Source organism: Hippocampus bargibanti, linkage group LG06 (assembly GCF_051943395.1).
Source record: "Hippocampus bargibanti isolate YZ-2025 linkage group LG06, ASM5194339v1, whole genome shotgun sequence".
Taxonomy (NCBI): Eukaryota; Metazoa; Chordata; class Actinopteri; order Syngnathiformes; family Syngnathidae; genus Hippocampus; species Hippocampus bargibanti.
Window position 1 is genome coordinate 8,303,531 of NC_142739.1, and position 144,179 is coordinate 8,447,709.

Below are 144,179 nucleotides of genomic sequence, written 5' to 3' on the forward strand. Positions count from 1 at the left end.
TTTCTTATATGGCGCTTGGATGCCCTCTTTTGACGGCTTTTGTTAATGCAGTTCGGCGCAGGGCGGATATATCGACAGTACAGTTATATCGACATTTTTTCTATGTCACGTTTTGCGAGGTGGTGATGGCGGGTGCGGATCCCAAAAAGCAGGCAGGAGGGAGCAGGAGGTTGTTTGACAAATTGTATTAAAATAAAGGTCAGCAGGAACAAAATGTAAAACATACAAAAAATAAAAGTATCAAAAGAAGACCAAAAGTAAAAGTCCGTCAGGGTTAAACAAACACATACACAATGCATGCAGCAAACAAACAATGAACCGGCACCGGATGATCGTGCCAGGTGTCATTTTAAGTGTCAATGATTAAACGACCAACACCTGCGAGGCTGCAGGCAGGGCTGACGTCGCTACCCGCTGGTCGCCAATCTGATCGGGACGACCAGCACCTGTGCAGGTGTAGGCGGGGCCGACAGCACCCCTCGTTGGTCGCCAACCAGATCATGACATTCTAACTCCCGAGAATATCGATATAACGAGACTTTACTGTATTTAATTAGAATTCATGGACAAAATGTAATTAACATAAATCCGTGATTCCGATATGTTTAGGCCAGCAGAGTAGGCCTTGCAGGCCCTGACGGCCCACCACTCAAAAGTTAGCAATGTGAGTTGGCAAATAAATTAGACCAAAAAGTTATTGTGTTGAATAAATTAGTGACATGAGAGAAGGACCACTCCCCACTGCGTTTTTGATCGGACGCCAGATAACGTCGTTCTTGTGCGTCTTGATAAAGTTTGAACGCGCATGTGGGGTAATTAACCTCCTTGGTGTGCCAACGCTACGATGAGATTCAAACACAACGTGGCGATTGCTGTATTTTTCCACATTTTTTTTTGTTGTCCCCATCCCCAACCCCCACCACTCCCCAAACATCACAGACATTGACTGTAAATTCTCTAAATGTCTGCTTTGCTTTCATGGATTACTGTCAGTATTGTGAGCGGCTGCCAGGCCCGCTCGCCTTTTTCCGGGCCCGTCTCCGCCACCTTGATATATTTGCCAAATGAATATCTGAAGCCGTAATTAAATTTATCCACCTCTGCACCTTCTGTACGGACGCCACTTTGCACACATCACACCTTTCACGCACACACTCGCTTCGGGACATTTTAATTTCAAAACCAGATTTGAGCATCCCCAACATATTTAATAATAATCATTCGGCACTTTAGAGTGATATTTTAAAGCAGGGGATTAATCGAATGTGTCCCAAGTATTTGGGACAAATATAGTCAAATAGCTTTCAACTTAATTCTTTATTTTGTGACACTTGCTGACATGATATTTTCCAGAAATGGAAATATTCCTGGTGAAGTAACCAGCTCACCAACCAGTCGGGCCCGTGCCACCTATAATTTAAATCATTGATTCGTCATAACTAAACACATTTTTAAAAAAATCTATAGGCTTCAAAATTATAATTCAAAACCCTGACGCAAATATAAAAACCAAACCTCGGCTTCAAATTCAATTTGAAACTCAAGTCCAAATTTGAAGCCCTACTTTGAATCCTGACAGCTTGATTGAAATGTTCCCTGAAATCGTCACCTCATCTTCACATGTGATTTTTGAAACTAACCTCATCTTCGAACCCTGCTAAAAATCTTTAAACCTTCCTCAATGGCGACATTTGAAAACCCAACCCTGGCCCAATGCAGGCTTTCTGACCTAATTTGAAGCCTAACCTTTGCTTCAAATCCCAATTTTAATATATCACCCATTCTTAAATCCTCAATATTTTTTCGTAAGTGTAAGTTAAGTGACCAGATGTCCTCTTATGACCCCTCAAATTTTTAACAAGTTGAAAAGTAAACCTGCTGAATTTATTTGGATCAGCTGTCATGCTATGTGAAACACGATGTGACCTTGTCTAGTTGACCATCACCACCACTACCATCACCGGTATGTCCAGATCCCTGGAACAGCCTGAAAGCCACCAATCGCATGAGCATTAACGTTAGCATTAGCATTATCATAAGCATTATCATAGGCTGGCATTCATCACTATGTCCATTCTTTTGTTTCTCGCCCTTTTTCTTTCTCTCTGAAGGCGAGTGCGGGAATTATTAGCAGCTTAGCGTGGAGAGGCCCCCTAAGAAGCTCCCGGGGTGTGTAAGCCCCTCTCCCGAGTCCCCGCCAACAACGGCGATGCCGCGTTCATGTCAGAGATTGGAGGGGGGTGGGTTTTGGGGGGCTACTACACGTATACACTGTCAAATCCACTCCTGGGAAAAAAAGGAACAAAAATAAAACCCCGGGAAATATTAAGTGAACAATAGGAATCATTACTCGGCACATTCCCTTTGTCCCCACTTTGTGCGTTTCTGCACACAATAACAGTGTACACTGATATGGGAAAGCCATGGTTTTCATGGAGTTCAGTTGATTTTTTTTTCCTCCGGATTTGGGGGTACGGCGTGAAATCCTGTGGCACTTCTCCTCAGTTTGCTGGCATACGTGGGACCAAGGCGCCGGGATTGAACGCGGCTTAATGTTGGCGCTGGCCGCGTGTGCGCGCGTGATAACGCGCTGGCTTTTCTTCCCAGGTTAGCTGCCAGGTTAGCTGCCAGGTTAGCCGCCTAGCGACGCCCGCCGTGTTCCCGCACTGTATTTGGGGCGTATGGGAGGGGGAATGAAGAAGCTGAAACCTGGTCGTCGAGGTGGTAGTGGGGGAGGGCTAATGCATGTTTTTGGAAGGGTTTTGGTAATTCCCTCCATGTTTGTGAATCCAGATAGTGTGTGACAATGCATGTAAAAAAAACAAACAGCTAGCGCTTAGCCGCTAATGGCTGATTGGCTATTTTGAGGTTTCAAATGGAGGCAGAAAATACCTGTGCGTGAACACAGTATGTGCCAGGTTATTTTAACACACATGCTTACAACATTACTTTGGCTTGAAATCCTAACGTTGGGTGTAAATTCCCATTTGAAACTCAAACTTTCAACCTGGTCTCAAAAGCATGATTTCAAAAATGTAAACAAGGCCTGATGCTATTATTTAAAGGACAGATTAAGCCTTAAATCCCAAATTCAGTCTAGAAATCTAATTTGTAAACAAACAGGTTTGAAACCTTAACATTGGTTTGAAACCCTAATTTGAAGCTCTTTCCTGTCACCCTAACCCCGATTTAAAACCCTAATTTGAAACCATAAAACATATCTTAAAATCCTCATTTTTGCCTCACCTTAACCTCTGAGTTGAAACCAAAATACAGGATGAAAACCTCACCAGGTCTTGCTAAATCCCCATTTGAAACCTTAATTTTAAACCCCTAATCTGGTTGGAAATCCTAACTTGAAACACAAAACCCAGTTTGGAACCCTAATTTTAGACCCTCATTCAGGCTTGAAAACCGATCACTTTAACCTCAATTTTACACAATCCATTTGAATCATAACCCTCTCTTGACAACCCAGTATTGGTTTCAAACCTTAATTTCTAATTTTAACATTTATTTGAAACCGGCTTAGTTGTTTGGGTATGACTATGTTTGTTGTAAATTGACAACTAGCGCTTAGCCGCTAACAACAGATGGCGAGGAGATCCCTCTTATCTATATTGGGTCTATAAATTATCCAGAAACCTTAACCAACCCACATTTCAAAACCCATTTTAGACCCCAAAATGTAATCGAAGTTTAAAAATCTAATCCACGTTTGGAATCGGAATTTGGAACCAGACCGCTGGTCTTGAACCCTTAATGTCAGGCTCAATTACAATCTGTGGAATCCTAATCAAGCTTTGAAATCCCAGTTTGACATAACATCAAAATTCAGGTTTCAAATTTTTCTTGAATTGAATTTTCAAATTTAGTTTGAAAGGTAATCCATCATTGAAATCCTAATTTGAAACCCTCACCAAAGTTTCAAACTGGAATTTACTTATCCTAACCTAACCTACGTTTTTAACCTAAACGAGAGCCCATATTTCAGTTTTGAAACACAAATCCAGATTGGAAATACAAATTTAAAACCCTACCCTTAAAGGACAACCGACGTCTCCGGACAAATTGTGTCCATAATTTGTAAAATCACTTCAAATGACTTCTATTGAGCGTATTTTACAAAGATTCCACTGCATATAGCTATATTTTACGTTTTAAGGCTCATGCTGAATATATTAAGTCTTGTTTTTGAGTTGGTGACGAGTCCGTACGTGACGTCACTGAAGGAACGCCCCTGACCGAAAAAAAAGGACACATTGTAGCAGTCCTTCCATTACGTCAATGCTTGTTTGTTCTGAAAACCTCATATTGCACCAGGAAGAGCAAGAAGAGGGCGTCCAAGCTCCATGGGTCGGGACTTTTTGAAAATGCCCAATTTGCAGCTCAATTTTTTTGCAGATTTTGGACACTTTAAGTCATTTTTATTGGTGTTTTGCATTTGAATGAAAATATCATACTGCGTGTTTTGGGTATTTTAGATGCTATAAAATGTTTTTCTGATGTCAGTTAGGAAACAAAAAGGTGACGTCGGTTGTCCTTTAAATATAAACTAACCTTGTTTTTATACCCCAATTTGGAACCACCAACCACACCTTCAAGCTGTAACCCTAGTTGAAAATCCTAATTTAAACTCAAGATTTACCCCTGAAATCTGAATTTAACACTCTCACCCTGGTTTGAAACTTTAATCCAGTGTTGTAAACACTGATTTAAAACCCCAAAGTTTCCTTGATGCCCTCATTTCAAAACCGAACCTTGGTTTGACACTGCCATGAACAACTAACCTTGATTTGAAACTGTTCGTCTTATTTAAAATCCTGTTTTAAAACCCGTATTTGATACCGTACCGACTTGAAACCCTATTATAAAACCTGGAATCCAATTTAAAATCTTTTGCCACCTTTCTTTTGTTTTGAAACTGATTTGCTTCCAGGGTGGAATCTGTTGTCCCTGTGAAACAAATGTCCCCACTTCCAGTGGTTTTACAGTATTTCCGTGTGTGTGCGTGTGTGCGAGCATGCACTTCCTGATGTGTCATCTTCCGGCTTTGTCAACGGAGTTTCAATCACAGTGTGAAACTTTTCGTTTTGGTGGCAGCAAAAGGTTTATTATGATTACATTAGCATAAATGATTTCAAAACATCTGCTTGTCAATAATTATCCAGTGATCTCTGACCCACGGCAGTGGTGAACCCCAGGTGTAAGGCGGCGGCAGAGTAATAAGTGCCTCCCCTCTCCCTCGCACGCTTCAATTAGCGCCTTAATATTAGCCTCAAAAATGAGGAATTGGGAGACTGGATGGAAAGAGCACAAAATGGCCGCTTTCCCAAAATTGGAAGCGCATGTTTGCTTGCTACGTCTTCAAAACAGAATTAATTCCAGATTGGGGTTTGAAATTGGGATTGGAATGTTGAATTAGGGCAGACATGGGCAAACTACGGCCCGCGGGCCACATACTGCCAGTTCGGCTTTTTAATCCGGCCCGCCGAATTTGTCAATTATGGTAAAAACGGCGTCTGATAGTCTGAAAATGTTAGCGGACAAGTCAGACAATTCTGAAAAGTTGCCTGCCCAGCCATAAATAAAGATGAGAAATCGCAAAAAAAAACCACTGTCACCAAGTATATAGGTTTTTCTTAAATTAAGGCTGTACCTACTACAAACGCTACGTTGCTTAATTTACGGAAAATATCCGTGGCCGAAGGTTTTCTTGCAGTTGTCTTTTGCCGTCTTTGTGCACAATGCGTTGTTTGCGTTGCGTTGTCTCCTACGGGCCACTGAGCGCCTTTCATAACTCTCAAGTACAATTTACAGTCACGGTTTAATGTAAATTTACTTTTTATAGCGACACAAATTTTGTTAGCTTCTTTTGAATCTTCTGGGGCTAAGGTTCTGTGCATCTACTTTGGAAAATGACATGCAAACGCACGACTTTGCTTCGGACTTTCCCAAGCTTTCTTGGGAAAGTCCGAAGCAGGAAGCAAGGTTCTGATTGGCTGCTGTGCCGAGTATGCAAATTTCAACTGTAGGTAGCCTATGTTTGTGTGCTTGGCAACGATACACGTGTACTGTTTGCGCATGAAGGCGAGCGAGGGCGTCCGTGGCGAGTTTGTCAAGTGCGCGGTCAGGACAATCCATCCATGATTTTGCGGAGTTTAACACAAGTAGATATTATTGAGCTTGAGTATTTCGTTGTGTAACAATATATATTGAATGTTGAATGTGATTTCTTTAACTTTCCACTTTCGATTGAAACTTAGATTAAAATAACATACGCAATCTTGATAAATCACAATGCGTATGTTATTTTAATCTATTTACATTTCCTCCTCCCAGTATCTGCAAAATAGTATGTAAATGCCATATCTTGCATATTCCTTGAGACACATTTATGAACTGATAAGGGCTTTTTTCACATTTGAAAGACTGTTAATAAATCAATCAAAAACATCCCTTTCATCCCTTTGCTGATGTGAAATGTAAATTTCTCCACTGCGAGACTAATAAAGGCAAATCCAATCCAAATTGGGTTGTAGTGTTCTTACTCTGCTATGAGGTTTGCACACACTAGATTTAAAGGACAACCGACATCACTTTTTTGTTTCCTAACTGACATCAGAAAAATGTTTTATAGCACCTAAAATACCCAAAACATGCAGTATGATATTTTTTGTCAAATGAAAAACACCAATAAAAATGACTTTTAAAAATTTGAAACCGGAAGTGGCCAGTTTCAGAAGGTCCCGCCCCCTTGTTCGTGACGTCACGCCAGGACGTCTTGCCTTGCTTGAGAATCAAAACAATGGCTTCAGATTCAGAGAAGATGCTTTATTGTCATCCAGTTATGAATATGATTCAAATAGTTCTGAAGAGGAAAAGCATAAATGTTTGCAATCGATTAAATAATTTATTCTGTGTCATTTTGAGGCATCAGGGGGGGTGAATGTCACACCCAAAACAACAACAACAACAACAACAACAAGCCATGGTTCACTCCCAAACTCAGGCAGCTTAGGAAAGAGAAAGAATCCGCATTTAAAAGCGGCGATCGAGCAGTTTACAAACTCGCCCGAAACAGGCTGACGAAGGAAATTAACATCGCAAAGAAACGTTATGCGGAGAGACTTAACAAACAGTTCTCCGCTAACGACTCTGCATCGGTGTGGAATGGCCTGAAAGCAATAACAAATTATCGTTTACCTTCCCCCCAAGCAGTGTACAACAATGGTATAGCTGATGAGTTAAATACATACTTTTGCCGATTTGAAAAGGACACCCCCATTTCCACGGTCTGCCCACCATTACCAGAAACTACCGTATCTCCGCCCTCTGCCCTACAGATCCACGAACTGGACGTTAGACGGCTCTTCAAGCAGCAGAAGATCAAGAAAGCTGCAGGACCTGACAGTGTGTCCCCCTCCTGCCTGAGAGTCTGCGCTGACCAGCTGGCTCCGGTCTTCACACAAATCTTCAACAGATCCCTGGAGCAGTGTGAAGTCCCATCCTGCTTCAAACAGTCTACTATCGTCCCAGTTCCAAAGAAACCAGCACCCTCGGGATTGAACGACTATAGACCTGTCGCTCTGACGTCTGTGGTCATGAAGTCCTTTGAACGCCTCGTGCTGAACCACCTAAAGAACATCACCGGACCTCTGCTAGATCCTCTTCAGTTTGCCTACCGGGCAAACAGGTCTGTGGAGGATGCAGTCAACATCGGACTGCACCACATCCTCGACCACCTTGACAACACAGGAACCTACGCAAGGATCCTGTTTGTGGACTACAGCTCTGCGTTCAATACCATCATCCCAGAACTCCTCATCCCCAAACTTCTCCAGCTTGGTGTGTCCCCCACGATCTGCCAGTGGACCCTCAGCTTCCTGACAGGACGGACACAACAGGTCAGACTGGGAAATATATCATCCACAACACGAACCACGAGCACTGGAGCCCCGCAGGGATGCGTCCTCTCTCCATTGCTCTTCTCTCTCTACACGAACGACTGCACCTCAACACACCCAGCTGTCAAATTCATAAAGTTCGCAGACGACACCACGGTCATCGGTCTCATCAAAGACGGCGACGAGTCTGCGTACCGACAACAAGTGGAGCAGCTGGACCTCTGGTGCAGCCGTCACAACCTGGAGCTGAACACGCTCAAGACAGTTGAGATGATCGTGGACTTCAGGAAACATCCATCACCACAGCTACCCCTCACACTATCCAACTGCCTGGTGTCAACCGTTGAGACCTTCAAGTTCCTGGGAATCACAGTCTCCCAGGACATGAAGTGGGAGGTCAACACCAACTCTATCCTGAAAAAGGCCCAACAGAGAATGTACTTCCTGAGGCTGCTAAAGAAGCATGGCCTGCCACAGGAGGTGCTGCAACATTTCTACACGGCTGTCATCGAATCCATCCTGTGTTCTTCCATCACCGTTTGGTTCGGGGCTGCCACAAAAATGGACAAAATCCGACTTCAACGGACAGTTAGGACGGCGGAAAAAATCATTGGCACCGCCCTACCCACTCTCGAGGACTTGCACACTGCAAGAATCCAAACTAGGGCGCGGAAAATCCTACTGGACCCTCCGCACCCTGCCCACCACCTTTTCCAGCTACTCCCCTCAGGCAGACGCTACCGATCCATGCGCACCAAATCCAGCAGACATTTAAACAGCTTCTTCCCCCAAGCCATTAACTCTTTGAACTCTTTCAACAGTAGCCAAAATGGAACTGTATAGTGCCACTTAGCAGTTTTTTTGACAACGATACTAGTGCAGCGTGTTCTACCGGAAACAAATTCCTTGTGTGTTCTACATACTTGGCAATAAAGATGATTCTGATTCTGAAAAAAGGCAGAAGATGGCGACAATCTTCCGTGTGGAAATGGCTCAACATTTTTGTCACAACACACAACGATTCACCATCACATTATTTATGTTTTCCTTCTAATATCGCCAACAACACGGATCAACACGAAGTTTTCAGACCAAATAAAGTACCGCAAAATACATTGCGTGATCAAAAGACTGCTACAGTGTGTCCTTTCTCGGTCAGGGGCGTTCCTTCAGTGACGTGAGGACTCGTCACCAACTCAAAAACAAGTCTTCCGGAATATTCAGCGCGAGTCTTAAAAGATAAAATATAGCTATATGCGGTGGTATCTTTGTAAAATACACTCAATAGAAGTCATTTGAAGCGATTTGACAAATTATGGACACAACTTGTCCGGAGACGTCGGTTGTCCTTTAATGCTTTAGTATATCCGGCCCAAACATTCCCTCCAAATGCTCCTGGCCCGGCCCCTGCGTCAAATTTTAGAACCCATTGTGGCCCGCGAGTCAAAAACTTTGCCCACCCCTGAATTAGGGTTTCAAGTGTCATTTCGGGTTTCATACATGTTTTTGAGTTTAAAGTCAAGTTTCAGATTTGAAATTATGGTTTAAAAATGAATGCTCGTTTCCAATTTGGGATGACGTTTTAGATGGAGGTTCAGGTTTCAATTTAAATGTCAGGATTTCTATGGCAGGCAGCAGGGAGGAGCCTGGTATATTTGACAAATTGTATTAAAGTCAGCACGAACAAAATCTCAAACAACAAAATCATCAGAACAAAAGATCCAAAGTAGCAAATAAAACCATGTGTAAAACATCACAAAATGAAGCAAACCTGACAGGGTGAAACAAACAATGACCCGACACTGAATGGTCATGTCGTTTTAACTGCCTCTAATTAAAATGACCAACACCTATGCAGCTGCAGTTGGGGCCCGATAGCGCCACCCGTTGGTCGCAAACTGATACGTGACGTTAAGGTTTTATATTAGGGTTTCAAAGCTAAACTAGAGGATTCAATCCCAGGTTTTAGTCTCAAAAAGGGATTGAAGTCAGTTATGTTTATGAGCTGACTTTATAATACTAAAAATAAAATGTAATTTATAAACACCTTTCAAAACTCTCAAGGTCACTTTACAGTCACAGGATCATTTATTTCTGCGGATGAGCAGCGGCAGCCACATGCGCCAGCGTTCACTCAACCCGGAATTAACTCAAATAGATAGAAAGCTAGCTAGCTAGTTAACAGATAGCTAATATATAGACAGCTGGCTAGATAGCCATATAGCTAATAAATATCCAGCTACATAGCTAGCTAACTAGCCAGATAGCTCATAGATAGCAAATAGATAATCAAAGATTGAGTGAGCGCTACTTCATCTGCCGTCCAAGTAAATTTGCAGCTTGGAAAAGTTCATCAAAAGTTCTCTTTGCTTAGCTCCGTTTATTTCCTCAGCTGCGTTTATTTTATCTTCGTCTGTTTGATCTTAGTTTATTTTAGCTTATCTTACTTAGCGCTAAGCACCCACATCTTGGGATGAGTGCTAATAGGATATTGATGGCATGTAATTAGCACGAACGGCGTGGGCACCGCACTCCCGTATTGCAACTGTCACCGACAAACCAGGTGGAACGCCGCGGGTAAACGTCGCAGTTGCCGCTGAATCACTGACAACCGCATGCGGATGGAAGCACAACTCGATTCCACGTTGACGGGATTTGAACGGCCAGTCGTTTTGATTTTGCGCAGGCAAGGTGGCGGGAACACCGCAAATGTGCTTAACTCTCCCAAAAGTTTCAATGTTTTTTTTTTGCCTCTCTGATACAGATGAAAAGGTTTCTTCAGCCGTCATCTGTACTTCTTTGACGGTGTCGGACGTTTCGCTCCTCATCCAAAGTACTTCGTCATTGAACTAAAATTGTGCTGGTAACTCTGGCCCTATATCAGGGGTCGGGAACCTTTTTGACTAAAAGAGCCATAAAAGTAAAATATTTAAAAATGTTTTTCAGTGAAAGCCACACACACCCGAGCGCGCCGCACACGTGTACACACAACACGCGCCCACACAGACGGGTGCGCGCGCGAAAACTCGCACGCACGCGCGGCCACTTTTCAACAAAATCTCAGAATGTATTATTTTAAATAACTTTGTGACAGTACTCACCGTTAACATGAATGGTTTTCGGTTCCTCGTGATTGGTACAAATCCAGGCAAACGATAGGAATGAAAGTCAACTTGCCGGTCCACAGGCGAAGTTACTGCTAGCTCGCCTGCACACGGCTCATTAGCTTCCACACTTGCTATCTGCAATATACTTCTCGCAGAAGTATAATGATGCTAACGTAAAAAATGGGGCGTGTTAAAATGTCACTGACATTCGACTGTTTCATCGACGTTATTGTTTAATTGCAAATTATATATATATATATATATATATATATATATATATATATATATATATATATATATATATATATATATATATATATATATATAGGATTGGATTTGCCTATATATATCTATATATATATAGGCTCCAGCACCCCTGGCGACCCCAATGAGGATAAAGTGGTCTGGAAATGGATCGATGGTGAAAATGACAAAATAAGGTTTGAAGTTTGGGTTCAGGTTTTAAAGTGCCGTTTGAAGACAATGTTTGGGTTATGAAAATGAGCCAGAGTTCTGAGTTAAGACTTAAATTACTGTTAGGCTCTCAAATAAGGGATTGAAGCTTTCGGGAGTGTTTTCAACATAGGTTATAGTTTAAAATTCAGATTTCAAGAAAATGTTGAGATTTCAAATGAATTGTGGGGTTTCAAGTTCATGATTGAAACATGAGTTGGGGTTCCAGTATTCGGGTTCAAAAATAATCAAGAATTCAAATTGATGTTTACGTGTTTCAAGTTAAAGTTTCCATTAGAGTTCCAACCAATAATTGGGTTTTCAATTTTTGTTTTTGTTCATGGTTTTAAGCCAGCATGACAGTTTCAGGTGTTCAGACTCGGGGTTTATATTTCGGTTTTAAAACAAGAAAATGAGGCTTTGAATTGTATTTGATACGTTTCAAGGTAGGGTTCCAAGCAATGAAGGTTTCAAGTCGGAGTTTCAAACTGTTCTATCCCACCCCCCACGCATCACCCATTCCCCGGTGACGTCTGTAATTGTCCCCTCATTCGACGGCTTCATTAAGCTCAACACTTCTTGGCAAAGGGGGCGGTGACCGACAATGCAAATGATCTCCTTGTCGTGACAGTCGGGTGCCCACCTCCCGCCCTTGCCGCCATGCTACTCCTCGGTAACCACCGGGGGGAGTCTTGCCCCCCTGCTCTGAGTCATTTTTCCACTCCCTCCCCCGTCATTAGTGTGTGATGATTGGAGTCTTGATTCGCTCACAAGCATCAAGGCAGTCAGAAGCAGTTAAGGAAAACAACCAAAATGATGTCATCACTCATCGTAAGCCCGCCGACTGTGCGACTGTCACTTTTTATCAACGTCCTCGTTAATGCACGTACAAAGCAATTAAACACTCAAAACGTCAACGCTCAAGTCAATTTGGAAACCCAAACAACTGTTGTTTGAAAGTACCACAAAAGCCTAACCCTATTTTGAAAACCTTCCCCCGGGGTTGGAACCCTAATTTGAGACTCTAACTATTTGTTTAAAACCTCAACTCACTTGCGACATATCGACTTCACAACAGAGTGAACTTTCCAGCGCATTTGCGGCGCAACACTTGGATGCTCGTCCATATTCGGCAGCCTCCAGATGGATCGGGATACGGCACATCCCCCAAGCTGCTTTACGGCAGATTCCATTCATCCATCGACATGCGGCCGCATGCGCATCTCAGGGCGTGAGCATATCATGGCCCGTTTGCGCTCCTGCCATTGCCAAACACATGCCGGCTCGGCCCGAGAGCCTCCAGGGAGGCCAGTCGTTTTTCTTTTTTTGACGTCTCCACGGGCCAGCACGCCCAGAGGTCCTAATGCCTCGGGACGTGTAGCCAATCAGGGACTGGGCTGGCATTAGTCCCACCCCCACCTTTCCAATACCCACAGTTCTCCTTAGCCTTTAGTTATAAGCAAGCTAACGGTGGCCAAGTATGCAGCGAGTGTGTCTGGGGGGTGTTGGGGAAGCGTGTCTTTAGGTTCATCTGGATTGGCGTCGATAAGGATGCGAGTTTGCCGTCCTCTGCCTATCGCCTCTATGCACGACTCTCTGTGTGTATGTGTGTGTGGCACACAGCGGAGGGACTGGCAGACCACCTCCAGGATGCCAACAGTGACTGATGCCACATTAGACATTCCTTTCAGAGCAAACGCGGCAACGTTGGTCAGCATCATGCCAGCTCGTGAAGGCCCTCAGGATGCCAGCACCAACCCCCACCCCGCAGCACCACCCCTGAACATCCTCCATCCCCCCCTCCAACAGCCCAATTCCCACCACCCCTCTTCCTTTGAGCACAGAGCTGGCAGCCCTAGCGCAAGAATTCCAGGAACTTGCAGAAAAGGAAAATGAACAACAAAACGATGTTTGAGATCGTAACTTTGCAATTTTATTTTTATGCGACGTTTTTTCCTTTTACACAGCAAACGTTTTGTCATCATCACTGAGCTCATAAAGCAGAAATTGTCGCTTTTTTCATCTCTTCCCACCATATCTAAAGAGAAAAAAAAGGATTGTCAGTGCATTTGATTTGCTCTCCTTTCTGGAGTTGTATATCTTCAAAAAGGCAGATTTTTCCAGATGGTTGGTTGTTTGTTTGACTTTTCAGTTCATGCTTCAAATTTGGTCGCAAACGGATACAATAACTAGAATATAGTTTTTAAATGCCCTTGGAAATTACCCTAAAATGGCCACTTGGAATGAAAACGGATGACTTACTGTGCCTTTTTCAGTATGGCATCCTGAGGCTTTTTGTAGGTCTGATTATAGTCGACATGTCTACTAAATTTCATGTTACTGTGGCTCAAATTTGAAATTTCGGATATGCTGTTACTTTCCAGGCTTTTTTTTCTTCCCGCTCTACTCATAAAAGGTATACCCACCAAAATAGTAGTCTGAATTGCATACCTGTCAACGTATACATTTTCCCCATACAGTGATTCCTCGGTGTGATTGGCGGGTATCTTGTCATTGGTTGCCATGACAACAAAAATATAATTTATTTGGACTTGTTCTTCTGTAAAAGTGTTTAACGTTTCTATGCGAACCTTTATATGTGTGTTTTTCTTCGATACTTTGTTTTGTCATTATCACTTCTGCTTCCGTGTCATGTGTTTCGATAAAGGCGAGTAAGGCGAGACAGACAGAACGAGACTGATGCTAGAGAGAGACAGAAGCGGAGCAACTGCGAGATAAAGAACGACAGTCTAAAGTCTACGTCAACATTTATCTACTTTCGGTTAATAAGGTGCACACGGTACGTTATTAATTTCCTTATTGACTGAATGTTTTGTCGAACTTATTGTAATGTTGTCGTTTCAATGTCCTTTTATAGTTTTCACGGTGTTCCAAGTGTTTCAGAATAAACGTTGTCATCAGTAAGAAGCGTCATCCTTGACCGGGGTAGATACACTCGGTTTACGAACCCCTGCAATGGAAGCCACTTTGCCCGCAGCAAACGTTTACAGGGCTCTGGTGTTAGTTGTGTACTTTCAATGATTCCAGATTAGTTTTTTTTTTTTTTTTTTAACGAACTTTTCGGTTTACGAACGTGAAATTTATGAACATTTTATCTTGGCATACACACTATTTTTCAGGATACACATGGAGCTGCCACAATGAGTGATGTGTCATTCGCGAACGAGCCCGTTCTCCTAAAAGAAAATGGCAGCCGGCTTGTTTTGGTCCTCTATTCCCCACCCCCAGTCGTCAGTTAAAGGCACGTGATTGGTCAAGAACGCAGATGTGAGGGGAGGTGGTTCAAACATTAAAGAGACAGGCAGACGATAGAGAGGGAGAGTGACAAAATGGATAGACAACAGTGACATTTGGACTCGTTTTAACTTTGATATTTCAAAGGCAGAGTCTAGACTGCTAGGTTAAAATTCCCACCATCAGGCTCCACAAATAACCCGCACAAGCCATTTCAGAATCAGAATCAGAATACCTTTATTCATCCTGCAATGGGGAAATTTGCAGTCCACAGCAGCAATTGAAGAGGGATGGGGTTGAGGTGGGAGTGAAAGGATAAAAAACAAGATATTCTAAGCATAACAAAATAAAAATGTCAACTGTATACTGTGCAAATGTAGATGTGCAAAAACCGTTCTATAAACAAGACTGTACATAGTGCAGAATCAAGAAATGCATTTAGATATATTGCAACAACCCATATTTACAAGTGTCCAGTTTTTTTTTTAACACTTGATGCAAAAAGCTATCAACCCAGAACACAATTGATGAGGAACTAGGTAAAATTATTGCACAGAAAGCACCTACCAGGGATAATTCCTCAAGATGGTCAAAGAAGAAAGCTACGTTCCTCATCAAGTGTTTAATGCTGATGAAACCGGCCACTCCATTCCATCAAGCCACCAACGACCATCACAAAGGTAAATAAAACGACTTTATTATATAGTACAGTTTATTTTTTTAATTATAATACCATAGCACATTTATTATACATAAAATAAGGTATATTTTGTGTAGTTTGAAGGCTTAGAAAATTAGAAAATAGAACATTATTTTTTTATGGGGACCTGGGAACGAATTATTCTCATTTTAATGGTTTCCTATGGGAAAACATTTTTTGGGATACACACTTTTCTCCTTACACACTGTCTGGGAACCAATTAAGTTCGTAAGCCAAGGTATTTTTTTAATCATTTCAAAAAATGTACAATGTACTATAGCTTTTATACTGGATTTTTTTTAAATCAGAATCAGAATCATCTTATTTTGTGAACCTAAATTGTTAACCGATCTTATAAAGCCCATTTTGTCTCAAATCCAGTTGGTCTCAACTGCTGGTAGCCAACAACAAGGCTGCCGCCGATTAATTGATACTATCGTCACGGCAAACCAGCAAAAGTAATAGTCAATCGTATATACATTTTTTTTATTGCTGTGCACGGTCGGATTGATGAAAGCATAACGGGCACATGCGTGGTAAGGTGTCTGCATTTCCGCTTGTGTTAGCATTTTTTTTAACATTTCAGAGTACTACAACTTTTATACGGGAATTGTAATCATTTATAAGGGCAGATATGAGCTAAGGTTGACAGGTATGGAATTGTCAAAAAAAATCTGGGCTGCAGTACCAAGCCCTCTTTGAAAGTATTCCGGAAATTACTTGAAAAGGCCGTTTGAAACCAAAATACTTGACTTTGTATTTCTTTTCAAGCATGGCATTCTTAGACTTTTCTTTGTAGGTCTACTCGTGTTCCCGTTGCTTTCATGTTGCTTAGTGGAACCTATTTTCTGAATTTTTAAAAAAATGGATGATCATTGGAAACCAATATGGCTGACTGTCAGTGTTTTTAGGCATTTTTTGAGACTTTTCTCTTCTCATGCTAGATAGGCTTACGAACATTCATGCTGCTAAGTGAAATCTGTTTTAGATTTTTTTTCAAATAACTACTCGAGACATTTGCACCACACGGTTGACCAGGAATAATGACATGTCAACCCTTACAGGGACATCATTTACGACAGTGGACAGTTGATTATGTTCCGGTTACAGGGCGCATAAAAAGGTCGGACGAATACCCCAGTGATAGCATCGATCAAAAGTGAATGTAATAATCTATGATGGCCTAACGATGTGAGTATTGAGAAGAATAAAAAAAATCCGACAAGCTATCATGACCGGCAGTGCTGTCAGAAGAGGCTCTTCATGTCCAATTATTGCGGAGGTGAGGTTGGTATTCAATCGCAGCGCTCCGCCCGGGCTTAAGTGATGACACTGAGTGATTAGAGTGCCGTTAAATACCTGTGCTAATGAGCCAATTAGCCCTATTGACATCCATGGCCGCCTCTGAGGTGGTGCGAATGAGTTCTGCCGTCATCGTTCGCTAATCACAAGCGATAACAGCGTTTAGCCTTCAAATGCTAATCCTGACTCGCGGGCTGCCACTGTGATTTTTCTCAGTACCCACGCTGAGAGAGAACTTCACGCTCCATTTGCCACATCCTGTTCACTTGTAACTTCGATGCATTCTTAACTACCGTCATGTGGCACTTTCCGTATCATTTTTATTATTTTTTTTCCTTGTTGCAAGTTTTTAGGAAAATGTCATTATCTGGCCTTCGGTCTCACGTGCTGAAAGAAGGCGATTAAGAAAATTCACTGGAGGAGCACTAAAAATGAAAGCGAAAACAATGCCGGGGCTTTGGGTATGTTCAGGGAGATTTTATTCAACGTTCAACTCAAAACTGAAAGTGAAACTTGATTTTTGAGGGAGTGTTTTGAGTCACATTGGCGCTTGAGTGTTTGTTATTACCGTAACAAACACATTTTTTGTCATGGTGAATCCCCAAAATGTATCCCCCATGAAATGTAAGATAGTGTAAGCTAATAAAATTTTTATCAAGATGTATTTTTTCGTTTTGTGACTATCTTTCGTGTTCTTGGCTGCTTCAAAACCAAAATGGCTGAGTGCAGTCAAATTTCCGGCATGTATTATGTTCTAAGAGATGTCGACAGCTAATTTCTTGACAATCAGTAACATTCATGTTAGGTCCAGATTATGCTATATTTTTTGAGGTGATAGTGGTGGTGGGGCGAGGGGTGGTTATTTTGAAATTCCTTTGTAAAAACATTCGCTGCAATGTTAGCTATGTCAAAACAAAATGGCCGACTCCTTGTGACATTTCAGGCACGAGTCCTTGATACTTTTTGTTGTTATCCACACAATTTTGTGAGTAACAATTAGTGGAACTATGGCTGAATGTTAACAAAAATCTTTTCCAGAATCAAATAATCATCACATTCCAATACCATGCTACATTCACAACAAATTACATTATAGAATTATTTTTCTCTCAGATGTCCAAAACAGGATGTTGCTGACGAAATTTTTGACCACTCCTTTTTCTTCAAGCAGGTCAAGGAGAGGAAAAAAAACCTGTGAGCACAATCTATAGCAGAGGATAACAGGATCATTTTTAGAGAAATAGAATTTTAGTGCAATAGAGGAGGGGAAAAAATCTTGAATGTGGCCAATTGTCAGCCTTGATGGTTTTACACATATTACTATGAGGAAAGATCATTCTTGATGAGCTAAATTTGAGTAAAAACTGGGTAAAAAAAATCATATTCACCCCCACTGCTTCATATTGATGTCGGCTGCTTCTCTGGACTATTTGTTGGTCTATAAAAGCTGAACAATTACAGGAGAGAAGAAAAAATGCTGGGGAAAGTTTTCAACCACAAAGGAAAAAAAATCCCAGATTGATGCGTGTCTTCGGGCGTTTTTCTCAGACAAATAACTACGAATCGTCAATAGGCTGTCATTAAACGATGACAAGGAGACGTCTGTATGTTTGGTATCAGCTTAATTCCGGGGTATGCGCACGTTGCCCCTTGTAATTTTCACTTGCTACTTTTTATCATCAAGACTGTGTTGAGTGCAGAGGTGGCAAAATTACTGCATTGTGTATCAATGTAGACGTACAAATACTTGTTGAAAACAACATAAAAAGGACATATTCATCTGCTGAAGAAAATAATAATAAAAAAATAAAACTGCATTGTAAGTCAATCAGTCAAGAGCTTTTGACTTTACTTGTCTCTGTTTTTTACATTAATTAATTTCGTTCTTCTGACCCATTCGGTTCTTTTGCTTCATACAAATGCAAAATAGCTTCTGTTACCTATTGAACTTAACTTGTGCAGCAACACACGGAGACAGGCAATTGAACCGGACTCGATCTTATATCGTCTTTGACAAACGACTAACAATAGTGATGATCTGAGAAGCTAAGAGGGGAGTTGAAACATCTCTATTGAACCATCTGTCACTCTGTTTCATAGTACCCCCAGTGGGCCTAAGGCAGGCACACCGAAAGCAACAATCGGTCTAATGGCCAATGTGGTGAGATGGAAGCGGTTTAACTCATTGACTGCCAGTCAATCTGCAAAACTGTGTTCACTCCAGTGCCAAGGTATTTGTCATTTTCACTCAATTTGCAGGAATATTTCCACAGAATATTGAGTTTTAGAACTACATAAACATTCAATGCAGCGTAAGAAACCTGAGACTCTCTTCTTTCATCAGAAAAATTGAGCAAATTCCCAAGTTTGATGGGTCTGGAGTTACCTGAGCTTGAAATGAGGGCGGCTCTACAAAAAGCAAATAGTGCCCCCTCGTGAGAGATAAAAACATTGCCAGAGGTCTGACCATCACTTTATCGGGACCCCACTACCCCGCAAGAAAAAAAAAATAAAACCCAAACGAATTCCGGAATGGCGCTCCACGTTATGATTTTCAATACCCGAATAAATTTGGGAATGGCAGTGACTGAGTGAATAATTTCACATTTTTTTCTGTAAATACGGCATTACTGTATGTTTTTAGTGGTGCTATAGCCACCACTGTATTGTCTTATCTCATAAATTTAAATAGCAGTAAGTTTCAAATGGCTCATATATACAGTATGTTTAAAAGCAAAGAAGTACGTTGAAGGAAAACTATCAGTGCATCGTCAAAGAGTAGAGATACCCAAATAAATCTACTTAATTTCAGAAAAGAAGTATCTGTCTGTCTCCCCTTTGATTTGCTAACTTGACTCTTTCCCCCCTTTTCACATTAACATATTCCAATCACGTTTCGGAAGTGGTCCACTCTGCTTGGAGTCCGCGCGCATGTGTGTGTGTGTGTGTGTGTGTGGGGGGGGGGGGGGTTCGATGTCAAGGTCAGGGTCTTTTGTGTAATTACCTCGAGCAGCTGCGTCAAGTGCAAAAAAGAAAAGCCCAAAAAGTTCCATCATTGAAGCGCTATATCTTCGCTTATTACCGCCATCTTGTGGATACAAACAGAAGCGCAGTCACGGTTCCAGGAAAACATACACGCGCGCGTGCACACACATTGAATATCACCAGCTGCTGTCCGCAATGATGAAAATATGGAATGCGAATTTATAATGATTTGGAATCTCTTAAAGCTGGTCGTTTTCTCATTTGGACTCCCGGGAGGAATCTTCTATGTAAACACTGCAAGGACTTTGTACTTGTTTTAATTTCGTTTTTAAATGCAGATTTCTTTATTTTCTTTTTTTTTTTTTTTGCTTTTCATTGTGATAATTTTAGTAGGGTTACACAAGACCACCACGGGAAGTAGTGTGCTTTTTTTAAAGACAGGTAGAAAGACATACCATAACAATCTTGTTAAAAATATATAATGGCTTATTTTTTTACATTTTTCAATCAATACAATACCAACAATACATATCAATGGAATCAAATAGTAGTGTACGTCTTTTTCTGTTTGATTTGCTGCTTCTATTTTTTGAATGCCACATTTTCAAAATTTCCCTATTAATTGTAATGTATTTACGTCCTATGGTTGCTTGTAATTTAATCTGAATTAATTGTTTTGTTTTTTTTCAACCAACGCGATTCTAATATTTCATGTTAATGGCGAAAATTTTATCCATGAAGAAAGCGTTTTTATACGAATTAAAAATATATATTCATTCCATTTCCAACATTTGCTTCCTGTTAACTAAATGACCATACATTATTGTATTATCAATTTTAAAGAGTAACTGCATTCTCCTTATCAGTAACTTCATCCAAAAAATGGACCTTTCAATCAAAATGTCGTCATTTTATGCGGAACATATACACACACTGAAACGACAGTTATTCTTTTTTCCTCCCTATCTTGCATACGTTGCGCACACCTGCAAACTGTCAATCACTGACACGTATGCACGCGTGTGCGCACACACTCACACTCATACACTCGCGTACACACACGCTAACACACGCACACGCGCCAACACACGCATGCACTATTTGAACATGACTAACGATGTCAACACGACTCGTCTCAATTACTATTTCAGAGAAACGCTTTAAAACTGCAAGAATATAATTTCGCACATTGTAGACATTATGATGATGAGGAGCTCTCTCATTGAAACAATCGCGCGCGCGCGTACAAACACACGCGCACGCGTGGTCATTTTTTGTCCCATGCACGTTCGCGTGACGGTAAATAAATATGAAATTGAAATGACATCTGACTGCATCTGGAGCTGATTTTTCTTCTTTAATGTATTTATTTATTTCCCATCTTAAAACTAAGCGCGTCCATTATAATTGCCGTTATTGAATACTTTTTATTTGACTTGTCATTTTTGCTTCATCTGCCATGTCGAGCTGAAATGTTGGACGAGACGACTCGATGTGGACTGGGTGGTTAATACATGAAATTCAATTCTAAAACCATAACATTTTTGGGGAATGAGCTACCACAGAATAAAATGCCCTTTTATTCCGATCAAAAGTCACTTTATGTGTTTTTTGTTTGTTTTTTTCCGGTTTGGTTTTACATTCAGGTGATTCGATCTTTTTCATCTTAGTCTGCTGGTGCGCGCGCTCCCGCCAACGCACACACTTCAGCGCAAAGTGGGGCAAGGCGCGGCACAGCTGGCAAATGATCGATTTGCTCACACGCGTAGCGGGGAGGGGCGGTGCTCTCGGGTTATACCTGCCGCCGCCCCTCTCAAAGTCCCACTCGCATGCCGCCACTCCACTTCACTCACTCCTCCTCCTCCTCTCTTCTCCTCCTTCCTTCTCCTCTTCTTCTTCCTCCTCTTCGCCTCCTAAGCATCCGCTGCATCCTCAAACTTCAGCCCAAGTAGAAAAATACTTCCAAGAAGAGTGTTGGGGTAAAAAGCAAATTTCTTCTGCTTTTTTTCACCTCGCTGTGGAACTTTTGATGGAAAACAAGAGGTCGAGCCACTGCTGATTTGACAGGTACGCTTAGCTCTTACTTTGCTTTTGATTTTTATTTACAGTCTTTTTAATTCGACTTTTTTTTTATCTCTTTCACATTTTCATAGTCATAAAGCTAATAGGTACTGCTTCAAGGATATATCCTTGAAGTAGTCTATCTTTGAAAAAAATAGCATGAAAAGCAATCGGCAGGCAGACCTTCCTTTTCACTTAAAACCCACACGGATCCAAAGTGGCTTGTTCTGCGTCTGGGATTTTAATATTTCATCAAGAGAGAAGAGGGGGGAGGAATGAAAATATGAATTAAAAACTCAAGAACATGCAGGCTTTCATGGTAAATCTAAATGACGGCTTTCAGAACATATTCATCTCATTTTGATTTGCATAACAATTTTTAAAAAGAGGCCAACTAAGCAGAACTTTTTCATAAATAGAAATTATTGAGTCAAAAAGGATGCATTTGATATTTTAGATTTAGGATTGAGAAGGTTGAGTTCTGACCATTTTATCTTATATAAACGGAGTGAGCTCAAACAAACGTTTCACAAGGTTACGATTTGGAAGAAAGTTTCCTGGGCATTTTTTTGCCATGTTTGGCGCTCTGCTAATCAAATGAGGGTAGATCTCCAGATTTAATTGGCACAAAGTGTTTATTTGTGATTAATGGAAAAGGACATTGAAACAGCAACGGGGTTAAGACGTTTCGATTTGTCAAAGTTGCACATTCACCATCATGACTTTAATCTATGTTTGCCCAATATCACTGAAAGGCATTACAAGGGCTGTATTCTATTTTTTTTAACATGAGAGAGACATTAAAAAAATGAAATCAAGGAAAATTATATAATGGTGATCTCTGAATGGGATTATTTGATTCTTCCATTGGCAAACTTTGTTGTTTTGTCCTTTTTTTAGCTCTACGTTCACTGGACTGACATCCAATCGATGATATTTAATTGACATTAGTCATCCAGTGTCCAATGGGATAGAGGAAAAGGAAGTAAGGTTGTTTTGTCAAAATATTGTCCAAACTGCACATCCATTCGACTGTATTTTGATCAAGGCTCACTTGATTACGTACACCTGTGCAATCCAAATGAGAGTTGTATTATATTTAATTTCATTCATTATTCTTGACTGAGCTCAAAGGCAAATTGGGGTTTTTAATGGGATTGAGGTTTTACATCAAAGTTTCACGTAGCACTTTTTCATGTTTGGAGCGATGCTAAGTTCATTAGTTACAGCCATTAAGATTCGATATAAAAGCAGTGTTGTTTAAATGATACAAGACATTTGTTTTTGATTGAAGGAGGAGAAAAGTACAGCTTTATCATAAAAAAAAATTGGGGGGAATTTTAAGTGTTGCATTATGTTTTTTTTGGGGGGGGGGGGGAATCCACATTAACTTGATTAGGCGCACTTGTGCAAAGTAACGAGAATCACAACTGGAGCTTTATCGTCTTTAATTGACACTGTTGGGGGAGGTATTAATTTTCTGGACTGGAATCGAAGGTAAATGACTTTTTTTGGGGTGTCACGATTTTTGTCAACGTCGTACTCGCACTTCATTAGTTACATCCGCACGAGAGAGCTGTATCGTATTTCATTGACACGAGATGTTCACCATTAAAAGCAAAAGAAAGACTAACCTTCCGTAGATGACCGAACGTAATCGGATATGAGCACGGTATGTATTTTCTTAGACATGGTCAGGGAGATGTGAATTATTTAGACTGATCTCAAAAACACATGAAGGGTACGACTATTATCAGCAAAATGTACATTGTGAGTAAGTTTCGAAAACTTTTATTGTGATCACATTTCTCTAAGTCCGAATACCAACCATGAAGGAAGCCATCTTGGTTTAAATGAATAGGGGGGTAATGTTGTACGTGATCTACTTGTCACACGTAAAATGTGTTTGAATATGTGTGGTTGATGTTACAATGTTCATATGGGCAGTTAATTACACAGTTCGACATGATATGTCGAGTAAGTGACACTGTTGGCTTAAAATGGTCATGCGTACTTTATGCGGGTGTGAATGCGTACTGACGGCAAAGGTGTTTGATCAGTTGTGAGCTCTTGGTTGCGTACAATGTCACTTTTTCAACCGCACTATTTAATAGTTCACATTATTGACCCTTTTTTGGTTGTGTACAACCACACGGTCACAAAATTTTTGCGCAAGTTGCAGTCTGCTGTAAACCACGCCAAAATGTTGCGGGATGAATGCTTCAAAATGTTTTCTTTTTTTGTTTGTAACCAGATTCTGAGTCTAAAACTCATACATCAGCTATCCACAACCTTTCCTCCCCACGGACTGGTTTCAAATATCAAACATGACAACAACAACAACAACAATACTACTATTACTACTACTACTACTACTACTACTACTACTACTACTACTACTACTACTACTAAATAATAATAATAATAATAAGCCCTGCCTAAAAAAATAATATGACCTGCATAAAAAATGTTTTATCCGGCTGCAACACTCTCTGCTCATTGTGGTAATGTTTTAAACGTGCCTTCAAAATAAGATACATCTCCAATTCAGATTTTTTGAGAAATACGAACCCCACAATGCTGATCCCGAGCTCTGAGCTTGATTTTCAGATCATGGGCAAAATTTTGTTCTTAAACACTTTTAACGGCGCCGTTATTTATAATTTCTAGCAAAAAATAAAAATAAAAAAATCACGAGCTCCTATGTTTCATTTTAGCGTAACCGATCACATGACCGGGAAATGCGGCTTGACGTGATTCAAGTGTTACATACATGGACTTAACAGAGAATCGGTATAGTTTTTCAAAATAAAACATTTGTAGGGTTCCGAAATAAATAAAACGGAATCAAAGTTTTTTTTTTTTTTATTGGTCTTGTGCTTCTCTGTACCAGATGCCATGGTCGTACACGACAGAAAATACCAATAATAAAGCTATAAATCCTATCTCGCGTTACTCGACATATTCTCTTGAAGCGGTGTAGCAAATTAGCAGGAATCACATCCATACCGCATCTCAGGCCACAGAGAAACAAAGCATGTCGTGGAGCAGGTTTGTTGCATGTATGATGCAATATAGACATTTCTTCGAAATAAGAATCTGGATCAGATAAGTCGCAGTTTTGTGTGTGGTGATGGGGGGAGTCAAGCCATGCGGGCATTTTGTGTAAACACATCGAAGCAAATGGCGGTTGTGGCTTCGCTGAACGCCCAAGATACGTGGTGCCAATTCTTAAGAAGCGCCGTGGCTGAGCACCCACTGCCCAACATTCAAGAAACGTACGAAACAAAGTTGTAGCTTGTTTTCCGCTGTCCCCCCACCCCAAGGTTTTTATCCTTCAAATGGTAATTTTCAAAATTTAAGTCACGCAGACAGTAAAGTAAAGCTTGTAGAAATGTGATTTTGTCGTTTATTTCAAAAAGATGATGCGGTTATTGAGTTTCAGAAGCTGCCGCTGACGCCCACCACCTTTGTTTCAGCTGAGAGTCTCGTGTACAACATTTTTTTTTCTTTTGACCCCACGGGGCCAATTACGAGCGAGGTAGTGTCTTTTTTTTTCGTTGTTTATCTGTGATGAAATAATGCTTCCTCCCAATTGCTTTAATTGTGGAATTTTATTCCCACTGCGGAGGGATAAAAAAACTCACCGGGTAAAGCTGTTGAAACATTTGTTAATAGAGACTTTTGGGTCATGACGAGAGCTCTTTCTGATGTTTTGACAGCGATCAGGTTGTATTTTACACACGGACGCGAACGCACATGGCTTCAAATTAAAATGGAAGATTTCTGGTGTGTTTTACAGCATGGTTTATTTGTGTGTAATAATAATAATAATTAATAATAATAGTACATTTCATTTATAAACACCTTTCAAAACACCCAAGGACACTTTAGTCACAGGATAGGTTTTTCTGCATGTGAGCTGTATTTATGTATGTGTTTATTTCTGTATTTATTTATTTGTTGGGGTATTTATTCATTTATTTGTGTATTTATTTGGGGTTATTTATTTATTTATTTGGGTATTTATTAAATTATTGTGCTATTTATTTATCTTTTTATTTGTTTATGTATTTATTTTAATTTATTTATGTGTTGGGGTATTTGTGCATTTATTTATTTGTTTATTTTTCATTTTTTATTTGTGAGCTATTATTTCATTCATTGTGCTATTTTTTTTTCATTTGATTTATTTATATTTTGGGGTATTTGTTCATTTATTGGGCTATTTATGTAGTTATTTTTTAAATGTATTTATTTGTTGGGGTATTTATGTATGTATGTATTGTTTTTTAGCTATTCTTTTATTGGGCTACGTATATATGTATGTATGTGTGTATGTATGTATGTATGTATGTATGTATGTATGTATGTATGTATGTATGTATGTATGTATGTATGTATGTATGTAATGTATGTATGTATGTATGTATGTATGTATGTATGTATGTATGTATGTATGTATGTATGTATGTATGTATGTATGTATTTATTTGATTACTAAACATTTATTTATGTATTTATTTATTTATTTATTTATTTATTTATTTATTTGTGGGTTTACCATGGTAGATTAGCCCGATCAAATTATACGTTGGAACCTACTTCCGGTGTTATATTTTCCATAATTTGGGCTTGAAGGGGCTTGGTCACCAGTGGGCCAATTTTTCAATCCAAAAGCACTGAAAATGGGGCACCCCTTTTTCAATCTCGTGTACATGCTTCAGCTATGTATTAGCTATATAGCTATCTCGCTAGCTTTCTATCTATTTGAGTTACTTCCGCGTTGAGTGAACACTGGTGCGTGTGGCTGCCGCTGCTCACCCACAGAAAAACGTATCCTGTGACTGTAAAGTGACCTTGAGAGTTTTGAAAGACGCTTATAAATGAAATGTATTATTATTATTTATTAGCAACCGCAGCAAAGTTATGAAAGTTCTTATTTTTGGGGATGGTTTCTTGAGCGTTTTTTTGCAGGTTCATGTATGGTATGATATGACTACCGTGGTTCATGTTGCTCAGTGATACTGGCTGAATTTACATGAAAACCATCTGTAGGATGATTTCAGAAAATGATCTACATGACTCTAACATGTATGGTTTTCAGTTTAGTTTCGGGTATTGTTTCTGCAAACTGTTTTTGTGGGTCTACTCACAATTGATATGCTTACTAAAAATCAATCATTGAGGGAGACTGGCGCTCGGGTGTGAATCAGATACATTTTATTTTAAAAGGCCCCGGGAACGGACCACAATGTCTGTAAAACAGCCGCTTTAAACTAAAAACGACCTGCTTCCTGGGTATTTTAGGGCACAGCTTCTCGAGACTTTTTTGTGGGTCTACTCATGATAGACACATCTCCCGAATTGCATCTCACTGAGTCAAACTGGCTCCAGGGGCAACATTTTTAAAACATTCCAAGGGGCGCTCGGGAGCCAATTTTAGGAACGTAGATGATTGAAACACTGTCTCAGTGCGACATTCCATGAGGATTATTAAAAAGCATACACACACACTCACACACAGAGACATGCGCACACACAGTTTATAGTCCCACTTTGCAAGGAATATCTTGGATGAATCCATTAATTGCAGCCTTTTACCATCTCGATGATGATGGCAGGTTTGCGTGGCATCGAGTCCAATTATATCTGCGGTAGGCATGGGACTAAATACCTGTTTAGATGTCTTTTACGAGACTGTCGCCAGTAAATAAGAGGCCTGTCTACCACAAACACGTTTTGGGGATTCCACCTCCAAATTTTATGATTCGTATTAAATGATTCACATCAGGGTTTTTTTCCTCCTTTTTCTTTCCTTGATGTGTGGCGTTGTGAGTCAGAATGCTGCATTCCTTGAAAAGTTACAAATGAGCCCATTCTTTGGGTTGAGCACTTCATAGGCACTCTCGTGGACATACACAAGCTGTGTTGATGGGTCAGTGTGACAAGCAAAACAATTAAAATAAACAGATAAACAAACAAAAAATAAATAAATACACAAACACATAAATACATAAACAAGCAAGCAAATAAATAGATTAATATTGTTATTATATAATATATACATAAATATAATATGAATGATATGCAAAATAAATAATTGTCATTTATTTGTGGACAATAAATAAATAAACAAAAAAATAAATATACAATACACATAAACATACAATTACATAAACACGCAAATAAATAAATACATAAATAATAGAATATAAATTATATCCAAAATAAATACATTTCATGTATTTATACACAATAAACAATAAATAACAAACAAACAAACAAACAAACAAATAAATAAATAAATAAATAAATACAAATCAATCTCATTCAAGTTGCCTTTCTGTATGAGATCCCTTTTCCATTTTCTTTGCATATAATTTCTATACTTCTTTTTTAGTTTTGCGAATTGCTCGATTGTCACCATGGGTCAGTGTGACGCACTATTTCTTCAATCAGGAAAAATATAAATCCATAAAATGTAAAAAAAAAAATCTGAAGTAAGAAAGGTTACGGGTGATAAGTGCTTAACAATAAATTCCATCACATATCTTTGGAGCGTTTTGAAGGGTCATTTTGACCCGCAACTCAACTCATTCACTGCCAGACATGCAAAAATGTGTCCACTCCAGTGCCAGGATTTTTGTCATTGTCACTTGAATTCCAAGACCCACAGAATATTGAGTTTTAGGACTTCATAAACATGGAATGCAGCGTAAGAAACCTTAGAATCTCTTCTTTCATCAGGAAAAAAACAATTATTTCCTAAATTATATGAGTCTGCAGTTATATGAGCTTGAAATGAGGGCGGCTGCCCAAAATACAATACATATTGATTTATGTAGTGGTTTAACAACAGCAGAAGCCGTAACTAAGCGCTAACATGGACAAAAGGCAAATGCTGCCCCCTCGTGGAAGGGAAAAGCATTGCCAGAGGTCTGACCAGCGCCATTTCGGAACCTCCCGCAAGAAAAACCAAACCAATTCTGGAATAGCGCTCTACGTCATATTTTCAATTCCCGAATAAATTCGTGAATGGCAGTGAATGAGTTAAAAACAATTTATGTTTCTGTTCGATACGTTGGGCATGTTGATTTTCCAAGCTGGTTGAACCTCATTGCTTGGTTTGGTTTAGTGTTCGCGAGGTGCTTAAACGGTTGGCGAGTCCTTGCGGGGGTGTGTTGGTGGGTAAAAAGGAAAACAAAAGCAAAGTCCGTCATGTCACGCTTTTGCACGGTATGACAACCCCTTCGAGACGTACGCTCTTCCTCTGCGGTTACGCTACGGCGTAGCAAATACAATTTTAATACAAGTTTGAAGTCACGATTCAAATCACATTAGCTGAAGGCTTTTGTTTTTTCATTTCGTTGTCCTTCATTCCGATGTTTGTCTTTATTCCATCTGTGGATGTTTGGTGGAATGCTGCGCCTATATTTTTTTAATTATTATGGAGGAGGAGGGAGAGTTTACGGGAATGCGCATCCGTCTGAGATCAGGTTGTTACTACCCACCCACGTACGGCAACACACACACTGAATCCTTATCGAGCGTTTTGTTTCTCGCTGGATGAGTGATGCCTCCTTTGACGAGAGATTAAGGCGGCAAAGAAAAATATGATGATAAAAAGGCGACGCGTCTTGAAGTCGACACCCACTTTTTATTTATTCTCTTTTTTATCCTCAGAGATGCTTTGCCCATTCTGTCGCCTTTCTGCTTTTTCGCGGCGCTTCCGTAGAAGGCCTGGATGCTCTTTGGAGTATTTGTTGGTGTTAAAACAAAGCCATGGTATAATATCACGTTGAGAAAACAAAAATAAGACTTGCACTCTCTTAAACCAGCAGTGTCAAAAGTTGTCGTTAAAACATTGCGTCTTTTTTTGGGCACTTCTACAAACATGTCCAAAATTGAATGAATTGGTAAAACTGCCCAAAAGTATGTCTTAACCTAAAAAAATATATATATTTCAATAATCTGTAAAATGATTCTCATATTTTAATGCTTCATTTCACCGACACAAAATGGCGTTGGCCTCTTTCATTTAGCATACCTGTCTGTCTAGAGACTCAAGACAAAGCAAGGCAAGCGCGGTTTTATTTCGAGATCGCATTTCATGCACGTTAGGTCATCAAAACACCTAAAAGCACTTTCAGTGACATTAAAGAAATAACATTAAATAGAAGCCCAAGAGAGCCCCAGGGTTCAAATAGTGTAATTCAAAGCAAATACAGTGAAGCAACATTTGGATGTTATGCTGCATGCATTTAACTTTTTGGAGTTAATTCCTGACTTCATTTTTTTGGGGGGTCATTTTTGTTGAATTGTACCGTTACCGTGAATAGTTTCTAAAAAACTGTTTCTACTTTGAAAAAAACGAAAGCAATAAGAATAATATAAGAAACTCAATTTTTCTGCCTATCTGTGACTCTTCCAGACTCTCTGTATCTATTGTGCGACCCGTTGATGACACTCTAATCCCAAATCAAAGCTTTAAATGTCGCAGATATTCGACAAAAAATAAATGATAAAGATCCGAGGAATCACTGAAATTCAAAGTGGTAGACATTCAACGACTAATTTTTTTAAACACAATTTACTTCCTTGGTAGAGAAAAAGCAGACTTATCACTGAACACGTATCACTGAACAATTGCAATTATCAATTAAAAGAAAAACACTGCTGGCCCACCCATTATATAAAGAGATCATATAAGAAAAAAATATATATATACTGTATAATCCCTGTCGCCATCTCTACACAATTTTCCCACATTTAAAGGACAGCCGACACCATTTTTTTGTTTCCTAACTGAAATCAGAGAAACGTTTTATTGCATCTAAAATACCCAACCCATGCAGGCTGATAGTTTTAGTCAAATGAAAAACACCAATAAAAATGACTTAAAGTGTCCAAAAACTACTTCAAATTGAACCCGGAAGTGGCCAGTTTCGGAAGGTCCCGCCCCCTTGTTCGTAACGTCACGCCAGTACTCCGTGCCTTGCTCTCGAATCAAAACAATGGCTTCAGATTCGGAGAAGATGCTTTCTTGTTACTCATCCAGTTATGCATATGATTCAAATAGTTCTGAAGAGGAAAGCATACGTGTTTGCAATCGATGAAAGTAGTCCTTCCGTCTCAATTGTGACGTCTGGACTCCAATGTAGCGTCCCGGAAAATGCACAAGATGGCGCACAAGCTCCGTTGGAAATGGGCAGCTGGGAATTTGTGTCAACTCGTAACAAATAATAGTCTTGGTGCAACACACAACGATTCACCATCACGTTATTTATGTGTTTTACTTCTAATTTCGACATCAACACGGATCAACACGAAGTTTTCAGACCAAACAAAGTACCCAAAATGCAATGTGTCTCGCTTTCTTGGTCAGGGGCGTTCCAGACGTGACGTCACGTCAGCCATCGCCATCAACTCGAAAACAAGACTTCCTGAATATTCAGGGTGAGTCTTAAAAGGTAAAATATAGCTATATGTGGTGGAATCTTTGTAAAGTACGCTCAGTAGAAGTCATTTCAAGTGATCTTACAAATTATGGACACAACGTGTCCGGAAGCGTCAGTTGTCCTTTAAACTTACTCAAACACACCTTTCCTGGCATTCTTAACGTATTCACTGCCTTTCCCGAATTTATTCGGGAATGTAAAATGTGACGTGGAGTGCCATTCCCGAATTTTTTGGGGTTTTGGTTTTTTTTGCGGTGGTGCCGATCAAGTTCTGGTCAGACCTCTGTCAATGTTTTTTTTTTCATTTCCACGAGGGGGCAGCATTTGCCTTTTGTCCATGTTAGGGCTTTGTTACAGCTTTGGCTGTTGTTAAAACGCTATATGAATCAATATGTATTGTATTTTGTCCAGCTGCCCCCATTTCAACCTCAGATAACTCCAGACGCATATAACTTATTCTTTTTTTCTTTTGACGATTTTCTTGTCATGAAGGATGAAGGAAGGATGAAGGAAAAATGTATCCACTGGAGTGGATACATTTTTGCACATCATCTGGCAGTGAATGAGTTACACTTCTCTTCTTCCTTTCTCACACCCCAAAAAAATCATTAAACAGTAACTTGCCAACAACTGCTGCTAAAAAAAAATACATTAAAAAATGATAGAAAACAATGCTACATCAGAAAATGCTGGACTGTAACGTGAGACAGAGAGTGTGAGATGAATACCGGTGGGTGGGCTCCAAGAAGTGGTCAGAAGATGCCGCTCAACATGGCATCGGGGAGGTCAGAATGTCACGGGAGTTACTCCGCGGCTCGCTCGTCCTCTATTTCCAGTCTGCCTCACGCAATTAGAAAACAATTAAGCCCTTAGGAGATGACGCTGTGTTCATTACACCTCTTCTGCTTCTTCTCTCCCCTCCTACACTACCGGGCGGACAGGCGAGGAACAGAGAAAAAAATCACCGTATTTCACTGCTAATTGAAAGCCACACTCGCCACATGATGAAAAAAAAAAAATGAAAGCGGGACTAAGTGGATTTGTTGAGGTGGGGGTGGTGATGAGGGGGACGGGGGGGGACGGGGGTTACGGAATATTTGCTCAACTTATTTCGCGCTTAACATAGACAAGATGAGTACGAGTCGTGCTCTTCACATGAGGTCATTAAAAAAACATGCTACGCATATGCTGTGCATAAAAGTGTGTGTGTGTGTGTGTGTGTGTGTGTGTGTGTGTGTGTGTGTGTGTGTGTGTGTGTGTGTGTGTGTGTGTGTGTGTGTGTGTGTGTGTGTGTGTGTGTGTGTGTGTGTGTGTGTGTGTGTGTGCGTGCGTGTGTGTGTGTGTGTGTGTGTGTGAAGAAGAATACAGGAAGAATGACATTGTCATTGAATTGAAATTGTCAATAGCAGATATGAAATGATGCCAATTGTTGTGTCTCCCATTTCCTCTATGTTGTTTTTCACTTTGTTATTGTGAAACCTGTCCTCCCACACACACACAAACACACGCACACACACACACGCACACACACACACACACACACACACACACACACACACACACACACACACGGAACCACTTATATTTTCGTTTGTTTTTGTTTTTTTTTGCGCAAATTTCATTCATACTGGTCACAATGTGAGGTACACTTTCATAATCCCTTCAAATTCAACCTTTACAAGGACGATAATTAAGGCACACTTTAAAAGCAAGACAATCCTTGTAACTGTACTAAATTTGACATTTGCAATGTGAGTCCTACATGTTACATTCGTGAATGGCCGTGAATGAGTTAGAAATACAGTAAAGTCTCGTTATATCGATATTCAAGGGAGTCCGAAAAAATATCAATATAACCGGGACTATCGATATATCCGACCCTGTTTGCATGTAATTTTCTCCGTGCGTGCATCGAAATAGTATCGATATAACCGGGACTATCGATATATCCGATATCGATATAACGAGACTTTACTGTATATTTGATAAGTCGATACGCGTTTCAAACATTGGTTTACTGTTTTTTTTTCTGAAATCCGATCCGCTGGGATTGGTAGCTGCCAATATGGGGGCATTTTGTGGCCAGCTTGTCTTTTCATTATGTTGGGTCTGTTTGAATTCAAATAGCTGTCAGTGGACTTGGGGCGACCATGCTGGGTTATTTTTGATCTGTTTGTAATATTTAGGGTTGCATTAGTTCCAAGTTTAGAGCATTTTTAAATTTGACATTTGCAATGTGAGTCCTACATGTTTGTTTGCATGATAACCATTGAAAGACTTAATATCCCTCAATTGATTTTTGTTAGTGAGGAACGGCTGTGATTTTGTCATCAGTGTTAACTCATTCACTGCCAGACATGCAAAAATGGACTGTGGACTGACCAGCACCAACCTGGAGTCCATAGCTGTTTCTTAGTTTCAAATCCTACTGCATGCAGACACCATTCGTCAGTCTGTCTGTGTTCATTAAAACACATACATGTATTTTGTTTGGATTATATGTGAAAGTTTACGCTGACGAACCCATCCTCCATGAAAAGTTCCCAAAACCGGCGCAATACTCATTTGGAAATGATTTGGAATGCCTCTTAAAACAAATTTGTCGTGGTTTCGTACTCAACTCGTCTGAAGAGGGCAATTAATGCAAATTTTTGCTTTGTTCAAAGTACAGACATGTTTTTTTCTCTGTTGTGTGGGCATGTAGCAACCATGAAGTAACACACACACACACACACACACACACGTGCACACACACACACACACACACACACACACACACACACACACACACACCTCCACTTTTGATCAGAAGTCACGCCGCTCACCTGTTGTGGATGTAAGGCAAATTGGTAATGAAGCCGCCAATAGCCACAACCGATATGTCGCCAGCAGAAATACTTCTAAATTGGAGTGTTAATAAAACACTTTATGTTGTGGTTTTGATGTTTGATTAAAAATCAAAAATAGTCCTAAATTTACTGTTCAGCAAAAAAAATTCTTAACAATCCTAGCAGCTGCCCCCCATCTGAAAAGCAGCTACTACTTTACCTATTAGCCACCTACTTGTGAACTGTTTTTTCTCACCCAAAGTGGCTATTCTGCTATAATTTCCTTTCAAAACAAAATATTAGGAATTCTGTGTGTGTTACATTCCAAAAATAAAACAATCAAAATGGATATTGTCCAATTTAAAATATCCAAGGCATTCTTATTAGCGACATTGGCAATGTACCTAATATTGAGTCCGCTGGTCACAAACAACAAATTGGCATCAATACGGCAGATTAATTTTGTATTTTTTTGTATGTGTGTGGATTTCTAAATCCTTTGCTGTCTCCAAAATGTGTAAATGTGAAGCTGAGACGTCGCTAAAGACCCCCGTCATCTCCCCATCGCCCACCACTCAGACTAATTTGTATTAGTAATCGCAAATAATGGTATTAATGCCCATTAGCAGCTCGGCGAGGGGTGATCATGAAGACATTACAAACACCTACGTGCACACAGCCTCTAAATAAAGTCGCTAATACTACACCGAGCCAACTATTCTGAATTTCCATAATCATTCCCTCTCCCATTACTGTCTTTTTCTGTTTTTTTTACCTTCCGCACCCCCACAATCTTCCTCCCAAAGAGACAAAATATTCGCGTCCCGCAGTTTAAAGAAAGCAGGCCCAGGTGTAGCAAACGTGTAATGACGATTGACATTTAAACGCCTTCAGTGGCACACGAGACCTCTTTTTACACTTGGTGTTTTCCTTTCAAATGTGGCCAAGCGGCACCAAATCCATCCCACCACGATTACAAAATGTAATGTGTGCGTGTCTGTTTATCTGCGGGTGTTTGGGCAGATATTGCTGGGTACCCACATTGAGCCAATCTAAATCTGCATTCAGATTGTTATAAACTAGTTGTTTCGACATTATTCTTGCAACCCCTCCTTAAACCCTCAAGATAATGTTCTCAATATTATTATACCTTCAATTTTTAACGCTCAACATCTTCCACATTTCGCTATTGCAGATGTAAATATTTCAGTTATTTATACATCCAAGGAACTATTGAAATTCACCCAATTCCCTGCCATTTTCAAATTAATTCAGGAATTGGAAAGCATGATGCGGAGCGCCATTCCCGAATGTGTTTGGGTTTTGGTTTTTCTTGTTGGGGTGCGGATCAAGCTCTGGTCAGACCTGTGGCAATGTTTTTCTCTCCCATGAGGCGGCAGCATTTGCCTTTTGTGCAGCCGCCCCACTTCAAGCTCAGATAACTCCAGGCCCATATAATTTAGGAATTAACTTCTTTTTTTCTGATGAAAGCAGAGAGTCTAAGGTTTCTTACGCTGCATTGAATGTTTATTTAGTCCTATAACTCAATATTCTGTGGGCCCTGCAACTTGAGTGAAAATGGCAAAAACCCTGTGGCACTGGAGTGGACAGATTTTTTCACATTGTCTGGCAGTGAATGAGTTAAGTTTTTGGTTTGATGTGAAACTGATGGTCTAACAGGGGTGTCAAAATCCGGTCCTCGAGGGCCGCTGACCTACATGTTTTCCAAGTCTCCCTGTTGCAACGCACCTGATTCAAGGGAACAGGCTCAATGGACACACCTGATTCTAATGATCAGATCATCAGCAAGCTCTGCGGAAGTCTGACATGAGCCCGTTCCTTGGAATTAGGTGCGTTGCAATAGGGAGACTTGGAAAACATGTAGGACGGCGGCCCTCCAGCACCAGAGTTTGGCACCCCTGGACTCTAGCACATCACATTAGCGGTCACATTAAATTTAGAAAATTATCCTACTGAAATTAAATATTGGACATATCACATATCAGTGTAATCGACTTCTAAATATTGACATCGTTCAGGAAATGTTTTCAATAGGTTTCAAAAAAGTCTTATGTTTTCCAGTATATAAGGCACCCCCAAAAAGTTTAGATTTTCTTCAAAAGATGACCCTAGGTCTTATACGCTGGTGCGCCTTATATGTTAAGTCATATTGAGCCACAAGAGGTCTCGCAACTACTGTTCTCAGCCTGTGACCCCCCCCCCCCCAAGAAGTCGTGCGTAACCCCAGCCTCTGCTGTAGTGCCTTGTAATATGCCGTCACTTACATTTGGAAACTTTTATATATTTATATATTATATTTGGAAAACCATTTTCATTCTTTGAAGTTGCACCTTATAATCCGGTGCGTATTAAATATGGAAAAAGTTTTATAATACACCATTCATTGGGGGTGCGCCTTATACTCCGGTGCACCTTATACACTGGAAAATACGGTCCTACAAATCCACATTTTCAAAATTGTCATGATCTGGTTGGCGACCAACGGGGGCGCTGTCGGCCCCCCCTGCACCTGCACAGGTGCTGGTCGTCCCGATTAGATTGGCGACCAATGGGTAGCGACGTCAGCCCTGCCGGCAGCCTCGCAGGTGCTGGTCGTTATAATCACTGTCACTTAAAAGGACACCCGGCACGACCATCCGTGGTCGGTTCATTGTTCGCTGCTTGTTTGCTGCATGCTGTGCATGTGTTTGTTTAACCTTGGCGGACTTTTACACTTGGTTTTCTTTTGATATTTTGTATTTTTTCTGTTCAGATGATTTTGACGTTTTACATTTTGTTCCTGCTGACCTTTAATTTAATACAATTTGTCAAACAACCTCCTGCTCCCTCCTGCCTGCTTTTTGGGATCCGCACCCACCATCACCACCTTGCAAACCGTGACAAAAATTAAGTCATCCTGTACTGTTCATCATTCACAATTTAACACCTGATTCAAATCATTCCAACTTCAACCATTTCAGAGCACATCACACAATCAATTTTAATGGTCCCAAAATTCACACACGAAATGTTAATTTCCGTGACATTGCCAAATGCAGAAATGTCACATATTTACTTCAGTCCAACTTCCGAGTCTCACATTCTACATTTCAACAATTCATCCAGTTCTGCGGCATTCCAGTTCAAGAACACCGTCCGCGTGCAATTTATGAATACCATCTAAATGTTCAGTTTTTGTGTGTGTGTGTGCTTCCACACCACCCTGTGTTATTCACACACACGCAAACACACATTCTATTCTATATGTTAACTAATAATCAGCAGTGTTCCTTCGCCGGTGCGTTCAGTGCAATTCTGCGCCCCTTCTGGATGTCAGATTTTTATTTTATTTTTTTCCTTGCTGCAGCCATGTCGCTGCCAAGCTCGGTGGCTGGCAGCGCCGCCACCTTTTGGCCGTGCCAAGCCTTGGCAGGGGTTATCGGCGCTCTCTGATGGCGCCTAACAATCGCCGTGGAAATGACTGCGGCCACTTATGTCACACCGGAGAAAAAAAAGGAGCCAGTTTCACCATGACGGCTTTAAAAATAAGAGAAAATGCAGCGTAAAGCATGTTGACACACACCTTTTCATTTTATTTATGTATATTCTTGTGGCGGCACTGTATGACGGCGAGCAAATAAAACTGTAAAAATGTGTGTGTGATGCAGTGCCTCCTGTTGACATTGTCCCCTGGTAGCGCTGCCAAAATGGTCATATTTTCGTTGACATTTGTGAGCTATCTTATCGGGGTTACGCCACAAAAATATAACAATAGAGTTTGTGGGCGTTTTGGAAAGATTCAACCTCCAAATCCAGCTTCACTGAAATACAGTGATACCTCTTGTTTGGTCCTCTATTCCCCACCCCCAGTCGTAGGTTAAAGCCACGTGATTGGTCAAGAACGTAGCAGTGAGGGCGGGGGGCGGGGGGTGGTTTACAGACAGAGAGTGAAGCCATTCTCAAAAAAAGAAAATGGCTGCCAACATTTTTTTGTCCCCTATTCCCCGCCCCCAGTCTTCGGTTCAAGCCACGTGATTGATCAAGAACGCAGCAGTGAGGGGAGGTGGTTTAAACATTAAAGAGACAGGCAGGCGACAGAGAGAGAGAGAGTGAGAAAATGGATAGAAAACAGTGAAATTTGGACTCGTTTCAACTTTGATAGTTGTTAAAAGGCAGAGTGTAGACTGCAAGGTTAAAATTCCCATCAATCAGGCTCCACAAATAACCCGCGCTAGCCATAAATTCAATTTGAAATGATGTTTCTAGTGTGTCTGCTTGCATCTGTTGCTGTTTCAATATCACAACTTCCAAGATGTACAACCCAGAGCTCCTTGAGACACTTTATGCAAAAAGCTATCCATTCCATCAAGCCATCAACGACCATCACAAAGGTAAATAAAACGACTTTATTATATAGTACTGTTTTTTTCTTTAATTATAATACCATAGTGCATTTATTATCCGTAAAATATGGTATATTTTGTGTAGTTTTAAGGCTTAGAAAATTAGAAGGTAGAAAATTATGTTTTTATGGCAGGGGTGGGAACCTTTTTGACTAAGAGAGCCAAAAAAGTAAAATATTTAGAAATGTTTTTCAGTGAGAGCCACACGCACGCGAGCACACCCGCACAAACGCGGGGCGCGCGCATAGACACACACGGGCATGCACACACATACAAACGCGCGCACACGCGCACAGGCACACACACACACACGCAAACACGCACGCAAACACGGACGCACACGCGGCCACTTTTCAACTGAATGTCAGAATGTATTATTTAAAATAACTTTGATAGTACTCACCGTTAACATGAATGGCTTTCCGTTCCTCGTGTTTGGTAAAAATCCAGGCAAACGATAGGAATGAAATTCAACTTGCCGGTCCAGAGGCGAAGTTACTGCTAGCTAGCCTGCACACGGCTCATAAGCTTCCACACTTGCTATCTGCAATATACTCGCAGAAGTACATTGATATTGTTTCGTTGCAAATTAGAATCAGAACCTTTTCTCTCCTCAAAGGTGAATGCTCCGGTGCATTCAAGCTGAAGTGCACTCGTTGGGCTCATTTAAAGGGGCGTTTACCTGTTTCAACATGACGGCCAGTATCATCCAATCAAAATGGTGCTTTTGGCCAACCTAGGTAGTGTCATCCAATCAAAATTGCGCTTTCCGCCAACTGCAGCCCCAACAGGAAATGAACGGCGAAAAAAACGAGAATATGTATTTAGTTTTATGGGCGAGCCTTACGCAATCATCAAAAGAGCCATATATGGCTCGCGAGCCATAGGTTCTCGACCCCTGTTTTATGGGGACCTGGGAACAGATTTTCTCATTTTAATGGTTTACTCTGGGAAATTATTTTTTGGGATACACACTTCGCCTTGCAAACTCTGTCTGGGAACCAATTTAGTTCGAAAGCCAAGGTATCACTGTACATCGATTTACACAAAGGTACACACATTTTGAATGTTGATGAAGTCATCTGTGCAGTAAATTATTCTTCATTTGTTGGGACAACAAATCTTTATCTTTATCAAGTCTTTATCTTCAATGCGGAATCATCTCACCTCTCTTTTGTTTCCTGTTCGTGAGAAGAAAAAAAGACAAACAAATACCATTGCGGCTGTCGTGAGACTCTTTTACAATGCTTCCCACCACCCCCGCAAAACTTTATCACCAGGCATCATTCGGTCTCAGGTGTCATGGATTCAGTCACAGTTTCTCGCTCGAAGGCTTCCGTTCTCGCCTCTTACGGGGAATTCATGGGGACCAGATAAACTTTTGACCTGACGCGTTTGGTTTGAACAACAATTGGGGGTTAACCTACACGCAATACCTTCTTCTAAATCCTTTGACTTTACGTCAAAGTGTCTGTGGTTGGCGTGTTTATCAAACAGCAGCTTTGCAAAAACGAGGTGGTTCCGATGTTTACGGTTGCGGATTGAAAATATTGTCACACTGCATATGCTTGACCTTAACGGGGACGACTTGCCCTCTTTACTTTTTGTTGTTAATGTAGTCAGAAAACGCACTTCCTGTTTGTCAGTTTCCTGTTTGTCTACTTTCGCCACTTTTAAAGGACCACCGACGCCTTCGAACAAGTTGTGTCCATTATTTATAAAATCACTTCAAATGACTTTTACTAAGTGGATTTTACAAAAATTCCACGGCATATAGCTATATTTTTTTTGTTTTAAAGGACAACGACGTCACTTTTTTGTTTTTTAACTGACACCAGAAAAACTTTTTATAGCATCTAAAATACCCAAAACACGCAATATGATATTTTTAGTCAAATGCAAAACACCAATAAAAATGACTTAAAGTGTCCAAAATCTGCAAAAATTGAGCTGCAAATTGGGCATTTTCAGAAAGTCCCGCCCCCAGTTCGTGACGTCACAACAAGACGTCTTGCATTGAGAATCAAAACAATGGCTTCAGATTCAGAGAATATGCTTCCTTGTTACACATCCCGTTATGAATGTGATTCAAATAGTTCTGAAGAAGAAAGCATACATGTTTGGAATCGATTAAAGAATTTATTCCGTGCCATTATGAGGCAACATTGAGGGGAGACGTCTCAACGAAAAAGAGGCACAAAATGGCAACATCCTGTGGCCACCTCCGTTTACACAGGCTGATAAATTCCTTAAATGGCACTTGGACGCCCTCTTCTGGCTTTCTGGCGGCTTTTGGGTGCAACACGAGGTCCCCAGACCAAACAAGTACAGCAAAATACATTAACGTGATGGAAGGACCGCTACAATGCGTCTTTACGGTCAAGGGAGGTCCTTTCGTGACGTCACGTACGGACTCTTCACCAACTCAAAAACAAAACTTCCTGAATATTCAGCGCGAGTCTTAAAACGTAAAATATAGCTATATGCGGTGGAATCTTTGTAAAAAGTCATTTCATCTCAGTAAAAGTCATTTGAAGCCATTTTACAAATTATGGACACAACTTGTCCGGAGACGTTGGTTCTCCTTTAAGACTCACGCAGAATAGTCTTTTTAGTCAATTTGATGAAGATACCTGACGTGACGTCACCTCTGGAACGCCTCTTACCGAGAAGGCGACACACAATGCATTTTGGGTATTTTGTTTGGTCTGAAAACTTCATGTTGATCCGTGTTGATGACGAAATTAGAAGGAAAACACATAAATAACGCGATGGTGAATTGTTGTGTGTTGCACCAAGACTACTATTTGATACTAGTTGACACGAATTCCCACCAAATCAGCCCATTTCCAACGGAGCTTGGACGCCATCTTGTGCATTTTCTGGGACGCTACATTGGAGTCCTTCAATCGATTGCAAACATTTATGCTTTCCTCTTCAGAACTATTTGAATCATATTTATAACTGGATGAGTAACAAGAAAGCATCTTCTCCGAATCTGAAGCCATTGTTTTGATTCTAGAGCAAGGCAAGACGTCCTGGCGTGACGTCACGAACAAGGGGGCAGGACCTTCTGAAACTCGGCATCTCCGAGGTCATTTTGAAGTAGTTTTGGGACACTTTAACTCATTTTTATTGGTGTTTTGCATTTGACTAAAAATATCATATAATATTTTGGGTATTTTAGATGCTATAAAACGATTTTCTGATGTCAGTTAGGAAACAAAAAAATGGTGTCAGTTGTCCTTTAATGATATAATAAAGCGATCCTCAAGATTTAAATATTTTGGGATCAGTAATTGTGTTGGAACTTCACATGTCAAACACATCCACAAATTGGAATTGGACCATTGTTTTATAAAGTATAGTAGTATCTCTATATACGAAATTAACATTCACTGCCATTCACACATTGATTCGTGAATTGAAAATATGATATAGAGCGCCATTCCTGAATTTGTTCGGGTTTTGTTTTTTCTTGGTTGGGTGCCGATGAAGCGCTGGCCATGGCCACTGGCAATGTTATTCCCTTCCACCAGGTGTCAGTATTTCCCTTTTTTCCATGTTAGCGCTTCGTTCCAGCTTTAGCTGTTGTTAAAGCGCTATATAAACCAATATGTATGCATTGCATTGCATTTTGGACAGCCACCCTCATTTCAAGCTCAGATAACTCCAGGCCCATATACTTTATGAATTATCTCCTTTTTCTGATGAAAGGAGAGAGTCTAAAGTTTCTTACTCTGCATTCAATGTTTATGTAGTCCTAAAACTCAATATTCTGTGGGTCATGGAATTTGAGTGATAATGACAAAAACCCTGGCACTGGAGTGTACACGTTTTTGCATTTCTGGCAGTGAATGAGTTAAGTGGTTCTGGAAGTTTGTAAGTTGAGACGCGTTTTCCATGTAAATACCCTAATCCGTTCCAAGCCTCCCCAAAATTCAGACATACATGTTTTATAAAGCATAAAAATACATCAAAATGTGTAACAAGGGTAACCCAGTAGACAAGTGGTTAACACGTCTACTTCACAGTACAGAGGTACTGGGTTCAATTCCAGCTCTGGCCTCCCTGTGTGACATATGTTCCTCCCGTGATTCCGTTTCCTCCCACATTTCCCAAAAACATACAAGGAAGGCTGATTGAACACTCCATATTGTCCCAAGGTGTGAGTGTGAGCGCAAATGGTTTGTTCGTTTCTGTTTGCCCTGCGATTAGCAGGCATACGGTTCACAATTTAATAAAGATGTCCGCCGCCTGCAAACAGTCCACAGATGTTGTGTTATGTGACGCAAATTGACTAGATTTACGTTTTCATATGTACCTGTGAATGAGAGCAAAGTAAGCAGTAAATGCATGCCAGCGATGTAATAGGCACTTTTTGTACAGTCAGTGAAAAGGGCGAGGCAGCTTTTCATAATATCCACTCTCTTGCTTTTATTCTCGTCTACTTCCTCTTTGTGTGGCAAGCCTCTTCTTCCTTGTCAATCATGCCGCATTTTCATGGTTCGGTAAATAATACAGTACAATACACAGGATGTGAAATCTCAAAAGCCTCTATAATGCTGCAGTTTATAGTTGTCAATTGCCATTTTTTTTGTCCATTCCAGTTAGGTTTGGCCACACCGATTATGTGGCGGGACTAAAATATTTGGAACGTTTTAGGTTACCAGTGGCTTGGACCTGATATGAATTATTTCGATTGAGTCCTCCATTGATCTATTTTCGATTCCACTCATCCTCATTAAGGGAAAATCCACTCCATACAGAGAGGCTCCTCCTCTTCTTTTCCTTTCGGCTTTTCCCCTCAGGGGCCGCCACAGCGAATCAATGTCCTCCATCTATCCCGGTTTTGTGCATCGTCTTCTCTCACACCAGCTACCTTCATGTCCTCTTTGACCACATCCATAAACCTCCTCTTCGGTCTTCCTCTCTGTCTCCTGCCTGGCAGTTCAAGGCTCAGCGTCCTTCTCCCGATATAGTCGCTCTCTCTCCTCTGGACATGTCCAAACCATCTCAGTCTGGCCTCTCTGACTTTCTCTGCAAAGCCTCTAATATGAGTTGTCCCTCTAATGTACTCATTCCTGATCCTATCCAACCTGGTCACTCCCAAAGAAAACCTCAACATCTTCATCTCTGCTACCTCCAGCTCTGCTTCCTGTCTTTTCTTCAGTGGCACCGTCTCCAGTCCAAACATCATGGCTGGTCTGACCACGGTTTTATACACTTTTCCTTTCATCCTCGCTGAAACCCTTCTATCACACATCACACCTGACATTTTTCTCCAGCCGCTCCAGACTGCCTGGACACGCTTCTTCACCTCTTTTCCACACTCTCCATTGCTCTGGACAGTTGACCCCAAGTACTTAAAATCCTCCACCTTCTTTATCCCTGTAGCATCACTCTTGCACTTGGATCCCTCTCAAGATCCAAGAAGAAGAAGAAGAAGAAGAAGAAGAAGAAGAAGGGAGCCTCTCCATACAGAGAGGCTGAAGTCCGGATTCAAACGCCCTAACCTCAAAGCAGTGAGACAGACTTGCTAACCACGAGCACAACATGGCATCCATTTAAGCGCCATAGGAATAAATTATTTTTAAATCCCAACACATGGGACCTAACTTTGAGAATTTAGTTTAATCAAATCTCATTTGGATTTATTGACACGTCAAAGAGACATCAGCTGCCAGTATATAAAAGACTCGCTTCATTAATTACAATGTCAGCTTGCGAGTGTTTGCACAATCTGTGTGCACTCTCTCTATGCGCGTATTTCTTACTTGTTGACAGTTGGGGTTTTGTGGATCACGTCAAATATTTTTGTCTGGTAAAACGACACCAAGTCGTGGCATGATGACCTGCTACACAGGTTTCCTTGGCTGTAAAATAACGTTGCAGAACTCGTAATGAGGCAGTGGCTCGGGTGTATTAGCCTTTGTTTGTTGACAGGACCTTTGTTGTGTAGTGACAATTATCAAGAAAAACAACTGCAACGTTTACTTTTTTGCAGGGTGGTGGGGCGGGATCTTCGACAGGTTCACTCTAGATTTGTTTTATCATGTTTCTGGATATTCTGTTGGATGATTTATTGTTTGACAAAATTTAAGTCTGCACAACAGGGAATTTTAAAACGTTTTAATGTGTTAATACGTTGTTTTGATATCAGGATACATGGATAGCAAGCGAGCTAGATACCTAGCTAGGATAAATTGATTGATTACTGGGCATGTGTCAATATCTTCCAAACTTCATCACACATTTAAACTGGCTTTTAAAGACTGCTATTATAATGTGCTATTATAATCTACATGCATACGTAGTTCATACATGGTGAGTTTCAGAAATCAAAAATCGGGAGATTTTTGTACTCGCGACTGTGGTGCGTGTTAAAATAATGTGAGCATTGCAAAAGTGTAAATTAGAAGTAAATAAATAAATAAAACACAAAAATGCTTTCATTATTTCCTTATACATTTAATTAGTATGAAAATGTAGTTTGTTTTTTACTTTTTTATTTCACTTTACATATGAAATGTCTGCATTGTGTCAATAGTTGCTTTATAAAGTAAATATTGTGAGTATTGTGGTCAAAATCGGGAGTCTCCCGACCAAATCGCGAGACATACCATGTATGGTAGTTGTGGTACAATATGCACCAATAATTCAGATGAAACAAAATGGCATACTCCACCCATTTCCATATTGCTGATTTGTAAATAGAAACAAAGAGTGGCAGTGGAAATATGAATGATTGGTTTTACTGATTTATAGTTGCCACTGTTGTAAATAAATGCAGGGGGCCTTCTCACTCCAATCAAAATAATTAGAAATTCCTCCGCTCACTTTTTTCCACTTTAAACGCCTCCCAACAACTCGGGACTTTTTACGGTCGGTGCATGTGGAATCGTCCGCTCGTCTACAGTGACTAGTTTACCCCGACCACCCCGGAAATGTTGCAGCCCCTCGGTCGCGCCATGTGCCCGTCGAGGAGAGAGCTCGCAGCCGGGAGAGAACCAGAGTGAGTGAGTGAGGGAGGGTGCGAGCGAGTGAGCGAGAGAGAGAGGCGGAGGAGGAGGAGGGCGATGAGTCAATACAACTAATAATTTAATGGGGACACGCAGGGAGAGCCGGAGCGAGAGGGGGAAGATCGACAGGCGGATAGCCGAGGCACAGGAGCTCCGAGCCCGAATAGCGAGACACCTTTCTCCACCTCCAGGCGTCAGCGGCGGCGATCGTAGCAGCGCGGCAAGCTCCACGTCTGAGCACCCGGCTGAGGGAGCGTCGTTTCTCCGCGACGCCGGGAAAGTGAACGGCACTTTTTGACCTCCCTTCGTCTTTTTTTCCTCTCCTTGTTTTGAATGTGGCGAACCTGCTCCGTATCACGTTCCGGCTCCGCGCTACCAACAGCTGAGGGGGACACTTGCTAGTTCTTGGCTTTTCGCTAGCTACTTCCCAAGCACCCGGGTTTGAAGCGCAGTGTCGCCGGCAACTGTGACGGTTGTGGTAGTGGTGGTGGATACCATGTTCCGTTCCGTACGCTGCTCGCTTCCCGGCTGCGGCTAGCGGGCAGGCTGCCAGCCAGCCAGCCAGCATCTCCCCCAGACTCCCACGGCCATGTTTGTAATTTTGGGTGAAGTAGTGGCTAACCTCTCACTTTGCACCCGCTTGTTGTTGATTTTCCTCGGGTCGTTTTTTAGCGTCCATGTCGCCGAACGATAGAAGCTAACGTAGCGCAGACACTCGCCCAGCCCCAACACCGGACGGTGGTCCCGCCTCTTGCCCGGCCGAGCCTCCCAGAAGCCGGCTTGACTTCCGCGCCCGCCCCCCTCTTCCATCCACTGTCACTCACCTGCCAGCAGGAAGTTTTGCTCTATTATTATTTGTATTGTTTTCAACAACTTATCAGTTTACCCTGGCCAAACTTGAAGAAAAGAGGAATCCAAGTGGTGGCAAGGTACTCCTTTCCAGGTTGGTTCCTTTTATTTCTAATTCATTTTCTTGCAACTTCCCCTTCCCATATTTCACTCTTATGATATTTCTTTCATTTAAAAATCCTCATCTGGATTTTATAAAAGCTTTTCCTATTATGTAAGTAAAAAATGCAATTGAAAATTTCACCCAAATAGACAACTTTTAATCCCCGGAAAAGAGCAGCATGCAAATATGATTATTATTTATGCAGATTTGACGTTGATCCCGGGGTGTTGATGCCTTCAGAATGCCCTCCACCGCCCCACCCTCATCCCTCACTTTTCTGCCCTAATTGCAGGGAATTACTTGGCTCATTGCTCGTCATGAATGGGGGGAGTTGATGATCTTTGGATGCGGGGGTGGTCGAGTTTGTCCTCTTTTGACAGGTCCAGTGAATTAACACGATGCACTGACATGCACTGTTTATCGTACACACTCGTGCAACACCAGCAAATGACCTAATGGACATTCTATGTCAGACGGATATATTTCAACAAATGCAATTTGGATGTGTTGTGAGTTCGTTTCAATCGTGTCTGGGTGGAAGTGGGGTGTGTAGTTTTCACTGTGAAACTGTCCTTAAACATGTCGTCATTGTGCCTTTTGCGGACATGACTTGTTTCAGGTTTGTGATTGACTAAACAGGCTTTACTGTTGGGGCTTACCGATGCTGCTTGTTGGTTAACATCTTATTTTTATTTATGTAGACATGGAGAAAAAATACACAAATGGATGTAAATAAAATATGCAAAATAATTTCTCCTTTCACTATCTAGCTTCATTACGCTTTTCTGTCATGTTGTAGGTTAAACTGACACTTTTCTAAGTTGCAAAAATGCAATTCAAAACTTGAGCTGAGTCTGGAAAGGTGATGTACTTTTTTCACCTTAGTACATTTTCAAGTGAAAAAAAAATCTAATTAGGAAAGGTTAAAATCAGTTGCACCTTTTAAAAAGGACAGTTTATTTCACCTTTTGTCGGATAAACATGCCTCTGTCAAATTAGCACATTTTAAAGAGAAAATACAGGTTAAAAGCAGATAAAATATATTTAAAGAACACTGTTTATACTCCATTTATATGACTCTTTTTCAATCAAATTTGTCTTGTCTAATTGACTCATTTAAAACAGACATAAATTAAATTAAAATGGTAAAAGTTGAAAAATGTCTTATGAAGGTAACTTTTTTTTCTCTTCAGTTTTACATTTTAAATCCCTCAAGCACAAACTGATGGAGTCTTACAAAACCTGGACCAAACCCCAGTCAAGCCTGTGCCCTTCGTACTCCGCTGCAGAACCTCATACCCCGCTGTACGCAACCAAGCGGAATCTCCCCGAAAATTAATGTGTTCTCGCTTAAAAGAAACAAGGCTTGTTTGGCCCACCTCGCCTGGGTCTCAGGAGTGGTACGTTTATACATAATACATAAGTGGTTAAAAAAAAACAGACGCGACAGGAAAAGCTCCACTAACTGAAGTACTCTCACCAAGGTGTCAAAGTCAACCTCAAACAAAAAAGTGCTGTTAAAACTTCAACTGTTGCGTTGCTATTGCTATTGCTATTGCTAACGTTGTGCATCTAGACCAGGGGTGGGCAAACTTTTTGACTCGCGGGTTCTAAATGGGTTCTAAAATTTGACAGGATTTGGAGGGAGTGTTTGGGCCATATATACTAAACCTAAACCATTAAATGTAGTATGTGAAAACCTCATAGCACAGTAAGAACACTACAACCCAATTTATTAACTGTCTTTCAAATGTGAAAAATAGCCCTTATGAGTTAATAAACTTGTCCTTAGGAATATGCAAGATATGGCATTTGCATACTTTTACTGGCAGGAGGATATGGAAATAGATTAAAATACCATACGCATTGTGATTTATCAAGATTGCGTCTGTTTTTAATCAGTTTCGATCGAAGGTGCAAAGTTAAAGAAATCGACATTTATTGAAAAATTGAATCACTTTCAACATTCAAAACATATTATTACACAACGAAATACTCAAGCTCAATAATATCTATATGTGTTAAACTCTGCAAAATCATGGATGTATTGTCCTGACCATGCGCTCTAAAAACTCGCTACGGACGCCCTTGCCTTCACGCGCAAACAGTACACGTGTATCTTTGCCAAGCACAGAGACAGAGGCTACCTGCAGTTGAAATTTGCATACTTTGCACGGCAGCCAATCAGAAGACTGCTTCGTGCTTTGGACTTACCGAGCGTTAAAAGGTCCTGCATTTGCATATCATTTTCCAAAGTAGATGCACAGAACCTCAGCCCAGAAGAAAGATTCAAAAGAAGCTAACAAAATGCGTGACGCTAAAAAACGTAAACGTATATTATACCGCAACTGTAAAGTGTACTTGAGAGTTATAAAAGCACGACAAGCGACAACTAAATCTTCAGCCGGGGATACTTACTGTAAATTAAGCAAGGTAGCATTTGTGGTAGGTACATCCTTAATTTAAAACAAAAACCTTATACTTTGCAACAATGTTTTTTTTTGGGCGATTAGTCATCTTAATGTGTTGCAAGTTGTGAAAAATGGGGCAGGCATCTTTATGGCCGGGCAACTTTTCAGAGTTGTCTGCCCTGTTGTCCGCAAACTTTTTGTCACGTCTTTCAGACACTGTTTTTGCTATAATTTGGACAAGTTCGGCGAGCCGGATTAAAAAGCCTAATTGGCCGTATGTGGCCCGCGGGCCGTAGTTTGCCAATGTCTGATCTAGACAGTACAAAAAGCACAAAGTCACAGCTATAAAAAATAAAATATAATGTTGAGGCAGAATGAAAATGCTTTTACAATTTCAAAGGCAATTGGCTCACATGCTAACCTGCTAGCAGTTCCTTTGCTTGCAAAAATTTAGTAAAATGGTTGTTTTGCAACCTCTGGGCAGCAGTAACTGGTGTAGCCAGCCACATAAAATTGCTATGACCCCTCCTGTCTCCATAGGTGACCGCAGCGAGTCGAGGGTTGCTGAGATGATGATGGACCATCTCAGCGAGACGTGTTTGGGCAAGGAGAACGCCGAGCTGGTCAACAGCATGGCTGAGGCCAAGCCCCCATCGGCCAAGCTGCCCCGTATGGAGCAGAACGGCAGCCCCCTGGGGAGGGCCAGGCTGGGCAGTGCTGGTACCAAACTGGCTGGGCTGCCCTTCAAGCCTGCCAATCACCTGCTGAAGACCTGCCACAAGCGCGGTATGTTGTTTTTATTTGAGAGATGCTGTGTTTTCAACACACTGTTTCATGGGGAATTTACGTGGGCATCGTTAACAGTTAGGGTTGTGCATCAATCGGTCGTGACTGGAATTGAGTTGCAAATTAGCCATGAAAAACAGGCCCAATCAGAATTTTAAATTGAACCCCAACAAATCATTTATTGTCATTGACTGGCAACTCGAGTGTGTGTGATGTAAGTATGTAGGGAGTGTGCATGCATCATGTGAATGAAGGCAGGGTCTTTCAGGGAGTTCCCGGAAGTGTGGGGGAATAGTTAGAAAGCTAATGAACATTCAATAAACCGTTAGGCAGAACGGTCAATGAAGCTCATCACGGCGGTGTTTGAACGCCACAGTCGTTACTTCGCTGTTGGCCTCTCACGCTGTCATAGCAACAAACGAAGGGAATTCGTTGGTGCGTGTCTGCTTCGGTGGAAGAAAAACTCTCCTGCTTTAGCGCTAGTTCAGAGGAAGAGGTCACAACATAACGCAGGTGGATTTTTATGGGACCAAATGCAAAAAAATAAAATAAAACATTTTTTTTTATCTTATTTTTTTTCAGGCAAAGCCCAAATTCGCAGCCGAATCATTTGCTCATTAAAATATTTCGTTATTAACTCATTCACTGCCAGACAATGTGCAAAAATGAGTCCACTGGTTGTGCCAGGGTTTTTGTCATTTTCACTCAAATTGGAGGACCCACAGAATATTGAGTTTTAGGACTGCATAAACTTTCAATTCAGCGTAAGAAACCCGAGACTTCTTTCTTTCATCAGAAAAAATAGTTAATTCCTAACTATATGAGTCTGGAGTTATCTGAGCTTGAAATGGGGCAGGCTGTACAAATACAATACCTATTGGTTTATATAGTGCTTTAACAATAGCAGAAGCTGTAACAAAGTGCTAAAGGCAAAAAGCTGCCCCCTCGTGGAAGGTAAAAACAATGCCAGAGGTCTGACCAGTGCCTTTTCGGCACCCCCCACAAGAAAAACCAAAACCCAAAACAAATTCGGAAATGGTGCTCCACATCACATTTTTCAATTCACGAATAAATTCAGGAATGGTAGTGAATGAGTTAGTTCTAAGTCAAATAGGATGATTTATGTGTGATATTGGGACAGGGGGTAAAAAGTATTTGCCCGTAAATACAACAATCACATTTTCTTTTGTGGAAGCAGCACTTCATACACAAAACCTCAAATAATTTGTTTCCGGATTCTTTTATTTAGCGCTTGTAGCTGTACTATTCTTCCACGGATAGTAATCATAAAAAAGATATCATTATGTGTTAATCTAATTAATTGATTAATTGACCTAACTATAGATAGAATGATCTGTGACAGCCCGGCGACCAAACTTTCAGCAGCATGAGTTCATTCTGTTTGTGTTCATATTTTGGAATGATATCTGCTTCTCAAATAAATACACACACAAAAAACAAAAAACACTGGGAGCTACGCCGTTAAGCAAACACGACACAACTCACAACAATTTTCGATTTGCCTAGGCTTTCCTTTGTCACTATAACATTGGTGCGTCTTTTAGTCGACCCACCGTTTGTATCTAATTGTGAACCATCTTTTGTTTGCAACTATGTCTTTGCACATTCACAGACTACACCAAGGTTTGGATGATAGCACGAACTGAGAAATTGCATCAGTCGTTTTATAAGCTCGCCAAACCTGCATGTTAGTCGAACATAACTTGACAATATGGTCAGGTTACGCTAAACTCTGCTTTGTTGATCTTAGTGGTTGGAAATTGTTGCAATGCTGCAAAGGCATCACAAATATTGCAGTTGTGCAATAAGGGATATACATGCAGTGTATACAACACAATGCTCCAACCATGACAATTGCATACTGTAATTGCGTCCGATAACTGCTTATGCTCAAATAAACACGACCTTTCTCATTTTAGTCACAACAAAAAAAATCAGGAAAAGTGAAATGGTGGAAAACAGTAACACTATACATCCACAATTGAGTACTACACTGAGTACAAAACATTTAGAAACACATTTCTGTATTCTCTTCACCGTGGACTGTAAGTTCCACATAATTTAAGTGGTAAAAGAACGATGGTAAAGAAAAGAAACTTTTGTGTCGAACGTCCAGATGTTAATTTAGAACAGTTATGTCATTACGTCAATGCAGATCATTTGGTTGAAATTGGAAATGGCAATATTGATAGTTGACGCAATTCTATTACAGAAGACAAGCGATACATTGCTCAATTGAAGTATTTTTACATTTTTTTCATGGTATCATAGTGCCGTACTGCAAACCGTTTTGAACATGACCTTTTCGCTGCATTATCACAATGGACGGATGCCAAAAATTGATACACTGTAACTTACTTAGAGATAGAAAAAAATACCAGCTGCTTTGTGTAAACAGGCTAAACTTTATTCTTAATTGGGAAAGTGTGATGAGCTGAAATTATTTTCTTCTTCTTTTTTACTGGCCGGACGGACAATTTGTAGACTCAGTAAAGATTTGGCGCATTAATAATACAATTCTGAGTTTAATCCAATCACGTTCATTACCATTTAAAGTTGAGTACAACATGCAAGCCTCTCATCCACTTCCCACCGCCAACCTCCCTCATTCCGCACAGCCTGCACGCACTCCAAAACTCTTAAACCCTCGTCACAATGCTTTAGTCATCGCAGCATGCAAATACACACACAAACGCACTAGCGTTCACACACACTTATTGTGGCGAACAACGGCAAACAGAGGAGCACTGTGAGAATCATCGCTGTGCCGTGCTGTATCGCTACTGCTGTGTCATGTGTCCTCCTACTTTCGTATCCTCCAAGAGCTACTTTGCCACGTCGTGCCTTTTTTTAATGTTCCAAAACTGTCACAATTTTTTTTGTTTTTTTTTCGATGAAAAGGTTTCTTCAGCCGTCATCTGTACTTCTTTGAAGGTGTCGGACGTTTCGCTTCGTATCCAAGAAACTTTGTCAGCAAACTAAAGTCTTACAGGTCGTTTAGGCCCTATATATATATATATATATATATATATCCCTACTGTCCAGAAGGCGGTGCCGGACTCTGCTATGATAGGTCCCTCTCAGGTTGGGGGGAGCAGAGGACTACTACCTGCAGCTGCTCCACTGACAGTTCCTATCGTTCTGACTAACGACTGGCCTGATTGCCCCACTTCCACCGGTATCACCTCATCAGTATTACTAATTCTATGTAAGCAGGCTATTGTATGAACTATCCAAATTGAACCTCACCCCACCATATCGGTTTAATGAAGGATTTAGTTGTTTTATGAAAATCGCTTCTTTTACTCCCTCTTCAAACCATCTATGTTCTTTTCCTATGATTTTAACCTCATTGTCGTCAAATGAGTGGTTGCTAGCTTTTAGGTGCATATGTACTGCCGATTGAGGCCCACTAGTATTATCCCTGCGATGTTGATAGTCTTTTTTGGAGAATTTGTTTAGCCTCCGCAATGTACTGCTCGTTACAATTTTCATTCTTAAAATGTATTGAATAAACTACTTTACTTTGTTTTTCATTTGGCAGCCTATCTTTTGGATGCACTAATTTTTGCCTTGAAGTGTTTATCGGTTTGAAATAAGTAGGAATTGTGTGTTGCCAAAGGACTCTGTAGTTTTTCAGAAACTCCTGCAATGTAAGGTACTGCTAGTCCTCTCAGCTTTGTATCTTCAGAATCTTTGGTTTCATTCCCTATTATTTCCTTCTGACATTTGTTAAATGACCACTGAGGGTACCCACAGTTTGTGAGTGCTCTCCTGATATGTTTTGACTCCTTTTCTCTACAAACAGTAGGGGGATATATATATATATATATATATATATATATATATATATATATATATATATAGGGCCTAAACTACCAGGAAGACTTTAGTTTGCTGACGAAGTTTCTTGGATAAGAAGTGAAACATCTGACACCTTCAAAGAAGTACATTTGACGGCTGAAGAAACCTTTTCATTGATGGACCACTCCTGTACGACTGAGAGCTTACACAGATGTGGTGTTTTTTTTTGTTTGTTAACTTTTTCATTCATTCTCTTTATTTATTATTTTTAAAAATGCTTTTAATATTTGTATTTATTTATTTAGGACAGTTTTGGTGGTTCCCGTCTTTAAAAAATAAAGGCTGAAAGTGATTCATTTGGCCTGTAGGATTTTCTGACATTTATGACACATATTTAAAAATATTTTTTAATTTGCACATTCCATATGTCAACACAAATGTCATGATCTGGTTGGCGACCAACGGGGGGGGGGGCTGCACAGGTGCCGGTCGTTTCCAATCAGTGACACTCAAAAGGACCCCCAGTACGTGCATTCGGTGTCGGGTAATTGTTAAATGTCATTCTATGCTGTTGAACACATTGTATGCTGTTGTATGCAATTGTATGCATTGTGTGCAGTGCATGTGTTTGTTTAATCTTGGCGGACATTTAATCTTCGTTTTCTTTTGATACTTTGTATTTTTTTCTGTTCAGATGATTTGGATGTTTCAGATTTTGTTCCTGCTGACTTTATTTTAATACAATTTATCAAACACAACCTCCTGCTCCCTCCTGCCTGCTTTTTGGGATCCGCACCCACCATCACCACCTTGCAAAACATGACAACAAACATTAAAATCAAGCTGAACCAGGAAGGAAATAAACTTTTAAATCAATTGTAATAAAAGCAGACAAAATATTTTTGTTGTATATTCTTGTTCTAGTCACTATATAGAATTTTTTAACGAACCAAAAAAATGAGGGGTCAAATGATTCCACCAAATTACATTTTTAATATATTTTTTTATATATCATCATTTTCAAATTGTTTTTTTCCTGCCCACAATTCCCTTAGCCTCCAATAACCATTTTGAGATTATGACAGTTTTTCTTTAACCCCGCCAGAGTTGTCCATAAAGCGGTGCTTTTTTTGTTTTTGTTTGTTTTTTAACAGTTACAATGTTTTGTTTTTGGAATGACTTTGGAAAACCTGCAGGTTCCGAGTCATTATTGCACTTGGCGTGAGTACATTGGCTTTGTTTGGCTGGGAAGTCATCCTAAAATGCCCCCCCCCCCCAACCCCCTCGCCGTTGTTCCTTTTAAATCTGCGACTGTGGCGCTCACACTGAGAGAGCTTAATTCCTCACCTTCATCATTCTGATTGGAAGGACTGAGGAGAGCCCAGCAACCGTGCCGCGACCCTGCCAAACCTTCATGAGAAGTTCCACAACAGGAATTGTTTCGAGTCCAACGCTTTGGAGCACTTAACCTGCTTTAAACCAAGGCGAACTTATTAAAACTACACTTTTTAAAATGTATTCCTCAGTGCCTCTTCTCCTCCCTGCTTGCTGTCTGGAAATAGTAGACTAACATATAACATCGCTTTGCGGAAACAACAAAGAAAAGAGGACTCTCTTGCTTGCATAATTCTCCTTATAAGACCAAAAATGTCTCGCTGTCACTCCCAATTGACGTTGATTATAAGACGAACACATTCATAAAATTATGTTCAAGAAAACTGTGATTTCTTCAGGCGAAAGCTCGCTAGTTTCATGCTAACATGTAAAGGAAGCCATCTTAGCTAAGCTAATAAAATTAGCACAACAACATTGTGGTAAATGCAAAGCTTTAAACAACATATACTTTCGGCTTCTAGAACATGTTTTTACTTTGTTTTACTCGAATAAAGTGTATAGTAAAGTATCGTATAAAGCAGGGGTCGGTAGGCACACTTTTTGACTCGCGGGCCACAATGGGTTCTAAAATTTGACAGAGGGGCAGGAGCATTTGGAGGGAGTGTTTGGGCCGGATATACTCAAGCATTAAATGTAGTGTGTGCAAACCTCATAGCACAGTAAGAACACTACAACCCAAATTATTAACTGTCTTTCAACTGTGAAAAATAGCCCTTATCAGTTAATAAATTTGTCTTGAGGAATATGCAAGATATGACATTTAGGAGGAAATGGAAATAGATTAAAATAACACAAACTGTGATTTATCAAGATTGCGTCTGTTTTTAATAAGTTTCAATCAAAGGTGCAAAGTTAAAGAAATCAACATTCATTGAAAAACAGTACACATGTATCGTTGCCAAGCACACAGACATAGGCTACCTGCAGTTGAAATTTGCATAGTCGGCACGGCAGCCAATCAGAAGCCTGCTTCGTGCTACGGACTATCCCGAGCGTTATAAGGTCGTGCATTTGCATATCATTTTCCAAAATAGATGCAGAGAACCTGAGCCCAGAAGAAAGATTCAAAAGAAGCAAACAAAATTTGTGACGCTACAAAACGTAAACGTACATTATACCGTGACTGTAAAGTGTACTTTCATAAGAGTTATGAAAGGCGCTTAGTGGCAACGCAACGAAAACTTTGCATTGTGCACCATGACGACAAACGAGAACTGGAGCAAAATCTTCAGCCAGGGATATTTACTGTAAAATAAGCATTTGTGGTAGGGACATCCTTAATTACAGTAAAGTCTCGTTATATCGATATCCAAGGGAGTCCGAAAAAATATCGATATAACCGGGACTACCGATATATCCGATCCTGTGCCGAACTGCATTAAACAAAAGCCGCCAAAAGAGGGCAGCCAAGCGCCATATAAGAAACGGAGCTGGCCATTAGCTCCCTTTTTTTTTGGGTGAGAAAATGGCACATATAATTCTTTAATGATTGTAAACATGTATGCTTTAATCTTCAGAACTACAGTGTATTTGAAACATATTCATAACTGGATGTGTAACAAGAAAGCATATTATCCGAATCTGAAGCCATTGTTTGGATTCACAAGCAATGCAAGACGTCTTGGCGTGAAGTCATTTTTATTTGCATTTGAATAAAAAGTGACATCGGCTGTCCTTTAATACACAGTATGGAATGTTAATAATTTTCAAAATCATCGCGCTTCAGCAGACAAAACAAGAAACATTGTTGCAAAAAACGATTGCATTCATATACAGTACAGTGGGCATGTACATAACACAACAGGGAAACTGCAACGCTTACATCTTACTGTATTATGTATACAATTTAAAAAAGTCATCAATCTTCTTCTGCTTCCCATTTTTACCTTTTAACACAAACACTTCAATCTCGTCTGCTACACACGAGCTATCGTCTGAAAATGAAAATGGCTCTGCTACACGGGTGCTGGGCACGTAACCAAGTCACCTGACCAAGTCGACCAATGGCGCGACTGATGCCGTGACACGTAACCAAGACACGTGACCAAGTTGACCAATGGCGCGACCGATGGCGTGTCACGTGACAAAGTCACACGGCCAAGTCGACCAATAGCGCGACCGATGGCGGCTCATGTGACCAAGTCGACCAATGGCGCGACCGATGGCGGCTCACGTAACAAGACACGTGACCAAGTTGACCAATGGCGCGACGGATATATCGATATAAACAACAAAAATGGCCGGCGGGGGATGAAAAGGAGCACCGTAATAACCGGATTATCTTAATAACCGGGTATCGTACTAAACGGTACTAATTATACATAAAAAGACTAGAAATGCGCAAGGGAAATGAAAATAGTATCGTAATAAGCGGTACTATCGCTATAACCGATATCGATATAACGAGACTTTACTGTATATAAAAAAAACGTTATACTTTGCGACAATGTTTTTTTTATTTTTGCGATTAGTCGTCTTATTGTGTTTCAAGTTGTGAAAAAAATGGGGCAGGCAGCTTTATGGCCACTTTTCAAAGTTGTCTGCCCTGTTGTCTGCTAACTTTTTGTCATGATTTTCAGACACTGTTTTTACGAGCGTTTAGACAGGTTCGGCGGGCCGGATTAAAAAGCCTAACGGGCCATATGTGGCCCGCGGGCCGTAGTTTTCCCTTGTCTGGTATAAAGTATAGTAGCGTCATTTTGTATTTCTTTTAATGTTACGGAAATTAATTCGCTTCAAATCTGTCAGTATGCACATTTTTTTAATAAAGTTACCGTATTGGTTGTTGTCAGTTGGTCTTTGTTTCTTTTTTGCTCTTTATCTTTTCATGAATGTTGTTAAGGGTACAATGTGACGCAGAAGTGTACTTATAACAATTTTATAGACAAACAATACTATTTATAGTCGCGCTAAAGAGTTTGGGGGAGAGCGCAAAATATTTGTTCTTCCTTCGGGGGTGGGGGCAGGCGGAAAATAATTGAATAGCGCTGTTTTATATTTATACCACAAGCTATGATGCCATTTTATCTCATTTCTGTTTTTTACTACCTTAAAAATAAACGGCTTCCAGATTATATCATTGAAAGAAAATGCGTGAATGCGTGGACACTGAAACTTCTGTTATCTAGTATTTTTTTTTTTCTTATTTTCTTTCTCGGCCCTCGGCAAGCTGAGGCCAATGAAAATAGAATGAATCCAACCATGTAACAGAACCAAATGAGTTTCATCAAAACAAAATACTATTTTTTTTTTGCTCCCAGATCACTGCGTGACCTTTCAGATTATTTAGAAGAAAAACGTAAACACATTATTTTGTTATTTACCCGTTTAGGATGTAAAATTGGGTTTGTTTGAGCATTGTTGCCTGGGGAGGCGTCCTTGGATATGCCGCTTTAAATCTGCAGTTGCACCGCTCCAGCTGAGAGCGCCTAATTTCTCACCTCCATCATCCAGAGCAGAAGGGCTTCTCCGAAACCTTGGCGAGAGGACCCACAGCGGGCATTGTGTCCGAGCGCCAAAACAATATTTACCGCCGCCCGTCTGCAGGCTACCCGGGAAACAAAGCCGGTATTGATCCCCCCACCCTGCTCGCCCTCTCTCAAATGAACTTACACAGCAGTCTTTATTGTTAGATCTTTATCTATTAAAATCGAGGCAGGAGGAAAAGCAGCCTTTTCAGCACATTCCCTGGCATCTGTGGACTGATTGATTGTTTTGCCAGGATTCTGCATGCATCTTCTGGAATGCCAGGGTTTGGAAAATATTAGGACGTGATGTCAGTTTAATAGGCAGGAGACAATCGTGTTAGAACATTGCCATGGTCTCTTAACATTTTGGCAGGGTTGAAAGTACTTGTGTGGGCTGGGGAATGGTTGTTTTTTTTCACCTGTAGTGATATTTTTACAGAAAAATATTTGAACTTTTAACACCATTTGGACTAGGATCAGAGCGTGTTCCGACAAAAAAAGCAAGGATTTTAACAATTGAAGTTTCTCATGAATGCAATTTGTCCTGCCCTAGAATTCAAAAACATGCAGTCCTGTTGTCTCATGTCATCTTCCAACATAAATATACAACATACATATCCAAAATCTATATTCCCCCAATTATCATTTGCTTTTTGAAAGGAAGCATTCACCCTACCACATAATCCAAAATGGTTTTGTCCTGCTGTTCTCATCAACCGAAAAGCATCCAGCCAGCTAATAAACAGATTGACAAATCACCATATACCATACCAGAATTACCATATTTTCCGCTGTATAAGGCACACCCAATAGACTTCTTTTTTTCTCGAAAGATGACCCTGGCCTTATATGTCCAGTAATATTGATGCACAACAGGTCTCACAACTGCTCTCAGCAGCCATCGACTCCATTTCCCCCTGTAGATGAAGGAGTGCGCTGTCCAAGCTGGGATATATAAAACGTAACCCAAGCCTCCACTGTAACGCCTTATAATGTTGTGTGCCTTATAGATGTTGTTCATTCAGATGTGCCTTATATATTTAAAAACTTTGAAAATATACCATTCATTGGAGGTGCGTCTTATACGCCTATTCGCCTTACACACCGGAAAATATGGTAGCCTGTAAACCAACAATCATGGGTTGCCCCAAATATTTTCCACTTTTGATTGTTATGAGTTGCAATAGAGCCCCGAGCTAAGCCCCAGAATTGACTTATTCACTGTCATTCCCGAATTTATTCTTGAATTGAAAATATAATGTGGAGGGCCATTCACAAATTATTTTGGATTGTGGTTGTTCTTGCAGAGGGGTACCAATCGATAAAGCACTGGTCAGACCTCTGGCAATGTTTTTTTCCCTTCCACGAGGGGGCAGCATTTGTCTTTTGTACAGCCACCCCCACTTGGACCTCATATTACTCCAGATCCATATAATTAAGGGAATTAACTCTTTTTTTTCTGATGGAAGAAGAGAGTCTAAGATTTCTTACGCTGCACTGAATGTTTATGTAGTCCAAAAACTCCATATTCCGCAGGTCCTGAAATTTCAGTGAAAATGACAAAAACCCTGGTACTGGAGTGGACACATTTTTGTGCATTGGATTGGATTGGATTTGCCGTTATTCGTCTCGCAGTGGAGACATTTACATTTCACAGCAGTAAAGTGATGAAAGGAATGAAAGTAGAAAAACAAAATACATGAGCTACTGGAAAGGCAGCCACTCTCGCGTCTTGAAGTCAAAAGAACAAAAAAAAACTACATAACAAACATGTCTGGCAGTGAATGAGTTAAAAACAGTGACTTCCGGTGAGGTTTATGGCATGTCATCATAGTCAGATTTACAAACATATGAACTCTACAGAGTAGCTTATTCACCATTTGATTGGCAACAGTTAATGTGTTTTGTTTAAAATGTCATGTCAGCATTCTTTATATATACAAACTGTAGCACAGAAAAAAATAATGTAAAAAAACATTATCGTGTCACCTTTACTTGTAAATGAAGTCCATGCGCCGCTCCTTCTGAAGAAAGGCATCGATAACTTGTTTGTAGAAGCCTTCCTTATCTTTCTTCAGTTTTAAAAGTCTCTCTGTCTCAATGGAGATCACTGCCAGTGAAGAAAGTCGTCCTTGATCAGTCCTGTTCCGACTGTATGTTTTCAGTCTTTTCAGTGCTGAGAATGGCAATCTCATCTACTTCTACAGCAACAAATGGTCCTCCTTTTTAATGTCATTTCTAATGACATCACCAACTGCTTCAATTAAATCGTTCTGTATTCTGTTTGACAGGCCAGAAAATACAGAGGATGTCTCCAAATGTCTCGCTAGCCTGTCATCTTTCTCAGCGAAAGCCTGTAATAGTTCAACATACGGCACTTTGCTGCTGTGAAATGTAAATTTCTCCACTGTGAGACTAATAAAGGCATATCCAATCCAATCCAATCCAATCCAATAGTTGCCACAATTAGCAGAGCCTTTAATTTCATCATTTCCACGAAATGCCAGCTGTTGTTTGGCAAGGAAGCAGGTGGCATTGATGAGATCTTTTAAAGTCTCCCGGTTCTACTTTACCTTAGCATTGTGGATTCTGATGTTGAGTCTTCGCTGTTCATCCAAAGCCAACCTGGACATCCCGAATGTTTTTAGCGCGATTTGACTTTGGATGTGCGCGGTCGACTGCTCATGTTTGATGAGCCTCCGTTTTTAAATTTTCAGGTCGCAATATCCCATTTGAGTCGAGACATTGTCATAAGTTGAGAACAGAAGGCAGGAAAAGCAGAAAAGGCGGTTTGTTGCTGGACATCCACACAGGCAGCCTTTTCGTGTGTACCAGTCCGTCTGAAAAGAGCGAGTATTCTGTCCCGTTGTCTGAAGCAAACCTTTTAGCTCCGGTGTTGGTCTTCCTTTAATTATTATCTCCTGCTTCGATTGATAGTCCAGTTTAGAAAATTCTTTAAATTTAGAGATGTAATCCTCCATTCTGAAAATGAGCCCAAGCAACACGAAAAAATGACTGGAGGGTAGCACTTTACTTGTTAACTGTTTACTGTAGCTTGCTGTCCCTAAATCTAATATTCTACAGCCGTGGAGTCGCTCCCTGTATCTCTGGAATCACAAGCGCCCCCTGTCATGAGGCGGGAGAACTGTGTGTCTCACCTACGCACAGAGTTTTGATAAAAATAAAACAAAATAAACACTGTAGTACAGTGTTTATAATGTACAGTGACTCTACATTATATACACCAGTAAAATGTGTAGAAATTTAGTTCATATACTAAACGTTTTTGAACGCTTTAATAGCGATATGCAGAAGGACAGCAATGCGGTCTCACTGCAGAGCAAGCCAGCACAGTTAACATAGTGATTGCGCAATCCATGGTGAGGCTCAGCCGGCTGCTGCCTCACCGCTCGTCTCGACTTAGTATTTGAACGGTAAATGTGAAAATTCCGCGATTTTGAAAAAAATCCAAAAACGGTGAAGTTAAATGGACTTCAAAGTACAAATCACTAAATACATATAACTGTTTAATTTATTTTTTCATTAGATATTTCCATGACAGGTTTCCATGATGACAGGTGAGGCAGTGCCTCACCTGCCTCCCCTGACTGCACGTCACTGGTTAAAAATGGTTTGGTCAGGTCATCCAATGTTGTCCGATATCGAGCAAAGAACTCTGTCATGGTCTTCATGATGCTGTGTAGGGATACGGGAAAAGCCCTTTTCAACGAGCAAACCCGTAACCCAAAATGTATTTTTAAACACTAATCTGGGCATGTCGCTCTGACTGACCGTCCCTATCAAAGTTTGAAAAGATCAAAACATCATTGAAGAAAAAAAACATTATTCCCACTTTTTTACCATCCTGATGTCCCTAGATGTTTGTCCAAGCACATTCCTGTTACAGTTTTACACAGAAGAAAGGAATCAAACGGAAACTAAAATCACATCTTTAAACGAGCCTCAGCGTGTATTACTGTGCAATTCTTTCCCCCTGCCAAAGTGTTTGATACCTCACTTTGGCGACAAGACAAATTGGCCACGGGTCAAGATGAAAATTGACTCATAAAAAAAGAAAGAAAAGTTTTTTAATGATCTTCACACGACCTTTGTGCTTAGATGACAATCACTAAAAGAAGGTTTTCTGCGTGTGTGTGTCTGGCAGGTAACATGCTGCCAGTGTTCTGCGTGGTGGAGCACTATGAGAATCTGATGGATTTTGACAGCAAGGAGGAGCACGCCGAGTTCGTGCTGGTGCGCAAGGACATGCTTTTCAATCAGCTGATCGAGATGGCGCTGCTCTCGCTAGGTTACTCGCACAGCTCAGCCGCTCAGGCCAAAGGTATGCAGTCGCGAGCCTCTTGATCCTCTCCATTTTGTTGCACTAATCCTACTCAATGAATGCCGCACTTGAGACAGCAAAACACAATAATCACTGATACTCCGCATACAGTAATGCCTTTATTTGTGAGAAAAAAAATCTAGGAAAATGGGATAATTGCAAAATTCCCCATTGTGGGACGAATAAAGGTTTTCTGATTTTCTGATTCTGATAACTACATATTCCTTTATTTGGGAACTCCCAAATTAAGGTCTGTTTACGGAATGTTGTGATTAATGTTTTTTTTTACCATAGGAAATTTAATTCGGGTATACACTTTTTTGTATTACACATTTGTAATTAATTTAGAATTTTCAAACAAACCATAATGGCTATGTTTGATATCTCCCCATAATTGAAAAAAAGTTTGAAAAATCTTCAATCGTCAAAAAAGTGTGATGAAATGTATTTGGTTGGCTTGAATTACTGTAATGCAATTTTTTATATTAAATTTGATTACGCAAACACTTCCTTCGCACTATGTAGTGGGTGAAATTGCCATTCTCCAAGCAAAGAAAATCTAGAAATATATTTAAAAATAGAACATAATCTCATAAAAGACATGTGTTACTGGCATGCAAGTGTCAGAACAAGTTCACCAGAAGTGTAACAATAAACCAACTCTCATCACTTTTGCATACATTTTCTACCAGGTATGATTCAGGTGGGAAAGTGGAACCCCATCCCCCTGTCATACGTGACGGACGCACCCGATGCCACGGTGGCCGACATGCTGCATGATGTTTACCACGTGGTCACGCTCAAGATCCAGCTGCACAGGTTAGGCCTACGCACATACGTGATGGGTATTCCGCAGCACATTTCTAGAAATGAAATTGGAGGGGAAACGGAAGTGGAGAGGGTAGCGAGCTATTTTTTTTTAAAAAGTGTGTGTGTGTGCGTGTGTGTGTGCGTGTGTGTGCGTGTGTGTGTGTGTGTGTGTGTGTGTGTGTGTGTGCGCGCGCATGTGAATTCATTCCACGATATTTTCTCAATATTGCGGCGCCGCAGTAGGTGAACTGCAATATAGTGTGGGAATTACCGTCGATCCAAACAAATTGACATTTCTCTCCTTGCAGTCATACTCGCTGGAGGAGGTGTCTTAAATTTGACTCCCCTTAACCCTCAGCCATCCCAATAACTAATTCCGAATTGGTGTAGTTTTTCTCCTCACTCCCTAGTCTACTTTGTGTGTACATTTCCTGCACCTTGTTGTTATTTTCTCCATTATCTCAAACCCCAGTTCTTCCATCCCCAGTTCTTCCATCCCCCGTCCCTCACCTGACGACTGCAGTCATGTAGTAGATGTTTTGGCAAAGCACGACGAGATGGTAGAAGTAAGACAAAATAATAGCGGCGGCCACATGCAGCTGATGTATAATTCATGCATCAATCCAGCAGATGTGTTGTATAAAGTAATTAACTAATCAGAACAATCAGGAGAGGGGAGAGAGAGAGAGAATATGAACGCAAAGGAGTGAGGGGGGAAGAGAGCGAGAGAGAAAGAGAGAGAGTGAGCGCGAGGGAGGGAGGGAGTAATCTCCAGATGCATCTGCTTGATGCACCAAATGAAATCTGTCTGTCTTGGAGGGGCGCTTGCAGCAGGAAAACTGAAAGGATGGAGGGAGGAGGGAGGGAAAGAGAAAAAGGAGGTGGTGCTGCTGCTTCTTCACAGCTCCGTCTGACACTGATGCTATATCCTGTTTGGAATAAACTGCACATGACTTGTCATATACACTCTTGAAACTGAAATGGTATATATATATATATATATATATATATATATATATATATATATATATATATATATATATATATATCAGTAAAGTCTCGTTATATCGATATCGGTTGTATCGATATCGGTTATATCGATAGTACCGCTTATTACGATACTATTTCTATGAACGCAAGGAGAAAATTACATGATATTTTTTCGGACTCCCGAGAATATCGATATAACTTTACTGTATATATATATATATATATATATATATATATATATATATATATATATATATATATATATATATATATATATATATTCTCTTCCCCCCTCACTCCTTTGCGTTCATATTCTCTCTCTCTCTCTCCCCTCTCCTGATTGTTCTGATATATATTTTCCTTTCATCACTTTGCTGCTGTGAAATGTAAATTTCTCCACTGTGAGACTAATAAAGGCAAATCCAATCCAATCCAATACATATATGATATTTAAAATCAGGCTGGTTATCTTATTCTCTACGCAACATGCACAAAAATATACGTAGAACAACATCAGTGAGTATTTTTGGTGACTTACAAAATTGCGTCAAGTCACTTGGACTTATTTCCAAGTAACCGCATATCCCAAGAGCCAAAAAGTGCAAACACTTGTTTCTAAGTATAAAGTTCATGGTACTGCGTTGACACTGCCACGACCAGGTCGGGAATACAAACTGTCAATCACCTGCTTCCTGAGCCAACATTGCTCAGCAGGTCAAAGACTCAACCGAGAACCACCAAAAAGCAGATCTGCTAAGAATTTGAATCCACAGTGAAGTGTGTTTTGCAGCGCCATGGACTGAGAGGCTCGTGTAAAAGAAGGAAAGCCGCTAGCTCCACCATCAAATTTCCTACTTATTACATATACAATGACAAAATCTAATGGAGTAAAGTTTTATGATCAGATGAACAAAAAAATTGACCTGTTGGCAAACAATGCCTAGCAATATGTTTGGCGGAGAAAAGCTGAGGCCCTAAACCCCCAAAACAATCCGCCTACTTGCCTCTTGAGTACAGTTGGGTGTTCCAACGACACCGTGACCACCAATTTACATAAAAAACGGTGCATCGGTTCACCCGGCATGTTCCGGCGAACTACTGTTGCCTTAATCGGAGCGTCATGTGACGTTACTGTTATTTCGCAGGTTTCAAAGATGGCCGTGATTATCCCACATATCGGAGAATTGTCCCTGCACATTTTTAATGAAGATTAAATCATGTCGGACATTGAATTGCTGCACCTATAATTTAATTCCAGATAGCATCGGTGCTATCCGTGCTATCTGCCTGCTCTCCATCTGAATTGTTTCTCATTATTCCCATCTTCTTGTTCTCAATTGCCCTCCCTCCTCCTTTTCCCACCTCCCTTTCTCTCTCGCTCCCTCTCTTTTTTTTCTTCTCTCCGCAGTTGTCCTAAGCTGGAGGACCTGCCACCAGAGCAATGGAGCCACTCTACAGTAAGAAACGCCCTCAAGGAGTTACTCAAAGACATGAATCAGAGCTCTCTGGCTAAAGAATGCCCCTTATCACAGGTGCTGAAGCCCAGTCTGCTTATTACTTCCCCTTAAAAAAAATACAAATTCTCAACACCACAAAAAAAGCCCGGCTATGATACACAAAAACACAGACACGTTATCCGTGACTTACTATTCCAATATTATCAAATGCCTCGAGTTTGATCTGTTATATAAGCTCTCCTATCTAATGAAAGCATGTTTCTAACATCTTTTTTTTCTTCTCCCAACAATGAAAACTCAACCGATTGCTATTCCTCTGATGTTATAAGATGTACAGTATTTGCTGGTCTAGTAGGAATTTGTAAAGTCACAAACCCTTCAATTGACTCAAAAGAAATACTTATGTCCATCCATCAAAGTCGATTCCAATAATGCACCTTTAAATCTTTTTGAACGCAGGAAGATCATCAATAATTTTTCTCAACAATAGGACATACTGAATTTTCCGATGTATAAGGCGCACCCAAAAGCCTTAATTTTTTTTCAAAAGCTGACCATGCGCCTTATACCCCGTGCGCCTTATTTATAGAACAAAGTTTAAAAAAAATGTCATTCATTGAAGGTGCACTTTATAATAATCTGCTTGCGTCATACACTTACAGTATGTGTGTTGAGTATGCGTATATCCTGCTAACAGGCACACTAGTCACTATATCACCGTGGCAGCTCTGGAGTGCAATGAAATGGCCATATATCTTTGCGTGTGTGTGTTTGTGTGTGCGTGTGTGTGTGTGTGTGTGTGTGTGTGTGTGTGTGTGTGTGTGTGTGTGTGTGTGTGTGTGTGTGTGTGTGTGTGTGTGTGTGTGTGTGTGTGTGTGTGTGTGTGTGTGTGTGTGCGTGCGTGTGTGTTCGTGCAGCCAGGCTAAGTTTGTGCAATGCATATGCGCAATATGTGAGTCCAAACGGTATTTCATTGTGTTGCATATTGTCGGTGTATGTGCAACCGGATCTCCTTTTAGGCTAGCGTACGGTCACCGAGAGAGCCTCTCGTGGAGCGTGTGTGTGTGTGTGTGTGTGTGTGTGTGTGTGTGTGTGTGTGTGTGTGTGTGTGTGTGTGTGTGTGTGTGTGTGTGTGTGTGTGTGTGTGTGTGTGTGTGTGTGTGTGCGCGTGTGCGTGTGTGTGTGTTCATATTTTTGCATTGCGGCGATGTACTTGTGTGTTTAGCCGTGGCCAAGAGCAGTGCGCTGATCATGTAAAGAGTCCCTGGGTGGCGTTCAGGCGGAGCCCAGCCCAGTCTGGTAATCACCCTGTTTACTATCCATATGTGAAGAAGGCTCAGAAGAGAGTGCACATGCACACGCACACGTACACGTACACGCTGGCGAACACACACACACACACACACACACACACACACACACACACACACACACACACACACGCGCACATTTTATTATTATCAACACATTCAAAACAATTTCAAATTAAATTGAAGCATGCCTCTGTTCTCTCGTGTGTGCAAAAGAAGATCTCTTCAACTCTTCTTTTTATGATTATAACAATATGTCTATTATTGTGATATTTGTTGACTTGGGAGCTGTTTCTGTATAGACTCTGTATCTGTTTAGACTAGAGCATATTTTAGCCTTTTGTTCATTTTAGTGATCAATGGTCAATCCAAACTTGTGGGGATGAGTTATGAAGGTTTTTTAGTTATTTTTTGGTTGCTATGGTTTGCTTATATGCAACAGCAGAGGTTTTTGGTAGATCTTTACATGATAAATAACGTTTGATGTTGTCAATTTCAACTGGCTTTCTGTGGGTGATTCTCCATATTTGAAGGACCTGCGGAAATAATCACAAAACGTCTGTTTTTGTGTCTTCCTTCATGGCTTCTTGACCTTTTTACTTGTTTACTTGTTCTGTCGCAAAGTGATACTGGCTGTGAGGGATCATTCTTCTTGATTCCATTTAGTATTTGAGGATCCCAAGAAATGAACACTCAAACGGCAGTAACTTGTTGGAAAGCATTCAAATAGATCTTCTCTCAACTCAGAATCAAAGTGACGAATGAAAACATATTTAATTATTGCATTGTGTTTTCTATTTTGTTTGGGGGTGATATTTAACAATAAAAGCAGCGTCGTCATCACTCGATTGGGATGAACCAAGTACGGTACATAAAAACACAATGTCACGTTCCTATTTGTATTGTATTATTCCGAGGGAACAGCTTGTGTGTTGCTTGGCACCGAAGCAACTTGCGAGTTAGTTTCCATTTCGCATCTTCATCGCAAACAATGCTTCGTACATCTCCGTGCTTTTGCCATCTGTCATCTCGGTAGGGTACGATTTGAACCAATATATTTTTTTGGGCCCATCATCCGTTACCCCTGACTTACTGTGCAAGTGGGGAATAATCATTTACTATCCAAAATGACATGTTTATTTTATCCTTATGACGCATACCGCGATTAAAAAAAATTCCACTCCACTCGGTTTTTATTTATTGTATTGTCCGGTGTATAAGGGGCGCCCAAAAGCCTTGATTTTCTTCCAAAAATTACCCTGTGCCTAAAACACAGGTACACCTGATGTGAATTAATATTCAGCCATAACTACTGTCAGCAGCCACCGACTCCATTTCCCCCTGTAGAAAAAGTAGTGAGGAACCCCAGCCTCTACTGTAGTTCCTTATAATGTGGTGTGCCTTATATTTGGTAAAGTTTTATATATTTACATATTATACAGTGATACCGTGGCTTACGAACGCTTGAGCTAACAAACGTTTCGCTTTACGAACATTAAATTCGCGAGAATATAATCTTGGCATACAAACGAGTTTTTGGGATACACACGGAGTGCTACAAGTAGTTATGTGTCGTTCACGAACAAGCCGGTTCTTGGAGCGGGATCTCTGAAGTGAACGAAGAGCCGGAAATGGCAGCCGACTTTTTTTTGTTGTCTATTCCCCGCCCCGTCTTCGATTAAAGCCGCCCGTGATTGGTCGAGATCGGTGGTAGAAGAGGGAGGGGAGAAATAGACACATGCAGCAGTGAGGAGAAGGAGGAGGGGCAAGAGACACAAGCACACTCTGAGTCGCACATGAAACAAGAAAGGGAGACAATAGAGCTTGATAGCACTACAAGGAAAAAAAACGAAAGTGAAAAGCTGAGAAAATTCAGAGAAAACACAGTGAAATTTGGACTCGTTTCAACTGTATTGATAGTTCAAAGGCAGAGTGTAGACTGCAAGGTTAAAATATCCCATCAATCAGGCTCCACAAATAACCTGCAAAAAAACCTTTATGCAAAAAGCTACCAACCCAAGTAAACAGAACACAATTGATGAGGAACTGGGTAAAATGATAGCAAGTGTTTTTCAGCCATTTTCAATTGTGGATGACAAAGGATTTAGAAAATATACTCATGCACTAAACTCAATGTATGAAATTCCAAGCAGGAAATTTACCCATTGTTGGGCTATTAAAGGCTTTCAGTCTCTGAAAACACTTTATCAAAGAATCATACCAGAATCATATGACAAAGAACTTGCTGCACCTCCACCCCCACCATTCCATCACAAAGGCAAATAAACAACTTTGGTATATAGTACAGTTTATTTCTTTAATTACAATACAATAGCACATTTATTATAAATAAAATGAGGTATATTTTGTGTAGTTTAAAGGCTTATTTAGTAGAAAATTATGTTTTACGGGGACCTCGGAACGAATTATTCTCATTTTAATGATTTCCTGTGGGAAATTGTAGAAGAGATACTTTTCACCTTACACACACTTTCTGGGAACCAATTAAGTTAGAAACTGAGGTATCACTGTATTTGGAAAACATTTTTCATTCATTGAAGGTGAACCTTATAGTCCGCTGTGCCTTATATATGGAAAATATGGTAGTTTCAGTATTTATATTGGTATCCACACAGGGAGTATGGTCATAGGTGTCATGTCCACGAATGGAATGTACGTGTTTAGACACGACTGCTGCATTGAAGGCTTAATTGTGCTAATCCCTCTCGCTCAAATCAGCCAATCACAGTTTAGCGCTGTGGTTGGTTGGTACCATGCTTGGCAGCCCTCCTTTGCCCACTTGGACAGCAACTATGGCAACAAACGAGCCACAAACTCCCCGATCTCTGGACACACACCGATGCGCCAGCTGCAAAGAGTCATCAAAATGCCATCTTTGTGTGTGTGTGTGTGTGTGTGTGTGTGTGTGTGTGTGCGTGTGTGTGTGTGTGTGTGTGTGTGTGTGTGTGTGTGTGTGTGTGTCCCTGTGTGTGTGTTGTGGGGAGCAGGTTTTGGAGGTCACCCTGGTTAAGGTGGATGTCATAATTTAGCTGTGTCGTTGGCGGGGTTGCAAATGTAGTTTTGCTCCCAGCCCAAACAGGAATGTGTGTGTCTGATGATATAAGTGTGTTAATCTGCCTCTGCGCGTGTGTGTGTGTGTGTGTGTGTGTGTGTGTGTGTGTGTGTGTGTGTGTGTGTGTGTGTGTGTGTGTGTGTGTGTGTGTGTGCGTGTGCGTGTGTGTGTGCGTGTGTGCGTGTGTGTGTGTGTGTGTGTGTGTGTGTGTGAGTGATACACACACACTTCCTGTTTCCCTCGATGGGAATAGAGTAGATGTTACAGCCCGATAGTCGCCCAGTGCCACTTCCTGGTCATGCTGATAAACTCAGTAAAGCTGCAGATGGCAACCACCAAATCCCACACACACATTATTTACCCCACACACCGGTGCTGTACCATGTTACCTGTTGATACGTTCTAACAAAGCCTTCCCAATGGCATCAAAGTGCCATCAAAAGGACCTGTTGTGTTGTGTGTGTCTGTGTTGTTGGTGTTGTTGTTGTTTTGTGTATCGCACAAACAATCACGAGGCCGGGCCCCCTGTGAGAGAGCCGGCGTGATGTATTGAGGGAGAGGACTGATTAATGAGCAGCGTTTATTAGAACATCTGTGTCAAAGATGGCGGCGAGGGCGAGCCAGCCTTGGAAAAGCTTTGGGCGGGTGGGGGTTTTCGACAGAAAATCATAGAGAGTGAGGGTGCCTAAACCCAGATACACTGTAAATAAAATATGTTCGGCTGGCTGGGAGGGAATTCGGCGAGGCTAAGCCAGGTAGCGTAGGAGGCAGTACGATTCACGACATTAAAAGTGAAGATAAAAAGGGCAAAAATCCAATAGGACAAAGTAAAGAAGGCCATCATGCATTAATGTATGAGCCATTAGAAAGAAGCAAGACTTTGCCTTGCTAACCCTCCACTCAACTCAACTCAAATTGAATGAAGGCTTTTCAGCGCAGCCACAAAAGGCGGCTTTGTAATACGCCGCATGTCCGAATGTGCCTCATCCTGCTCGCCTCCAATTTTGAGAACAAAATGTCCTCCGAATACCCCCCCCCACACACACCCGCCCAGACGACGCTAATTGGCCACCACCCCTCCCCCAGGTGTCACTAGCTATACGCTGATTGAACATATGCTCCAAACCGCTTGCATACATTGTAGGACTGCAGATGGTTATCAGCGCATTAAATCACCGAACGAAAATGTAGTGAATGCAAGGATTCACTGAAGAAAACGCAACAAAAATCTGTTTTCGATTTCAGAAAAATAGCAGACAATCGGCATTATTCAACGAATCAGATCAGAATCAGATTCAGAATCATCTTTATTGTCCAAGTATAATGAATTTGTCTCCGGTAACACGCTGCACTAGTATCATCATAAAAAGACATGACAAATAAGTATGGAGAACACTAATATAGGCTAATCGAATCTAATGTGATCTATTGTAATGTAATGTAATGTAATGTAATGTAATGTAATTTTATATAATCTAATTCCGAAATCTAAGTGTAGCTCTCAGGAATAATTGTGATACAATGTGCAAGGTATTAAGAAGAGAGTGGTTCAAGTGAGAACAGAGCTGGAGCTACAATGATTATAACGGGATGCTATTCCACAGGGTTGTGCAAAATTTCAAAGAGTCACTATCCAGTTAGATTTGGCCTGCTGTTTAGAGCGTTAATGGCAACGGGGGAAAGAAGCTGTTTATAAATGTCTGCTGAATTTGGTGTGCATGGATCATTCGTGCCTGAAGGGAGTAGCTGGAAAAGGTGGTGGGCAGGGTCTGGAGGGTCAAGTAGGATTTTTCCGCACCCATATCTTGATTCTTACAGTGTGCAAGTCCTCAAGAGTGGGTAGGGTGGTGCCAATGATTTTTTTCCGCTATCCTAACGTGTAGATCACGGCATATCGCATCAACTAGCACAGAGGTCGGCAACCATTACGACTCAAAGAGCCATTTGGACCCATTTCCCACATAAAAGAAAACACTGGGAGCCACACAATCCTTTTGACATTTAAAATGAAGACAACACTGCATCTTTTCATCATCACTTTTTACCTTTATATATGCATAAAGAAACTATAGTGTGTTGCATTTATGAATCAATGGACTGTTACAGAGAAGCGAAATTACATTTCTGCATGCAACAAAAACATTTTAAACTCCGAAAAAAAGACGTTGGGTTGAAGATTACTTTCAAATATAATGCTCAATGTCTATTAGAAAAAAAAAAGAAAAAATACTCAATGTCTATTTGAAAAAGGCTGTGTGTTTGTTCAGGAAATGTCTTACGACATTTGACTTTTTGTTGTTTGCTAACTTCTCCTTACATATTAAGCATACCGGTAAACCCGTCTCGTCCGCGGTGAAGGTGAACGAATCTGCCCACGTATCATTAAACGTTCTGTTTTCTTCAGACACTTTTCTTTTCTTAGATTTATCCATAGTTGGCCTACCTGGGGGTCGAAACATTCAAGAAACCGTGCGCAATTTGGCGGTAGTGACCGGATATACGTCCACTGTCGATGGTTGTGACGTATATTATGAGCGACAAAAAAATTGAATACGTTTTATTTTGTATTATTTATAATCACCATAATCTTCAAATTTAGAATTACATTTTAAAAACGAACAAACTAAAATAATATACATTAAATTAAATACTCATTTATTTTCTAAAGCCGCAGGGAGCCGCAGCAGGGGGGTGAAAGAGCCACATGCGGCTCCGGAGCCGCGGGTTGCGACCCCTGAACTAGCACATGCTCTTATCGAACCATTATTACGCATACAGCCTGAATGTATATATGTAAATTTGAAATAAAGACAACCGTGATTCAACTTTTTGCAGCGTGTAGCGGCATTCTCCCACGGTCGAGCATGTCATTGCCGTCCAATCAAAGCCGCCGTTGTCGTCCAATCGTTGTGCGTTTTGACCCCCCCACTATGAGTGCTGTTATATAAATTCTCGTCAGCACTCGAGAAGCAGCATTCTCAACTAGCTGCCCATCTGCTCGATAAGCAGATGCACAGATGTCACGCTCACACTAATTTATGTACCGAATTTCAAGAATTTGGATTGCGTAACTTGGCCTTTAGTCCTCCATAACTTTCAAAATAAAAGCACATTTTATTGATCCCTGATGAATTTTAGGAACTCTTTTCATCACAGATGACACGCACTTCCTAACTAAAGTGTAAATGTAGTTAGTGAGGAATCACATTGATTTGACTTGAGTAATCAAGTCAAATCAATGTAGTTTAATTATAGTTGGCACTCATGGCAGCATTCAGTGTCTCTTTCACCCTCTCGCTTTCTCTAGCCACTGCTCTTATAAAAGTTGTAGTCAGCAGTCGAGCAGTCGTGTAGTAGTATTCAGGACCAGCTGCTCATCTGCTGGACTTCAAAATAAAAACGTTATTGATCCATGAGGTAAATTGTTCAATTTGTAAACTGGTGCTTATCGCAGCATTGATTTTCAAAATAAAACACACTTATGAGTGTGTCATTATCGATCCAGTAGGTTGTCTGCGTTGAATGTAAATTACCTTTCTTTCTTTCTTTTTTCTTTTTTATAGTAGATTCACTGCAGTTATGCGCGTTGTCAGCACTCAAGTGGAATTATCCTGGCCCGGGTGATCATTGGTTAGATTTTCAAAATAAAATCCGGCATCAAGGAAACATTTTGAAACAGAAGCCAGATGGGTTGATGTATATTTATTTTTGTCAGGTTTTATAACATACATTTGGTTTCCTTCCTCATTCCTCACCTTCTAAACAAGTGAACGGGGTGACTCGGAGGTCTGGAGTTGAGAGATCGTGTCCCCTTGTCAAAGAATATCATATGCGTCGCCCTGGATCTTGCTGTGCTAGCCAGCAACCTCCCCCAGCGCATACATTACAGAGAAAATGATAAAGACTGCATATACCTGGAATTTGAAAACAGATGGTCGGGCTCTTTTGAATATGTATGATGATCGAAAAGTGTCCCCCCCCGCCCTCCTCCGTGCCAACCTTGATATTCACCCGGAGGCCAGCGAGGTGTTAAAACATTCATATTAATAATGAAAATCCACAACGGAGGAGGCAAAGATTCTCTTGCTTAGTTCCGAGGAAGGTGAGGAGGATGAGGAGGAGGGCGCAAGTCCAACGCGGTGACTCGGGATCGCGCGGCCAACATGCTCCCCGCGACCCGCCATCTCCTTGAATTCCGAGTTGCCAACAGATTGTTAAAACAGAGCCAGCTGCTGTGATTATTATTATTAAACGGCTGCGCGGCGGCCTTCTGAAGGTAAAGATCTTTTACTTCGTTCAACAGATGCACGGCTTCCGTGTGTGATTAAACAAAAAGAGCAACTTCATACAAACTCGGTGGCATTTGATAAAAAGGAGAACAGGCAAAGCGACTTTGTCGGTTCCCTTTGTTGTACAAGACCCAATCTGCTTGCATGCTTGATATGTTTAGCTTACTTTTTCCTCCATGTCTGTACTCTCCAAGTGTCGACTTACTCCTTTTTACCGTTGTCGCCTCCCCTGCATGTTCAAGCTCTACCAATCTCTACCAATACAAACTCTACCAATACATCTGTGCTGCACTGCTCTTAACTCATTCACTGCCATTCCTAAATTTATTAATTTATTATTATAGTGTTGTATTCAGTTCATCCTGTCTAGTTGATATCTAATTTAAAACAGATTATTTTCTTACAGACAGTGTATTGTAGGTGTTCAAATACCTGACATGTTTCGGCGTATACTTCCGCCTTCGTCAGAGTGTCACCTGTGTGTGAGTGACACTCTGACGAAGGCGGAAGTAGACGCCGAAACAGGTCAGGTATTTGAACACCTACAATACACTGTCTGTAAGAAAAGAATCTGTTTTAAATTATTATAGTGCTTTAACAACAGCTGAAGCTGTGACAAAGCGCTTACCATGGACAGCTATCCTATACAGGAAATAAGAAAGGTGTTCAGGTTTTTGTTTTCCTTGCGGGGGTGCCGATAAAGCTCTGGTCAGACCTCTGGCAATGCTTTTCCCTCCCATAAAGGGGCAACATTTGCCTTTTGTACAACCTCCCTCACGTTGTACTTTATATTACTCCAGACCCATATAATTTAATACTTTTTTTCTGATGAAAGAAGCCTCTAAGGTTTCTAACGCTGTATTGAACGTTTATGTAGTCCTAAAACTCAATATTCTGTGGGTCCTGGAATTTGAGTGAAAATGACAAAAACCGTGGCACTGGAGTGAACACATATGCACGTTTGGCAGTGAATAAGTTATGTTGAATAAGCACTGTTTCTGATAAATGCTTCATTTCTGTGTTGCACCCCTCCCTTTTTTATTCCAATCCAGAACCAATTGACTGTATTTACATTAAAAATTACAGAAATCAAATGTAGCTGTATGTAGAAAAGCTTCATGTCTGTTATCATACATTTTTAGCATCTGAGAGCCATTTCAGTTCATGTGTTCCTTTATAGCATTAACCTTAGATAACTAAAATCAACTCTTTTTGGGCAGTATTTCTGACAACTGCATGATATCCGTCTTGCATGGCACCTGTGCACTCTTATTCCGTGTCAGGATCATTGAACTGGATATTTTAAAACACTGAATTGCATGGAGTGAACATCAACTCCTGACATCTGTGAACTGCTTTAGTTTCTCTAAGTTCAAATTTTCTGTCAATTTTGTATTTTTGCTTGTTTGACAATATTTGTCCATGTTGTAATTTATATTGTATTTATTTTTTATTCTACGGTGGGATCTCATGTCTTTCTGTCTGTCTGTCTGTCTGTCTGTCTCCCTCTCTCCCCCCCTTCCAATCAATCTCTCTTTCAGAGTATGATTTCCTCCATTGTCAACAGCACTTACTATGCAAATGTGTCAGCGGCAAAGTGTCAAGAATTTGGGCGCTGGTATAAACATTTCAAGAAGACAAAGGATATGATGGGTAAGCAGATCCGGGTGGGGCGGGTTTTTACAAAAAATGTGACACACACACTTTTTGTCCTTCACACGCACTAACCCAATATGTTGTCTGACTAAGTGTGTCTTTGTCTCACTGCTGTCACATGAAGCGGCCGACGCATTTTTATCTTGTTATCTAATAATTTGAGATTACGCCACACTGTTCAGCAGCTGAGCTGACTCGGCTTTGATTTGATCCAATCATGCCACACATAAATTGAAGCTTCAAGCTTTTATTCTTTTCATTTCTTTTTTTTATAGTCAAAAACCATTGGCTTCCACACGGTCATTGTAATATTAAAATCACAAATGTTTTAGTTGTAGAAGCATTGTGTTTGAGAACCGCTTCACATCTTTTTTGCATGGAACATTGAAGCTTCACACAATTTGGAGATCTTCATTTTATTTTATTTTTTTTATTATTACCCAGGTTTGTGAAGATGTTGTGCAATTGCATTCCTTAGCAATCTCGAGCAGAATCTTTGCTTGGTGGCGATGACAGGACAGATAATTAATAACGTGACATTGCGACGCTATCTCGTCAAGGCATGGGAGCATTATTGGGTACACCCCATTTTGGAATGTCCGCTTGTTGCATAGAAAGAATTGCATCGTTCCATTTTTCCCACAGCTGCAAGCTCTTTGTTGGTATATTAACTTTGCTTTATGTGTGTTTGCCCCCTCGACCCTCTAGGCATCCGCCAATCATCTCAGCTGGAAGGCTACCTGGGTACGTGCGTCCTTCGCGAGAGCCCCCGTGCTAATGCATTAGGTATGTTTTGGCCAAGTACCATGAAGGAAATAAAATACATTAGTGTATAGCTGTTTTCAAGAAATGTGATACTTATTTTGAAAAATAATCATAATCTTTTCAGTCCGATATATATATATATATATATATATATATATATATATATATATATATATATATATATATATATATATATATATATATATATATATATATATATATATATATATATATATATATTGGATATGCCTTTATTAGTCTCACAGTGGAGAAATTTACATTTCACAGCAGCAAAGTGATGAAAGGAATGAAAGTAGAAAAATGAAATACATGAGCTGCTGGAAAGGCAGCCACTCTCGCGGCGCCGTCTTGAAGTCAAAAGAACAAAAAAAAACTCAATAACAAATAATATGACAGCATAGATATATATATATATATATATATATATATATATATATATATATATATATATATATATATATATATATATATATATATATATATATATATATATATATACATTTATTTATTTATTATTGTTTTTCAAAAGAAAATACAAATTTTCATTTTTTTGAGGAAAAAGTCAAATTCTTAGAGAACAGTAACTTTCCACTTTTCTTAGCTTGGCCCCAATGTTTGAGGTGTCTTTTTTTAACGTATTAACTTTTTGGGGGTTCGTGTTATGAGATGTCATGAGAATAATGTTTATTGTGTAAAAACAAATTACCGTATTTTCCCGTGTATAAGGTGTACCCAAAAGCCTTCATTTTCTACAAAAGATGACCCTCCACCTAATACGAAGGTGCACCATATAAGTGAAGTAATATAGAACCACAACAGGTCTCGCAACCTCTGTCAGCCGCAACTGTAGCGCCTTATCAGAATCAGAAAACCTTTATTCATCCCACAATGGGGACATTTGCAGTCCACATCAGTAATTTGAAAGGGGATGGGGTGGGGTCGGGTTGCCCAGTAAGCAGCCCAGGACAGAACTGGGCCTCTTGACAAAGCGCTCCAGTCTTTTCCTTTCCCGGGTGGTGATGCTGCCTGACCAGCAGAAAATTCCATAGTGGATGGCTGAAGCCACCACAGATTCAAAGAAAGTCTTTAGGAGTGACCCCTGAACCCCAAAAGACCTCAGTTTCCTGGGTAGGAAGAGGCGACTCTGTCCCTTTTTGATTAGGGCATCCGTGTTTGTAGTCCAGTCCAGTTTATTGTTGAGAGTAATACCCAGGTACTTGTAGGAGGTCACCCTCTCAATGTCCGAACCCTGGATGTTCAACGGTGCAGGTGATTATTGTTTCCTGCAGAAATCCACTACCAGCTCCTTGGTTTTCCAGGTGTTGATCTGGAGGTGATTCTACTGGCACCAGTCCTTTGTCAGTCCCCTGTACTCCCGATCGTCTCCCTCTGTAATGAGGCCGACAATAGCTGAGTCGTCAGAGAACTTCTGAAGGTGGCAGGTTGGGGTGTTGTAGTTGAAGTCCGAGGTCTAGAGGGTGAACAGGAATAGAGCCAGGACTGTGCCCTAATCCAGAATGTGAGGTGGTGGTCGACTCCGGCATACCGCAGCTTGTCCCCCAGTAGATTTGGCTGGATGGTGTTGAAGGCACTGGACAAATTGTAATGTGTTGTGCCTTATATTTGGAAACTTTTTATAGATTGACATATATTTCAAAAACATTTTTTATTCATTGAAGGGCCGCGTTATAATCCGGTGCGCTTGATTTATGAAAACAGATTGAAAATACACCATTCATTGGGGTGTGCCTTATCCTTCGGAACATATGGCACTTTGTTGACCAAAAAAAATACTTTGATGAGAATTGTTAATTTTTTTCCAATATATTTTTTCATTAACCCAAACGATATAAAAACCGACATTTTTATCCAGGTTTTAACAAGTCATCCATTTTACATGGTTAAGGCTGTGTTCACACTACATTTGGTTTTCTGATGCATGACGCATGCACAACGGCCTTGCTTTGCCATATTAGGACATGTTTGCTAAGCGGCCTCCAAGGAAACAAATGACTGATTTTCTTGCTGGTTGGTCTACGGCTCAAATCTGCCAATCACCTTCCTATTAAACGCTGCAGGGATGAAGCACCCTGCTAAGCACAGTGTGAAAAATGCTTTAAAGTTATATTTTAATTCAGATGTTTGTATATTTTTATTCATAAAATAGGATTTATTTTCCCTGTAATATGGCGTCAGATTCTGACGACGGGTTTGGAGTAATATCAACTATGGAATCTGTTTCAATCAATTCCGATCAGTTCCCATCTTGACTCATTTCTCATGTATCCTAAGCTCCTCATTCACTTTTTCACCCCCGCGGCCCACATCACGTTCCCATTGTGCCTTTAATCCAAGGGTTCTTTTGTGGCATCATTCCACGAGAGGACCACCTCCCCCTCCTCCTTCCCCCAGTTTCAGAGACCGCATGCTCCTTTTCTCTATTCAATTTGCATGGCAGTGCCCTGCAGCATTTAACACGCACATTCACATACAAGTTATCCCAGCAGAGACCCGACCGGGAATGACAGGGATTACCGGGAAAAGAAGATGTGATTATTACCAGGATGATTTTATTTGTCGTTGTTCCTCCCACTCCCCCACCTTCCATCGTCATTTGTTTTTGACAAACGCTCAATAGACATCTCGACCGCTCGCTTTGTGCTCAGTGACAGTCGGGAAACGGGCCGCGAATGATTGTGGGTATTTTTGGAGAAATTCCATGTGTTTTTTTTAATCTTCATCATCTGCTTAAAACATACAGTATGTCTCGGCGCCGTTTTCATCGGGATGAATAAATGCAAAGTGTGGAGGTGTTCACATATGAATGCGGCCCCCTCACTGCTGTGAAAAAGCCACATTCACGTCCTACAACAAAAGTGCAAGCATTCAGCATTGGCAGCAAAGATAATCGACGTTATGAGCTAAGAACAGGGGTGTCAAAGTCATTTCTTGCCACGGGCCACATTGTAGTTATGGTTTCCTCTCGAGGCCCGTTATGAATTTGGGGAACCCATTAGAATGTTTAAATCCCTTCAAATATTACATATAGAGCACACAGCAAATTAATGAATAACTCGTTTTCAAATCTGAAGTCAAGAATAATGACTTTTATTGTGGTTGATATCCAAAAATGTGAAATTTTGGCTCAGATTTTAGCAATCATCATGGAATTTAACAAGTTTGATTTGCTTTCGCGGGCCGAAAAAAAATGATGTGGCGGGCCGGATTTGGCCCGCGGGCCTTGACTTTGACACCTGTGGCTAAGAATGTCTTTGAACCAAATTCTTGCCTGTAATGACATTTTTGACCTCAGAACCAAAGGTAGGGTTCAGATGATGGTTTCAAGCGAGGGTTAGGTTGACATTAATATTTTAATCTTAAATAGTTCTTTGGAATTTGGGTTTGTGGACCATTCTTCGGGGTAAAGGATAAGGTTCTGATTTCGGGGTTTCAGGGTAAATGAGGAATGTCTGATTTGGGGTTATTGCCAGGGTTACGGTTTCAGACTAAGACTGATGGTAAAATTTCAAGTTAAAGTTGGGGTATCAGATTTAGTTTGTTTTTTCAAACTTTTCCAATAAGGCTTTCAAGCAAAATTTTATACATTAGGGTTTTAAACTAAGCTTAGCATTTATATTTCACATTTAAGACAGACATTAACTCATTCACTGCCAGACGATGTGCAAAAATGTGTCCACTGCAGTGCCAATGTTTTTGTCATTTTCACTCAAATTGCACGACCCACCGAATATTGACTTTCACCACAACATAAACATTCAAGGCAGTGTTAGAAACCTTAGACTCTCTTCTTTCATCAGGAAAAGAGTTAATGTCCAAGTTATATGTATGGCTCTGGAATTATCTGACCTTGAAATGGGGGCGACTGTACAAAAGGCAAATTCAGCTCCTTCGTGAGAGGGAAAACATTGGCAAAGGTCTGACCAGCGCTTTATCGGCAATCCTCCTACAAGAAAAAAACAAAACCCAAACACATTTGCGAATGTCATGCTTTTCAATTCCCAGATAAATTTGTTAATGACATGAGTTAAGATTTGAAATGGGTGTTTCAGATTGTATTTTTTTTTTCAGTCAAATAGCGACCAATTACAGATGTCCTTATTCAACAGTTCAGCTCAAAAATCTGAATTCAGTGATCAGGAAATGAAAGAGTGTCTCCCTAAATGTCGTGGTTACCTGTTTTCCGATCTCTCTTTTTTTTCTGTTGAATTACACACGTGCCCCTATTTTTTTTTCTTCCTCTTCTTTCTACAGCCGAGATGGACGGCCTGTCCGACCTGTCACCCCCCGGCTCCAACCACAACCACTTGGGCTTTTCCCAGCAGCAGCAACCCATCCCGGGCAGCACAGCAGAGCAAACACCCTCGTCGCCGGTGCCCCCGCTGTCCCACGCCCCTCCGCCACCCCCGCAGCACGGAGGGGGCCAGGCAGGGGGTAGGCAAATGCCGCCCGGGCTACACCACCCGGGCCTGGTGTCCACGCCCATTAGCCCTCAGCTGGTCAATCAGCAGCTGGTGATGGCTCAAATCCTCAACCAGCAGTACGCTGTCAACCGCCTGTTGGCGCAGCAGTCGCTGTCGCAGCAATACCTTAATCACCCGCCCGTGAACCGCAGCTCGCACGCCAAGCCCTTGGAGCCCCAGTTAGGGTCCAACACCGAGGTGTCCTCCGAGATCTACCAGTGGGTCCGTGATGAGCTCAAGCGCGCCGGCATCTCACAGGCCGTCTTTGCCCGAGTGGCCTTCAACAGAACTCAGGTGAGATGGTGACAAAGAGGAACAATTGCTCCATTTAATTTCATTTCGCTCAGACACACTGAAAAGGAATGTATTCAAATATATACGTAAATAAAACCAATGTTCAATCCTGGAAATTAATTATTTATTGTCTTGAAAACGTTTATATTCATACACAAGTCGTCAAATTCTGATCTTTCACGAACATGTCTTTGGCTTACGTAGATGTACGACTTTTCTCAATTTCAATCTTAAAAAAAATCAGTACAACATAACGTGATAAGATTCTTTTAGTTGTACTTCTCCTGCCCAGAGTACAATATGTACTATCTCCCACGCAAACAAACTGTTATCTGTGTTGGTGGAAGAATGTGGCCTTGTGTGCCGACTGAGAATTTGTCTTTGGAGGATTATTTATTAGCTCTTTTTTTTAAGAGGAGGTGGTGGGGCGAGCGGGGTTAATACAAACGGCAGATGAGGTACAGGTGGAGGTGTTGGTGAGGAAGCTTTGGGAATCGCTGAGGATGTAATTTATGCATGGCCAATCATTAAATGTGTCTACCCACACACAATCGGGGAGAATATATATATATATATATATATACTTTCATCGATTGCAAACATGTATGCCATTGTTGTCGCCATTGTTGAAGACGGTAGAAAATGTCGTCTGCTACACACGACCTGGCGTCTGCTACACGGGAGCTGGTCACGTAACAAACTCACGTGACCAAGTCACGTGACCAATGGCGCGACTGATAACAGCGACCGATAACAGCAACCGATACAGATTTCGATAATGGTTGTTCTGTGTAGAAATCCCTAAGCAAATATCAATTCACCTTAAATATCTTTTGTATCGATATAAACATAGCAAAATGGCCGGCGGGAAATGAAAAAGAGCAACGTCGTAACCGGTTTATCGTAAAAACCACGAATTGTACTAAACGGAACTAATTATACATAAAAAGACTAGAAATGTGCACGGAAAATGAAAATAGTGTCGTAATAAGCAGTATTATCAATATAAACGATATCGATATAACGAGACTTTACTGTATATATATACATATATATATATATATATACATACATATGTACATACAATAGTGAAGTCAAGCCAAAATTGTCAACTTCCTGTTTTTCTTTTTCAAACAGGCCTTCTTGAGACCTTTTTTGTGGGTTTATACTCGTGATCAACATGTCTAGCAAATTTCATGTTGCTCAAAGGAACAGGCTTCGGGATCTGGAATTAAAACAAAACAAAAAATACCCATTAAACCAACCATGGCTACTTAAAACAAAATGGCGGACTTCCTGCGGACTTTTTCAGGAATGGCTTTTTGAGACTTTGTTGTTGCTGTTTTTGGCCAACTCTTTTCATATTACCAAAACAGTACCAAATCCAACTTCCTTCAGGGGCTGCATTATTTTTGTTTTTCTGTTTAATTCTTTTAAAATGTGATGCCCTCAAAATTATGATTTGTTTGAACCAAGAATGTTAACGACTGAGTATATAATTCTGGAGTGAACAGTATACTAGTACATCTTGTGTGGACATTTAACAATGACAAAATAGTGTCTCCTTTTACGCCAACATGGCAGAACATTAGCGAGTCAACTAAAAAGTAGCTAAAAATCAGCACATTGCCTCCGTCACCTTGTTTTCAAAGCAAATCACACCTATTGACAGTGAGAGAATTGCGCAGCGTGCGACTGAGAGATTCCTAAAAAGAGCCAATCACGCTCCACAGAACGCCATTGACGAGAAAACAAGAGGCCATGCTGATTGCCAGCTGTGTCACACTTCTAAGAATATGTCCAAGATTTCCCCGCAAGGCTTAGAAACAATTTTCACTGTTATTTGATTTCCACAAATGATCATTAATCATCAGTTTTTCCTCAAAATTTTTTTAACAATATGTTTGGCCAGTTTTCTTCCATGGCAGATGAAAACTTATATATTGTTGTCCCATGTATGATGCAACCAGCAATTTCCAGCGATACTCACAGCACCTTTAAATGTTTCTGTAAGGCTCTTCCGCTAAGTAGTTCTCTTCACAAGTCATATGAAGAATACCATAGATGTTTTTACAAGTGGGAGTCAAACTTTATTTTGGTTTCCCGCTAGTTGGACATCGCCAGTACTTACCAAAACTTTGATCACAATGTTTTCCTCCCTTCTTTTTCTTAAACTCTACTTGCCTGTGGTGTCCCACAGGGCTTGTTGTCTGAGATCCTGCGCAAAGAAGAGGACCCAAAAACAGCCTCGCAGTCGTTGCTTGTCAATCTGCGCGCTATGCAGAACTTCCTGCAGTTGCCTGAGGCAGAGCGTGACCGCATTTACCAGGAGGAGAGGGAGCGCAGCCTGACCGTCGCATCCGCCATGGGCGCTGCTCCGATCATCAGCACACCGCCCAGCCGGCCTGTTCAGGTGCGGCCATTCACTTCCAGTGTGCAGATTGACTTACTACAGTTGTCAATGCATCAGATTTGTAAATGCGACCCTGAATCAGCTACTTTGAACCAAAATGGTTGTCTTCCAGTCTTTTCCAACTTGGCTTCTTGAAGATAACCATATTACAAAATTACATCGTCCACAAAAGGAAAAAAAAAAATCTCGTAGAGGTTTATATTTGGAGGGATTGAAAACGGGTGGTTCAAAACAAATCAAACTATCCAATATACCGTCATCCATCTGTGTAGACAAAATCTTTTTAGCAAAAGGCACCCTGAAAATGGTCAAAGTAGCCCCAACGTTAAAATCAAAATGGAAGCCCTCCTGTGTCTTTTTTAATAATTTCATGTCGTAAAGTTAAACCGGTTTCAGGAGTTGAATTCTTATTTTTTTTTTAATTGTTCCATATCCAACTGAGAGGTGAAGGTTTTCGAGGATTTGTTGAGGTCGCAAATGCAGATTAATATTATTGATATTTATTGATATTTTATTTTTTGTCAACGTTTCTGTTGTTAAGTGAAACTGGCTTCAGGGGCGGAACTTTTTTTATTACAGATCGTTGTACCGTATTTTCCGGTGTATAAAGCAAACCTTTTCCACAGACATGGCGCACTGTATTATAAGGTGTAACTTCAATGAATGACAAATATAATATATAAATATATAAAAGTTCTCTTAATATTAGGCACACCACATTATAAGGCGCTACAGTAGAGGCTGGTGTCACGCACTACTTCTTATACGGGCGGAAAATGGAGTCGTGGCTGCTGACACTAGTTGCGAGACCTATTGTGGCTCAATATTACTTCACATACAATAAGGCGCACCGGCATAAAAGTCGCACGGTCGTCTTTTGAAGAAAATGAAGGCTTTTCAGTGTGTCTTATACACAGGAAAATATAGTATTATGGTCCACCTGGGTGGTTTCTATATATTTTCAAAATTTGTTGCAAATTGGACAAATCGCTTGATAAGTTTACCTTTGTGCAACCCCTAGAATTGGTCAAAATGACCCTAAAACATCCGCTTTTTTTGTCTTTACTTAACCAGATTTGCGCTCAGTGTACAGTACGTAATAAGACAGAAATGTGAAATGTAAATTTCTCCACTGCGAGACTAATAAAGGCAAATCCAATCCAATCCAAATCCAATCCAAGACGCCCAAATGTATAACAACTACACAACTTGAGTCAGTCATCCGCGTTCAAAAGGAATACTACGAAGAAGTGCATTTGTCAGCAGTATCCAGCTGCTGAGAACAGCCCACAATAACTTCCTCTGTCTTGTTTTTGCATAGCCTCCCTTCTACAAACCGTACCCCTACTGATCCCCCTTTTTAAATGGCTGCGCACCATCACAGAAAGTCAAAAGTGTGATTGTAAAGCATTCTAGTGGGACCGACCACTTTGCAGCTGAAAGCTCATCTTCAAATTCTGACTGTGTTTAAGTGTCCGCTCAGTCAACAGGAGAAAATGCCCAAGTCACAGAACAGCGATGTTTGTTGAAAATCTCTGTTGCAGTTTCCCCTTTTTTAGTCCACAGTATGTCCAAAACGACAATAGTCAGAAGAAGAATACAAAAAGTCCACTTGTAGAAACGATACAGAGAAACCAAAAATGTTCAACAATTCAGTGGACCGCAGCTTATTTAGGTCCGCCCTTGAACTCGCACCAAGATGCCAAACGTGTTGAAAAAGCAGGTTGAATATTTGGTAACGTTTTGGGACAATGGAGGCACACTTGGGATACTTTTATCTTAATAAAATGGGCACCCATGTTTCTTGAAGCCACGATGGAAATAATTTTAATTTAATTTAAAATGGATTCTTTTCTTACAGACAGCGTGTTGAAGGTGTTCAAATACCTGACATGTTTTGGCGTATACTTCCGCTTTCGTCAGAGACTGTGACAAAGGCGGAAGTATACGCCGAAACATGTCAGATATTTGAACACCTACAACACACTGTCTGTAAGAAAATAATCCGTTTTTAATTAGATATGAAGTGGACAGGATGAACTTAATACAACTATATACACGATGGAAAGATGTTGACAAATCAACATCAGTGGAATATCTGTGGGCTGATATTTAAGTGCCTGATTTAAAGCCTGCTAGCATCTCTCATGTAGCCCTACATGAGGCAATTTTCACAAAGCCACTAAAACACACACATATATGCGTACACTCACACACACACTCCTGGCCATCTGCCAGCCTCTCATATATAGCGCGATGCAGCATGAATATGCACACATAAATCATGCAAGGTGGCAATTGAGGCCGAGACAGAAGACGGTTTTTATAGGCTTGTAAAAAAACACATGCAGAGGTATGTGGTGGTGCTAATGCATGCCACCGCCATAACACTTAGCGCCGACTGACGAGTTCCAGTACACTGTAATTTTTACACGAACCCTGCCCTACCTTGACCCGAACCACTGCATTATCCGTCCCATATCATCATTTAATATGTTAATGGCATAGTACCTGATTGTTTCAAACCTTTAATCCAAAATGTGCTGTGACGTTATCAAGTAGTGTGAAACTATGTAGCTACATAGCAGTCTACAGCTTGTGTAAACTTACACATTCTTTATGTGTGTTAACGCAATTGGCTGCGACACACAACAATTCACCATCGCGTTATTTATGTAGTTTTCCTTCTAATTTCGCCATCAACACAGATCAACATGATGTTTTCAGACCAAACAAAGTACCCAAAGTGCATTGTGTGTTGCTTTCTCGGTCACGGGCGTTCCCTCCGTGACGTTACGTAGGGGATCACCATCAACTCGAAAACAAGACTTCCTAAATATTCAGCACGAGTCTTAGAATGTGAAATATAGCTATATGTGGTGGAATCTTTGTAAAATGCGCTCAGTCATTTGAAGTGATTTTACAAATCACAACTTGTCCGGAGGTGTTGTTGTCCTTTCAGATTCACCAAGGAACGTGCTTGAAAGTAACGGCAACTCAAGTCATTTGAGTACCTTTGTTTAAACCCCCTTCCTTATTTAGTTGTATAATCCACTAACAGTAAGTAGGCAACTCCAAAATAAGCCTTACTTACCAGATAACATATGGACTTCAATGCTGAGGCACACTTTTATTTTATAACATCGGCAGTGTGCTTTGGCATAATGGCTGACTTGACTCTTGCAGTGTTTTCTCCTTCAATTATTTCTCTCACAAACATTTGATTTCAAAGACAACATCACACCAATGACACGAAATAATGTTGAATCGCTAATTTAACAAAAACATAACTACACAGACACTCTTTTGTAACATGCCTGTTGCTAGTCTTTAGCAGCTATCTGCGCTAGTAGTTCTAGCTAGATCTCCACTTAATCAACCTAAATGACTGCACACTTTAATGCTGTCAGCCTGACGCCGTTGCCATTCCTAACAAATCACTTGTAAATAAACCAGGCTGACTGAATAGTGTTTCTTTTAACTGAGGTCTCATAGACCAACACTGATATGAGATTTGTCCGAATTCTTATATGAATGTTCCTAGAGAAAAAAACTGTGCTCCAATGCACAATTCAAATTACGTATAAAATGTTGCTAACCTAAAAACCAGTTGGCCATTTATTATTCAGTGGAATTGTGCTTTTTTTTGCCTTGTGTATGTTGAACCAAGAAAAACACTATACAGGGTGACCCACCAAGATGCATACCCAAGAAAATTTCAATTGTGAATTTGATTAAAAAGCTATTTATTTCAAATTACAACCACACAACCACACATTGTTCAGTTTATGGAAGACCATTCAGCAGAGCTTCATCGATTTCTGTCAATTTTTAGTCCATTTATGGCTTTCCCAAGATATGTTCCAAATGTCCACCATTTCATTGCAAGCAAACCTGTACTTGTCTGACAAAGTTGTCAATCATTATTACACACTCCTCTTTCGGGAGAAAACATTGCTGCAGTGAGGGACTCAGTAGGACGCATCTTTTTGGGAAACCATGAATTGACTAAAAATCGACAGAAATAGCTTAAACTCTGATGAATGGTCTTCCATAAACTGAATAAGGTGTGGTTGTAATTTGAAATAAATACCTTTTTAATCAAAGCCACGATTGAAATTTTCATGGGTACGCACCTTTTTGGTTCACCCTGTATATATGTTAGCACAGGATATACAGTATTGTAACTGGCAGATATGAATGATCAAATCTTTTTTGACTGTTCTATTGAATATATATATATATATATATAAACACACACACACATTTAATTTACAAGCGCCTTTCTGAACACCCAAGGACACTTTACAACAAAAACAATCCACAAAACAGTAACAGCAGATTAAACTAGACCATGAAAGAAAGTTTAAACAGGTGGGTTTTAAGGTGAGATTTTGAAAGTCGGAAGGGAGTCAATGTTACGGATGTTGGGTGGAAGTGAGTTCCAGAGTTTGGGAGCGGAGCGGCTGAAAGTTCTGCACCCCATCGTGGTGAGACGGGCAGAGGGCAGACAGAGGTGGAGGGAGGAAGAGGGTCTGAGGGCTCGAGAGGGAACAGAGATTTGAAGTAGGTCAGACAGATGGGGGGGGCAAGGTTATGGATGGCTTTAAATGTAAACAGAAGTACCTTGAAATCAATACAAACTTTAACAGGGAGCCAATGGAGCTGCTGGAGGACAGGAGTGATGTCGTGAAAGGAGGGGGTTTTAGTGATGATCCGGGCTGAGGAATTTTGGACCAGTTGGAGCTTATGGAGAAATTTTTTGATTGACCCCGAAAAGACGTGAGTTACAATAAATGATACGGGAGGTGACGAGACTGGATAAGGATAGCAGTGGTGTGAGGGGTGAGAGAGGGGCGGAGACGATTTATATTACGGAGGTGGAAATATGCAGACCGAGTTATGTTATTTATTTGGGAGTGAAAAGATAGTGTGCTGTCGAGGATGACACCCAGGCTCTTAACCTGAAGGGCGGGGGACACGGTAGAACTGTCAAGGGTGAGAGAGAAACTGTTTGCTTTGTGAAGGGTATGCTAATAGTTTCTCTGGTTTTCTCAGGCTACTTGTTGTAATGTCAAAGGAATCGCGTCAAGAAGCAACACACCTTGAATGAAGTTTATTTGATTTGGTTTTATAATCCTCAACACGAGAACAAAATCACAGAGTACAACCTTTCAGTGTCTTTCTTATTATTTTTTTGAATACACATGTGTGTCTTTGTGCACATATCCTGTTGTCTTTTAAATAAATGGTAGTGTTGTTCTTGTTTCGTCTGTGTAAGGTCTCAGTCGTACAGGAGTGATCCATCCATCCATCCATTTTTGACTCAAAAAAGTACAGATGACGGCTGAAGAAACCTTTTCATCGATGTTGTTCTTGTTGTTTGTGCAGCCTCGGAGAGAAGACTGTAACAGTGTGCGGCCCGAAGACTGGAACCCTCGCATTCCTGTGGGCATATCTCCTGTGAGTAAAATATAACAACAATAATAATAAGAAGAATAAGAATACTACAACATTAATGATAATAATATTGAAGTGATGACTTAAGATGTGAGTGCACTGACTTATTGTTGATTTGAGATATGAGCTGTCATTCATGGCTAACATATAACAGATAGTCGCAGTGTGCTAAACCTTTAAGCAACAGATATTTGAAGACAAACAGTGCAGCCGACGAAGCTGCTTACAATAGTAAAACAATTTTTTGTTTGTCTGTTTGACTATATTATGCTTCACACTCGTCTCCAAGTCACTCATACCAGAAGCAGTCGCAATCAGAAATCAGAAAACCTTTATTCGTCCCACAATGGGGAAATTTGCAGTCCACAGCAGCAATTTGAAAGGGGATGGGTTGGGGGGGGGGTGATCCTTCACCACTCATAAAAAAATGTTTTTGGTTGTTTTGTTATTTGATTTATATTAAGATAGGATCGATTAATAGTCTTTCTATTCATTTTAATTGAGAAAGATAATTTGCTATGCATGAATGATTCAATTGGTATCTGAATGCTCTGCTATATTACTATAATAACACGCCCAGAATCAAATGAAGTGCTCAGGAAAATGTCTCCCTTGGGGGAGCAGGTGAAGCCATCGCCTCTGCCCAGCGAGTGGAATGGCAAAACGGAAAGCTGCATTCTTAACATCAACTCAAACATCTATGATGAGATCCAGGGAGAGATGAAGAGGGCCAAAGTCTCCCAGGCGCTCTTTGCCAAAGTGGCCGCCTCCAAAAGCCAGGTACACACACACACACACACACACACACACACACACACACACACGCTCGCGCTCATGTGTCATCTTACAAAATATACACAAAGAGCCTCACATTGAAAGCTTGGGATTTTAAATTGTTGATATTATTCTTCCCACACGGATGATTGCCCTCACATAGCCGTTAAAAACTGGCAGACATGCAGCCACTAACCAACCCCCCCACTCACTGTTAAACAAAGCCATTTAGCAAAAAAAATAAAAAATCAGCAGTAATGAGTTATTATTAAAGATTTTCACAGAGCCTGGAATAGTTCCACAATTGTACATGATAAAAAAAGATGAGCAGAAGAGGTGGGGAATAGATCACCGGCGCTGGGGAATCACCCTGAAATATCTGCAAAGACGTAATTTTTTTCTTGCTGATTAGCATGATTACACACGTAGATAGCTTTGTTTGACCAAATTGCAGTTTGATGCACAAACCACTGTTTTTTCCCCCGCCCCTCAAAGGGTTCAAAGACTCCGCGGAAGGTTGGGGTGGAAACATCACGGAGAGAAAAGGGTGTACAAGGCATATTCGTGGGGGAACGCGGTTGTGTCTGGCCGCTGATTCCCGCCTGCTTCATTGATGGCGGGCGGCTGTGAATGTGAATTGAGGAGCAGATAAGAAGTGTGCTAATTATGCCTGCAAAAGGAGGCCTGGGAGAACACTTATCGCTGCCTCCATCTCGTAATGGGCGCTCCCCGGGCAGCTGGTACGCCCCACCGCCCCATCCTCTCTCTGCCCCAACCAACCCTCCAAACCCTCCCACCCATCCACCAACCCAGCCGGCATTGCCACTTCCGCGCCAACCTCGCAGCTCTTCCTCCTGTCAGCACCTCTGAACTCCTTCCTTGACACCCTTTGGTCTCGGTTTGAATGTGCGATTCGTTTGGTTGGGTCTAAACAAAGAAATAACGTTGAATCCAAGCATAATTTGATTGCTGTGAGAAAGAATCCTCAACTTGATCCCAACTTGTCTTGCATTAAGAGCTTATAACAACAACAAACAAAATCTGACAGCAGCAGATAGATTCTTTGTGCCGTAAGAATGTGATCCAACTTTGTGCTAGCCCAACTGGCGTATGACCGATCGTGTGTGACACAATACCTCATAAATGAACGGTAGTAAATAGTTTAGTATGTAGAGAACACATTTTGGTTTAGCATAAAATGGCAATGGGCCATTGCCGAAAGAAAGTGATTCGACCGCAAGCTGATGCAACTGTTATCGGGGCTTTCATCATACATTTGTCTAATGAAAGAAACATTATAGCGAAACACATGAACAGTAGCAGTAAGGAAACAACGCAACCTCAATTTGAATCAGTCGTGAGGTGACTCAACGATAAGTAGTTGAGAACCGAGTGAACACATCTGTTTCTGTTCCCTCATCATCAAACGTTGGGAGGTTCCGCTTGAGTTTCACGCCGTGGGCAGACAATTGTAGTTTTATTCACTTTCACCACCAACAGCGGGTGGAAATGTGAAGCCCGACTCCCACATATTTAGCGGCTTTTATTTACCCTGCTCGCATTGTCTCCAGCGCAAAGCTTGTGATGATCGCTGTACTGTATGAGATCATTGTCGTATTGAGAACATTTCCTCTTTACTTGCTTAAACAAACTAGCCCAACTCATACTGGAGGCAAGGCAACGCATCTCTATTGACAGAGCGCATTTCATACACAATGTAACTCAATGCGCTCCACATTGTTACAAAACCTTTAAAGCGAAAAAATTTTAGACCTTAAAAAAACAAGACTAAGTCATTTGACTTCATGATAATAATTATGAAGTAATAATTTTTTTGCCAAATATTTACTGCGATTGTAATTTTAGTACTCCACTATCATCGGTTCATGATCAGTTTTAGTACATTCCACTGACATGTAAATTCCAAAATCCTTAAATCATTCACTGCGAGATGCTGTGCAAAAATATGTCCACTCCAGTGCCAGGGTTTTTGTCATTCTCACTCAAATTGCAAGACCCCCAAAATATTGAGTTTTCGGACTACTTAAACATTCAATACAGCGTGAAAAACCTTACACTCTATTCTTTCATCAGAACAAAATAGTTAATTCCCAAGTTACAGTATATGGGTTACCTGAGCTTGAAATGGGGGCAACTGTACAAAATACACATTGATTTATATAGCGTTTTAACAGCAGCTGAAGCTGTAACAAAGTGCTAACATGAGTGCTGCCCCCTCGTGGAAGGGAAAACATTGTCAGAGGTTTGACCAGCGCTTTATCGGTACACCTCCCTACCCCCCACAAGAAAAATCAAAACCTTAACTAATTCGGGAATGGCACTCCATGTCACACTTTTCAATTCCCGAATAAATTCGGGAATGGCAGCGAATGAGTGAAGAGCAAGCTCAACTAAAAATTAGTTTCCTAAAATCACAAAAAGAAAGTCGAAGACCAAAAATTGATTGTACAATTGCTTTAAAAGACCTGTATAAACCATTTTTTTTTAAACCGGATGTAAAAACATATAGATTACGTGCAATTCTGTTGACAACCAGTTCCATTTGCGTTTAGCATAAACTAAATGCGGATACTGCATGTTTGCTTTAAACTTTAGTCTCCACTAATTGACCTCAATCTGGTAATCTCGTAACCCCCCTGGGTTTATGTTCCATGATCATATTCAGGTTGTAAGCAATTCAGTGATTTATAGACCGGTAGCATAATTGTAAAATATATTCCACGGCTAACTGGGAGCCCGTTGTAAAGTGTTGTCAGAAGGCTAACGTTAGCGAAGGTGTCGGCAGGCCATCAAGGGAATGGATGAGAAGGTTTCTTCAGCCCTCATCTGTACTTTTTTGAAGGTGTCATCTGTACTTCAAAGAAAGTACAGATGACGGCTGAAGAAACCTTCTCATCGATGGACCACTCCCGTACGACTGAGAATTTACACAGACAGACATCAAGGGAATGGCCTACATTTGCATTTCAAAACACAATGGATATGCACCCAATCACTTCTTCTGCACTCTGCTACCAGAGTCCCACTCCTACATTCTTGGAGTACCTAAAAAGCATATCAAACAGGACAGCAGTGAACAGATTCATAGTTTGCTCCCAATGACTCATGATGCTAACACTTACTATGACAGTAAATCACTGTTGGGAGGACTTGGAAGGTGACATGAAGAACTCCCTGGTCTTTAAATCTCAGTGGAAATGCCACATTGAATGTGTGTGGGTGGGGGCATGGAGGAGTGGCGGGGTTGCAGTTAAAGGCTGGCAGTGGACCGCAATGGTTACGAGCCCTGAGAGGGAACAGGATGGCAAAATTCCAACATCCCCTCTACCACCACCACCAATCGCCCCCCCTCCCCCATACACACACAGAATACAATGAGAGGCTTGCACACCAACATATATTGGACACACACACACACACACACACTCACACAGTTGCATGCATCGGTAAACTAGTGTTTATCGCTATTCTACTTCTGGGAGCAATACGCTCCCTTGCTTTCTCTCTCAGTGGATGAAACGCGAGCCTACTAGAACCAGAACCACCGACATGCACCATGGATCCTCTAGAACTGAACACATTGATGTAACAAAACCGCGCCAGGCTCAATGGTGAGGCCACTTGGACACCCCTCCACTCCCCCTGCAACTATTATTTTCTAGAACCCCTGTCTGGGCTTGCTGCCATTCGAACCCATCCTCCACTCTCATGCTCGTCTCTGAAATGTGCATCTCTAAGATCGACGTTTTGGAATGGGTCATTGCTTGGAGAGTAGTCATAAAAGTTGACAAATCGATTTAACATAATTACAGCTCAAATGTTGTGTCTGCTTTTTAGGTACCATTGCAGTCGGTAACGCAATGGTAAATGGATATTTTTGTAATGTTTATGACTTTGGACAATGGAAACAGCCATGCAAAAAAGTACTCCACAGAACTGAAGTATTCTATTTGGAAACAGCCGTTTTCCAACTTGACAAGGTTTAGTTTAGTCTTAGTTTCTATTCATATATTCTGTCAAACTGTACCCCCCTCATATGAGCCCAAATTAAAATTCAAAGTCCACTTTGACTTGCCAAAATAGACGCCTCTCCCATCTGCAGTTGAGTAAATAATTGCCCTCGACCCCTGCTTGCATCAGTGCTGCTTTTCTCTTTTGATCTACAGCTTGTTTCCATTGGCAGAAATGGGAGACACTCGTTAGCTTGGCAGGCTAATATTGAGTTGGGGCAACGCAGGTTGTCTTGGGTGGAGAGGGGGCCATGGGGTGGTTGTGGTGGTGGAGTGAGGGTCATTTCCTTTGACATAACTTTAATGTCTCAACATTCCTGACACTTCCTGAGAGGAATTTCACAACAGATGGAATCAGAGTCCCCACTGTCATAAAACAAGCACCCTGGGACCCCAGGTTCAAAGCCCCGCGACTCATCAATGACCAGCAGAGACTACCGCCGTGTGCCACCAGTTTAACCCCCCTCCCCCCACACACACACCTCTCCTCGGCCACACATGCCTCCCCTTCCTTACTCATGCTCACTGGAAGAGGCTATGCTAATTAGCCAGGCTCTAATGAGACAGAATGGCACTGATCTGGTCCACCAGAGGGGGTGGGCAACAGAGGCGGAGGAGGGGACGGGGGGGTCGGTTGAGGTTTCGCTCGCCGTGGTGCAGTAGCACAGGGAGCAGGGGAGTTGGTGTATGCCATCTGTCGCCCTGCACTCGCCTGGCACGGCAGTCCCAGGAGTGGAGTGAAGGGTGCGGGCGGGGAAGGGAAGGGAAGGGAAGGGAAGGGAAGGGGGTGATGAGGGAGGGTGACGACATAGCTGCAACTGCTGCCATCTTGTTTTGAAAATGACTAATTGGCTGGAATCGCTTTAGTGGACTGACGTGATTTGTAGTGTGCTTGCGTGTGTGTGTGTGCGTGTGTGGGTATGCACTTGGGTGGCATCAGTACTTGAAAAGACAGATGAACGCATCTATTTTTTTTCACATCCGCAAGGAATTTTTATGGACTTTACTGGTCAATGTGCACACCACACATCGTTCTCCAAATGGTAAATACTCTATATCCATGCGTATATCAGTACTTCATTTCACTGTTGTTATTCAGACCAGAAAATTATTTCAGTTGAGAAGTCTTGTGTTTCTTTTGTCGTCAGAAAAGACCTTTTGTAGCACAAGTGGTGGACTAGGTCAAGGTGACTTTGTTTTATTTTACAAGATGTTTATGACAACTTCGGCACACATTGTTTGCTGTTTGTTGAATGTTAGCAAGAACTGGAGAGATCAGAGTTGTGTACTTGGAACTTTTTTTTCGTGATGTTTGAGGGTCGACCAGGACTCTAAATGCTCTACCAGAGTTGATTAATTGTACGTGTTTGTATTTAAAAAAAAACGGGATGAACATGAATTGAGAACTTGCCAACTAATGTCATGAAAATGCTTATCTTTCAAGAGTTAACATGTTATCAAACACAAAAAACGTCCACATACCGTTGTGGATGAGCAGCTGGCACAGAATACGCATCTTTTCAAGTGCTTACTGGAACTCACAGATGAGATCAGAATTCTCTAAATACCCCCCATACCTCCATTTGCAAGGACCATCACGACCTTAGTCATACTGTCGGACTTTAAATACTGTACAAGTGACTTTTAACAACAATTGACAAGAACAAGGAAAAGAGATTATAGTTCTCCCATACAATCTATCCCTTTCCTCTCTGTCCTGCATTCATGATAGTTCAAATAAAATAACGTTAAAATATTCTCCGAGGGGGAAAAATGAGCTGAGGTTGCAATTTGGCGTCACTCTACCTTGTTTGCAGACCCACAATCCCCTGCGACAAAAAGTGAGGCAGATGAGAGCTGGCAGCCCCGAGGGGTTCAGAAACAGACAGCGTCTGTTTATTAATTTATTCATGTATTTATTTATCTCCTGCTTGCTTATTAGGTTGCCATGTGAACCAAATTGTCTATTATTGTGCAACTAGAGAGGCAGCTGTCTGAATAATTAATTTAGCGAATGAATTATCTGGCAAACGGCGGCATCCTCCCCTTCCCTCTGAAAATGAGCCTCTCTTTTAAATTGTTTAATGGACGGCGGAATTCCCACCAGCTTGCCCCCCTCACCCAATCTTCCTCGTCGTTCTCCTCCTCCTGTCACTGAGCGTGGTTATAGCACTTTGTGACTCCCCCGTCATCTTGCTTACGCCACGTCTCACCCCATCTGTCGGCTTTGGCGCGTCACTCCTCGCCTACCAACCTCCCCCGGGGACGCCACACCGACGTGGACCCTTAGCCGAGCAGACTTCCTGTTCAGCCTGACGTATTATAATCAGGGCGGGAAATAGTCTGGATGGGAGAGAACTTTAGCTTGTGAGTTTCATCGGTAGTTCAATAAATGTAGAGAGAACTAAATAACTCCTTTGACCCTGTGACTTAGAATTTATCATCAGAAATCAGCGTTTAGTTCTGCGGACCAAACTATTTGTTAGCTCTCTTATTAATGTGTTGATGTACTCTCCAAAGAATATCCACTGATTAGATTGGCAGCTAGTCCAAAAAGCTGCTACCTAAGTGCTAACTAGAACCAGCGAAATAGTTTTTGTTTGTATTTTTAGCTTTGTAATAAATCTAGTTTAAACATTAGTGTGAATATAAAATAAATACTACACTTGAGAGGAGAAGTCGCTCTTTGAGTGCTGGGAACACTTGTTTGCTTTGTTGTGCTATTTACCAACATTGCCATAAATGTCACAGATTTTTATTTTCAAGTAATTTCAACTTAAATTACCGTTTTAGCAACCAGAAATACTTCTGAAAAAGTTTAGCTAGCTTAAACATTTGGTACCTGAATCTGTGCCTGTCAACCAAAGAATCACTTCACTGAGCAGCTCATCCAGAATGCTACCTGAGTACCGGATAAAACCAGGACAACAGTTCTTTTGGACTTGCTTCAGTAAATTAGCCTTAATGGTAAACTGAAACTCTAAATTAACGTGATGTCCAACAGTTGAGAAAATGAAGTGGCATCACAGCATTTTCCCCACCTAGCTGAAGCTGTAACAAAACGCTTAACATGGACAACTATCATATACAGGAAATGAAGCACTCACAAACATAGTAGAAAGCACCAGAGAGTGAAACCAAGATAAAGTCTGATTCATGCTGAGTCGAATGCCAAAGAGCACAAGTGAGTTTTAAGGGTTTTTTTTAGATGGACAGCGAGGGAGCTTGCCGAATATTTAGTGGCAGGTTATTCTCGAGAGTGGGACAGCAACAGAAAATGCTACAGCCCCTCTGAGCCTCCGTTTAGTTTTTGGCACATCTAATATAGCCTCTATGTGCCCGTGTCAATCAAACCTGTATAGTCCCTTCGTAATTAGCAAAGCGAGCCCATGTCGCGTAAAGTGTAGGCTTTGTTCATGATGATGCAGTGCTTGATACCCCAATTCAGATTTGTTTGTATTTAAATAAGATCTTTTTGTGTAGTTAGGGACAAAAACAAAATGTGACTTCTAAGATGAACGCAAAACATCCATGTTGTGACAAACTGTATATGTGAACAAAGCCTGATGTGCACCAAAAAACAACATCATGGAGTGCAGTGTTTACGGAAATAGACGTCTTATAATTGCATATGGCCAGACTAGCAAAGTGGAAGGAGGTAGAAATATTTTGAAGATATGAGTCAACGCTCCTCGGTATTCTCATTTTATGACGTCTACCAAAGATGATGACATGCACAATAAAAGAAAGCTTGCATGTTGTATCGCAGAGCATTTTTTAGCAAATTGGTGGATTTCATGACCGCAGCATGCTAGTGGCGACATGAAGAGGTCGATTAAGTCGCACTGAAGGCCAAAGTAGCAAACGCACCACCCGTCACCAGTTTAGCATTGCTAGCCGGGCCTCTTCCTCCTCGCCTTGCCTTGCTCACTCTCCTCCTGACAGACCACACAGGGCTTGTTCTGAAGCCCATTCCCGCTAATCTGATCAGGCAGGCAAATACGCCGGGAAAAGCGCTTTAATGATCCCCCTAATTACCTCAAGTCAATACCAACTGTATTATTAGACTCAGGGAAAATATTCCATTAGAGTGCCCCCCGTGGGAGCGGCCGCCCCCGCCCTGCCCGGGCGCGCTCCCTCGCCCTTCCCACCCCGCCTCCTTACACCTCCGCTTCCCCCATGCTTGTAATTAATTTTATGTACACACGCAGGAATGCACAAGGTCGCACCTGCAGCCCCGAAGCCGCCCGACTCGGAACCGCCTAATCAGATCTGTCATAATTACCATGCTGCATGCTTGTGACACACGCCGGCAAATATTTCAATTTAACTACGGCCCTCCGTGTGTGTGCGCCTGTGTGCGTGTGCTCGGGTGATATTAAGGCCGATAAAAGTGCTCGTGATGGTACTTGGTGTCCACCTTCTTTCTCCCTCTCGTCTGCCGCTTCCTCCTTTTTCTCTTAACCCATCATCGTCATTGTATTTTCGTCTCAAATCATTACACAATGTGATCCCTGCGCACGCATCCGACCAAGGAAGCTCTTTAAGTTGCCATTTTTGGACTTTGGCACTGATATTTTAAAGTTTAAAATGCCACAAGAAACATATTTGATACCATTTTATAGGATATGTGCAGTAAATTATAACTGTAGTTGTACCTCTCTGGAACACTTCAAACACTTTTACGTTTATTAAAACCCACTTGAGCTTATTAAAACACATTTCTTAAAACGATTCCTTGTACACCTGTCTTGACTGTCTCACTCTCAAGAAATAGGAAAGTGGAGACATTCTTTAATACAGTTCTCCAAACACGAATCAATAAAAAATAACAATATTTCATCTTAAAAACACCAATACTGTATTTTCGTCGCACAAATGCCCAAAGCCAACATGACTGCAAAACCTTGTAGACTGGCTAATGGAGATTGATTGAACTGTAAACGTTCCAACAACACGTAGTGGCGACATGTACAAAGCATGCAATCATAATCACAGCTGTATATTCTCTCTCAGCTCTGACTGAAACTTAGTTGGAACTTTCCGCTTCTAGCTAGCTTGCTGTTCATCAAGCTATGTCACTTGCAGTTGACCTCGGCGACCTGAGGCACACAAACTTAGTCATGAAAACAAACAAATAAAAATAAATAAATAAATAAATACCTAGATACATAAACACATACATAAATACATTAACACATAAATAAACAACTTCAGACGTAAATAAAAACATAAATACATAAATACACAAACAAATACCCTATTTTCCCATGTATAAGGCCCACCGGAGTATAAGGCGCACACCCAATAATGGTGCATTTTCAAAGTTGCTCCATGTATAAGGCGCACAATCATCTCATCTCATCTCATTTTCCGTACCGCTTATTCCTCATTAGGGTCGCGGGGGTTGCTGGAGCCTATCTCAGCTGTCTTCGGGCACGAGGCGGGGGACACCCTGAATTGGTTGCCAGCCAATCGCAGGGCACACAAAGACATACAACAGTCACTCTCACACTCACACCTAGGGACAATTTGGAGTGGTCAATCTGCCTGCCATGCATGTTTTTGGAGTGTGGGAGGAAACCGGAGGACCCGGAGAAAACCCACGCGGGTCCGGGGAGAACATGCAAACTCCACACAGGGAGGCCGGACCGGGATGCGAACCGGCGACCTCTGCACTGTGAAGCCGGTGTGCTAACCACTCGACTACCGGGCCGCCCCGGCGCACAATCAATGAATGAAAAAAGTTTTCCTATTACAGTAAAGTCTCGTTATATCGATATATGATATATCGATAGTCCCGGTTATATCGATACTATTTCTATGCACGCACGGAGAAAATTACATGCAAACAGGGTCGGATATATCGATAGTCCCGGTTATATCGATATTTTTTCGGACTCCCTTGAATATCGATATAACGACACTTTACTGTATAATATATAAATACAGTGTTACTTCAGTTCACGAACTTAATTGGTTCCCAGAAAGTGTGTGTAAGGCAAAAAGTCCGTCTGCCGAACATGTATTTCCCATAAGAAACCATTACAAATTGTAATAATCCTTTCCCAGATCCCCATAAAACATAATTTTCTACAAAATAAGCCTTAAAACTACACAAAATATACCTTAACAACAAAAAACATACAGTGAAAGCTCATCTTACAAACTTAATTGGTTCCCAGAAAGTGTGCGTAAAGCGAAAAGTTGGTCTGCCAACATTTATTTCCCATAAGAAACCATTGAAAATGAGAATAATCCGTTCCCAGGTCCCCATAAAACAGAAATTTCTACTAAATAAGACTTAAAGGACAACCAACGTCACTTTTTTGTTTCCTAACTGACATCAGAAAAACGTTTTATAGCATCTAAAATACCGAAAACACGCAGTATGATATTTTATTCAAATGCAAAACACCAATAAAAATGACTTAAAGTGTCCATAATCTGCAAAAAATTTAGCTGCGAATTGGGCATTTTCAGAAAGTCCCGCCCCCAGTTCGTGATGTCACGCCAAGACGTCTTGCATTGCTGGAGAATCAAAACAATGGCTTCAGATTCGGAGAATATGCTTCCTTGTTACACATCCAGTTATGAATATGATTCAAATAGTTCTGAAGAAGAAAGCATACATGTTTGCAATCGATTAAATAATTTATTCCGTGCCATTTTGAGGCAATAGGGGGGGAAATGTAGCACTAAAAAAGAGGCAGAAAATGGCGACAAAGCTCCATGTAAGGAATTAATCAGGCCATTTCCACAGACTGATTAATTCCTTACACGGAGCTTTGTCGCCCTCTTCTGCCTCTTTTTGGTGCAACACGATATATATATAAATCCGCGTCTCACCACCATGGGTGGTGTCTGTCCCGCATTTTAGCCACTCGTCGAGTTTGGGGGTCACTGCCACGAGTGCTCCGACCACCACAGGCACGACTGTCACCTTTACCTTCCAGGCTCTCTCCAGCTCCTCTCTGAACCCTTGGTATTTCTCGATTTTCTCATGTTCCTTCTTTCTGATGTTTCCATCACTCGGGACCGCTACATCCACGACAACGGCTTTCTTTTCCCCTTTATCTATGACCACGATATCTGGTTGGTTGGCCATTACCATCTTGTCGGTCTGTATCTGGAAGTCCCACAGGATCTTTGCTCGGTCATTCTCCACCACCTTGGGAGGTGTTTCCCATTTTGACCTTGGGGTTTCCAGTCCATACTCCGCACAGATGTTTCGGTAGACTATGCCAGCCACCTGGTTATGGCGCTCAATGTAGGCTTTCCCTGCCAGCATCTTACACCTTGCAGTTAGGTGTTGGATTGTCTCAGGTGCCTCTTTGCACAACCTACACCTTGGGTCTTGTCTGGTGTGGTATATCCCTGCCTCTATGGCTCTGGTGTTCAGGGCCTGCTCTTCGGCAGCCAGGATGAGTGCCTGTGTGCTGTCCTTTAGGCCAGCCCTCTCTAGCCACTGATAAGACTTATTGAGATCAGCCACTTCTGCTATAGTTCGGTGGTACATCCCGTGTAGGGGCTTTTCCTCCCATGATTGTCCCTCTTCCATCACCTCATCCTCTGTTCCCCATTGTCTGAGACATTCTCTGAGTACATCATCCGTTGGAGCCTTCTCTTTGATGTATTCATGGAGCTTGGATGTTTCATCCTGGACAGTGGCTCTCACACTCACTAGTCCTCGGCCTCCTTCCTTACGGCTTGTGTACAGTCTCAAGGTGCTGGACTTGGGATGGAACCCTCCGTGCATGGTGAGGAGTTTTCGGGTCTTAACATCCGTGGTCTGAATCTCTTCCTTTAGCCACCTTATTATTCCTGCAGGGTATCTGATCACTGGTAGGGCATAGCTGTTTATTGCCCGGGTCTTGTTCTTGCCATTGAGCTGGCTTCTGAGGACTTGCCTCACTCGCTGGAGGTATTTGGTCATCGCCGCTTTCCTTGTTGCTAGTTCGAGGTTGCCATTGGCCTGTGGTATACTGAGGTACTTGTAGCTGTTTTCAATGTCTGCTATTATTCCTTCAGAGAGTGAGACCCCTTCAGTGTGGACTACCTTGCCCCTCTTAGTCACCATCCGATTACATTTCTCCAGCCTCTCCAGGCTAAGATCAAGGCGGCTCGGAAAGATGTGAGTCAATTGACGGAGACGCAGAGAGGTGTGAATAAAAAGCCAATACCCAAGAGGTACATGCAGATAACCATACCTGAAGCACTTGAAACTGCCAAACAAAGGCTCCAGGCCTTGTCCAGTCGCCTAAAGAGGTTTACGAAAGAGAATGAGGCCAGAAGAATAAACAGGCTGTTCGCAACACAACCTGCGAAAGTGTACGCTCAGTGGCAGGGTTCTAACAGCAGAGCAGACCCTCCAAGGCTGGAAACTGAAAGATACTGGAAAGGCATATGGGAGAAGGAGGTCGCACATAATAGCAGTGCACAATGGCTGGTGACTCTGAAAGAGGAGCACAGAAACCTCCCTGAACAGAACCCAGTTACCATCACAGCGGCAGATATACAAGAAAGACTCTCAGGTATGAAAAACTGGACGGCACCAGGCCCGGATATGGTCCACACCTACTGGCTAAAGAAACTCACAGCTCTCCACGAGCGCCTCGCAGCACAAATGAACCAGCTGCTGATGGATGGGACTCACCCAGGATGGCTAACCGAAGGCCGAACAATCCTGATCATGAAGGATTCCTCAAAGGGTGCAGTTCCTTCCAACTATCGGCCAATAACCTGTCTCTCCACAACATGGAAGCTCATGTCAGGCATCATTGCGGCTAAGATAAGTGGACACATGGATCAATACATGAGCAAAGCACAGAAAGGCATTAGTAGAGATACTAGAGGTGCCAAACATCAGCTGCTGGTTGACAGAACAGTCGCACAAGACTGCAGGTCCCGACATACCAACCTGTGCACAGCCTGGATTGATTACAAGAAAGCATATTACTCGATGCCACACACATGGATGACTGAATGCTTGGAGTTGTATAAGGTTAACAGGACCCTGAGAGCCTTCGTTGCAAACTCGATGAGGATGTGGAAAACCACACTTGAAGCCAATGGCAAGCCACTAACGCAAGTGTCCATCAAATGTGGCATATACCAAGGTAATGCACTCTCCCCACTGCTGTTCTGCATAGGACTGAACCCCCTCAGCCAGATAATCGCCAAGACAGGCTATGGATACCGCCTCAGAAATGGAGCTACGATCAGTCACCTCCTCTACATGGATGACATAAAGCTGTATGCTAAGAGCGAAAGGGACATAGACTCCCTGATCCACACAACCAGGATCTACAGCAGTGATATCGGAATGTCATTCGGGCGACATGCGATATATATATAAATATATATATACCAGTAAGACTTTAGTTCGCTGAAGAAGCATTCTGGATAAGAAGCGAAACGTCCGACGCCTTCAAAGAAGTACAGATGACGGCTGAAGAAACCTTTTCATCGATGGACCATTCCTGTACGACTGAGATCTTACACAGATATATAAATAAATACATAAGCAAAGACATAAATAATTAAATATGCAAATACAGTGAGACCTCAATTTACGAACTTAATTGGTTCCCAGACAGACAAAATTTCCCATAGGAAACCATTAAAATGGGAATAATCCGTTCCCGGGTTTCCATAAAATATACTTTTCAACTAAATAAGCCTTAAAACTACACACAACATACCTTATTCTATGTATAATAAATGTGCTATTGTATTGTAATGAAAGAAATACACTGCATTGTATCATAAAGTCACTTTATTTACATTTGTGATGGTCATTGATGACTTGCTGGAATGGCGTTGGAGGTCGAAGGTCAAAGGGACTTGCTGTTTGGAAAGAGAGGCGCATTACATGAGGACTGTAATTAAAGAAATAAACTGTGATGTAAAATAAAGTTTTATTTACCTTTTTGATGTTTGTTGATGGCTTATGGAAGGAGAGTCACCTTCCATAAGGACTGATGGTAATTTAACCTCTGGTGCTGTTCGGTCGTGTGCTTCCGCCGAAGATCACTCCGCCAGCCGTGGTGGGTGTGTATTATGAAAATAGTGCTTATTATAAGGTTTAATTTTCAGAAATTTGTCGTTTGTAAGACGAAAAGCTTGTAAGATAAGGTGTTTGTAAGTTGAGGTCTCACTGTACATAAATAAATAGTTATTTATTTTCACATTTTAATTCTCTGACATTTTTGTGGGGTAGCATGACAAAAACGTAACCACTCACTATGTTACTCGGGTGCCGATTTGCAGCTGCGTCTCGATGATCATCCGCACTGTTGCACAATTCTACGGTTTATCCTTCTGCTTGGATTTGGTTTGGTGTACTTCCCCACTATGTCGAGACAAGTCTGAATCTAACATGATGCTTTATGCCATACTAGTTATTTATGTGTTTATTTATTTGTTATTTTACTTTAATTTTTGAGTTGTTTCCATTAGTAAAATGTATTTAATGAGTGCCGCAAAAAAAACCATTAAAAGGGTTCTCATTCTTAGCTTTGACAAAAACATATAACCTCAATCTCACTAATCTCTAAACACAGCTACTTAAAAAGTGTATTTTGGTTTATTTAACCCCCCCCCCCCCACACACACACACACACCGCCGCCATTCCCTAAATCCTTCATATTCATAATAGTAAAATAACATACAGAATGCTTTATGACTAATTAATGTAATGTAATGTAATCAGAAGTTCTTTCTGAACGATCCCCCAAAACAAGGGGAATTCCAAATGAATCCTATTAAATTAGCATTTGAAAAAACAACTTTTTGTTGGTAGTGGGGTAGGTGGGCGTGGGATATAGTTTCTGAAGCTAAAATGAATTTGATGATTGCTGGAAGCAAACTTGTCAGCCAATTACAAACACTTATTGAGCTGACAGTCAATTTGCTGCTTCTCTGTCGGCTCCTAATTCAATAAGATCAGTCACGATTTATCATCTTAATTACGCCTTGATATTAGCAATTAAAGCCCGTATTTGGATGAAATCACAACCCCGCGCCTTAATTGATGGAATCAGACTTTGCATCGTCGTTTGTGCGTTTGAAATCCAGCTGCTGCGGCTGTTTTGTTGTTGTTGTTGCTTCATCGGCGGCGTGTTGGTGCATTTTTATCCTCCATCTGCCCGACGAGAGTCACGGTGACACAAAAGACGATCAAGAAAACGTTGGGGCTGTTCCGACAGCCCCAAAGTTTTCCATGAACAAAAAGAAAAGAAAAGAAAAAAAATCACATGATCATAATAATAATAATACATTTTATTTTCAAGCACCTTTCAAAGCTCTCAAGGACACTTTACAGTCACAGACAAGCATAGAAAGAAAAACAGATACAATAATAAATAAAATACCATTATAAATAGAAACAAGAGATAAAGCTACACAGAAAATGCCATCTAAAATAGGTGGGTTTTGAGATGGGATTTGAAGGTGGGAAAAGAATCAATGTTACGAATGTTGGGAGGAAGTGAATTCCAAAGTTTGGGGCAGAGCGGCTGAAAGCTCTGTCCCCCATCGTGGTGAGATGGGCAGGGGCACACGGGTGGAGGGAGGAAGAGGATTGGAGGGAATGAGGGGGAATAGAAATTTGAAGAATGTCAGATGGGTATGGGGGCAAGGTTATGGATAGAATGGATATAGAAAGAAGAATTTTAAAGTTGATTCTACGGATCTGTAGTTATATGAGCTCTACAAAAGGCAAATGCTGCCCCCTCGTTGGAGGGTAAACATTCCCAGGGGTCTGACCACTGCTTTACTTGCACCCCACGCATGAAAAACCAAAACCTGAACAAATTCGGGAATGGCGCTCCAGTCATGCTTTTCAATTCCCGAATAAATTGGGGAATGGCTGTGAATGAGTTCATTCATTTCGGTTGCCAACCTTGGTGCTTTGCGTGCTTTATGGATTTAGCATTTAGCTAGCAGCAGGCAAAGGGTCTAAAATTGCATTGCAAGTCAAGTCTGACAAATTGTAGCTGAAATAGGCCAAACAACATTTATAATTTCTGTCCTATGACGACACCAGGGTTTGAATACACTTCCTATTGTTCAACCGATGCTTTGAAGGTGATTGTCTTGCAAACGTTTGTGTGTGCTGCGTCGGAATAAAAGATGTGCTTCAAAATAAGTGTAGCCACGCAGATGTTTAATGTGCTCCATTTAAGATGAACTGGTCATTTGCCTTTGGTTATTCTTTATGCTCCATCTGCCTCTGTTTGCTTGCCTAAACCTTCACCGCCCAAACCCACTTTCTCTCTCATACACGCACACACACAAACACACACGTGTTATTGGCTGCGGCGGCCGTGACGCGAGCCAGCCGGCTGAACCACCACGCCATTGTTCTGCCGGGAGCGAGCGGTGACACGTGGAGGTCGCCTTTCCTGTGCAGTCACGCCGTGGCATGTCATTGTTGTCAAATTCAGCCTATTGTTTCCCCCTGAGAGAGATTGCGACCGCTCGCGGGGAGTACGGCTTGTCACGTCGCGCCGTCAGACTTTCGTGTCTGTCGGTCTCTTGTCACAGACCGACAACAGTCTTCGATCATTAGTTTGAAATGAATAAACATATGATGTTGATTTTGATGATTCACTCTTTAATCCTGTCTGGAAGACAAGACAGTGAGTCAGGATTCCAACGTGCAATTTTATTATTCGCTCATCCGCGGGTTTTTTTTTGACATTTTCAGACAAACAACAACAATGTTCTATTTACACATCATTTTTATTCCCACACCGTCCTCGTGCTCGCCACCTGTCAGTACACAATCGTCAACCTTGCGCCACACTTGGTTGCTAACCTTGCAAATGCATTTGGAGAACCGTAAGATGACTTACAACGATTTTGGATGAAAAATGAGCCGCGAATCACGAACTTTGCTGCCATTTGCGAATTAATTCGGGAATTGAAGAGTGTGACGTTGAGCTCCATTCCCGATTTTTTGGGGGTTTTGGTTTTTCTTACGGAGGGTGCTGATAAAGCAGGCAATGTTTTTTCCCTTCCTTGAGGGGGCAGCATTTACCTTTTTTCCATGTTAATGCTTTGTTACCGCTTCAGCTGTTGTTAAAGCGCTATATAAATCAATATGTATGTATTGTATTGTATTTTGTACAGCCGCCCCTATTTCATGCTCAGATACCTCTAGACCAGGGGTCGGGAATGGCTCTCGAACCATATATGGCTCGCGAACCATATATGGCTCTTTTGATGATTGCATATGGCTCGCCGATAAAACTAAAATATGTATTTACTTTTTCGTTTCGTCATTTTTTTTCGCCGTTCATTTCCCGTTGGCGCTGCAGTTGGCGGAAAGCGCTATTTTGATTGGATGACACTGACCTAGAATGGCCGAAAGCGCCATGTTGATTAGATGATAGTGGCCGTCATGTTGAAACAGGTAAACGCCCCTTTAAATGAGCCCAACGAGTGCACTTCAGCGGTGTGTGTGCGGGGAACCGCATCGGGTGGGAGTGAGCTGGGGGGTGACGCAGCCTCCCTGGAAGTGTGACAGCGGGCGTCTGCGGAAGTATTCAAGCCGGCTTTCGATCACCGAATGCGGGCGTGCACGGGGGAATCTCGGCCTGTTCCTTTTGAAATATTTTCAAAGTGTTTGAGCTCCAGCAAGACGGCGAGGAGAGAAAATGTTCTGATTCTAATTTGCAATGAAACAATACCATCGATGAAACAGTCGAATGTCAGTGACATTTTAACAAGCCCCATGTTAACGTTAGCATTGACATACTTCTGCGAGAAGTCGATAGCAGATAGCAAGTGTGGAAGCTTATGAGCCGTGTGCCGGCTAACTAGCAGTAACTTCGCCTCTGGACCGGCAAATTGAATTTCATTCCGATCGTTTTCCTGGAATTTTAACACGCGGAACGGAAAACCATTCATGTTAACGGTGAGTACTATCACAAAGTTATTTTAAATAATGCATTCTGATATTTTGTTGAAAAGTGTCCGCGCGTGCGCGCTTGCGCACGCAAGCGTTTGTATGTGCGCGCGCGTGCGGCTCTCGCTGAAAAACATTTCTAAATATTTTACTTTTATGGCTCTCTTAATCAAAAAGGTTCCCGACCCCTGCTCTAGACCCATGTAACTTTGGAATTAACTTTTTTTTTCGGATGAAAGAAGAGAGTTTAAGGTTTCTCACGCTGCATTGAATGTTTATGTAGTCCTAAAACTCAATATTCTGGAATTTAAGTGAAAATGACAAAAACCCTGGCACTGGAGTGTATACATTTTCGTCTGGCAGTGAATGAGTTAAGGATTTTGGAATTTACATGCCAGTGAAACGTGCTAAAATGGATCATCAATGATGATAGTGTCGTATTAATATTACAATTGCAGTAAATATTCTGCGAACAATTTTTACAATGTTAAAAAAACTATCCCCTCTACGATTCACTATTGACATTTCATCCTGCCGCCACTGCGGTTCATTCGAGGCCAGTTCTATTTCCATGGCCTCTCCGTCCTGCGGCCAGCAGGCCATTTTCATTTCAGTTAAGTTCGGATAGCAAGATGAAAATACAATCCGCCCCTCCCCCTCCCGCTTCTGCAATTATTGCTTATTGTGGCGGGAGATTGGCATATGGTGCACTGCGTACATGGCGGTCGTCCTCGGCAGATGGGCGTCCACTGTGGCGGAATCTATTTCCAAGGCGCTGCACGTTAGCCCTCACCAGAGCATTTCTTTCCCTCCTCCGATCTAACATCTCATTTTTACCTGACTGAGCTTCTCTTGGAGACCAGCCAGGTCCAATGACACTACAAAACGTGTTATCTTTTGTCCCGGTCCTGTTTTTGTTTTGTACTTGCGGTTTGGTGAAGCGCATCTTTCCTTCCGTGTCCTCGTTCTAAAAAAAGATTGTGTCTTCATTTCTTGGGTTTGCTTCAGCCTCATAAAAAGGCATAGTGTTGTCCTATTTGCCAGAGGAGCCCGATAACGACCAAATAAGTGTAGACGGGAAAGTCTGTATTAGTTCTTTTCGATTTTTGGCTAGCTGCTGTAACTTCGGTTAATAACAGAGTTCAAGAAATGCATTGTCATCACTTTAATTATTGTTTCACAATGCTTGTATCTTGTTCCGTGTGACTTCATTGATTGAGGCTGTGAACCAAATAACCAAAGGACTGTGTCTGTATTTCTGGAATTGCCCCCCCCCCCCCCCACCCCCCGAAAAAAGCAAAGTGATGGACATCTGTTAGATTATTTCTTTTATCCGGCATGCCGCCAAGGTCAGCTTGATGGACCTGATGACCAAATGAGATTAGATGGGAAGGTGTTTGTGTGGGGGTGTGTGTGACTGGCTTGGAGGTGGGGGTTGAGGGCATTGGCCAGTTAGTGACTTCACCCTTTGCTCACACATAGCACATCAACACTCCAAATTGCACTATTGTGCCACTTCAACCACAAAAGACTCGCTGATGGCTTTACGACCATGTGAACTCGCCGCTTCTCGGTCACACATCGGCGAGGTGGGGCAGGGGGTGACTCAATAGTCTGCTTTTTTGACGATGAAATACCCCCCTCCGACTCTCCCGCTTATTAATTAGGTGACCGTAACCCAGAGGCAGAGGATTACGGTGCAATATTGTGGCAGGTGTGTGCCAACATCGCGCGATAATCCCGTGCTGTCGCTGCGTATTTCGGGGATGAACCTGTTTACAGCATCTGGGAGCTTGTCAGATGTCTATAGGAGGAGGATTTCATACTTCAGTAGGTCACCGTAATGTTTGCGAGTACGTCGCGCCGACGGCGTATTGATACAAAACGACGGCTGCGGGGTTTGATCCGCGGATGTGGAATGTCACAATATATGTAAAGTGAAATTGAACTTCATAACCAATTGAGTCGGACCATGATGATAAAAAAGAGGCAAGGTTGATGAAAATGTACAGCGACGATTGTCAGGGACATTCTCCGATCAAGACTTTTTGAATGAAACTCGGAACATAACTCCAGATTTCACATTTTAGCATTGCGCCACCTTGTGTGCGTATCAGACTTGAAGGTGCAGAAATAGAGAGAAGAAAACAGTACACAGTCCCTACCACAGCTATAAATTGTCATGATAATGTGATTCTATCAGTTTGACCATGAAACACTTAATAAATAGTGTCACCAAATGAAATATAGAACTTAATTTTCATTTTGATTTATGTTGAACACAAATGTCACAACTTCTTTGGAATTGGACCTGGATTTCTCTCGAGCAAATTCACAAATTAATTCATGTAGAGATAGCAGTGTACCCAAAACAAGCACACAAAAAATCTGGCTTTTGCCAGAATTCCATTTTTGATTCGTCATGAAGGTCACCTCAAATGAACAATTTTCCAAATGAATCAAAGCAGCGATCGCATCTTGAGATTCAAGATGCTTGGGGATTGGCCTTTTGGCATGGCGACAGATTAATCATTTGAAGAATTTGTCCTGACTCAACTGGTTCCTTTTTTAAGTGATTGGCCACCGTGAGAACACAGTTGGATTCACTCTTTCAACTCGAATCTGTCATGTACCTTTATCTTATTTATTTATTTTTTCCCCCCGAACAGCATTTCAGAGACACTGTGCAAAACAAATATGTGTGGCAACATAAACTAGCGCATCGTAAACCAAAACATGTCGGAAATGTTACACATGATGCTGCTAAATGATACATTTTAGGAATATTCTACATCGCTGGTTGGAAGCAACACGTAACAAATGTTAATCACGCTAACGTGAATAACAGCTTGGGACTCCAGGGATACAGCTCATTGTGACTCCTAGCGAGGTTAAACTTTAAACAAAATGGATGCAAAATCGGGGTGTTTATTTCGACTGAGTAAACTGTTAAATTATCACGAAAAACTGTCAAGAAACTAAATCACAATATGATTTTTTTTTTGTTACTTCAATCACTTTTTCTTCCCAAGTTAGAGTTTATTTCTACGGCACCATTTCCTGGAATTAAAAGCTTAGTTTTTTTCCCCCGCAACAAAAATCCCCCACATGCCATCGAGATTGACCAAATGAAGTTTTGAACATGTGCAGTTTTGATTAAAAAAGAAAAGAAAAAAAGAATCTTTCAGGGGTCGCCACAGCGAATCAATGTCCTCCATCTATCCCAGTTTTTTTATCCCTCTTCTCTCACGCCAGCTACCTTCATGTTCTCTTTGACCACATCCATAAACCTCCTCTTCGGGCTTCCTCTCGAATGCTGTCCAGATTTGATAAAATGGCAGTACAAGCTATACTAAAATAGCATTAGCTTTGTAAACAAGCTAATTGAATGGTAGTGATTGCATGCATTAGTAGCATAACTTATTTTGAGTGTAGCATAAAATTGATTAGTTTGAAATGGCTTTTTCAATTTACATAAAAATAGGAATAATAATACAAATAATGAAATAAATAATGATAAAAATTATAAGAGTAGAAAATTAAAGGCTTAATGGTCGCTAATTGAATCTTTCTGAGTTCTCTATGTTCTGCTTCTGTTGACTCGTCTCGCTAGTTGTAAGTTAATAATGTCTCCCTCGCACCCTTGCTGCAAATATTCCAAAATAATCATCAAAGCTCCAGAGGGCCAAGCTAACTCGCCATTGTTAGCGTTCGCTAACATCTTATCAGTCAAAGTCAAAGTCACCCTTTACCCTTTTAAAAATATATCAATGACACAAGGAGAGAGAAAAGTAGTCCAAGAACTGGGGTTCTAGGAAGTCCAACTAACAAACAACCAACACTCATCGATGACTAGTGGAAAGCTAATAGACGTAGCGTGGTACTTTGTATTTAATGAAATGGACTTCCTGGCAGGCTTGGGGAGTTCCCGCCGTGTGTGCTTTGATTGGCTCTGCTACTTTGGGTTTAATCCTGCTGCTTTGCAGAGTGTTTGAGTTGGATTACGCCACTGCAGGCCCGCGTTGGACAAGACAAGCGTGTGTGTGTGTGCGTGCGTGTGTGCGCGTTAGCATGCCTGTGTGCGTGCGTGTGTCCTCCCTCATTGCCGAATCAGCTGAAAGCACAGACGGCCCAACTGGAGCACGGTCCAAATCCCTCTGCATGCAAATTAAAAAGGCAACAATAAATGTGGCAAAGGAACAAGGTGGGCACGGAGGCTTTATGGCCCCGCTTTTTCTTTCTCTCTCCCTCCTCCTCCTGCCTCTACGGTTTGATGAGGTTTACGGGAGGATCTGGAATGGGACACGCAAAGTGCTGAGTTATCTCCCATGTGCAGCGTGTGCGCTCGGCTGCCACGGCAAGGTGTGCGCGTGAAGAGTGTGCGCGAGCCAGCCCAGCCAAATAGCCAGTGAGGGAGTGAATGAGCAATCGCCGCTTGTGTAATCCGGTGACGCTGTACACCGGACGTCAGATTACCACAACGGCCGCGCTCTGACCAATGTTCTTAAGGCGCATACTAGTGCAGGGAAAAAGTTGGTGATTGGACAAAAATGGCTGAATGAAATGCAGCTGTAATATCAACCAAATGAAGACTCTAGCTCACTTCTGCAATTTTCCAAATAAAACACGCAGCCTGCTTGCTTTGAGCGGTCTGTCAATTCCCGTTAAAACATTCTTGTGAAATCCACTCTTATAAGCAAAAGTGAATTAACTCATTCACGGCCAGACGATGTGCAGAAAATGCTTCCACTCCAGTGGCAGGGTTTTTGTCATTTTCACTAACATTTTAGGACCCACAGAATATTTAATTTTAGGACTACATAAACATTCAATGAAGCGTAATAAACATTAGACTCTCTTTTTTTCAATAAAAAAAGAGTTAATTCCAAAGTTAAATGGCTCTGGAGTTATCTGAGCTCGAAATGGAGGCGGATGTCCAAAATACAATACAATACAATACAATACATATTGATGTATATAGTGCTTTAACAACATCTGCAGCTAGAACAAAGCTCTAACAAAAAAGGGAAATGCTGCACCTTTGTGGGATGGAAAAAACATTGCCAGAGGTCTGGCCAGCGCTTTATCTACACCCCCAACAAAAAAACAAAAAAACAAAACCCCAACAAATTCGGGAATGACACTCCCCCTCCCCCATTGCCATTCCCGAATAAATTCGGGAATGGCAGTGAATGAGTTGAACGTAGCAAACTTGAACACTAAAATGTTTAACGATATCGCACCATTGATATTTGACTCATGTTTGCTTCATGCTAACATACAAGGCAAAATGCGACAGACGAGCTAATGGAAATTAGCATAGATGACTTCTATTTACTAATAAATAGAAGCAGTCTATGACACTTGTGTGTGTGTGTGTGTGTGTGTGTGTGTGTGTGTGTGTGTGTGTGTGTGTGTGTGTGTGTGTGTGTGTGTGTGTGTGTGTGTGTGTATACAATATGACATTTTCATCACTACTACACATTAGATTTTAAAAACTAGCATTGCCATGGGTATTATTTACATTCTAATAGCAAGGTAATAATGCAACACTTTTGTACATGTGAGTCTTGTGACCCTTTTTTTTAATTGAAGGGTTGGCTATGCGAGCTTCTGCGCTGGAAGGAGGATCCGTCTCCAGAGAACCGAACGTTGTGGGAGAACTTGTCCATGATCCGCCGCTTCCTAAGCCTTTCTCAGGCCGAGCGCGACATCATCTACGAGCAGGAGAGCAGCGCCGGACAGCAACATCACAACAACACTGCTGACAGGCCGCCGCACTTCTCACACATCTCGCCGGACCAGCTGCAGGTACGCTTTGTCACACTCAATTATGACTCAACAATCAGCATTCTTTTCATGTTTATTCCTTGAAAAATTAATTTCTAATGAGGGAAAATATTTCTTTTTCAACGTTTATTCCTTGAAAAAAATATGATGGAAAAAATAGTATTTTTGAACATTTATTCTTTCAAAAAATAATTTATGATGGGGATTTTTTTTTCAACATTTATTCCTTGAAAAAAATAATTTGTGATCGGGATTTTTTTCAACATTTATTCCTTGAAAAAAGAACATTATGATGGGAAAAAAATCTTATTGTTTTCAACATTTATTCTTTCAAAAAATAATTTATGATGGGGGGGTAAAATCTTTTTTTCCCAACATTTATTCCTTGAATAAAAATAACATTTATAATGGGAAAAAATCTATTAAAATATGATTACAATTGAAACTTAAGAAACATGTTTTCTGACAAAATACATGTTCCTCCCTTTATTATTTTATATGTTAAAAAATATTTTGTACCAACCAAAATGTACCAATTTATTCTAATGGAGATAATAAAAAATCTATCTAAAATATATATATAAATAAATAGAAATCAAATACAGTAAAGTCTCGTTATATCGATATCGGATATATCGATAGTCCCGGTTATATCGATACTATTTCTATGCACGCACGGAGAAAATTACATGCGTGCAGGGTCGGATATATCGATAGTCCCGGTTATATCGATATTTTTCGGACTCCCGAGAATATCGATATAACGAGACTTTACTGTATTAATATTTTTATATAATTATTGTTTATTATTTATAATTATTTATTATTATAATATTACTGTATAAATAAATATAACATGTAAAAATAAAAAAATAAAAAATAAAAATAAAAATAAAAATAAATAAATAAAAAACAATGACATGTGGGGAAAGAGAGGTTTGACTTTCGACCCAGGTTTAAAATGCGGCTTTGTTAAATTTGCACAAACTTGAAAACAAAAGCACCAAAACAATTTAAACCACCCTTCAAAATGTGCACAATAGTTTCTCATGAAATTTACAGAATTTTGAATTATTTGTGCCGCATGTGCGTGAAGTTTGATGGTGTGCGCACGTTCATCAAGTGGCGTTGTGCAAACACACTTTTGTAGACCATCTCCTCATGTCCAGCATGTGAATCACCCATTCAAATCGAAGCGTGAGCGTTTGGACAGGTCAACAGGCAACTCTGCTCACCCACTCTCACACTCCTACATATGGAGACATTTTAACTTGTCGTTTGTTTATGTGAAGGCAAAAAAATAAATAAAGACATCCCAAAAGTAACAGAGCAAATCAAAACATAAACATTTTGAAAAATGCAAGCCATTTTTTAAAATCATCCAACTTTATTCTAAAAACAATCTTAAATATTTTCATTGAAAACAAAAATCTAAATCCTGATTTAAATAAATATTGCTGAGAGATTTCATGACCAATCCTCTTTTTTAAATACAACTTTTTCCCCCCCCAAAAAAACCTAATCTAGGGATCAAACGCTTCTTTTCGCCTTCCAATAATATTTTCCAGGAAAGAAATTACGTACTTAAAAATAATTAAAGAGAGAACTATTCTCATTAAATGTCAAACTAACATCTCTGGTACAAACTTTACATTCTTGAAAAAAGAAAATATTTTCTTTAAAAAAAAAAGCTTTCTTTTGAACCCAACCAGAATTTAACCAAGCGGTCAAACACTCATTTTTCTCTTCCAATATTTTCCAGGAAAAAAAACAAAAATTAACATATTTTTCTTGTACAACCTTTACATTCTTGAGAATTTGTTTTTATTGTTATTTGCTTTTAAGAAAATACAACTTTCTTTTGAACCTCGCCCCACCAGAATTTAACTTAAAGGTCAAACACTCATTTTTCTCTCCCAATAAGATTTTCCAGAGGAAAAAAAAACAAACAAATGTAACCATTTCGTGTACAAACTTTACATTGGTGAGAGTTAGTAATAAGTGCCTTGCATGCTGGGTCCGAGAGGACAGTAATTTCATCTGTGCTGTATGTCATACATATTAGCATATTTCACAATAAAGCTGACTTTGACTTCTTTTTTTTATTATTATTTTCTTTTAAGAAAATACAACATTCTTTTGAAGCCCCCACCAGAATTTAACCTAGGGGTCAAACCTGCTTTTTCTCTTCCAATAGTATTTTCCAGGAGAAAAAAAAACATTTAAGATAAAAAATATGGCTTGCACAATGTTATTTTCTTAATCTTTATTCTCCATTTTTGGGAATGTTTTATTTTTTTTAGTAATTCTTGAAAATGATATTTTTATTTAACCTCCGCCGCAGTAACGAAAACGCGCACAAGGTTATCGATTTTCCCATGCCTAAAACATGTCTAATGTGTGTCATTGTCCTCATCAGCACCAAGCGACCCTGTCCCAACAGCACCCGTCGCAGCAGCTGCCCTCGGGCCCTCGCCTGCCCCCGCGCCAGCCTTCCACCGCCTCCCCGGCCGAGACGGAGGACGACGTCGTTCGCAGCCTAGTCAAGTCGCGCTCGGGCGGAGGCGGCGGCAGCAAAATCTCCCTGGAGGCCTTGGGCATCCTGCAGAGCTTCATCCAGGACGTGGGCCCGTACCCGGACGAGGAGGCCGTCCACACGCTGTCCGCCCAGCTGGACCTCCCCAAACTCACCGTCATCAAGTTCTTCCAGAACCAGCGCTTCTACGTCAGCCACTCGGCCAAAGGGCCCAAGGAGACGCCCCCCACCAACGGCGGCAGCAGTTGCGGTAGCGGCGGCGGAAGTCCCGCCGCCGCCTTGGACGAGGAGCCCTCGGGGACTCGTGAAGGCGGCGGCGACGCCCACGAGGAGACGGATGAGAGCACGCAGACCAACGCCTACGTGGTCAAGACTGAGGAACAAATGGGGCGAGGCGCAGGAGGCCCCCTTGTGGAACAAGCGAATGACTAAAAGTAACACACAAAAAACTGGCCTGGACTTTGAATTTTGTCAAAGTATTGTATGATGACGATGATGAAGATGACCAGTCTGATTCACTGTAAAGACTTTTCTGGCATTGTTTCGTAACCTGCACAAAACAAGTGGAAAAATCACTAGCACTGTTAGCCTAGTACCGTAATTGCCTAAGTCGTTTTTGAAAGTTTTCGGAGAATCAGAAAAGGAGATGCAGCGGGATGAGATTTACAAATTATCACAACCAGAATGACTGACAATCGACACAGACAAAATGACTTGGGCAACTATGCCATTGGGTCAACGTTTTGCTAACTGCACTCACACTTTCAGGACGTGTCCACAGCGACTTTGAAAAGACATGAAAATGTTCCATTTATTCTTGAGTAACGTGCAAAATAGGAACCTGTCCAAGAAAAATTGCATTCAGTTTTTTTTTGGGGGGGGGGGGGTTGGGTGGGTGAAAAATAAATCTGTTTTCCTCAAGTTCCCAAGACTGGATTGAAAGAATACAATGTTGTTTTTGCAAATGAATTTTCTCATATAATTGAGGCATTTTGTCCCCAAATCTTTATTCTTTTAGGATGAGAGTTGATGGGTTAAAAGTGATCGATCGTTCCTGGTTCATCGCTCTTCAGGGTGTTAGAAGTGGGAGGGTGAAATCAGCAGGAAGCCAGGTGTTGAGCAGAATAAATTATTTTAATCTTGTAGACAGCAGGGACATTGTGAGGTCGGTTGAGGAGAGACAGAGCGGAAGAGAGAAAGATAGAGAGCATTTATATAAGACGGACAGGATGTGACGTCACAAGAGGTGACGCAATAGGATGTGACATTACGTAAAGGCAGGCATGATGTGACGTATCAGGAAGTCCAAGAAAAGCAAATGGATGCAAAAAGATGTTTAAAGATGTTCGTATAGCGAATTACCCCAACAAGAGTACAGTTTCTAAGAAAAAAAAAACAAAAACTGTTTAAAGCCCTTTTGGGCTTCCATTTGGCTATCCATTTTCTGCCGCTTATCCGGGGACGGGTCGCCAGGGCAGCAGTTTCAGAAGGGAAGCCCAGACTTCCCTCTCCCCAGCCACTTCTTCTAGCTTGTCCTGGCCTTCCCAGGCCAGCTAGGTGACATAGTCTCTCCAGGGTGTCCTGGGTTGTGTCCCGGGTCTAAAATATAGCGATATGTGATGGAATCTTTGTAAAATACGCTCAGTAGAAATCATTTGAAGCCATTTTACAAATTATGGACACAACTTGTCCGGAGGCGTCGGTTGTCCTTTAAGCATTTTCCAAAAATGTAAAATATTTTATTAAGAAAAAACATTTTAAAGCCCTTTTGATGACACCCAAAAGATATTTGGAGAAAACTGTTATTCACGTATTAGCCACACAATTGTCTCACAAACTTTTCTCTCCCAAAAGCTCGACTACAGCGGAAGACATATGTTCAGAATAAAATCTTCAAATTAGTTTTTATACATTTTTCAAACAATTTTGAGGGCAAAGAGGCAATCAATTAGCGTCTTCATGTGGACACGTCCTCGTGTAAACACGTCCCTTTGTGCGTGCTCACTTTTCTTTCCTTCTGTCTTGAAACTTCAAATTCACTTGGGCAAGAAAAATTGACACTGGTTTGAGTCATTTCTTATTACAAGGACAACTTTTGTGCTTTTATGTAAGTGCTGTTTTTAATAAACAAAAATCAAGGACCAAGTTGTTTGACAAGGCCTTAAAAAATACCAGGTGTCATATATATAGTTATTAATCTTAATATGTTGATGATGAACAGGCCGTCACTCCTGATTTTTTTTTTTTTTTTGGAAGATGGAACAGAATCTAAGGATTGTTTTTCCTCTCTGCTGTCTGCGCATAAATAAATAGATGTGAAATATATGATCAACCTATGCCAACAATGCCTTGTACCACATGGTTCCTTTTGCCAATGGAACACAATGAGAAATGTGAATGACACCATTGTTCTTATTTATTTGCAGTGTTGATGATGTCATCTTTATTTTATTTTATTGTTTTTTTTTTTTTTTTTTTTTTTTTTTTGCATTTCTCCCCCCTGCCCCCTTTCGTCTTTTTTTTCCATTTATACACAAACGGACGGACAACAACAAAAAGTGTCTTAGATGTTTTCCCATCGAAGAAATGTGCTTTAAAGGTGGCCTATAATCCCAGAAAGGAAAAAAGCGTAAGGCGAGTGGCACTGATTTCATGTTGTATGCAATTTTTACAAGGATCATGCAAATAAGCTTAAGCGTGTCGAGAGGGAGAAAAAAAAGATTATGCAATCTGTGTGGAAATCATTTGTGTCTTCCTTTATTTTGTTTTGTTTTGTTTTTTTGCTTTTTACAAACTCAATGTGGACATTTTTTACTTTGATTCTGACTGAGTGTTTTTAAAAGCGGTCCCTCCTCTTTTTTTTTTGCTCTTCTCCAAAACGATGGCCAATGGACTTTTTGATGTTTTGTAAACGTGTACATAGCGCACACATAATACATGGTGCACACCCATGTAAATAGAGTGCAAATGTGCAGCGCAGAGAAAAAAAATCTGTGGTGCCTCTCTTTTCAATCAGCTTCTTCTGCATCTTCTTGTGCCGCGTGTGTGTCGAGCACCTGGAACGCAAAACGACTGGATGGTCAGCTGGCGTTCGTGCGTACCAGTCAGGTCCATCTGTATCGGCTTTCTATTGATGTTCTGATGTTTGTTTGTTTTTTTTGTTTGTTTGTTTGTTTGTTTTCATTAATAAACAAAAGCCACAGTAAAATACTGACAAAGTTGTGTTTTTGCTTAAAAATCTACATTTCATTTTGACCTTTGACACCACGTATCCTCCACCCCCAAAAAAATCTGAGCAGTTTTTGAATAAGAAACACTTTTTGAAAAATATTTTTGGGAAAAAAAAACTTTTTTGCTAAATAAACACATATTATTTATCGTTTTTTTTTGTTTGTTTTCATGAATAAACAAAAAGCCACAGTAAAATATTGAATGATTTTATGTTTGCGTTTTTGCTTAAAAATCCATCATTCATTTTGACCTTTGACCTCATTTACCCAACATGAAAAAAATATGAGCATCTTTTGAAAAAGAAACACTTTTCTTGAAAAATAAATTTTGTGCTAAAACACTTTTTTTGCTAAATAAAGAAGCAAGTATTATTTATAGTTTTTACAGGTCTAGAAAAAATATGTTGAGAAATATTAGAAAAAATACATATACTGTATTTATATATTTTTTAAACAAATACAGGTAACATCCGATTTACGACCAAGACCGCCAGACTTTTTTTTGTTTTATTCTAAGGCTGCAGCCAGCAATGTGACAGAGACAGAGGTCTGTGAAGGATGATTTATTAAGATACAACACAAAGCACTGGTCGAAAAAAGAGGACCAGGGGAATAATCCAAAATAAAGAATATCAAAAACGACGAGGGGGGTGGCAATGGAAACCCTGACAATGGCGAGAAGCAACTCGGTGGTGTAGAAACGGAATGATCCCAAAATGATTACGGGATGTTAGGGGCTCGGACCGAGCGCCGAAGACAAAGTGCAGGGTAATACAAAGTACAAATACAAGTTGGCAGCGTCCCGTTTTCGTACCCGCTGTCCTGAGCGGGGAGGCGTGGCCCCGCCCCCAGCTGTCAATCCGAACATGAAAATATTGAGCAAGTAGGATGTTTATTTGCCGGAGCAGAATTGCACAAAATGACGATACAAAATAACTTTTTCGTAAGAAACGCGTATGACAATTTTCTCCAGCATGACAGCACAGCAATTGGGGGGAGGGAGGGGCGCCTACCGATGCCGAGGCGGAGCGGGTGGGATCGCCGCGACGCAAACTGTGCGTCGGGTTCACGGTCCGCGTCGCCTCCTCTTTGAGACAGGTGACCTCTTCTAGCTTCTCCGTTAGCAGGGAGAGCGATTTTTGGACAGCTGGTTTTTTTTTTGGACAGCTCGCATGCGTGGGAAGCCGTGCGGATTTGGGTCAACAGAAAGCGTGTGCGCCGACACAGTAATAAAGATTGATAGTACGAAATATAAAATGATTAAAATGCCACGAAAAGTTATACGATTTATAAATGAATGGTCAACATTTTGGTATATAATAGTATTCAATACAAAACTTTGCCTAAAAACAGATTGACATCATATACTACTCTTCTGTCGTATAGGAGATGCCAGCGTGTCGTCATTTGTTATGATCACGTGATCCTCGTGTCAGCCATTTTGAATGCTTTTTGATTCACGGCCGTTTGACTTATGACGGTTTTGTCGGAACGGATGTTACCTGTATAACAAAATAAAATACAGTAAAGTCTCGTTATATCGATATCGGATATATCGATAGTCCCGGTTATATCGATGCTATTTCTATGCACGCGCAGAGAAAATTACATGCAAACAGGGTCGGATATATCGATAGTCCCGGTTATATCGATATTTTTTCGGAGTCCCTTGAATATCGATATAACGAGACTTTACTGTATAATATAAATATAATGAATAAATATGGCCACTTTCTTTTGGAAAGAAAATCCAAATGTGATATTAAAATATTTCTAATAGGTCTCTGAAAGATGGCCTTAGTGGTTCGTGTGTTGACCTGACTTTCATTTGCGGGTCGAGCATACGCTGGCGCGCTTTGGCTGCCGCTGCTTGCCCGCGAATGTTTTTAGACTCCTTTTAACCTCTTTTTAGCTTTTTACGGTTCCCGAACCACTGGAAATACCAGACAGTCACCAGACGAACGTTGGCTATCGATTCATCTCATGATTCCGGTCGCTTATCCTTATCACAGACAAAGCTGCGTTATCATCTCCACCCACGGCCTCATTACTCACAACGACATGTACACAGCTCACCTCACCCTTTACAAGGACTCTTTCTCACGCACAAAATCACAATACAGTGAGACCTCAACTTACGAACTTAATTGGTCCCCAGACAAAGTGTGTAAGGCGAAAAGTGTGTATCTCCAAAATAAAATTCCCATAGGAAACCATTAAAATGGGAATAATCCGTTCCCGGGTTTCCATAAAATATACTTTTCAACTAAATAAGCCTAAGAAATACACTGCATTGTATCATAAAGTCACTTTATTTACATTTGTGATGGTCATTTATGGCTTGATGGAATGGCGTTGGAGGTCGAAAGTCAAAGGGAATTGCTGTTTGGAAAGAGAGGCACATTACATGAGGACTGTAATTAAAGAAATAGACTGTGCTGTAAAATAAAGTTTTATTGACCTTTTTGATGGTCCTTGATGGCTTATGGAAGGAGAGTCACCTTCCATAAGGACTGTTGGTAACTTAACCTCTGGTGCTGTTCGGTCGTGTGCTTCCGCCGAAGATTACCCCGCCAGCCGTGGTGGGTGTGTATTATGAAAATAGTGCTTATTATAAGGTTTAATTTTCATAAATTTGACGTTTGTAAGACGAAAAGTTTGTAAGTTAAGGTGTTTGTAAGTTGAGGTCCCACTGTACTACTCTGGACTTATTGACTCAAATTCTGGAAACACACGATTCCTCTTTTCCCTCTATAACAAAATCATACAATCTCCTATTTCTCTCCCCTCACACTTTTATTCCTCTGATACCTGCAACGCTCTGCTTATGTTTTTTAGCGAAATGGTCAACAAAATCCATCAGCACCTCGGCTCCTCTGTCCCCCTACCTCTCCCAACCTTTCTACTCCTTACCAACTGCTATCTGCTTTTGACCTCCCCCATCCCTCGATAATCTCAGACATAATCACCAAATCCAAGAATTCCTCCTGTCAGCTCGACCCCCTCCCTACTATCCTGATCAAGTCCTGCTCACCCTCTCTTCTCCCATTTATTTCAACCATTATTCACTCCTCATTATCAACTGAAATTATTCCTATCCCATACAAAACCGCAGCTGTTACTCCAATCCTGAAAAAACATGGCTCAGATCCAAACGATTTCAATAACTTGCGTCCAATTTCCCATCTTCCATTCATTGCCAAAATCCTTGAAAAAAACTGTTGCCTCCCAGTCTCACTCTCACCTCACTCACAATAACATTTACGAACAATTCCAGTCTGGTTTCCGCCCCCCCGCCACAGTACCGAATCGGCTCTCATAAAAATCACGAATGGTCTTTTTATGGCAGCCGATGCCGGTTCACTCTCCATCCTCATCATTCTCGACCTGACCGTGGCTTTTGACACCATTTTCCACCCCATCCTGCTCGACAGACTTTCCACCCTAGGCATCACGCACACCCCACTTCGCTGGTTTCACTCCTATCTCTCGGATCGCTCACAGTTTATCCAAATCAACTCCTTCACCTCAAGGTCCTCTCCTGTGTCCTCTGGTATGCCCCAAGGGTCTGTCCTGGGGTCCTTTCTGTTTATTACCTACCTTCTTCCGCTTGGCAATATTTTCCGCAATTTTGGCATTCACTTTCACTGCTTCGCGGATGACACCCAACTCTACCTCTCCAGCAAACCCGACGCCTCTCTTCCACCTTCATCATTTTCACTTTGCCTGTCAGAAATTAAATCCTGGCTTTGCCATAACTTTCTCAGGCTTAACAGCGAAAAAAAGGAACTTCTCCTTGTTGGTACCAAATCCACCCTACAAAAAGTAAACAGTCTCTCTCTCACCATTGACATTTCTACTGTGTCCCCCTCCCTTCAGGTCAAGAGCCTGGGTGTCATCCTCGATAGCTCGCTATGTTTTCACTCCCATATAAATAACATAGTTCGGTCTGCTTATTTCCACCTCCGTAATATGAACCGTCTCCGTCCCTCGCTCAGCCCTCACTCCGCTGATATCCTTATCCACAGTGTCGTCACCTCCCGCATCGATTATTGTAACTCACTTCTCTTCGGTGTCAATCACAAATTTCTCCATAAACTCCAACTCGTCCAAAATTCTTCAGCCCGGATCATCACTAAAACCCCCTCCTTTCACCACATCACCCCTGTCCTCCAGCAGCTCCACCGGCTCCCCGTTAAACATTGGATCGAATTCAAAATACTTCTGTTTACATTCAAAGCCATCCGTAACCTTGCCCCTTCCTATCTGTCTGACATGCTTCAAATCTCCGTCCCCATAATTGGTCCCTCAGATCCGCATCCTCCCTTCACTTCTATGTGCCCCCTGCCCGTCTCACCACAATGGGATGCTTTCAGCCGCTCTGCTCCCAAACTCAAAAATTCACTTCCACCCAACATCCGTAATATTGACTCCCGCCCTATTTTCAAGTCACACCTCAAAACCCATCTGTTTAAAATTGCTTACAATGTCTAGTTCAATCTGCTATTTTATTATTTATCATTTTACCGATGGGTGAATTGTTGTGTGCTTTGTTTTTATTGTAACGTGTCCTTGGGTGTCTTGAAAGGCGCTTCAAATTAAATGTATTATTATTATTATTACAATGCAGTGGGCGTGGGTTCGAACCCAGCACTACAACTTCATGTGTGGAGTTTGCATGTTCTCCCCAAGCCTGCGTGGGTTTTCTGTGGGTACTCTGTTTCCCTCCACATTTCAAAAATATGCATGACAGGTTTGATTGAACACTCAAAATAGTCCCTGGGTGTGAGTGCGAGAGTGAATGGTTGTCTCTGTGTGTCCTGCGATTGGCTGGCAACCAGTTCAGGGTGTCCCCAACTAACTGCCCGTAGACAGCTGGGATCAGTTCCAAAACCCTCTGGGACCCTTGTGAGGAGAAGTGGATCGAAAACTGAATGAATGGATGAATAATATGAAGGAACCTTTGTTAATGGGTAAATATTCCATTCCAATCATGCCGACGCAGACGACAGTATTTGGATAACCTTGCTAATAGCGGCTAGCAAAAAAAAGGATAGTTACACTAATTCATGGAAAGCAGATTTCAGTTCAACTACCTGAGACTTGACTAAAAATGGGAGGCACCTGACAAAGTACAGATCATAGACGTCCAATGATGTTTGGCAGACCGTTTTTGGACGGATGAGGTTTGTTGATGAGTGGCTCAATGGCAAAATACATGAAAAAAATATAGGTTAAAAAATGGCATAATATTTGCATGACTTTTTGGGGACTTTCTCCTGGGCTTTACTTTGATAGAATTTATTCTTTGGATTTTACGCATTAAACTAGTGCAAAAAAAAAAAGTGAAAGAGTGGTGTCTTGCCTTTTTTTAAAGTAGGCCTGAATGATCTTGCAATGGCGGCGGTGGCGCTCGGAGCCATCTGCGCATCTTAAACCTTCCCCGACGCCCAAGCAAACACATCTGATCCCTGGTAAAACAGACATAATGAGCATGAGCACCTCGGCGCCACTCAACTTGTTTGTCAGCGTCGTCACCTCTTTTGATTCGTATTGACAGATATTTATTGATATTTGTTTGTCAGCCGGAGCGGGGAGTGAGTTGTTCGCTAATTGAAAATGGGAAAGCGTTGAGGGCCAAAAGGGAGACAGACGAACTTTGTTTCGTGAGGACCAATTGTTTAAATGTCGAAAATGGAGTGGGGCAATAAAACAATTATATTTTGTCAAAAAGACATTTTTGTAAGACATACATATTTTGCATAGTACTTTAACATGAGCTGAAGCTGGATCAAAGTGCTTAACATGACTGAAAAAAACGGCTTTTCAAAATTATGTTTTTGAAAAAAAATTGCAGAAGATTACAACATCTGATTTTATTTTTACACATCTGCTCAAATTAAGACTCATTCATTCATTCTCAAGAAAAAATACTCATAATATTACACCCCCCTGCACCCAAAGGACTCTGTTAATTTATGTATATAAAATATGACAAATATTTTTAAGTTTTAGTTTAGTTTAAGTTTAGTTTATAAGAAAAAAAAAAACATTCAAGGTATTCAAGGTCAATACTTTTGTAATATTTTGGCTCATAAAATAATAAATACATTTATTTTTCTGAATTTCTAAATGAACATTTTTAACTGAAAACGAAAAGGAATTTCCCATAAAAATTATTACAGTGATACCTTGGCTTACGAACTTAATTGGTTCCCAGACAGAGTGTGTTAGGTGAAAAGTGTGTATCCCAAAAAAATAATTTCCCATAGGAAATCATTAAAATGAGAATAATCCGTTCCCAGGTCTCCATAAAACATAATTTTCTACTTTCTAATTTTCTAAGCCATGTGCTATGGTATTATAATTAAAGAAATAAACTGTACTGGATAATAAAGTCTTTTTATTTACCTTTGTGAGGGTTGTTCATGGCTTGATGGAATGGAGTGTCCGGTTTCATCAGCATTAAACACTTGATGAGGAATGTAGCCTTCTTCTTTCACCATCTTGAGGAATGATCCCTTGTAGGTGCTTTCGCTGCGATAATTTTACCTAGTTCCTCATCAATTGTGTTCTGTTTAGCTGGGTTGATAGCTTTTTGCATCAAGCGTACAGATGGCTTGTGCGGGTTGTTTGTGGAGCTTGATTGATGGGATATTTTAACCTTGCAGTCTACACTCTGCCTTTGAACTATCATAGTTGAAACACTCTCACTGTCGTCTGCCTGTCTCTTTAATGTTTAAACCCCAACTCCCCCCACGGCTGCGTTCTTGACCAATCACGTTTCTTGACCAATCACGTTTAACCAAAGACTGAGGACAAACACAGTCGGCTGCCATTTTGTTGTTCGAAGAACGGCTCGTTCGCGAACGACACATCACTCTTTGAGGCAACTCCGTGTACGAAAAAGGTTTGTATGCTAAGGTAAAATATTCATAAATGTAACGTTCGTAAACCGAAAAGTTCGTAAGCCAAGGGGTTCGTAAACCGAGGTATCACTGTATTATTATTTTTTATGAAAAAATACTTTATTGGGAAAAAATGTGTTTCATAAAGGTTAAACTTTGTCCAGAAAAAAATGCAAACTTTAAAATAATTATTATAATCACAAAAAGAAGAAGAAGAGAAGAAAGAAGAATATTATAATCACAAACATTCAAAAAGAGAGTATGTATTCTGATTGGAGTGTGTCCTCAAAAAAACAAACTAAAAAAAAAGTTTAGAAAAAAATACAAGAATAGCAAGAAGAATACATTAAAAAATACATTTGACTGTCATTTCTGTGCCTGTTGATGACTTGTCCATGTAGCTTGCAGCTCTGGAAACAAAACAACAAAACAACAAAACATTCCCATTCAGCGTCATTTGTGAAGACGGTGCAAACACCTTGTGACGTTTTCAACCTGAGTGCATAATTGACATCTGAATGAGACAAGCGTGCCTATTAGCGCTTGCGATGACAATAATGGCATTGTTTTGAGTGATCAAAGCCTTTGTCACCCCAAAACAGGTTTCACCTTCAACTAATGTCACTTCCTTTTCCAGGAAGTCATTTCAGGAATAATGCAGCAATCAACTGTGTCCACATTCAAAAACATTTCAAAACAGGGCAGATGACATTCCACACACACGCACACACACACACACACACACACACACACACACACACACATACACACACACACACACACACACACACACACACACACGCACAGGCACACGCACACATGCACACGCACACACAAACAACAAAATACATCTGCAAAAGTAAGTGACACTGGCTAGCAGCCCGGCGCAATGTGCAGCATGTGACGCATGTTCAAATTCGGAGTAAAAAAATTACAAATCGGCAACATTTCATCGAATCATGAGGACATCTAATTTAATTTCTTCAAAAGTTCGTGCTGACTTTTACTGAGAAAGTAAAGGGGTAAATAAAGTAAAAAGAATAAATAAAAAAATAAACACACCGCTGAACATGTACAGTTTCTCTATTGTACCTTTTGTTTTGACGCCCGAGTTCATTGGCCAAACAAGTCAGTTATCTCATTTGCTTTTTTTTAAATCAGAAAAAGGCAAACATGATGCAAACAAAACTGTATTATTGTTATTTAAGAATAAAAAGCCTTAGTATTGTCATCATAAAATGCTTACTAAGCTAAATTATTTTGAATATTATTTTCTTGCAGCACCAAAACCTTAATAGAACAGCCTTAAAGGGCAACCGAAGTCACTTTTTTTGTTTTTTAACTGACATCAGAAAAACGTTTTATAGCATCTAACATACCCAAAACATGCAGTATGATATTTTTATTCAAATGCAAAACACCAATAAAAATGACTTAAAGTGTCCAAAATCTGCAAAGAATTGAGCTGCGAATTGGGCATTTTCAGAAAGTCCCGCCCCCAGTTGTTGACGTCACGCCAAGACGTCTTGCATTGCTGGAGAATAAAAACAATGGCTTCAGAGTCGGAGAATATGCCTTCTTGTTACACATCCAGTTACGAATATGATTCAAATAGTTCTGAAGCGGAAAGCATACATGTTTGCAATCGATTAAAAAATTATATGTGCCATTTTGAGGCAACATTGGGGGAAAATCTCACACCCAAAAAAAAAGGCAGAAAAAGGCGACCTCCAGTGTATGGAGCTTGGATGCCCTCTTCTGGCAGCTTTTGGGTGCAACACGGTTCTCAGGCCAAACAAGTACAGCAAAATACATTGACGTGAAAGAAGGACTCCTACAATGTGTCTTTTTTCGATCAGGGAGCGGTCCTTTCATGACGTCACGTACGGACCTGTCACCAACTCAAAAACAAGACTTCCTCAATATTCAGAGCGAGTCTTAAAACGTGAAATATAGCTATATGCAGTGGAATCTTATTAAAATACGCCCAGTAGAAGTCATTCGAAGCCATTTTACAAATTATGGACACAACTTTTCCGCAGACGTCGTTTGTCCTTTAAGAACAAAATGATCAAAAAATACATAAATAAATTTTATTAATGTATATGTGAATATTGTTCCCCCAAAAGAATGATAAATACATTTGATAAAATATTTTAAGAGTACAAGGAGTGTTAGTTGTGTACATAGTTGAGCACATAAACTATGGGAAGAAAATCTGCAAATAGCCATTTGTTTGAAGTAATTGGTTGATTTAATAAACCGGCTGATTAATCAACATAGTTTTGCTCCACAAAAATAAAGTTGGAATCACGTGCCTTTTTTAAAATGTATTTACTTTTATTTTTTTATGAGGAAAATGTTGAGAATTGATTTTTTGGGGTACCGTCATAGCTCAGTAGAAGGTTTGAGGCTAAGCTAATTGGTGTCGGTGGTTGATTATTCAGTTTTCTCTGCTTTTTTTTGAGGGGTCTGTGGGATGAAGATGTCTATCGTAACCTGATGGAGCTTCCCGCTTGACTTCCTGTTAGATTTATGGCGCCGTCTCGGTAGTCGGCCAGGAGCGGACCTGCAGACGTCATGCTGACCTGCTCATGCTTATTGTATTACTTGACTTTATTGTATTTATCTGGAGATAAAACATCAGTGAGCACATCTGCTGCAGATTTTGGTGGGCCTGCACTCCATCATGACTTAACATGGAAGTTGAATTCTTCAGGGGTTCAAGGCCAAGTGAGCTTAGAGTGAAAGGTGCTTTGATTAATAAAAAATAAATAAATAAACCACGATACACAAAACAATTTTTTCTGTATCAATGTTCAAGGTTAGCTATTATTTCCATTTTGGTTAGTTAAAAAAATTAAAAGAAAATATGACTGCGAATTTTAGTGTAGAAAAATTCACCTTAAAAATAGTACTCATGGGATTACTTTTTAATAAAATAGCTAGCTAGTTCGCTCGCTAGACAGTCAGTCAAATTGACCACGAGACAGCCACGCAGTTATGTACATAGCTAGCCAGCCAGCCAGCCAAACTGAGACAGTTAGCTAGCTAGAGAGTCAGACAGAGAGACTAAAAGACAGACAGACAGACACACAGACACACAGACAGACAGAAAGATATATGTCTCAAATAAATCTGAACGAGCAGGTTTGTGGTTGGAGGAAATCTTTTTTAAAAAATGATTTGAACAACCAACCAAAGGAAAGAAAATGCCAATGTGGGCCAGCGGCTGAAGCCTGAGGGCAGCCATCTTAGGTTGTAACTGTTACTGGCAAATCTTGTTAAGCTTTCATTGACAACACTGCAATGTGTGTTTTATGATTGAAATCCTCACAAAAAACAAACTTGACAGTTTGAATAGACCATTCAGGGTATATTATCTCAGGACTAATTAATTATCTAATGACTTATATTTTATGGCCATATATTTTAACTTACCTACATAACCTTCCTACCTCACTTACCCTACCCACCCACCCACCTACCTACTAATCCACCTACCAACCTACCTACCTAACCTACCCATCTAACTACCTACCTACCGGCCGACCAACCTACCTGCTTACCTACCTACCTACCTGACTTACCGACCTACCTAACCTACCTACCTATCTAACTATATACCTAACCTACCCACATAACCTCCCTACCTACCTAACCGACCTACCTATCTAACTACAAACCTAACCTACCCACCTAACTACCTAACTACATATCTAACCTACCTACCTACCTGAACTACATAACCCACCTAAACTACCTAACCTACCTACCAAAACTACCTATCTATTAAAACTACCTAACTTAATTAGCCTACCTACCTAACTTACCTACCAACCTAAACTATGTACCTACCTACGTACCTAACTGACTAGCCTACCTACCTTCCTAACCAACTGACCGACCAACCGACTGGCCTAAACTACCTACCTATCTCTCTTCCAACTAACCTACCTAACCTACCTACGTACCTACCGACCTAACTAACCTACCTACCTAACATAGCTAACTAACCTACCTAACCAACCTATCTACCTACCTACATAACCTTCCTACCAACCTACTCACCGACCCACCCACCCAGACAATACCCATTGATCCATCCATCCATCCACCCAGCCATCTATCCATCCATTTAGAATTCAGTTTTTTTGGGATGGTACTGACCTGACTTGTCACATATTTCCTCCATTTGAGCATTTTGCTCAAATCAAGTCAATAAAGTCACCCAACAGACTAATAATAAAACGCTCAAGCGACATGACTAACAGCGGCAAGCTGGTGTCCTCTTGAGCGTCCTCTCATCGCTCGTTGAACCCCTAGCTCCTCTTCCCAGCTCGTCCACTCCCAGGTAATAATGTACCGACGCCACTCGTCCATTGACCAAAACAGACTCGACAAGGTTCAGTGCGCTCACTTCGGTGCCACTCATACGCCATAATGGTTTTCATAAATGAAGAAAAAACATGACAAATACAACCAAGGACCAGGGAGACTACTCAAGTGCCACCCACTGTCAGTTGTGCTCTTTATTTTTTTAAACTTGATTCATACTTTTATTTAGTTTCTATTTCTATTTGTACTTTTACCAGAGTTGTTCCAAAAAATGCAAAACATTTTAATGGGGGGAAAAAAGCGAAAATGGCGCCACCTGTTTGAATTATACATTTTCTTTGTGTTTTAAGTCTTTTTCACACAAATGTTTGAAATCCCTCCCAGGCTCCATCTTTGATTTTCAATAAGGTTGAAATATTGCGCTGACTCTCGGCAATATCTGAACCTTATTGAACAAACTTCGGCAGGATGTAGCCAACGCATGTTCGCACCTGGGAGTTGGCGCGATGCTGAGCCGGGGGAAGTCGCGGCGTGATGGTCGGATACCGGGATCACGACAACGCGGTGACAGATGGCTTATAGTCGAAAATATATTTCCACATACAAGAGGGGTTGGGGGGGTAGGCTGTGTGCTTTCAAAGCACATCAAGGACAAAAGTTGCAGGGGAGATCCGATATGCATATGGAGTTAAAATCTGGAACTGCTCCAAGTGGTACACCATTTTTGGGCCAAACACAGTCATTTTAAGTTGGGGGAGGAGAAAAAACTTTTAAAATATCAATGACATATTTATGGCAGCAATGTTGGTTGGCACAACAAAGCAGGCAAGTTTGTTTTTACTTCCATCTTTAAGTTGGAGTTTGACATAAGAGACGAAATTTGTGTTCAACTCTCATTTTTGTTGTTGTTGTGAAATGCTGGAAAACCAAAATTGAAAATGGAAAAATTACATCATTCACTGCCAGACGTGAAAAAAATTCCCGTACCAGGGTTTTTGTCATTGTCACTTGAATTCCAGGCCCCACAGAATATTTAGTTTTAGGACTACATAAACATTCAATATAGCGTTAGAAAGCTTAGGCTATTTTATTTCATCAGAAAAAAAGAGGTGACTCCTAAATTTTATGGGTCTGGAGTTATATGAACTTGAAATGAATGCAATACATACATATTGGTTTTTATAGCGCTTGACCAACAGCTGAAGCTGGAACAAAGCGTTAACATGAGAAAAAGGGAAATGCTGTCCCCTTGTGGAAGAGAAAAAAAACATTGCCAGAGGCCATGGCCAGCACTTTATTAGCACCCAAGCAAACAAATTCGGGAATGGCGCTCTACGTCATATTTTCACTTTCCGATTGAATTTGTGAATGGCAGTGAATGAGTTAAGACACATTTCATCACGTCACTTTTTTGTTTTTTAACTGACATCAGAAAAACGTTTTATAGCATCTAAAATACCCAAAACACACATTATGATATTTTTAGTCAAATGCAAAACACCAATAAAATGACTTAAAGTGTCCAAAATCTGCAAAAAATTGAGCTGCGAATTGGGCATTTTCAGAAAGTCCCGCCCCCATTTCGTGACGTCATGCCAAGACGTCTTGCATTGCTGGAGAATAAAAACAATGGCTTCAGATTCGGATAATATGCTTTCTTGTGACACATCCAGTTATGAATATGATTCAAATAGTTTTGAAGAGGAAAGAATACATGTTTGCCATCGATTAAAGAAGTCCTTCCGTGTCATCTGTCATTCCGAGGCATCTGGACTGCAATGTAACGTCCCACAAAAGAGGCAGAAAAATGGCGACCAGCTCCTGTGAGGAATGAATTAGCCCGTTTCCACAGGCTGATACATTCCTTGCATGGAGCTTGAACTCCCTCTGCTGGCGGCTTTTGGATGTAACACAAGGGTTTAAAAAAAAACAGTACAGCAAAACATTGACGTGATGGAAAGACGCTACAATGTGTCTTTTTTACGGTCAGGAGGCGGTCCTTTTCTGACGTCACGTGAGAAAGACTTCCTGAATGTTCAGCGCGAGTCTTGAAACGTAAAATATAGCAATATGCGGTGGAATCTGTTTAAAATACGCCCAGTAGAAGTCATTTGAAGCCATTTTACAAATTATGGACACAACTTGTCCGGAGACGTCGGTTGTCCTTTAAGGTTCAGCAAACTTTTTTCCCAACTAATTTCCCATCATTTTTGTTATCTTGTGCTGGAGTCAATTTTATTCTTTTTAATTTGGGAGAATCTTTCAAAAAAAAAATTTTTCTTCATCCCTTGCTTCTGATTGGGTCTGATTTGGGTGAATTCCTCGGCAGGATTTTGTCAGAGTCCTGGACTTTGTCCGTTGTTTGCTTCAAACCAACATGGCGATTTGGGACATGGCTCAGTGAGACTTTTTATGCATCCTGGTATGATGGACAAATTTGCCAAGTACACCCCAACAAATGCAACAGAAGCTTTTACATGTGGAAGAAAAATACCTTTCCGAGTTTAAACTAAAAATATTGGAATTACAGACTGATATTAATGATATTTTGTCCATGAATTCTTATTAAACAATTCCAAATTGTCTTTCAGCTTCCTTTCATTATTTTTCTCCTGTTGCGCTGCTTCCAGGCGGGTGTTTTAGTATTGAAGCATTCAACCAATCACATTTCAGCCATTATTTGTTACCAGGGTCAGAAATCTACCCGAATGCCTTCCCAATCAGTTCTGTGGGCCATGTCGCATCAAATCTGTTGATCAAACTGCTCTAACCAATCAGATTTCAAGTTGGCAACCCAAAAGGCGCTTCTTGAAGGCGCTGGTCAACGTTTCGCAAACTATGTTTTGCAAGTGACTAGTCAATCATAGTTTGCAAACTATGATTGGCTAGTCATTAGCCAATCACAGTATCACTAGCCGCTAGTGATAAGAGCAGGCTGGCCAGAGCTCGCATGCTGTATCGGTAGTGAGCTGCAAATATATTGTGTTGATTGAATAGGAGTTTTGTAAACCCACAATGGCCGAAGGAGGAGAAGAAATTGATTTGGTTGCAGATTTACTGTTAAAGCCATTTTCAAATCGGACTTTTCAAGAAAAAAAACGTGGATGTCACACCTCACGTTTTTTCAGTCTGGGTTGATTCAGACATAGCACTACTGAAGGTCTAGTGATGAAATCCACGGCTCGCCACTGGTTTAAACCAATGAGCCACAAACATTTGTCGGCTAGCTGCCATCAAGTCAAAAACAAAGTATTTACATGACACATACTGTATGTTGTATTTCACAACAACACTTAACTTGACTTCCAATTTTATATATACAGTAAAGTCTCGTTACATCGATATTCAAGGGAGTCCGAAAAAATATCGATATAACCGGGACTATCGATATATCCGACCCTGTTTGCATGTAATTTTCTCCGTTCGTGCATAGAAATAGTATCGATATAACCGGGACTATCGATATATCCGATATCGATGTAACGAGACTTTACTGTACCATGGATGAAATGATACAATAGCGATTTTGTGAAGGTGGCGCAAAACTCGCTGCCAAGGGCTCATTCATGTTCAATGTACAGCTCAAGTCTCAATCACCCATTAATGCATTTGAAATCGTAAATATGGTGACGTACCCCTCGTACCCCTGCCCCCTCTCACGACCAGCTTTCCACAACCAACATCTGCCCTCCCAACCGTTGCCACACCCTCAGCCGCCACTCTGCCTCCTGGTTCCTGCCTGTCTGTCACAACTGCGCAGGTGAGGAACCAACTGAGGAGGATGCAGGTGAGGAAGGCAGCAGGTCCGGATGATATCAGTTCCCGACTCCTCAAGACCTGCTCCGACCAGCTGTGTGTCATTGTCCAGCACTTGTTCAACCTGAGCCTGAAGCTGGGCAGAGTTCCACAGCTGTGGAAAACGTCATGCCTGGTCCCAGTGCCCAAGATTGCCAACCCCAAAGAGCTCAACAGCTACAGACCGGTGGCGCTGACGTCTCACCTGATGAAGACGCTGGAGAGACTCGTCCTCGCCCACCTGCGACCGCTGGCAAGCTCATCGCTGGACCCGCTACAGTTTGCCTACCAGCCCAGCATCGGTGTGGAGGATGCCATCATCTACCTCCTCCATACGGCGTTGCTGCACCTGGAGAATGCTGGGAGCACGGTGAGGATCACATTCTTCGATTTCTCCAGTGCCTTCAACACCATCCAGCCAAGTCTACTGGGGGACAAGCTGCGGCATGCCGGAGTCGACCATCACCTCACATCCTGGATTACAGATTACCTCACAAACAGGCCACAGTACGTGAGAGTAAAGAACTGTGAGTCGGGCAGGCTTCTCTGCAGCACCGGAGCGCCGCAGGGAACAGTCCTGGCTCCATTCCTCTTCACCCTCTACACCTCGGACTTCAATTACAACACCCCAACCTGCCACCTTCAGAAGTTCTCTGACGATTCAGCTATTGTCGGCCTCATTACAGAGGGAGACGATAGGGAGTACAGGGGACTGACAAAGGACTTTGTAGACTGGTGCCAGCAGAATCACCTCCAGATCAACACCGGCAAAACCAAGGAGCTGGTGGTGGACTTCTGCAGGAAACAATCGTCACCTGCACCATTGAACATCCAGGGTTCGGACATTGAGAGGGTGACCTCCTACAAGTACCTGGGTGTTACTCTCAACAATAAACTGGACTGGACAACAAACACGGATGCCCTAATCAAAAAGGGACAGAGTCGCCTCTTCCTACCCAGGAAACTGAGGTCTTTTGGGGTTCAGGGGTCACTCCTAAAGACTTTCTATGACTCTGTGGTGGCATCAGCCATCCACTATGGCATTGTCTGCTGGTCAGGCAGCATCACCACCCGGGACAGAAAAAGACTGGAGCGCTTTGTCAAGCGGGCCAGTTCTGTCGTGGGCTGCTCGCTGGACTCTCTAGAGGAGGTGGGCAACAGACGGACGCTAGCTAAACTAAAAGCTATGACGGACAGCCCCTCCCACCCCCTCCTGCCCATCCTGACAGCTCTGGGTAGCTCCTTTAGCCAGAGACTATTACACCCGCGCTGCAAAAAGGAGAGGTACCGCCGCTCGTTCCTACCGACTGCTGTCAGGCTTCACAATTCCCAATGATCACATGTGAAAAAAAAAAAAAAAAAAACTGGACACTTGTAAATATGGGTTGTTGCAATATATCTAAATGCATTTCTTGATTCTGCACTATGTACAGTCTTGTTTATAGAACGGTTTTTGCACATCTACATTTGCACAGTATACAGTTGACATTTTTATTTTGTTATGCTTAGAATATCTTGTTTTCTATCCTTTCACTCCCACCCCAACCCCATCCCTCTTCAATTGCTGCTGTGGACTGCAAATTTCCCCATTGCGGGACGAATAAAGGTATTCTGATTCTGATTCTGTACGTTTTACTATGAAACACACTCACTCGCAGAAAAAAACAGCACCTGTGTCTGTAAAGTGTCCTTGAGCGTTTTGAAAGGCGCTTATAAATGAAATGTGTTATTTTAAAACACTTTTGTCGTGTGTGTGTCATATCGGTTTCGAAAATTGGTTCTTTATGAACGCATGGTCCTACAAAAATCGAATGCAAAAGCAAGCGTTTCGGGCCAAGTAAGGCCATTCCAGCATCAAATCGGTACTAAGGAAAGGGGACTTTAGTGTTTAATTCATGCGCTCCTAGTGAATTTAATTGTGCTGCTGTTCATACGATAACATCCTCGCACCTTTTTTTTTTCTCGGGTATCGTCCGGGTGGCAAGCAAATAGAAACGAGGGAGCGGGGAGCGTGTATGTGAATTTTAATTGTGCACACATAGACGGCGGTGTTCCCTAGGGTATAAAAATTTAAAATCAACTAAGAAAGAAAGTCTCCTTAAATGGGGTGACAACATGGAGGGGATGACGCCAGAGGAAGTGCTAGACAGAGAGGGACAGGGAGGCTTTTGAATTCCCAAAAGATGGTTGATTATTCCATGCTAAAAGGTAGCGGGAGCGGGAGCGGGAGTGCTCGTCGCCGATGCGTCGCATTAAAACGCTCAGCGAGTTACAAAGACCAGATGTTGCCATATGCCTTATTTATGCGACCGTCATCTCGCCACTGTCGTGTCGGCTAACATTCGCTCTCTTCCACCCTTTGTTTTTGCGCCTTAAAAACAAAAAAAAAAAACAAAAAAAAAAAAAACAGTGCCCTGCTAAACTAAGTACGGTAACTTTATTTGTGATTTCTAAATACAGTAAAACCTCGGTTTTCGATGATAATCTGTTCCAAAAACCTGTTTGAAAACTGAAACATTTCCCATTATAATCAATGTAATCAATGTCTGTTGTTTTTGTATTTTTTATCATTGATCAATAGAAACATGCCTGTTCACAATGGAACGCTACACGTCGGTCACAATTAGATGCGACATAAAGAAGTGATGAATAAGGAAGTGGAAAGGAGTCAAGTGGTGCATTCAGGTGCACTCAGTTTGGTCGATAATGGATCTTTGGTTGGAAACAGAGTCATAAAAACCCTGAAATTTTTGGTCAAAAACCGAATTGGTCGAGAACAGAGACTTTGGAAAACCGAGATTTGACTGTTTTGCTTTTCAGAGGGCTCAATATCTTCTTTTGGGTCGGTGATGTCATTGATCGGTCATCAAATTACGACATAGCAACCGATCATGATTTTTCTGAAATATCTGCTGATCCAATCGAACGGCTCAGATGTATGAAATCTCGTGAAAATTTTATTAAAAACAAATCATGACGTGAATTTAGGATACAACAAATGGTTGCTTCTTACATGAAATCCAATTTTCCCACTTAACTCATTCACTGCCATTCACGAATTTATTCAGGAATTGAAAATATGACGTAGAGCGCCATTCCCAAATTTGTTTGGGTTTTGTTTTTTCATGCTTGGGTTCCAATAAACCACTGGCTATCTCCTCTGGATTTATTTTCTTTTCACCGTGCAAGGGGGCAATTTTTTCCTTTTGTTAAAGGACAACCGACGTCTCCGGACAAGTTGTGTCCATAATTTGTAAAATGACTTCAAATGACTTCTATTGAGCGTGTTTTAAAAAGATTCCACCGCATATAGCTTTATTTTACATTTTAAGACTTGTGCTGAATATTCCGGAAGTTTTGTTTTTGAGTTGGTCACGGGTCCGTACGTGACGTCACTGAAGGAACACCCCTGACCAAAAAAAGGACACATTGTAGCAGTCCTTCCATCACGTCAATGCTTGTTGCACCAGAAAGAGCCAGAAGAAGGCGTCCAAGCTCCATGTAAGGAATTTATCAGCCTGTGGAAATGGGCTGATTAATTCCTCACAGGAGCTTGGTGGCCATTTTCTGCCTCTTTTTGGGTGAGACATTTCCCCCCCAATGTTGCCTCAAAATGGCACGGAATAAATTATTTAATCGATTGCAAACTTTCCTCTTCAGAACTATTTGAATCATATTCATAACTGGATGTGTAACAAGAAAGCATATTCTCCGAATCTGAAGCCATTGTTTCGATTCCCAAGCAATGCAAGACGTCTTGGCGTGACGTCACGAACTGGGGGCGGGACTTTCTGAAAATGCCCAATTCGCAGCTCAATTCTTTGCAGATTTTGGACACTTTAAGTCATTTTTATTGGTGTTTTGCATTTGAATAAAAATATCATACTGTGTTTTTTGGGTATTTTAGATGCTAGAAAACGTTTTTCTGATGTCAGTTAGGAAACAAAAAAGTGACGTCGGTGGTCCTTTAAACCGCGATGTAAACCAATATGTGTGTATTTTTTTATTATTATTATTATTATTATTATTATTATTATTATTATTATTATTATTATTATTGCATTGTATTTTGGACAGCTGCCCTTATTTCAAGCTCATATAACTCCAGACCAATATAATTTAGGAATGAACTATTTTTTTCTGATGAAAGAGAGTGTAAGGTTTCTAATGCTATATGAATGTTTATATAGTCCAACAACTCAATTTTATGTAGGTCCTGGAATTCGAGTGACATTGACAAAAACCCTGGCACTGGAGTGGACACATTTTTGCACGTTTGTCAGTGAATGAGTTAAATGAATGTGAAATGCCCTGAGTACTTTTGGACTTTCCAAAATCTCATCTCATCTCATCTCATTTTCCGTACCGCTTATTCCTCATTAGGGTCGCGGGGGTTGCTGGAGCCTATCTCAGCTGTCTTCGGGCACGAGGCGGGGGACACCCTGAGTTGGTTGCCAGCCAATCGCAGGGCACACAAAGACGTACAACAGTCACTCTCACACTCACACCTAGGGACAATTTGGAGTAGTCAATCTGCCTGCCATGCATGTTTTTGGAGTGTGGGAGGAAACCGGAGTACCCGGAAATAACCCACGCGGGTCCGGGGAGAACATGCAAACTCCACACAGGGAGGCCGGACCGAGACGCGAACCGGCGACCTCTGCACTGTGAAGCCGGTGTGCTAACCACTTGACTACTGGGCCACCCTTTCCAAAATTATTTTTATAAATACAGCACAGAATTAGAACAATTTATAATAATAGTCAAGGCCAAGAAACATATGTGTTTGCAACTCCCAAAATGGGAAAGCCAACAGATTCCACAAGTTGGCGGCAAAGCACTTCTTTCTCATTCGATAAGTGTATGGTCTGTCTAAATTATGGTGGCATAGTCACGGCCCGGGAGCCAACTCAGGCCCGTCACATCGTTTTATTCGGCCCGCGAAAGCAAATCAAGCATGTCAAGTGCCATTATCCTTGCCAAAGTCCGAACCAAAATTTCAAGTTGTCGTATGAAAACCACAATAACAGTCATTATTTTTCACTTCAGATTGCAAAACTAGTTATTCATTCATTTGTTGTGCGCTCGATATGTAATATGTGTGGGTTAAACATTCCAATGGCTTCTCATAATTCATAACGGCCCCTGTGAGGAAACTGGATGTCATGTTCTGGTTGCCGACCAACGGGGGGGGGGGGGGGGGGGCTGTCGGGCCCGCCTGCACCTGCCCAGGTGCTGGTCGTTTCCAATCAGTGACACTCAAAAGGAACCCCAGCATGTCCATTAGGTGTCGGGTAATTGTTGAATGTGGTTGTTTGATGCACTGTTGTATGATGTTGAACGCATTGTATGATGTTGTATGCAATTGTATGCATTGTGTGCGGTGCATGTGTTTGTTTAACCTTGGCGGACCTTTAATCTTGGTTTTCTTTTGATACTTTGGATTTTTTCCGTTCAGATGATTTTGATGTTTTAGATTTTGTTCCAGCTGACTTTATTTTAATACAATTTTTCGAACACAACCTCCTGCTCCCTCCTGCCTGCTTTTTGGGATCCGCACCCGCCATCACCACCTTTCAAAACGTGACAACGTAAGTACAACGTGGCCCGCGGCAAAAAATGAGTTTGACACTTGGTTTAAATGAAGCTCCGTCTCTCACTTCAACAAGTTCCTTCAGCGCGATGCCACAAGATGGCAACCTGAGCACGAAAAGAGGGAAAGATGTTTCGAAGTCATTTCCTGGAAAAAATGAAGTCAAAGTCAGCTTTATTGTCGAATATGCTAATATGCATGACATGCAGCACAAATGAAATTAATGTCCTCTCGGACCCAGCGTGCAAGGCACTTATAATGTGGCTAAAAAAGAGACAATTGACAACAGACAATTATTGTAATTTCTGAATGTAAAGTGAGTTAGAGTCGTATGTAAAGTGAGGTAGTGTCAGATGTAAAGTGACGTAATGTCGTCATGAAAAAACAAACAAACAAAGAAAGGGTTGAAATGCAAATATATGAGGAAGGGGGTATGGAAGGATCTACTGTACTCAAGGTTGGTCCCCATTTGGGTGGGAATAGGACTGCTCCCTCAAAATAGGATTGACAGGACAGACAAGAAATTCAGTTCCGATTTTAGCTTGCTAGCTTTTCAGTTGTGGGCATATACGATCTGAAAAATTTTTGATTATAAAAATAAGTGTAGCTGGTAAACAGCTCTTAGGTTTAGTCCGTTTTTCCAGATTTGTATTTTATTTTTTATTTATTTATTTTGTTGCCCAGCCGTCCTCCCTTGACCCAAATAAAAATGTCAACCGGCATCAAGCACCCCTAAAAACTATTAGCTGGCGAGGCCGACAGATGCTGACGTGCCGCTCGCCTTTCCAGGGATTATTATTTATTTACGCACCTCAATCAGAGGTTGCCCAGATGCCAGCGATGATTCCGGCATGGCACGCACACAAAGTTAGGAATTCTGGGTAACAACGCAGACTAATGGAGACGTTTGGTGGCGTGCCAGGCCAGTGAAATCTACCTGATGATTCTGCTTTTGTCCCTCGGCCGCTACTCGCTGTGCATGCGCTAATGGCTAGCGAGCTAATTGCCAGGCTGCTAATCACATGTGTGCTAATATTCCTGGCGTCTGTCACACGTGATTGTTTTTGACTGGTCATCCCTTTTTTGGGGAGGTTGGTCATCTGGCCGCTGGAAATAAAAACGGCTATGCTGCCCGGTGAACTAACCCAGAACATCGTGCTCCCCTGTTGCAAAACATGTTTCTGCGGCCTCTCTGCTAATGTCTGTGGCACAGGCATCAACATGCTTTGTGAGAAATGAATTACCGCTAATTAAAAATCAACAGAAATGAGCATGCAACACTCTGTGCCCCATTAATATTTTAACCAGCAGAAACAGCAGCAGCAGTAATTAAAACCGCACTCGCTCTTCTCTTACTCGCTGTCCACAAATTGGAAGAAGAAGAAAAAAAACAGTTAGAAAAGAAAACAAGAGTACAGGTGTGTGCGTTTGCCTGTCAACCTCACTAATGTCATGATGGATGGATATCATCGCTCACCGTTAGCTAATTCGGCGACACTGAGATGCGAGATGGGAGCTACGTTGCTAGCAAATGGATGCTAATTGGTTCCTGAACAGAGAGGCTTTTACAAAGAAATCCGCTGAATAAAAATATACAAAGTCACTCTGCTTTTATCGCTTTTAACGAACGACTGTATATCATCCATTTCAGGCCCAGGTGAGTTAGCTAACGATGGCGGGGGAAGACGACGGAGCGACGCAAAAGTATTGCGAGGAATGCCTGGCAGAAATAATTCAACTTCCACCTCGATTATATGACGTGATTAACTCATTTGCTGCCATTCTTGAATTCATTTGGGAATTGAAAAGTGTGAAGTGGAGCACCATTCCCGAATTTGTTCCAGTTTAATTTTTTTCTTGCGGGGGGTGGCAATAAAGCGCTGGTCAGACATCAGTTCCACGAGGGGGCAGCATTTGCATTTTGTCCATGTTAGCGCTTTATTACAGCTTCAGCTGATGTTAAAGCGGGGCTTGGTATTGAAGCGGATTTATGTGGGACAGGAGATGTGAGACATGCTACAGGTTTGTGTTTGCTTTCAAAATTTAGCTTGTAGTAGACGTGCACATTCCACCATAACATCTCTGATCCACTGCTGAAAAGGATGGTTTGATCCTCTCTTCTTTCATCTAGAACTGCTTCATGTCACAAAGAGGGTACAGCAAGTGCTGAAGAATGAATGACTGTGTCTTTTTGTGTTGTCAGATTATTTGTTATTTAGTTTTTGTTTTTACTTCAAGATTACGCCGCGAGAGTGGCTGCCTTTCCAGCAGCTCCTGTATTTTGTTACTTCTTTCTTTCCTTCCTTTTACTTTCATAACTTGACTGCTGTGTTACTTCCAGGTAGAGTGAACACTGGCGCGAATGGCTGCTGCTGCTCACCCGCACAAAAAAATAAATAAATTTTAAAAAAGTGACTGTAAAGTGTCCTTAAGAGTTTTGAAAGGCGCTTAGAAATTAGATGTATTATAATAATAATAATTATTATTCATACATTTTCCGTACCGCTTATTCCTCATTAGGGTCGCGGGGGGTGCTTGAGCCTATCTCAGCAGTCTACGGGCATGAGGCGGGGGACACCCTGAATTGGTAGCCAGCCAATCACAGGGTACACAAAGATATACAACAGTCACTCTCATACTGAGGAACAATTTGCAGTGGCCAATCTGCCTGCCATGCATGTTTTTGGGGGGGGGATAAAGCACTGGTCAGACTTCAGGCCATGTTTTTCCCTTCCACGAGGGGGCATCATTTGCCTTTTGTCCATGTCGAGCGCTTTGTTACAGTTTCAGCTGTTGTTAGAGCGCTATATAAACCAATATGTATGGATTGCATTGTATTTTGAACAGCCGCCCTAATTTCAAGGTCATATAACTCCAGACCCATATAATTTAGGAATTAACTATTTCTTTCAGATGAAAGAAGAGAGTCTAAGGTTTCTAACGCTGCATTGAATGTTTACGTAGTCCTAAAACTCAATATTCTGTGGGTCCTGAAATTTGAGTAAAAATGACAAGTTGAGTAGACATATTTTGGCACATCGTCTGGCAGTGAATGAGTTAATCGAGAAGCCGGAGCCGCAGAGCCCTGACGGCTGTTTCATAAAGTATTTTTTTACGACGTTTACAAAAAGCTGCTAACTTTGAATGTGTGAAATCCAATTGAGGTTTTACAGTGCAAGTGATGTTGATCTACCGCCCATCCCCCACTTCTTTTTAAGTGGTCCACAATGAAGCGTCGAGTCGCTTGTATATTTTGCCTTTGACATTGATGGGCCGCATCTCTGCCTTTGATTGCATTAAATGCCATTATTGCTATTACGCCCATTATTACGGCTAATGAAGGAAATACGGCCCTGCTTTTCCTCAGCCGGACTTTCACCACGGAAATAAACGAGTAAAAAAAAATAAGGCCCTGATTGAATTAGACTAAAAGCAATCTCTAATAAATGGGCCTCCTCCATGAGACCGTGCTCGCCGCAATGAAATTAGGATGAGCTGATGCCCAGGGCTTGCCATCGCCTTGGGAATGCTCTTGCATGTTCGAGAGAAAAAGTGAACAAAAAGTGAACAATCAACAAGTTGTTGTC

At 41.1% G+C, this 144,179-nt stretch overlaps 1 protein-coding gene across 6 annotated transcripts; it reads left to right on the plus strand.

The window, feature by feature from the left end:
• Nucleotides 1–21,539: 21,539 nt before the first annotated feature.
• Nucleotides 21,540–119,940, plus strand: satb1b (SATB homeobox 1b). 6 transcript variants are annotated; one of them, XM_088999636.1, is made up of 14 exons: nucleotides 43,950–46,427; nucleotides 46,729–46,816; nucleotides 49,388–49,633; nucleotides 62,486–62,662; nucleotides 63,355–63,481; nucleotides 65,871–65,994; nucleotides 76,133–76,244; nucleotides 76,956–77,033; nucleotides 81,306–81,808; nucleotides 84,009–84,221; nucleotides 89,613–89,684; nucleotides 90,303–90,461; nucleotides 113,998–114,213; nucleotides 116,612–119,940. In XM_088999636.1, the coding sequence occupies exons 2-14, from the start codon at nucleotides 46,771–46,773 to the stop codon at nucleotides 117,158–117,160; spliced, it is 2,622 nt and encodes an 873-aa protein (XP_088855762.1). In that variant the 5' UTR covers nucleotides 43,950–46,427; nucleotides 46,729–46,770; the 3' UTR covers nucleotides 117,161–119,940. The 6 variants fall into 6 exon arrangements, with proteins under 6 accessions (XP_088855765.1, XP_088855766.1, XP_088855762.1 ...); XM_088999641.1 differs by having other exon boundaries at nucleotides 65,871–65,919; XM_088999637.1 differs by having other exon boundaries at nucleotides 43,952–46,427; nucleotides 90,306–90,461.
• The last annotated feature ends 24,239 nt before the right edge of the window (nucleotides 119,941–144,179 follow it).

Bases quoted from the DNA above. Each gene is read 5' to 3' on its own strand.
- satb1b (XM_088999636.1), top strand. From the start codon at position 46,771: ATGATCTTTGGATGCGGGGGTGGTCGAGTTTGTCCTCTTTTGACAG. The intron at 46,817-49,387 runs GTCCAGTGAATT...CTGTCTCCATAG, and splicing joins AGTTTGTCCTCTTTTGACAG to GTGACCGCAGCGAGTCGAGG. The intron at 49,634-62,485 runs GTATGTTGTTTT...TGTGTCTGGCAG, and splicing joins GAAGACCTGCCACAAGCGCG to GTAACATGCTGCCAGTGTTC.